At 39.1% G+C, this 107,918-nt stretch overlaps 2 protein-coding genes across 2 annotated transcripts; both read left to right on the top strand.

The window, feature by feature from the left end:
• The first annotated feature begins 32,324 nt into the window (after positions 1 to 32,324).
• On the top strand, positions 32,325 to 34,977 carry LOC137255477 (uncharacterized). The gene is made up of 4 exons (XM_067792913.1): positions 32,325 to 32,627; positions 33,434 to 33,516; positions 33,845 to 33,969; positions 34,712 to 34,977. The coding sequence occupies exons 1-4, from the start codon at positions 32,325 to 32,327 to the stop codon at positions 34,975 to 34,977; spliced, it is 777 nt and encodes a 258-aa protein (XP_067649014.1).
• Positions 34,978 to 42,664: 7,687 nt separating this feature from the next.
• On the top strand, positions 42,665 to 93,414 carry LOC137255476 (uncharacterized). Its single transcript, XM_067792911.1, has 5 exons — positions 42,665 to 42,966; positions 90,941 to 91,262; positions 91,854 to 91,947; positions 92,276 to 92,398; positions 93,149 to 93,414. The coding sequence occupies exons 1-5, from the start codon at positions 42,665 to 42,667 to the stop codon at positions 93,412 to 93,414; spliced, it is 1,107 nt and encodes a 368-aa protein (XP_067649012.1).
• Positions 93,415 to 107,918: the final 14,504 nt, after the last annotated feature.

Here is a 107,918-nt window from a genome sequence, read left to right as displayed (position 1 = left end):
TTAATGAATAACAAGACAAATGATACTTTAATGGCGACAATTGGAAATACTCCAGATGTATCCCTTCGTAACTGAAGAACTCTGATTTCAAGAAATCTGTGAACGAGTTGGATTCCATTATTGTGTTCCTTATCCAGCAATGTAATCATGCTCCTTAGTCGTGTTATATCAACAGAAATAAACAAAATAATCGCTGATTGAATCCCCACTGTCATGTGACTGTGAAAATTAGTTCTGATATGTGGTATGTCAGCTGTCAGCGTCGACACCTTTGTGAAACACCCTCAAAACAGGTAATTGTCACACCATACAAACATGTACTCAATAAAAGTGGAGACTTTATACTCGCGTAATCGGGAATAATATTGAAATGTCTCGCTTGCATCCCAAGTACACTGTCGTCAGGGTCCCCATTGTTCTCGGTGCCCTTGCTTTGGTACCTCCTGATCTCTTGGCGCAGATCAGGAGAGTGCCTGGGTTCTCCACCGGGAGCACAGCCCTTCTGACAATCTGGGTAATGCAGAAGGCTGCAGTGTTGGGGAGCCTTCATATTCTCCGAAAAGTTCTTGGTGGGTTTGACTAGGCAGTGTTTCCTGGGAGAAGTCCCATTCGCTGTGTGGGCTGCGTGTAGAGGGGGTGAGGGCCCTGAGTTGATGATGAGCCTTACCGGCCTGACTGTGCCAGGATCACCTGAACCCTCTCTGCTGCATTTCAATCTTACTGTGTAAAACATAATAAGAGAATTCTGTTTTGCACTTTTGCACATATTTATTACATTATAGGATGATCCTCTGGTGATGCACGTCAAGACTCACGATGAAAGCAAGGAATTCCACAGCTATTTTAAGCGTGCCAAGGTTGTTGGACACAATTTCAAGTTTGACGTTGATTTTGTTGATGGCGATGTACTGCTGGACGGTACAGTGATGGGAGTAAACCAGGTGAAGTCCTTCACCAAGTCAGCCCAGAGTTGGTCCTTTGTGGAGAAGCTGTCTGAGAAGCCATTGGATCGTGTTCACATGCAGTGTGTGGAACAGAACAGCAATCCAACTGACTCCTTCGCCTGGATGAAGTCAGCTGGTCTCAAATGTGAAACTTAGGGCTTCCTTTTTGCTGCTCAGGACCAGTCACTTCCCACTCGCAATGGCCAGAATGTGATATTTAAAGAAAATATCAATATGAAATGTCGTCTTCGCAATGAATTCACAGAGACTGTCCAACACCTTGTCAGTGGATGCCCTTCCTTGGCACAAACAGCATATCTTAAAAGACATGATGGCATGGCTCGCTGCTTTTACTATCGTCTCCGCCATGCCTGTGGCTTTGACTCCGAGGTCCACTCATGGTACGACCCTGAACATATCCAGGGCGTCGTACCCAAAAATCCGGGCGAGGCTGGGGTGTGATTAATCCACTGCAGTAGTTCATGAAACTGGGACACAGGTTTCCTACCAATTTCCGCTCCTTAGATATGTGATTTAGAGTGATTATTAAATAATATCCATCCATGGTACGACCCTGAACATGTTCAGGGCGTCCTGGAAAACGAAGCTTTTAAACTTCTCTGGAATAGGCCAATATACAGCCTGAGACGAATTCCAGCCAACAAACCTGATCTTGAGGTTTGATTCAGGAAAAGCATGATAAATATGTGGACCTCGCCTTTGAAATGTCTCGCTTGCATCCCAAGTACACTGTCGTCAGGCTCCCCATTGTTCTCGGTGCCCTTGGTTTGGTACCTCCTGATCTCTTGGCGCAGATCAGGAGAGTGCCTGGGTTCTCCACCGGGAGCACAACCCTTCTGACAATCTGGGTAATGCAAAGGCTGCAGTGTTGGGGAGCCTTCATATTCTCCGAAAAGTTCTTGGTGGGTTTGACTAGGCAGTGTTTCCTGGGAGAAGTCCCATTCGCTGTGTGGGCTGCGTGTAGAGGGGGTGAGGGCCCTGAGCTGATGATGAGCCTTACCAGCCTGACTGTGCCAGGATCACCCAAACCCTCTCTGCTGCATTTCAATTCTAATCTGTAAAACATAATAATAATAGTGTGTGCGTGCGTGAGAGCTGTCACCCTCTGAACCCGTGTGATACACCCAAAAGCTTACAGACATTCCATACAGTAGGTATTTGCCACAGCATACAACCTCAATAACAGTGGAGACTTTATACTCACATAATCGGCAATAGCAGTGCGTGCGTGCGTGCGTGCGTGCATGCGTGCATGCGTGCATGCATGTGTTTAGTCATGTTAATCAGTTCTTGTCGTGCAATCTATCAATCGGCTGGTCACGCCAAGCCCTGTGCTATAACTCTGTAGTGTTGCACAAAAATTTGAGAATTGTATGTTTATATTTTCTAGCCTTGGCGAATTTCGAAACAGAATTTGAAAACGTTACTGTTTATTATTGCCTAGAGTCGTATCCCAGAAGGCGGTGGCTCATGGGCCAATCTGGTGGAATCATTAATCTTTTAATTTTTCTGCTGGAGTATATCATCCGAGTATCCTTGGTGCTGCAAGCCGGAGACCCGCTTGTTTTTAGCATTGTCCTTGTGATACTCCGTGGTGGGTGGGGAGCTCGGATGATGAACTATTCAACCATAACCATGGCTTCTCAAATCCCCATTACAAAGAAAAAACGTCCACTTGACAATGATCCAGATGATAACGACCAAAGACTGTCCACTTCCATTGATTACTGGCCACGTTTTGTCGTGATTGAGACTCAAGATAACAGCAGACTGAAGTTGAACCCTTTTGCGATACAGAAAGGCATACAAGGAATTGCTGGTGACGTCAACAATATCAGACGTTTGCGTTCAGGTGCGTTGCTCGTTGAATGCAACAGAAGACAACAAACTACTAACCTAATGTCTACCACCACATTCGTCGGCATTCCAGTATCAGTATCTCCACATAGGACACTTAACACAAGCAAAGGAATCATCAGGGATAGAGATGGATTATTTGCCGACATGTCTGAATTTGATATTGTTTCAGAAATGAAAGATCAAGGGGTCACGTACGTTAAGCGTTTTACAACACGTAAAAACCAGGAGACCATTCAGACTAATACCTACCTCTTTTCATTTTCCTCTCCAACAGCTCCCAGATCTGTAAAGGCAGACTATTGTCACATCAATGTAGACACCTATATACCCAATCCATTAAGGTGTTTTAAATGCCAGAAGTTTGGTCATGGTGTTAGTACTTGCACATTGTCTGTTGTGTGTGCTCACTGTGGTGAGAAGACACACACAACAGAAGATTGTGACAGTGACTTTAAAAAATGCACCAACTGCTCAGGTGACCATTCTTCATTTTCTAAACAGTGTCCAATTTGGAAAGAACAAATGGAGATAAATAAAATCAAATTTACACAAAATATATCTTTCTCTGAGGCCAAAAAAAACTGGTAAAAAGATCTGATCTTCCAGAAAGTTATGCTACAATAGCAAAAACATCATCGGGTTCTAGTTCTAAAACAACATCAACCACAGGCTGCCAAACTACCTTGACGTGGGTCAATTGTGATTCTCCACAGCCTTTGTGCACTGCTATATCATCACAGACTGAGGAATCACTTCCTAGTACCTCAAAGTCGTCTTCTGATCACAAATCATCAGCATCTCAGTCACATTCAGTCTCAATCAACAGCTGATAGTCGACAAACGGTGAAAAGTAAACCGAAGCCAAAGCCTGATGCTTCAAAACAACAAAGTGGCAGAGCTCCCAAGGGGTCACAAAATAAAGTTCAATTGTTTAATAAACACGGGTCTCTTGAAGACATGGACGTTTCTGAAAACGTCCATTCTAGGGCACATAGCTTGTCGCCCTCCAAAAGAGTGCGGGGTAGATCCCCCATAAATCCCCCCAAAAGATAGTTTATTCCAATAATATTGTACAGTGGAACTGCAGAGGATTAAGGACTAATGTACATGAATTACAGCTATTAGTCCAAGATTTTACACCTTCAGTGATATGTCTCCAAGAGACATATTTAAAACAAACAGATGTATTTGACCTTCGTCATTTTAATGCATATCATTGTTTTTCGCCTCCGGGTGATAGAGCCACTGGGGGATCATCCATTCTTGTCAGACAAAATGTTATTCAAAGCCCTGTTTCGCTTGTTACTAATATGCAGGCTGTTGCAGTAAGAATTACTTTACATGTAGCGTTTACACTTTGCTCTCTTTATATTTCGCCGTTTTCGGCGTTTGCCAAAACCGATCTTCAAGCTCTATATGATCAACTCCCGAAGCCCTGTATTATAATGGGAGATTTAAATGGGCACAACCCACTCTGGTGTAGTGTAAATACAAACACTAAAGGTAAATTGTTGGAGGACTTTTGTTCTGACAATGATTTATGTATTTATAATGATGGTTCCAACACATATTTTCACCCTGGTACAGGGACTTATTCTGCTCTTGACTTGTCACTCACAAATTCAGAACTACTTAATGAATTCGAATGGTCAGTCCACGATGACCTCTGTGGAAGTGACCATTATCCTACTATATTAAAAGCTGTTACTCCATCTGATGTTCCTCCACCATCAAGGCGAAATTTTAAAAAGGCTAACTGGGCTTTATATGAAACACTGTGTTCTGAAAAACTTAAACCCGAACGTTTTATTGACGTTCCCGATGCTATTAAATGTTTTTCTGATGAATTGAACTCCATAGCTGATGAGTGTATACCAAAGTCCTCTGCAGCTCCACATATTCGAAAACCATGGTTCAACGATGACTGCAAACAAGCTAGGAAGGCAAGGAAAAAAGCAGAACATTATTTCCGTCGCCATCCCATGGTGCATAATTTAAATAAATTTAAAATTTTAAATGCTAAAGCGCGGCGTACGTTTAAACAGAACAAACGCCAATCTTGGCAAAATTATGTATCCAAAATAAATTCTCGGACACCCATGTCCAAGGTATGGAACATGGTCCAAAAAATTAAAGGTAAAGGTACTAAATCTACTGTCCATCATCTTAAACATGGAGATCAGTTACTTACGGATAAATCAGATATTGCAAATAGACTTGGCGAAACCCTCGCTAAACACTCTTCCTCCTCTAATTATTTACCTAAATTCCAGCAGTATCAAAAACAACAAGAAAAGAAAACTATTAATTTCAATTCTGATAACGGGGAAGATTATAATGAAACGTTTTCTATTCATGAACTCCATACTGCTCTTGATCAGGCTCATGACACTGCTACAGGAGCTGATAACATACATTATCAACTCCTGAAGCACTTACCAGAATCCTGTTTGGGGACGCTGTTATCAATATTTGATGATATTTGGACTTCCGGGAAATTTCCTTCTTCATGGCGTGATGCCATAGTAGTACCAATACCTAAACCTGGACGTGATCATACGGATCCATCTAATTATCGTCCGATTTCATTAACTAGCTGTGTTTGCAAGACCATGGAACGCATGATAAATAATCGACTTGTTTGGTATTTGGAAACAAATAACCTTATAACAGTTATACAATGTGGTTTCCGTAAAAACACTTAGTGCGTTTAGAATCATTTGTGAAAAATGCACTAGTCAATACACAACATGCTGTGTCTATCTTTTTTGATCTTGAGAAGGCATATGACACAACCTGGAAGTATGGCATTCTGAGAGATTTACATGATTTCGGTTTGCTAGGTCGTTTGCCTGAATTCATAGGCAAATTTTTAAATAATAGACAATTTCAAGTCCGAGTGGGTTCTACCCTGTCTGATCATTACAATCAGGATCAGGGAGTTCCACAAGACAGTATTTTGTCAGTCACACTTTTTAGTATAAAGATAAACAGTTTATCAAAAGTTTTAAACGATTCAATTGATGGATCGTTATTTGTGGATGATTTTAATATTTCTTGTCGTGGTAAAAATATGCATACCATTGAACGACAACTACAGTTGTGTTTAAACAAAATTAATAAATGGTGTCTTGAAAACGGCTTCAAATTTTCTAAATCGAAAACTAACTGTATACACTTTTGTCGTAAATATAAACCACATAAAGACCCTGAACTATCTCTAGATGGCACACCAATTAAAGTTGTGAAGGAAGCTAAGTTCTTGGGTCTCATTTTTGACTCACACTTAACGTTTTTACCGCATATTAAATCACTTAAGACTAAATGCCTGAAAGCACTTGACTTGTTGAAAGTGGTTTCAAATTCAAAATGGGGAGGGGATCAAGCTACCCTTCTCCATCTATATCGATCTCTCGTGCGTTCGAAACTCGATTATGGCTCCATCGTCTATGGTGGAGCCTGCAAAAGCAACTTAATACTATTAGCTTCAGTCCATCATCAAGGTCTAAGACTTTGTCTTGGCTCCTTTCGAACTTCACCTGTTGACAGCCTGTATGTCGAGGCTGACGAACCATCTCTTGAGCAGCGACGTATAAAATTACCTTTACAGTATGTAACAAAACAATATATTCAAATGAGTCCAACCCTGCATATAACTGTGTTTTCAATCCCCTGTATGAGGATTTACACAAAAAGAAATCTTCTCTTGTTCCGCCTCTTGGTTTAAGAATAAAACCTTTTCTTTCTGCTGCCGGCATTGAGCTGGAAAACATAGCTCCTTCCCGTCTTCTTTCTTCTCCTCCTTGGCAGTTGGTTAGGCCACAAGTTGACCTAACATTGACGACTTTTAAAAAATCAGAAACTAATGAATTACAGTATAAACAAGAATATAATCAACTGAAACATAAATATAGCAATTATAAATCCTTATTTACAGATGGGTCCAAGGGCGGTGGCGCAGTTGCTTGTGTCACTGTCATTGGATCCAGAACAATATCTTCTCGATTACCAGATAATAGTTCTATTTTTACAGCAGAAGCTAACGCCATATTAACAGCTCTCAAATATATTCAAAGACACCCTAAACGTAAACAATATATAATCTATTCCGACTCTCTTTCTTGCCTTCAGGCTGTTAAAAATATCTCTTGTAAACATCCAATTTTAATAGAAATTATTGAATTGTATAATAATCTTGCCACTGGTCCATACGACATCGTCTTTTGTTGGTTACCCAGCCACGTAGGTATTTCCGGTAACGCAATGGCCGATCTTGCTGCCAAGGCAGCACTCAACAAATCTGTGACACCACTTCTTATTCCATACTCTGATTATAAAGCGAGCATTAGAACTTACATCCGTGATCTGATGCAGAAGAAGTGGGACACCCAAGTAGGTATAAATAAATTACATGAAATAAAACCGTATATAGGTTACACTTACTTGGGTTGTCAGTCCAGATTTGAAGAAGTTATTTTAAGACGATGTCGTATTGGCCATACTAGATATACTCATGTGCACCTTTTGAAAGGTGAGGATCCTCCGTTTTGTATCCCTTGTGATGAGAGAACCACGGTCAAGCATATCCTGCTTGACTGTGTTGAATTCTCCATCACAAGGGATAAGTATTTTACAGTTAAAACAATGAAGGATCTTTTTACTAGCGTTAATTCATATTTAATTATTGGTTTTTTAAAAGAGATTGATTTTTTGGTTGAAGTTTGAATGTTATGTTGTGTAAATAGATGTATTTTAATTATTGGAAGTTTGGATTAGTAACTTGAATTGTTGGTGGCTGTACCCTCGAAGGGGGTTGAAGTATTGTAAAATTATTGTCCTCCTGAGAGGGTACGTAAGTCCAAAAGCATTCACAGTAAATTTAAACTTTCCACTGTTCTTAATCGTAGTATATGTGTATTTTTAATTTTTGGCTAGATGTGACTAAATTGCTGACAGCTGAGGGGACGATGTAAATCCAACTAGGGTCCATGCAGGCAGCAAAGGTACTGTAAGTCCCCATGGCCCCTAGTGGTGATCTACCTTCAGTTGTTGGCAATCTATAGCCTGAGTTTATGTTGTATTGTCCGAATAGTGATATTAGTTTTAACATTCCACACTAGTTTTAATCCCAGTTGTGATATTCTAGTTGTTTTACTGTCCGTCGTCGACAGGTTTTTTATAGTATTATAGTATCCATATATTTCATTTCAGTATTTAACGTTCTCGTCACGATATGGCTGAGATATTGCCGATGTGACGTTAAATATTAACTCACTCACTCACTCACTTGTCGTGCAACACCCACAAAAGAGATGCAGGCTGCTCGAACATGATTTTGGCAACCAAATTGATGTTTCCAAAGAGCATCAAAAAAGGGATGAAACAACGATTCAAACACCGTGAGTCACGTGTCCGCTTTAGCGCTCGCATTGGAATCCGAACATATGGACATTTTCTAAACAGGAAAACGCATAAACATTGCAGGTTTAATAAAATCGCCCTACCCAAAAATCAGGGCGTGGCTGGGGTGTGATTAATCCACTGCAGTAGTTCATGAAACTTGGACACAGGTTTCCTACCAAACTACCAACTTCCGCTCCTTAGATATGTGAGTTAGAGTGATTATTAAATAATATCCATCCATGGTATGACCCTGAACATGTTCAGGGCGTCCTGGAAAACGATGCTTTTAAACTTCTCTGGAATAGGCCAATATACAGCCTGAGACGAATTCCAGCCAACAAACCTGATCTTGAGGTTTGATTCAGGAAAAGCGTGATAAATATGTGGACCTCGCCTTTGAAATGTCTCGCTTGCATCCCAAGTACACTGTCGTCAGGCTCCCCATTGTTCTCGGTACCCTTGGTTTGGTACCTCCTGATCTCTTGGCGCAGATCAGGAGAGTGCCTGGGTTCTCCACCGGGAGCACAGCCCTTCTGACAATCTGGGTAATGCAGAAGGCTGCAGTGTTGGGGAGCCTCCATATTCTCCGGAAAGTTCTTGGTGGGTTTGACTATTCAGTGTTTCCTGGGAGAAGTCCCATTCGCTGTGTGGGCTGCGTGTAGAGGGGGCGAGGGCCCTGAGTTGATGATGAGCCTTACCGGCCTGACTGTGCCAGGATCACCTGAACCCTCTCTGCTGCATTTCAATCTTACTGTGTAAAACATAATAAGAGAAGTCGTAGTTACCAATTTATACAACCATGTTTATAATAGCTAGTATCTATTAACAAAACATATTCAAAAGTTACCTGATAGTTATATTTCCTTTAATATTGAATCATTAAAACATAGCTAACACGATTAAACAAGATTCTTAATTGTTATTTATCCCTTGTGATGACAAAATCAATACAGATCAGCAGGACATGCTTGGCCGTGATTCTCTCATCACTAGGGATACGAAACGGACGATCCTCACCTTTCAATAAATACTCGTGAGTGTATCTAGTATGGTCAATACGACATCGTCGACTTTCTCAAATCTGAACTGACAGCCCAAGTACGGGTAACCAATATAGGATGTAATTTATTGATGCGTATCTACATTGGTGTCCCAGTTGTTTTGCATAAGTTAACGGATGTAAGTTCTAATGTTAGCTTTGTAATCAAAGAGGCACCCGTGGCGAGCCACCTCCTCGTGGTGGGTGCTGGGTCACGCTAAGAGCCCGCCGACACCCCCGTAGTGTACCCGGGGGGATATTTGGTCCACCAACCCGTTTGCCGTGGGTTGCGGCCCTGTGTCAGTGGAGGAGGGCATCCTGGTGGTTGAGGGCAATGGGAGCAAGACCAGTGTTGCTCAACACACCACTTCGGCCCTGACTTCATCTAGTTCGGCCCTGACTTCATCTAGACGGGAGGTTGAGTGGGCCCGGTTCAACCAATCGGCTGGTCACGCCAAGCCCGGAGCATTACTGTATGTAATGCTACACAAAATTTTGAGAATCGTAACATGTATATTATTAGGTTTTGGCCGATTTTTGGATCTTCTGAATTTCAAATTTTACTAATTCATGTTTTTGCCTAGAGTCGTATGCCCAGAAGGCGGTGGCTCATGGACCAATCTGGTGGAATTATTAATGTTTTAATTCTTCTGCTGGAGCATGTCATCCGAGTATCCTTGGTGCTGTAAGCTGGAGGCCCGCTTACTTTAGCATTGTCCTTGTGATACTCTGTGGTGGGTGGGGAGCTCGGATGATGAACCATTTAAACTAACCATGGCTTATGAGAACCCAACAAAAAAACAAAACGTCCACTTGATATTGACCCTGTTGATACTGACCACAGACCGTCTGTATCGATTGAGTATTGGCCGCGTTTCATTGTCATTGAGACTCCTGACAAGACACCATTGAAGTTGAACCCCTTTGCTGTATCCAAGGGTATTCAAAGTATTGCAGGGGATGTGAAGAACATAAGACGCTTACGTTCGGGTGCCCTGTTAGTAGAGTGCGGGAAAAAGCAACAAGCAACTAATTTGCTGAACATCAATTCTTTCGTGACCATTCCGGTCACGGTTTCTGCACACAAAACCTTGAACTCAAGCAAAGGTATCATCAGAGATCGAGACCGATTGTTTGATTATATGTCGGAACTTGATATAGGATCTGAAATGAAGGATCAAGGTGTACTCTACGTCAAGCGCTTTTCAACTCGAAGAAACAGTGAAACCATCAAAACGAACACCTATCTGTTTACTTTTTTCATGTCCTAATGCTCCCAAATCAGTGAAGGCAGGCCACTGTAACATTCCAGTTGATACCTACATCCCCAACCCGCTAAGCTGTTTTAAATGTCAGAAATATGGACACGGCGTAAATACTTGCACATTGTCTGTTGTGTGTGCTCACTGTGGTGAGAAGACACACACAACAGAAGATTGTGACAGTGATTATAAAAAATGCACCAATTGCTCAGGGGACCATTCGTCATTTTCTAAACAGTGTCCAATTTGGAAAGAGCAAATTGAGATCAGTAAAATAAAAGTTACACAAAATATCTCTTTTTCTGAGGCCAAAAAACTGGTAAAGAGATCTCAACTTTCGGAAAGTTATGCTACAGTAGCAAAAACATCATCAGGGTGTAGCTCTAAAACAACATCAACCACAGGCTGCCAAACTACATTGACTTGGGTAAATTGTGATTCTCCACAGCCTTTGTGCACTGCTATATCATCACAGACTGAGGAATCACTTCCTATTACCTCAGCGTCTTCTTCTGATCACAAATCATCATCTCAGTCACATTCAAAGTCTCAATCGACAGCTGATAGTCAACAAACTGTGAAAAGTAAGCCAAAGCCAAAGCCTGATGCTTCAAAACAACAAAGTGGCAGAGCTCCTAAAGGGTCACAAAACAAAATTCAATTGTTCAATAAATACGGGTCTTTTGAAGACATGGACGTTTCTGAATTCTAGGGCACATAGCTTGTCGCCCTCAAAAAGAGTGTAGGGTAGATCCCCAATAAATCCCCCCAAAAGATAGTTTATTCCAATAATATTGTACAGTGGAACTGCAGAGGATTGAGGATTAATTTACATGAATTATAGCTATTAGTCCAAGTTTTTACACCTTCAGCATTATGTCTCCAAGAGACATATTTAAAACAAACATATACATTTGAACTTCGTCATTTTAATGCATATCATTGTTTTTCACCTCCGGGTGATAGGGCCACTGGCGGATCATCTATTATATTCAGACAAAACGTTATTCAAAGCCCTGTTCCACTTAGTACTAATATGCAAGCTGTTGCTGTGAGAATTACTTTACATGTAGCGTTTACGCTATGCTCTCTCTATATTTCGCCATCTTCGGCGTTTGCCAAAACTGATCTTCAAGCTCTACATGACAAACTCCCGAAACCCTGTATTATAATGGGAGATTTAAATGGACACAACCCACTCTGGGGTAGTGTAACTACAGACACTAAAGGTAACGTGTTGGAGGACTTTTGTTCTGACAATGATTTATGTATTTATAATGATGGTTCCAACACATGTTTACACCCTGGTACAGGGACCTATTCTGCTCTTGACTTGTCATTGACAAATTCAGAACTACTAAATGAATTTGAATGGTCAGTCCACGATGACCTCTGTGGAAGTGACCATTTTCCTACTATATTAAAAGCTGTAACTCCATCCGATGTTTCTCCATCATCAAGACGAAATTTTAAAAAGGCTAACTGGGCTTTACATGTAACACTGTGTGCTGAAAAACTTAAACCTGAACGTTTTATTGACGTTCCTGATGCTAATAAATGACGATGAACTGAATTCCATAGCTGATGAGTGTATACCAAAGTTCTCTGTAGTTCCACACGTAAGAAAACCATGGTTCAACGATGAGTGCAAACAAGCTAGGAAGGCAAGGAAAAAAGCAGAACATTGTTTCCGTCGCCATCCAATGGTGCATAATTTAAATAAATTTAAAAGTTTAAATGCTAAAGAACGGCGTACATTTAACACAACAAACGCCAATCTTGGCAAAATTATGTATCCAAAATAAATTCTCGGACACCCATGTCCAGGGTATGGAACATGGTCCAGAAAATAAAAGGTAAAGGTACTAAATCTACTGTCCATCATCTTAAACATGGAGATCAATTGCTTACTGATAAATCAGATATTGCTAATAAACTGGGTGAAACCCTTGCTAAACACTCTTCCTCTTCAAATTATGTACCAAAATTCCAGCAGTATCAAAAACAACAAGAAAAGAAAACTATTAATTTCAATTCTGATAATGGGGAAGATTATAATGAAACGTTTTCTATTCATGAACTCCATACTGCTCTTGATCAAGCTCATGACACTGCTACAGGAGCTGATAACATACATTATCAACTCCTGAAGCACTTACAAGAATCCTGTTTAGAGACGCTCTTATGAATTTTGGATGATATTTGGACTTCCGGGAAATTTCCTTCTTCATGGCGTGATGCTATAGTAGTACCAATACCTAAGCCTCGACGTGATCATACGGATCCATCCAATTATCGTCCGATTTCATTAACTAGCTGTGTTTGCAAGACCATGGAACGCATGATAAATAATCGACTTGTTTGGTACTTGGAAACAAATAATCTCATAACAGATATACAATGTGGTTTCCGTGAAAACAGAAGTACTGTTGATCACCTCGTGCGACTAGAATCATTTGTTAAAAACGCACTAATAAACAAACAACACGCTGTGTCTATCTTTTTTGATCTTGAGAAAGCATATGACACAACCTGGAAGTATATGACATTACTTGGAAATATGGCATTTTAAGAGATTTACATGACTTCGGGTTGCAAGGTCGTTTGCCTGAATTTATAGCCAATTTTTTAAATAACAGACAATTCCAGGTCCGTGTGGGTTCAACCCTGTCTGATCATTACAATCAGGATCAGGGTGTTCCACAAGACAGTATTTTGTATGTTACTCTTTTTAGCATCAAGATCAACAGTTTATCGAAAGTTTTACATGATTCAATTGATGGATCGTTATTTGTGGATGATTTTAATATTTCTTGCCGTGGTAAAAATATGCATACTATTGAACGGCAACTGCAGCTGTGTTTAAACAAAATAGATAAATGGTGTCTTGAAAACGGCTTCAAATTTTCTAAATGAAAAACCAATTGAATACATTTCTGTCGTAAATACACACCCCATAAGGACCCAGAACTATTTCTCAGTGGTACCCCAATGAAAGTGGTCAAGGAGGCTAAATTCTTGGGACTTATTTTCGACTCACATTAGACCTTTTTGCCGCATATTAAATCTCTTAAAGCCAAATGCCTGAAGGCACTCGATTTATTAAAGGTTGTTTCAAATTCAAAATGGGGAGGGGATCAATCTACCCTTCTTCACTTATATAGATCACTGATCCGATCTAAACTTGATTACGGCCCCATCGTATATGGTGGAGCTTGTCAAAGCAACCTAAAACTACTTGATCCTGTGCACCACCAAGGCCTAAGACTTTGTCTCGGTTCTTTTAGAACCTCTCCCATTGACAGTCTATACTACGAAGCTGATGAGCCTTCTCTCAACTTACGTCATATAAAACTATCTTTACAATACATTACAATATTAGCTTCTAATGAGTCTAATCCCGCATTCAATTGTGTCTTTAATCCTCTCTATGAGGATTTGTATAACAAAAAGTCTTCCCTTGTTCCGCCTCTTGGGCTCAGAATTAAGCCATGTCTTGCAGCTTCTGGCATTGAACTGGAAAATATAGCTCCTTCCCGTCTTCTTTCTTCTCCTCCTTGGCAGTTGGTTAGGCCACAAGTTGACCTAACATTAACTACATTTAAAAAATCAGACACTAATGAATTACAATACAAACAAGAATATAATCAATTAAAACATAAATATAGCAGTTATAAATCCTTATTTACAGATGGGTCCAAGGACGGTGGCGCAGTGGCTTGTGCCACTGTCATTGGATCCAGAACAATATCTTCTAGATTGCCCGACAACAGTTCTATTTTCACAGCTGAAGCTAACGCCATATTAACGGCTCTCAAATATATTCAAGGACATCCAAAACATAACCAGTATATAATCTATTCCGACTCTCTTTCTTGCCTTCAGGCAATTAAAAACACTTCTTGCAAACATCCACTTTTAATTGAAATTATTGAATTGCATAATGAACTTGCTACTGGCCAATACGACATCGTCTTTTGTTGGTTACCCAGCCACGTTGGCATTTCTGGTAACACGATGGCTGATCTTGCTGCCAAGGCAGCACTCAACAAATCTGTGACACCACTTCTTATTCCTTACACTGATTATAAAGCTACCATTAGATCGTATATCCGTGATCTGATGCAGAAGAAGTGGGACACCCAGGTGGGCATAAATAAATTACATGCAATAAAACCTTCTGTTGGTTATACCTACTTGGGTTGTCAGTCCAGATTTGAAGAGGTCATCATGCGGCGATGTCGTATTGGCCATACGAGATATACTCATGAATACTTATTGAAAGGTGAGGATCCTCCGTTCTGCATCCCTTGTGATGAAATAATCACGGTCAAGCATGTTTTGCTTGACTGTGTTGAATATTCCATCACAAGGGATAACTATTTTAAATCCCGAACTATGAAGGATCTTTTTAACAATAACAGTGGTCATTTAATTATTGCTTTTTTAAAAGAATTAGATTTGTTAAATGAATTGTAAATATATAAATATTTTATTATTGGAATTTTGAATTAGTAACTAAGATTGTTCGTGGCTGTATCATCGAGGGGGGTTAAAGTACCGTAAAATTATTGTCCTCCTGAGAGGGTACGTAAGTCCACAAACGTTCAAAGTAAATTCAAACACTCCGCTCTTTTAATCGTAGTATATGTGTTCTTTTAAATCTATGGCTATATGTGCCTAAATTGCAAACGACTGAGGGGATGGTGTAAATCCAGCTGGGGTCCATGCAGGTAGCAAAAGTAATGTAAGTCCCCATGGTCCCTTGTATGGTGATCTACCTTCAGTTGTTAGCAATCCATAGCCCATTTTTATATTGTCTTGTTCACTATAGTTAAACTGTTTTAGATCTAATCACTAGTCTTAAATGTATATCTGTGATATTTACTAGTGTTTTTACTGTTCGTTGTCAACAGGGTTTTATTGTCTTATATTCATTCATTCTACAATGTCAGTATTACTTGTTCTCGTCACGATATGGCTGCAAGATTGCCGATGTGACGATAAATATTAACTCACTCACTCACTCTACAGTTCCACTGCACAACGTTTTTGGATTAAACTACCTTGTTGGTGGGTTAATAGGGGATCTACACCTCACCTTTTTCGAGGGCGACAAGCTATGTGCCCTGGGATGGAAGTTTTCTGACACTCCCATGACCTCAAGCGATCCGTACTTATTGAATAATTTTACAGGATTTTCTGAACCCTTCTGGGGTCTGCCACTCTTTCTTGAAGATTCTGTTCTTGAGGCAGTTTTACTTTGAACAATATTCTTCGAGTTTGTTTTTGATCGTGATTTGTGAGTTGGCTGAGACAAAGAATGTTCTCCAGATACAGATGAAGTCTGACTACAGGACTGTGACCCGGCTTTAGATACCAGCTGAGTGCTGACAGAAGATGTCAAGGTTTGCATAGACTGTTCGGGTGGAACAAACTGAGCATTATTTGTTTTAACCCACGTCAAATCCGTCTGGCAATGTATCGACAAGGTTGGTACTTTTGAGGTATATTCAGGAGTTCTGACAACTGATGCAAATGATTTTGGCGTCAGAAAAGCTGATGTTCTGGGTGAATTTAATTCTATTGATTTCCATTTGTTTTTTTCCAGACTGGTCATTCTTTGGCAAAAGGCGAATGATTTCCCGAACAGTTTGTACACTTTCTATGGTCACTGTTACAGAATGCTGTGACATGAGTATTCTCACTACAGTGGGCGCATGTTATGGGCTTGGTACAAGTGTTAACACCGTGCCCATACCTTTGACATCTAAAACATCTCAAAGGATTTGACAGAAATTTCAACTCATTTTGACTTCATTCCTCTAAATGAGGGCAATTTTAAAAAATATTTGCCTTCACTCAAAATACATCTTTTCCTGTGTTTTGGAGGTTGTAAATGAATGAGGATATATTTATGAGTATCAAATCACAAAATCCAACTCATTTGACTTAATTCTGCTAATTGAAACCGACTTTCAAAAACATCTCGCCCATGGGCGAAAAACATTTGGCCCATGAGCAAGAATATTTCTTTTTCACTCCAAATACATCTTTTCTAATGTTTTGGAGGATGTAAATGAATGAAAGTGCCATTATGAGTATCATAACACAAAATTCAACTGATTTTGACTTAATTTTGCGAATTCAGGACGATTTTTAAAAAATATGCCAGAATAATTACTTTTACTCAAAATACATCTTTTCCTGTGTTTTGGATGTTGTAAATGAATGAGGACATATTTCTAAGTATCATGGCACAAAATTCAACTCATTTTGACTTAATTCTGCTAATTTGTAACAAGTACAAGAATCTGGACTTCCACTTAAATTTTCATAGTTTTTTTAATTGTCTTGGAGGTTGTAAATTTATGAATGAAAATGTGTTTATAAGTATCATGACAAAAACAATGAAATCATTCCGGTCTTAATTCGACCAATCTCGCTCGTGGACGAAAATATTTTCGTTTCCTTGTTTTTTTTTATTTTGCAAACATATGGTTTAAAAATAGATGAAATTCTAATGACAATTCAGTTTAATTTCGTGAGGCTTGTTTTATGTCGCACTCAGTAATATCCCAGCAATATGGCGGCGGTTTGTAGATAATCGAGGTTGGACCAGACAATCCAGTGATCAACAGCGTGAGCATGGACGTGCACAACTGGGAACTGATGACATGCGTCAGCCAAGTCAGCGAGCCTGACCACCCGATCCCGTTAGTCGCCTCTTACGACAAGCATAGTCGCCTTTTATGGCAAGCATGGGCTGCTGAAACCCTCTTCTACTCCAGATCTTCACGGGTCCCGAACACAGAGCTTTACTTCCAGCAACATATACGGTACACTTAGAATCCTAAGCCTTGAGATTCTTTTGAATTTAGGTATTCTATAAATATAACAAAATTCAAGCTATATCTATGAAGTTGAAGTTATTTGTGAAAGCCCTAATCAAGAGTGACCGAAATCCAGTGACTATGCTGGGACACATTAATAAACAGTGTTGTGAGATCTTTAAACTGTATTGAAATATGTCTTGTCAATCCCACTGACATTCGCCAAATGTACCTACCTAATAGTTTTAAGTGTACCTACCCAGTTTAGCATGTTTCGTTTTAATAGTGTGGTCTCCATTTTTAGTAATTCCCGTTTGCCAGTCCCGGCTTTTCTTCGTCCGAGGTTTTATGGGGTATTCTCCTATTTGTCAGACCAGAAATAATCTACATCAGGATCAGGTCACTCGACTGTTTTCTTTCCCATTTGTACTAATTAGTATGCGCCTCGTCATGCTCCAATGCACACAGTGGCCTGGTTCGTTTCCATGGCAACTTCGGCTGCGTTTAACAGTACTTCAGCCAGTTTACTGTATCAGTCGAAATCTTACAATGAATGAATGAATGAATGAATGAAGAGTAAGACGTATATGTGAATGAATGAAAGAAAGAATAAAAGAAAGAAGTGCATATGTTTTAAGTGTACCTACCCAGTTTAGCATGTTTCGTAATAGTGTGGTCTCCATTTTTAGTAATTCCCGTTTGCCAGTCCCGGCTTTTCTTCGTCCGAGGTTTTATGGGGTATTCTCCTATTTGTCAGACCAGAAATAATCTACAACAGGGACAGGTCACTCGCTTGTTTTCTTTACCATTTGTACTAATTAGTATGCGCCTCGTCATGCTCCAATGCACACAGTGGCCTGGTTCGTTTCCATCGCAACTTCGGCTGCGTTTAACAGTACTTCAGCCAGTTTACTGTATCAGTCGAAATCTTACAATGAATGAATGAATGAATGAATGAAGAGCAAGACGTATATGTGAATGAATGAAAGAAATAATAAAAGAAAGAAGTGCATATGTGAATGAATGAGAAAGAAATAATATAAGAAAGAAGTGCATATGTGAATGAATGAATGAATGAATGAAAGAATAAATGATACACCACGGTCATCCCTTCCAAAACATGCTAAAGAACGCAAAACTATCGTTAGATCACATGTGTTAACAATTGTCAGACAGGTAAAAACAACAAACTATCTGGTTGACTGCACAGCTGCAGTATACCCAAATCACCTACTTTTCCTGCGTAACCTGGCACCCATGAAGAGCCACCTCCTCGTGGTGGGTGCTGGGTAACGCTAAGTGCTCTTCTCCCGTGTGGACCCGGGACAGAATGTGTCCATAGCACCCCATTGCTTGTCGTAAGAGGCGACTAAATTGGGCAACCTGTTTGCCGTGGGTTGCGTCCCGTGTCGGTGGAGGACGGGATCCTGGTGGTTGAGGGCAGATGGGCTTTTAACTGCTTTTCATTTGCCCAACACACCACTTCGGCCCTTACTTCACCTAGACGGGTGGTTGAATGGGCCCGATTCAACCAATCGGCTGGTCATGCCAAGCCCTGTGCATGGATTATATACAACAGCACAGAATTGTTATTTGGAATTGTTGAACTTATGGTCTTGGCACCCTTATTCTTGGAACAATATTCGACTTGACTTTGATATGTTTACCGTGAACTTTGCCTAGAGTCCTATGCCAGAAGGCGGTGGCTCATGGGCCAATCTGGTAGAATCATTAATCTCTTAATTTTTCTGCTGGAGTATATCACCTGGGTATCCTTGGTGCTGCAAGCTGGAGATCCGCTTGTTTTTAGCATTGTCCTTGTGATACTCCGTGGTGGGTGGGGAGCTCGGGTGATGAACAAATATGTCTTAAACATGGAATACCAAACACCCCCCAAAAAAACAAAACGTCCACTCGATGATGTTGGAGAACAGCGACAAGGTGCTTCTACTGATCATTGGCCACGATTTTTGATAATGGAAACTCCGGATAAGACTCCCTTAAAACTTAATCCTTTTGCGGTTTCTAAAGGTATCAACGGAATAGCTGGAGAGGTACAAAACATCAAACACTTGCGTTCAGGATCCATTCTAATTGAATGTAGCAGAAAACAGCAGGCTATCAACCTTTTATCTACGGATATGTTCGTTGGAGTTCCTGTGATAGTCTCTGCCCATAGAACACTGAATACCAGCAAGGGTATAATCAGAGACAGGGATCGACTGTTGGCTGCTATGTCTGAGTTAGACATTGCGTCTGAAATGAAAGATCAGGGAGTAATATTTGTCAAGCGTTTTACTACCCGCAGAAACAATGAAACCATTCAGACAAATACCTACCTCTTTGCTTTCTCTTCACCGAATCCTCCAAAGTCAGTCAAGGTTGGTTACAGCAATATGTCCGTTGACATCTATATCCCAAATCCTTTGAGATGTTTTAGATGTCAAAAATATGGACACGGTGTTAACAACTGTACAAAACCAATAACATGTGGCCACTGCAGTGAAACTAGCCATGTTACAGAAGACTGTACTAGTAACATAAAGAAGTGCACAAACCGTACAGTAAATCATTCTTCCTTTTCAAAAGACTGCCCAATTTGGAAAAAAACAAATGGAAATTACTAAAATCAAATTTACCCAAAATATTAGCTTTGTAGATGCCAAAAAAATCGTTGAATCAACAGCACCAAGGGGTTCATATGCATCAGTTGCCAGGACATCTTCGGACACAAACCCACAGGTAAACACCTTATCAGTACCCACCTCTTCAATACATTGTCAGACCGACTTGACATGGGTTAAAACCAACACACCTCAGCCACTCACACCTGAACAGTCTACTCAGACTGTGAACTCTGGCAATAACGTGGTTATCCAGCCAGACATTCCATCACAGTCATCTAATCAAGATTCTTCATCCGGGGAACATTCATTATCTCAGTCCAACCAACAGACTCGAACTAAAGTCAATTCTAAAAACACTGTTCAAAGTATTCATAAACCAAGAACAGAATCATTGAAAAAAAAGTGGCAGACCTCAAAAGGGTTCAGAAAATCCAATCAAGATATATAACAAATACGGTTCACTAGAGGACATGGAAGTGTCCGAAAACTCCTGTCCCAGGACACATCGCCCTCGAAGAAAGTGAGGGGCAGATCCCCCATCATTCCACCTAAAAGATAAGTCAACCTGCTACTATCGTACAGTGGAATTGTAGAGGTCTTAGGACTAATTTTAATGAATTACAGCTATTAGTCCAGGATCTAACACCATCGGTATTTTGTCTACAAAAAACGTATCTGAAACAGACGGACATTTTTACTTTGCGCCAGTTTACAGCCTATCATTGTTTTTCCCCTCTAGGTGACAGGGCCACTGGAGGATCTTCTATACTTGTACGGAGGGATGTTATTCACAGTCCCGTTATACTAACAACTTCGCTCCAAGCTGTGGCAGTACGACTTACTCTCGGTGTTGCATTTACATTATGCTCTCTCTATATTCCACCTTCATCTGCACTTCAACAGACTGATCTTCAATCACTCTATGATCAACTCCCGAAGCCATGCGTTATTATGGGTGATCTCAATGGTCACAACCCACTTTGGGGCAGCACTAACATTAGCACTAAAGGCAAAATACTTGAAGATTTTATTTCCAGTAATGATCTGTGCATATTTAATAATGACTCAAGTACATATCTGCATCCTGCAAGTGGTACTTATTCTTCTCTGGATCTGTCTCTTGCAGATTCTATTTTACTGAATGAATTTGATTGGTCTGTTCATAATGACCTTTGTGGAAGTGATCACTTCCCGACTATTCTCTCAGAACTAACTCCATCTGCTTCTCCATCACATACAAGATGGAACTTTTCGAAGGCTGACTGGCCTTTATTCCAAACTATTTGTAAATCGAAACTGCGACCTGGCTGTTTCTCTGATATAACCGATCCCATTCAAACCTTTGCTGACATTTTAAATGAAATAGCTGATGAGTGTATACCTAAGTCCTCTACGACTCCACATGTACGAAAGCCATGGTTTAATACAGACTGTAGACAAGCTAGAAAAGCGGGAAAAAAGGCAGAAAATTATTTCCGTCGTCATTACCAGCTACTGAAACACTTACCTGAATCATGTTTGATGACACTTTTGGATATATTTGACCAAATATGGACGTCTGGCAAATTTCCCTCTTCATGGCGAAATGCCATTGTAGTTCCAATACCAAAACCTGGTAAGGATCATACAGATCCGTCGAATTATAGACCAATATCGTTCACTAGCTGTGTCTGCAAAACCATGGAGCGTATGGTGAATAATAGATTAGTTTGGTATCTTGAAACCAATAACCTGATCACAAATATTCAGTGTGGTTTCAGGAAAAATCATAGTACCATTGATCATTTGGTACGTTTAGAATCCTTCGTTAAAAATGCTATAGTCAATAAACAACATGCTGTATCAATTTTCTTTGATCTTGAAAAGGCTTACGATACCGCCTGGAAACATGGCATTTTGAAGGATCTACATGGTTTTGGTTTGAGAGGCCGTTTGCCTCTTTTTATATCACAATTTGTAAAAGACAGGCAATTTCAAGTCCGTGTGGGTTCAGCCCTGTCTGATCATTATACACAGGATCAGGGTGTTCCCCAGGGCAGTATTTTGTTGGTGACCTTATTTAGCATTAAGATCAATAGTTTATCCAAGGTTTTAAACGATTCGATTTTAATATTTCCTGTCGTGGTAAAAATATGCATACTATTGAACGGCAACTGCAGTTATGTTTAAATAAAATAAATAAATGGTGTCTTGAAAATGGTTTTAAGTTCTCAAAGTCGAAAACTAACTGTCTACACTTTTGTAGGAAATATAAATCGACCCTGAACTATATTTAAATAGCACTCCCATTAAAGTTGTAAAGGAGGCCAAGTTTCTGGGCCTAGTTTTCGACTCCCATTTAACTTTTTTGTCGCATATTAAATCCCTCAAAGCCAAATGCCTGAAAGCACTCGATCTGTTGAAAGTTGTTTCCAACTCAAAGTGGGGAGGGGATCAAGCTACCCTCCTACACCTATATCGATCACTGATCCGTTCAAAACTCGATTATGGCTCCATCGTATATGGTGGAGCCTGTAAAAGCAACCTTAAACTATTAGATGCTGTCCACCACCAAGGTCTAAGACTTTGTCTTGGATCTTTCAGAACTTCACCTATTGACAGTCTTTACGTTGAGGCTGATGAACCATCTCTTATACAACGTCGTATAAAATTATCCTTACAATACATTACTAAATTATACTCCAGTGCAACATATGTCATATTTGGGATTTCACTTTCTTAGTAAAGTACAAATTCTAGTACTTTTTTCGGTTGAGTCCCATCCGGGATTCGAACCCGCACCCTCAGAGTCAGGCACCTAATCGCCAGCACACAAAGTCAGCCGCCTAGCCCGCTCAGCCACCGCGACTTCCACTAGCTGAGCGGGCTAGGCGGCTGACTTTGTGTGCTGGCGATTAGGTGCCTGACTCTGAGGGTGCGGGTTCGAATCCCGGATGGGACTCAACCGAAAAAAGTACTAGAATTTGTACTTTACTAAGAAAGTGAAATCCCAAATATGACATATGTTGCATTTGACCACTTTCTAAATGGCATCGTGTAATCATATACTCCAGTGAATCTAACCCTGCATATAACTGTGTGTTCAATCCACTTTATGGGGATTTGTATGACAAGAAGTCTTCTCTGGTTCCACCTCTAGGGCACAGAATTAAACCCTTTCTTTCTTCGGCCGGCATTGAGCTGAAAAACATAGCTCCCTCTCGTCTTCTTTCTTCTCCTCCCTGGCAGTTGGTTAGGCCTCAAGTTGACCTAACATTAACTTCATTTAAAAAATCAGAAACTAATGAATTACAGTATAAACAAGAATATAACCAATTAAAAACTAAATATAGCAATTACAAACCCTTATTTACAGACGGGTCCAAGGATGGTGGCGCAGTAGCTAGTGCCACTGTCATTGGATCCCGAACAATATCTTCTAGATTGCCAGACAACAGTTCTATTTTCACAGATGAAGCAAGCGCCATACTAACGGCTCTTAAATATATTCAAAGACACCCTAAACGTAAACAATATATAATCTATTCAGACTCTCTTTCTTGCCTTCAGGCTATTAAAAATATTTCTTGCAAACATCCACTTTTAATAGAAATTATTGAATTGCATAATGATCTTGCTACTGGCCAATACGACATCGTATTTTGTTGGTTACCAAGCCACGTGGGCATTTCTGGGAATACACTGGCTGACCTTGCTGCTAAGGCAGCACTCAAACAATCTGTGACACCACTTCTTATTCCCTACACTGACTATAAAGCTAACATTAGGTCTTACATCCGTGATCTGATGCAGAAGAAGTGGGACACTCAAGTAGGTATCAACAAACTACATGAAATAAAACCCTACATTGGTTACACTCACTTGGGTTGTCAGTCCAGATTTGAAGAGGTCATCATGCGACGATGTCGTATTGGCCACACACGATATACACATGAATATTTGTTTAAAGGTGAAGATCCTCCGTTTTGTATCCCTTGTGATGAAAGAATCACAGTCAAGCATGTCCTGCTTGACTGTGTGGAATATTCCATCACAAGGGATCAGTATTTTAAATCAAGAACTGTGAAGGATCTTTTTAGTAATGTCAGTGCTCATTTAATCATTGCGTTTTTAAAAGAATTAGACTTGTTGCATGACTTGTGAATAGATTAATATTTTATGATTGGAAGTTGAATTAGCAACTAAGATTGTTAGTGGCTGTATCCTCGAAGGGGGTTGAAGTAGCGTAAAATTATTGTCCTCCTGAGAGGGTACGTAAGTCCCAAAACGGTTTAAGTCAGATTTGATCTTCCACTTATTTAATCGTAGAATATGTGTCATTTTAATTTGAGGCTAATCTTGCATACAGTCACCAACAACTGAGGGGATGATGTAAATCCAGCCAGGAATCATGCAGGTAGCAGAGGTACTGTAAGTCCCCATGGTCCCTGGTATGGTGATCTACCTTCTGTTGTTGGCGATCTATGGCCTGTTTTTATAGTGTACTGTCCAAATATTGATACCATCATTTTTTACGTTTCCACGCTAGTTTTAATACTAACTGTGATAGTCTAGTGGTTTTACTGTCCTTCGTCGACAGGGTCTTCATAATATATATATATATATATATATATATATATATATATATATATATATACATATTCTTTTTGTCACGTATGTTCTCGTCACGATATGGCTGCAATATTGCCGATGTGACGTTAAATATTAACTCACTCACTCCTGCGTAACCTTCATCTACATCACCATCCTTAATATGCTGAGCAGAGAGCACAGAAGGCCGTATAGCTGTAACCACTGAACCGTGGCGTCTCTCTGCTCCCAAGTTCCCAAGTGGGGGTGTCCTTTTCTACCTCTTCCATTAATCTTTAAAACATCTAACAAGTTCAACGTATGCATTTTGAATTTTGAAAGACTGCAGATCAACAGTTCCAGCTGTCTCAACAACATAATTTCGAAAATACTTAGAGACCACAATCACGAAAGCTAAAGTGAATCTTTTCGACTGTAGCAAAAATAGTGAAACTTAATTTAAAAAATAGAAAAGTAAACGCAAAATCAATCTTGATTATATTACGTATTCCTCATAGCCCAAGATTACACATTAATAGTATGGATACAAGCCCTGAGCATCACTATATGTAAAGGTTCACAAAATTTTGACAATTGTACTGTGTGTATTATTAGGTCTTGGTCGATTTTTAAGTCTTATGAATTTCCATTTTACAAATTTATGCTTTTGCCTAGAGTCGTATGCCCAGAAGGCGGTGGCTCATGGGCCAATCTGGTGGAATAATTAAACTTATAATTTTTCTGCTGGAGTATATCATCCGGGTATCCTTGGTGCTGCAAGTCGGAGACCCGCTTGTCATTAGCATTGTCCTTGTGATACTCCGTGGTGGGTGGGGAGCTCGGATGATGAAAATGTATACATTAAAAATGGCTTATGAAACCCCAACTAAGAAAACCAAACGTCCTATTGAAACTGATCCTATTGATGATGACCTGCGACCGTCCAAATCAATTGATTTTTGACCACGTTTTTTAGTAATTGAAACTATTGACAAGACACCTTTAAAGCTGAACCCTTTCGCCATATCTAAAGGTATTCAGGGCATTGCTGGAGAAGTCAAAAACATAAGAATGTTACGGTCGGGTGCGCTGCTGGTCGAATGCGCTAAAAGACAGCAGTCGGCCAACCTTATGAGGACTGAATCGTTCGTCGGTGTTCCAGTTACTGTCACTGCCCACAAGACCTTAAATACAGGCAAAGGCATCGTCAGAGACCGCGATCGACTATTTGCTGAAATGTCAGAACTTGATATTGGGTACGAAATGAAAGATCAAGGTGTCCTCTGCGTCAAACGTTTTTCAACCCGTAAAAACAATGAAACTGTTCCAACCAACACGTATCTGTTCTCCTTTTCATCTCCGATAGCTCCAAAATCATTGAAGGCTGGTTACTGCAACATCAAGGTTGACGTCTACATTCCGAACCCGCTGAGATGTTTTAAATGCCAGAAGTACGGCCATGGTGTAACTACTTGTACATTGTCCGTTGTGTGTGCTCACTGTGGTGAGAAGACACATACAACGGAAGATTGCACAAGTACCTTTACAAAATGCACCAACTGTTCAGGAAACCACTCATCTTTTTCGAAAGAGTGTCCGATTTGGAAAGAACACATGGAAATTAACAAGATCAAATTTACCCAAAATATCAGTTTTTCTGATGCCAAAAAACTTGTAAAGAGATCTGAACTTCCAGACAGTTATGCTTCTATAACCAAAACATCAACTGAACCAAGCCATAAAATATCTACTTCTTTCACAAGCTGTCAAACAAATTTGACTTGGGTCAAATGTGATTCTCCCCAGATTTTCTATCCTACTACATCATCTCAAACAACGGAATCACTTCCAAGTAAGTCACAAAAGCAGTCAGAATCATCTTCTGATCCTAAGCCACCCTCTCAGTCGCGTTCACAATCTCAATCGTCATCTGATACGCAGTCAGTTAGTACAAGCAAAACTAAAATGAAGCATGAGGCCTCAAAAAAACTTAGTGGAAGAGCCCCGAAAGGGTCGGAAAATAAAATTCAGCTATACAACAAATATGGATCTTTGGAGGACATGGACGTGTCTGAAAACGTCCATTCTAGGGCACATAGCTTGTCGCCCTCTAAAAGAGTGCGGGGTAGATCCCCAATAAATCCCCCCAAAAGATAGTTTATTCCAATAATATTGTACAGTGGAACTGCAGAGGATTAAGGACTAATGTACATGAATTACAGCTATTAGTCCAAGATTTTATACCTTCAGCGATATGTCTCCAAGAGACATATTTAAAACAAACAGATACATTTAATTTTCGTCATTTTAATTCATATCATTGTTTCTCACCTCCGGGTGATCGGGCCACTGGCGGATCATCTATTCTAGTCAAACTAAACGTTATTCAAAGCCCTGTTTCACTTAATACTAATATGCAGGCTGTTGCAGTGAGAATTACGTTACATGTAGCGTTTACGCTATGCTCTCTTTATATTTCGCCATCTTCGACGTTTGCCAGAACTGATCTTCAAGCTCTATATGATCAGCTCCCGAAGTCCTGTATTATAATGGGAGATTTAAATGGGCACAACCCACTCTGGGGTAGTGTAACTACAAACACTAAAGGGAAATTGTTGGAGGACTTTTGTTCTGACAATGATTTATGTATTTATAATGATGGTTCCAACACATATTTACATCCTGGTACAGGGACCTATTCTGCTCTTGACTTATCATTGACAACTTCAGAACTACTAAATGAATTCGAATGGTCAGTCCACGATGACCTCTGTGGAAGTGACCATTTTCCTACTATGTTAAAAGCTGTAACTCCATCCGATGTTCCTCCATCATCAAGACGAAATTTTAAAAAGGCTAACTGGGCTTTATATGAAACACTGTGTGCGGAGAAACTTAAACCTGAACGTTTTATTGACGTTCCCGATGCTATTAAATGCTTTTCTGATGAACTGAATTCCATACCTGATGAGTGTATACCAAAGTTCTCTGTAGTTCCATGGTTCAACGATGAGTGCAAACAAGCTAGGAAGGCAAGGAAAAAAGCAGAACATTATTTCCGTCGCCATCCTATGCTGCATAATTTAAATAAATTTAAAATTTTAAATGCTAAAGAACGGCGTACCTTTAAACAGAACAAACGCCAATCTTGGCAAAATTATGTGTCCAAAATAAATTCTCGGACACCCATGTCCAAGGTATGGAACATGGTCCAGAAAATTAAGGGTAAAGGTACTAAATCTACTGTCCATCATCTTAAACATGGCGATCAATTACTTACTGATAAATCAGATATTGCTAATAAACAGGGCGAAACTCTTGCTAAACATTCTTCCTCTTCTAATTATGTAATTATGTATCAAAAACAACAAGAAAAGAAAACTATTAATTTCAATTCTGATAACGGGGAAGATTATAACGAAACGTTTTCTATTCATGAACTCCATACTGCTCTTGATCAAGCTCATGACACTGCTACAGGAGCTGATAACATACATTATCAACTCCTGAAGCATTTACCAGAATCCTGTTTAGAGACGCTCTTAGCAATATTTGATGATATTTGGACTTCCGGGAAATTTCCTTCTTCTTGGCGTGATGCCATAGTAGTACCAATACATAAACCTGGATGTGATCATACGGATCCATCCAATTATCGTCCGATTTCATTAACTAGCTGTGTTTGCAAGACCATGGAACGCATGATAAATAATCGACTTGTTTGCTATTTGGAAACAAATAGCCTTATAACAGATATACAGTGTGGTTTCCGGAAAAACAGGAGTACTGTCGATCACTTAGCGCGTTTAGAATCATTTGTGAAAAACGCACTGATAAATAAACAACATGCTGTGTCTGTCTTTTTTGATCTTGAGAAGGCATATGACACCACATGGAAATATGGCATTTTAAGAGATTTACATGACTTCGGGTTACGAGGTCGTTTGCCTGAATTTATAGCCAAATTTTTAAATAACAGACAATTCCAGGTCCGTGTGGGTTCAACCCTGTCTGATCATTACAATCAGGATCAGGGTGTTCCACAAGGCAGTATTTTGTATGTTACTCTTTTTAGCATCAAGATCAACAGTTTATCGAAAGTTTTACATGATTCAATTGATGGATCGTTATTTGTGGATGATTTTAATATTTCTTGTCGTGGTAAAAATATGCATACCATTGAGCGGCAATTGCAGTTGTGTTTAAACAAGATAAATAAATGGTGTCTTGAAAACGGCTTTAAATTTTCTAAATCAAAAACTAACTGCATACATTTTTGTCGTAAATACAAACCACATAAAGACCCTGAACTATCTCTAGATGGGGCGCCCATTAAAGTTGTGAAGGAAGCCAAGTTCTTGGGTCTTATCTTTGATTCACATTGAACCGTTTTACCACATATTAAATCACTTAAACTAAATGCCTGAAAGCACTTGACTTGTTGAAAGTGGTTTCAAATTCAAAATGGGGAGGGGATCAAGCTACCCTTCTCCATCTCTATCGATCACTCGTTCGTTCCAAACTCGATTATGGCTCAATCGTCTATGGTGGAGCATGCAAAAGCAATCTTAAACTTCTTGATTCTGTCCATCATCAAGGTTTAAGACTTTGTCTTGGATCTTTTAGAACTTCACCTATTGACAGTCTCTACGTTGAGGCTGATGAACCATGTCTTGAGGAGCGCCGTATAAAGTTAGCTTTACAGTACATTACTAAATTATACTCAAATGAATCTAACCCTTCATATAACTGTGTGTTCAATCCCCTTTATGAGGATTTATACAACAAAAAGTCTTCCCTTGTCCCGCCTTTTGGGCTCAGAATTAAGCCATTTCTTGCTGCTTCCAGCATTGAGCTGAACCATATAGCTCCTTCCCGTCTTCTTTCTTCTCCTCCTTGGCAGTTGGTTAGGCCACATGTTGACCTAACATTAACATCATTTAAAAAATCAGAAACGAATGAATTACAGTATAAACAAGAATATAATCAACTGAAACATAAATATAGCAATTATAAATCCTTATTTACAGATGGGTCCAAGGACGGTGGCGCAGTCGCTTGTGCCACTGTCACTGGATCCAGAAAAATATCTTCTAGGTTACCAGATAATAGTTCTATTTTTACAGCTGAAGCTAACGCCATATTAACAGCTCTTAAATATATTCAAAGACACCCTAAACGTAAACAATATATAATCTATTCTGATTCTCTTTCTTGCCTTCAAGCTATTAAAAATGTATCATGTAAACATCCACTTTTAATTGAAATAATTGAATTGTATAATAATCTTGCTACTGGCCAGTAGGACATCGTCTTCTGTTGGTTACCAAGCCACGTAGGCATTTCTGGTAACGCAATGGCTGATCTTGCTGCCAAGGCAGCACTCAACAAATCTGTGACACCACTTCTTATTCCTTACAGTGATTACAAAGCCACCATTAGATCTTATATCCGTGGTCTGATGCAGAAGAAGTGGGACACCCGAGTAGGTATCAATAAATTACATGAAATAAAACCGTATATTGGTTACACCTACTTGGGTTGTCAGTCCAGATTTGAAGAAGTTATTTTAAGACGATGTCGTATTGGCCATACTAGATATACTCATTCATACCTTTTAAAAGGTGAGGATCCTCCATTTTGTATCCCTTGTGATGAGCGAGTTACAGTCAAGCATATCCTGCTTGACTGTGTTGAATTCTCCATCACAAGGGATAAGTATTTTACAGTTAAAACAATTAAGGATCTTTTTACCAGCGTTAGGTCTCATTTAATTATTGATTTTTTAAAAGAAATTGAGTTTTTGGTTGAATTTTGAAATTATGTTGTGTAAATAGATGTATTTTAATTATTGGAAGTTTGGATTTGTAACTTGAATTGTTGGTGGCTGTACCCTCAAAGGGGGTTGAAGTATCATGGCATACATGAAATAATCGGATGTCAAGATGAAGGTCAGTCTGTTTTTAATATCTCCAATCACCCCCATGCAAGACCTGAAAATGCCTGGCATCGTCACCCCACGGGACCAATCAGATAAGGAACAGTTTTCACCATCAGTTCTTACAACGTTTGCACGAACTGTTGGATGTTCTTTGGCTGCTGTTTAAGTGATCGCAGACGTTGATGAAGATGCCCCACTGGGTCTAGATTTGAAAAACGCGAGGGACATAACAGTACTTGGATGTGGAAAATACTCGAGGGCCATTGCAGTTTTTGGATGTAGAAAAAACGCGAGGACCATTGCAAATGGGAATCGTTAGTTTTACAGTGAGATGTCGGTCGTTGTTGCATTGACAAGTTGCGTTTGCTTATTTCAATACTTGAAGGACCTGTGGCCGAACAATTTAGTTGTTATTGGTGTGTAGCGTTGTGCCGTTAAATTGTCTTGGATGTGTCCCAAGTCTGTTCTATTGGTATGGTAGATGACTGCCCATATCATTACACTTGCATCACCAAATTCATGTACTTTTTGTTTTAAGCATCAAGTTCCCACGATGGTCTTTGAACACGACCCTTTCTGTATGCATGTGGAAGCTTAAAACGGGACTTGTCTCAAAACCAGATACATCTTCATCACTCTTGTGGCTGTACTTTGAGTACTTGACATCACTGACGTCACAACGGATGGTGCTTATCAGTTCCAACAACCTTTCGAACTGGTCTTCTTGAGTAAATACCTGTGGCGTATAGACAATTTTTCCCTGTATGGGTGCACGGGCAGAAATTATACAGAATATTTATACCACTATACTCCTTGTACTATAGATCCGAGCCATAAAAATGAGACACTTACAAATAGTTGCATTTGGGTCTAGATGTGGTGAATTCGAGTTTGACACTGCTTCCTTCACTGACAACAGTATGACGGTATTATTATCTCCCCTGTTTTTGGGTCGGGTCACGTGATGACGATTTCCTAGTTACCGACGTAATGTCCAAATCTGAATTAATTCATGTCTTATGTTTCATTTCAGAAATCATCTGAAAAACTTTAAATCTACAAATTCGCATATGACTATAAATAGAAAAGCCTATTTGTAATGATAATACAATTCATCAATCAACTTCTTATTACGTACAGTATATTTTCTCACCTGTTCTCGGCACATTTGTGACTTAAGGTTTTGTTTGAAAACAATGGCATGACCTCTTTTCACTACTGGAAGGAAATCTTGCCAGTGTTTGCCCTTAACCCTGCAGATGTGCAGGCACTCTGCACCCAGAACCATTAAACATTTGGGTCCTTGTCGCAATTTCACCCTACATTTTAGTTACAATCGAACTAAAAGGGACTACTAATAAAATGTTTAATCTAACTCTAGTGACTGACTAGAAATCATTTACAACAAAATCAACATCTATGTCAAGATCCACGTCCTCTGAAAAGTCTGAATCAGAATGTTCAGACAGCAACATGTCAGAGCAGTCAGAGTCTCATATGGCATTTTGTGCACCACTGACACTAAATATTCATTACTGCAGCACATGGGCAGTTTCCGCAACCTGGACAACACTGGAGTTAGGGTGTCGCGGCGTCTTCGTTAGTCGGCTTTGCCTTTGGCGAGTACTTCAAATCTTAAAATCACATTCAGTCAGGAAACACTATTTCAAAATGTTGCAAGCCACCATAGCGTCTGTGGTTGTTTTATCAGTTGCTGATCGAGATAAAAACTAGAAATTACTGAATGATAACTTGTAACTCTTCATTAAAGTTCCCCTAAATAATGTTTTCCGTGATCCCTTTCAGTCTGCAACACAGAACAAAGATGTCTACCATTCTTTTGACCGCAGCCTGTTTCTGTGCCCTCCCTAGCAGACTGCAGGCGACTGATTACGACTGTGTTCATCCTACGGTGCAGGAAGTTCTCCCTGTAAAGGCCCATGATTACATCCGGTCCGTTATTGCGCCCTCTGTGTACGACTGCGCCGCGGAATGCAAACTGTTCCCGCTGTGCTTGTACTTCACCTTTGACGCTGAAAAACGCACATGTCAATTTTTAAAGAAAAGAAATCAGAGGTTCACTGTTGGCAGTGGTATCTTCTTTAGCAGCATTAAAGAGTGGAAAATGGTTTGTATGATGTACTCCAATTGTTTCTATATTGCATCTTCCAGTTGCTGTTGGTAGGTTTGTTATGAACGATATCACATTCTTAAGAAAAGTCACAAGGGATAAGTAATTTATATGCAGGATCCTTTTACTAATATCATTGCTCATTTAATTATTGTATTTTCAAAGAATTAGATTTCTTAACTGATTTGGAAACAGCTAAATATTTTATGATTTGAGGCTTAAATTCGTAACTCAAATTGTTAGTGACTGTACCTTAAAGGGGGTTAAAGTATTGTAAAATTATTGTCCTTCTGAGGGAGTACATAAATCTCAAAACATTTGATCTAAATTTATGTCTACCAGTCTACTAAGAATCTTTAAACCAGATAATGGTTTCCTTATTTGAATTTTTGACAAGGAAGATTAGATTTCTTTTTAGTCTCTCGTCTTTTATTTAAAATAAAAACTTGATAAATTAATTAAGTGTGCTTGATATGGCGATTTCTTTTTTCAAATATTCATTCAATGAATTCATTTAGAACGTTTATCATCAGAGGAAAATAGTATCGTGTATATATTGAAGTCAATTTTGAAAGTGCTAGAATAAGTGTTTACAGTGTCATTCCACGTAAATACCTCACCTAATAGAATTTGGTTTTCACAAAGGAGCATATCTAATGGTGGAAATAGGGATATTGTTCCTAATACAAAGATGAAAAGCATAGAGCAGATCCGTCACTCTTACATTTGAGTTATCTTCCGGTACATATGTGTACGTACGTACCATACCACTAAAGTTGTGTAAAAAGTATTTGTACATTCAGCCATTGACAGGAGCTTGTCGCAACGCATCCTGTAGCCCCAACTCGCAGTGTATTGAAGGACATCCGCTGTGTTTAAATGATGCGTGTAAGTATACAACAGATGGTACGCTAGCATGAAGTGATGCTGGTCTCCGACTTGTACCACTCTTTCACATCAAAGGGCACATAGTCAAGACGGACTGGAATTCGAACTTACAATCATTGGCTTCTGGTATACACAAGGGAGGCAAATTCAGTGTGAATTTCGGATATGATGTTATTTAGTGAATACAGTGTTGACCGTTGCTTTGTCATCAATCTTTTTACACGTTTTAATTTAAGGCCTCGATAAACATTAATATCATGAATATCAATGTGTTGATGCATGATCTCGAATGATTCACATTTATCACTTTAGACATGGTTTGTTTACGTAATTGGGATGACGTGTACTAGAGATGACGACTGTCACGTCAATATGACGTCATGCTTCCGTGGACGGTGTCTGTGTCACCCTGGCTACAGCCACAACATCCGACGTAACTCCTGTGACAGAGGTGAGCCTTTTTTAAAGAAGGTAGATTTGCGAATGGAAGTGATATAAAGAGACATGCGTTTAATGTCCTGTTACATGATGGCATAAGAGGACAGAAAACATAAAGTACTACTTTGGTATTATTCGATTATGATCGGTTGTTGGGTCAGATTTAATTCATTTCCACGAAGTGACAACGTTTGATGTACAGACCGGTGCCAGGTATATTCTTACACTTGACGTACTTTCATTACACGTTCATGTTAATTCAATGTAACATAAATAATTTTCGTTGATTTAGTTTTCGTAAGAATCAAGACAAATTTTGAACATTTGTTGGGAATTTTCTCACCAACGATCACATAATTTGTGTTCAATTCAAGGAATAGCAACGATTCTATCATCATATGAACTGTGCCGTGAACTCCTTTAACATGGTGGCTTATGAGTTTGTGCATTGTGGAACCATAAGTTGATAAATGTGATGTAGTCGAAAAAATGAGCTAAACTTACGTGCACAAAGCAGAGATGATTTCATATTTGCCTGCCAGATGATTCAAAGATCCGCCTTGAACTCACTCTGAAGTAACATGTAAGATATGACGCGGGTATGGATTGAACCTGTGACCTTCCAATCTCAAAGCGGACTCTCTAACCTTTACACCACAGGGGTGATCCACTCATTTTGAAATCAGTTGAGTCTAGTAATGAAATACCGCTAAGTAATATAAATGAAATGGTAAACTTCACACATCACGTTTCAGACTGCCAGAATTATGGAGACACCATGACGCCGTATATGGGATTAGGAATCATTGGTCATAACACTAAGATTCTAAACGTGGCTTCAACGATGGAAATGTGCATGTCGGCATGTGTGCAACAAACCTTCTTATGCAAAACTATAGAGTTCAGAAGGATGCCACCAAGGTGCCAGCTGTCCCAAGTGGGGTACCTCGACGTCACAGACAGAGAAAGAGAGAAAGGTGTTGAAGACTGGTGGTTTGCAGTGAGGAAATGTAAAAATTAGTCAGAGATGCGTATGTCCGTTCCTGAAATAAGAACGTTTAATTCGTAATGCAAGCGGTGGAATAAGAGAGGACTTACGTATTGTACAACCCGTGAAGGTCCGGGTTAGAATTGATCTTTGGTAAAGCTTACATGTCGTGAAAGGCGACTAACTGGATCAAATGGTTAGCTCGCTGACTTGGTTGACACATGTGCAGATGCTGTTGATCAGTTGATTGTCGAAACAAGAATGGCGAAATGTTAACTGATGTTTGAGCTTTTACAGTCACTAGCACCGCGCATAATTGTCACATCTTTGACGTGAGCATTGATTGTATTTCCATCTAAATCTTTGATTGTGTTGTATAACATTTGCTGGAGAACATTACAACACCCTATGCTCTGCACCAGTTAAAAGACTGTGACACCCTATTGGAGGAACGTTCTATGGAAAGTCAACTTCTTTACTGCAAAGACGTTTCGGTGTTGGTACTATTAAGAGAGTCTATTGTCTTTAAATTGAATTGTTGATTAAGTGATAATTATTATTGGGTCACAATGTTTAGAACAGAATAGAACAGATGTTTATTCAGTAGTATTCGGGCCTAAAGGCCAAAGGCCTGTGATACAGTTAACAAATACAGTATTAATTACTCGTGATCTTAGATCTTACTTTGAATATTTCATTGAAATAGGTAGCTGTTAGATATTGTATATTACTGTTTTGTCATATGAAAATTGCCTGAATGGTTAGTGGTCTTCTGTATACCGATTGTAGCGTCTTTGGATATTGAGTTCTGGCTGGAATATACTTATCACAAACAAAAATACATGGCTGTCGTCTTCATTTAGGCTATGATTACAAAATTCACAGATGGGGTTGATCGCCGTTGTATCTTTATTGGTTCTTGGGTTGTTTATCTTGAAGCTCTAAATTTGAAATAGGCTCTTATCAGTTCTTTGTTGCTGATGTTCGTGCTCTCCAATTCTCTTTCCCGTGAAGACTTAAATGAAGTGTAGTTTGTAAGGAAACTTTAACTTTTTGTCTCATGATGCCAGGATTGGAGTGATAAATCTATATCTGTATATCTTAGAGGCGCTGTTTAAACATGATAAGGAAATCTCCGACATCCTGTGCGATCCATACATGTGAAAATCCAATCTTGACCAATATTTCTCTAATATCTGAAATCAAATGTTTCGAGTTTTGAGTGATAGTTATCATGGGTAACATTTCGTATCTATTACAATTTTAGCGGCAGGCCTTTAAGGTAGTGTTCTAGAGTTACCTCCCTTGACTAGTCGTGTTTGCTTCCGACAGTCAGCGAGAAGGTTCTAATGTGGTGGCAATGTGGTCACAAAGTGCTAGAATATTCAGGAATGTGTGACTGTGTGTATATGAGGCTGTTTATTGTGTTGACGACACGAGGATTTACTGGAGGTGTCATCATTCGGCCTACCTATAGTATGCCACATCGTCAACATCGGCCTGCATGACTGCTGCCCACTGAAAAACCAAGATTTGGTGAGTTCGTATTGTATACTATTCAAAAAAAAAAGAAAAGAGAAACGCGTAACCCATTTTTTATGACATAATGTGTATTCAGTCAAAAATAACATAGCCAGAATTGATCTTTCAAAAATGAGTTTTTACACTGGATTATGTGAATTCAATGTCTGCACAATGAGATCAAGAACATGTATGAGTTTAGGCCTTCAAATTATTCGTCAACCTTAAATGGAATGTCAGTATCTGTTATGGTCACCACGTGCACGAATGACAGCTCTCACGCGCCGAGGCATGGATTGGATGAGTCTTTGGATAAATGCCTGGGGAATCCTCTGCCACTCCTTCTGCAGACATCAACCAGTGCTTGCAGCGTTTGGGGTTGACGTTGACGCTGACGGAGCTGTCGATCCAATTCGTCCCCATAGGGTTTAGATCAGGGGAACGAGACAACCAGGGGAGCACATTCACGTTGCAAGCAGCCAGAAAATCCCTGTAACACGTGCTGTGTGCGGGCGGGCGTTATCCTGCTGAAACATTTCACGTTGGACATCAATGGCGGGTAGGAGGTGCGGCTGCAGGATGGCGTCTCTGTAGTGTACTGCCGTCAAAATCCCCTGAACATGGACCAAATGCGTACGATCAGTGTAGGATATTGGTGCCTACATCATGACACCTCCTTCGCCAGTTTGGCGCTTAATGTTTGTTGACACGTCTGCATACCCTGTTCCTCCCGTTACGTCTCTGCAGCAGGAACCTGGACTGTCTGAAACAAATTCGGCGCCAGTTGCGTAAGTCCCGTCTAATGACGTTGTTACACGAACGGAGTCGATTGGCGTGGTGAACACCGCGTAGGACGTTGCCGATGTAGGTTCTTCCGGCTCGGAGTCCATGTCCCCTGAATCTGTTATGCACACTTTGTCCCGATATCCTCCCCAGTCCTGGTATCCTGGCTCCTGTAACCTGTAGTTGTAACCTGTAGTTGTACGATCGCGTAAATGAAGGACCTGTATGTAGCGATCCTGAGCTGGCGTAGTGACTCGTGGTCTACCTGATCGTCGACGGTCATTCGTTGTACAAGTTTTGGTGGAAGAGGTCGACAAGCCAGGCAATAGTGCTCTGACTAACGTTCAGACGTCTAGCAACCGAGGATTGTGTCTCTCCAGCCTGCAACCTTCTGATGACAATGTTTCTGGTGAGAGCATCAAGACGTGGCATGTTGAAAATTCGTCCAAAGTCTTCTTAACGAATGATATTTCCCAAAAGTTCATTGTCGATTAGAATAGCCGTTCAGTGCATGATTTCCATGCGCAACATGCATTTGGTCGACAACAGTGCATCAAAGTTAACATTTTCAATATTAGTCCTGTTTATGGATGTCAAATGTGCACTAGGTGTACAAGTTACAGATATTGATGGATATGTTGTCTATATTACCATAAAAATGGTGAAACGTTCATTTTGAAAAAAACACTACTATGCGTTTCTTTTGTGAATAGTATATTTGTTACCCATTGCCTTAGATTTTGTCAATCGCGTTGGACTAGAAACCTCTATGTGAATCATTATTGTTGTACATGTATCATGCTCTGAACTGCTCAGTACATAAAAACTGAATATTTTAGACTTGTCTATGTTGCTGGTTCTGAGGGGATTTTTATACCTTTTGTCACGACAAATTATTAAACCTAAGAGTACTAACACAGCCATCATCTTGTGCCGTAGTTTCAGTCACGGTACACGGTACTCTGGACTGTTGATGCCATAAAAAATCAGCTTTGACGTGTGTTGGGGTAAGTGCATGAGTATGTTTTTTGCCGCTTTTTGCAATATTACAGATATATTACAGTGTGGACACCGGAAATTGACTGCACTCATTAATATTGTACCTAAGTGAGGAATCAAAAAGAGCGTGAGGAGCGAATGCTGTAACAAGAAGGCTTGTATTAAGTTTGAATCATAACGAGCCTGACAAGTCATGTGGTGCCGATATGCATTAATATTGCTGTACTTTTCAATGAATCTCTAATTGTCAAATTTTGAATTCAGTTTTAACCTGATAACATCTATATGGGTGATGATTCTTGCTGAGTGCTCCATGCATGAGTTATCACTTTCGTTTTTACATCGCAGCCATTCACTCAGAAGTTGTTAATCAGTACATGCACACAATAAAATCGACTTGTGTAAGATTATGTAAGATAAATGTTTATAGCAGTCATTCATTTTCATCCTTCCTTTGTAAACTCACATAATGAAATATGAGATAGTGACAGCTTCTTTCAAAGAGCTGTTTAGACTTGTCTTTTCTTCTAACAATGGGTGATGCTGTTTTCAAATGTGGAGAAAAGGATATAAGTTTTAAGCTGTGTCTTTTATTGTCTTTTCTCCCTTAAGCTATATGTAATATGTCTTTTTCAGTACTATCAAAACTCTGCATTTGGAGGTAAACCGAATCAGTGCGATATGTATTGACTTAGCCGTTGGTCAAGCCTTTTCTTCACATACAGAAAGTTAGATTTCCGAGGACATACTGTCCATAGAATAATACAGATTCAATTGAGTGAGTTAAAACTTAACGTCACATCGACAATATTTCAGCCATATCGTGACGGGAACGTAACATTAAAATGGAATATATGAGTATTATAAAAACCTGTCGACGAAGCACAGTAAAACAACTAGAACATCACAGAAAAGAATGTAGAACTAGTAGCTATGCCTAAAATAATTTATCTATAGAATACAATACAAAACTGGGCTATAGATTGCTAACAACTGAAGGTAGATCACCATACCAGGGACCGTGGGGACTTACAGTACCTTTGCTACCTGCATGGACTCTAGCTGGATTTACATCATCCCCTCAGCCGTCAGCAATTTGGGAAATCTAGCCATACAATAAAAAAACCCACTTATAATACGACTAAAAACCTGGAAATTTAGAATTTTCTTTGAATGTTTGTGGACTTACGTACCCTCTCAGGAGGACAATAATTTTACAATACTTCAACCCCCTTTGAGGGTACAGCCACCAACAATTCAAGTTACTAATTCAAACTACCAATCATTAAAATACACCTATTTACACAACATACTGTTCCAAATTCAACCAAAAATCAATTTCTTTTAAAAACCTATAATTAAATGGGAATTAACGCTGGTAAAAAGATCCTTTATTGTTTTAACTGTAAAATACTTATCCCTTGTGATGGAGAATTCAACAAAGTCAAGCATAATATGCTTGACCGTGACTCTCTCATCACAAGGGATACAAAACGGAGGATCCTCACCTTTTAACGGGTGCATATGAGTATATCTAGTATGGCCAATACGACATCGTCTTAAAATAACCTCTTCAAATCTGGACTGTAGGTGCAACCAATATACGGTTTTATTTCATGTAATTTATTTATACCCACTTGGGTGTCCCACTTCTTCTGCATCAGATCACGGATGTAAGTTCTAATACAAAATTTATAATCAGAGTATGGAATAAGAAGTGGTGTCACAGATTTGTTGAGTGCTGCCTGGCGGCAAGATCGGCTATTGCGTTACCGGAAATGCCTACGTGGCTGGGTAACCAACAAAAGACGATGTCGTATTGGCCAGTGGCAAGATTATTATACAATTCAATAATTTCAATTAAAAGTGGATGTTTACAAGAGATATTTTTAATAGCCTGAAGGCAAGAAAGAGAGTCTGAATAGATTATATATTGTTTACGTTTAGGGTGTCTTTGAATATATTTAAGAGCTGATAATATGGCGTTAGCTTCAGCTGTAAAAATAGAACTGATATCTGGTAATCTAGACGATATTGTTCTGGATCCAATGACAGTGGCACATGCCACTGTGCCACCGTCCTTGGACCCATCTGTAAATAAGGATTTATAATTGCTATATTTATGTTTCAGTTGATTATATTCTTGTTTATACTGTAATTCATTCGTTTGATTCATTTGAATATAGTTTTGTTACACACTGTAAAGCTAATTTTATACGTCGCTGCTCAAGAGATGGTTCATCAGCCTCGACATACAGGCTGTCAACAGGTGAAGTTCTAAAGGAGCCAAGACAAAGTCTTAGACCTTGATGATGGACTGAATCTAATAGTTTTAAGTTGCTTTTGCATGCTCCACCATAGACGATGGAGCCATTATCAAGTTTAGAACGCATGAGAGATCGATATACATGGAAAAGGGTACCTTGATCCCCTCCCCATTTAGAATTTGAAACCACTTTCAAAAAGTCAAGTGCTTTCAGGCATTTAGTTTTAAGTGACTTAATATGCGGTAAAAACGTTAAGAGTGAGTCAAAAATGAGACCCAAGAACTTAGCTTCCTTCACAACTTTAATTGGGGTGCCATCTAGAGACAGTTCAGGGTCTTTATGTGGTTTGTATTTACGAAAAAAATGTATGCACTTAGTTTTCGATTTAGAAAATTTAAAGCCGTTTTCAAGACACCATTTATTAATCTTGATTAAACACAACTGTAGTTGCCGTTCAATGTTATATTTATTTTCTCCGCGACAAGAAATATTAAAATCATCCACAAATAACGATCCATCAATTGAATCACTTAAAACTTTTGATAAACTGTGATTCTTTACACTAAAAAGGGTGACAGACAAAATACTGCCATGTGGAACACCCTGATCCTGATTGTAATGATCAGACAGGGTAGAACCCACTCGAACTTGAAAATGCCTGTTATTTAAAAAGCTGGCTATGAATTCAGGCAAACGACCTGGCAAACCGAAATAATGTAAATCTCTTAAAATGCCATATTTCCAGGTTGTGTCATATGCTTTTTCTAGATAAAAAAAGATAGACACAGCATGTTGTTTATTAATTAGTGCGTTTTTAACAAATGATTCCAAACGCACTAAGTGGTCGACTGTACTTCTGTTTTTACGGAAACCACATTGTATATCTGTTATAGGGTTATTTGTTGCGAAGTACTAAACATACGTTCCATGGTCTTGCAAACACAGCTAGTTAATGAAATCGGACGATAATTGGATGGATCCGTATGATCATGTCCAGGTTTAGGTATTGGTACTACTATAGCATCACGCCATGAAGAAGGAAATTTCCCAGAAGTCCAAATATCATCAAAAATATAATAAGAGTGTCTCTAAACATGATTCTGGTAAGTGCTTCAGGAGTTGATAATGTATGTTATCAGCTCCTGTAGCAGTGTCATGAGCTTGATCAAGAGCAGTGTGGAGTTCATGAATAGAAAATGTTTCATTATAATCTTCCCCATTATCTGAGTTGACATTGATAGTTTTATTTTCTTGCTGTTTTTGATATTGATGGAATTTAGGCACATAATTTGAAGAGGAAGAGTGTTTAGCGAGGGCTCCACCCAGTTTATTCGCAATATCTGATTTATCTGTAAGTAATTATTCGTCCATGTTTAAGACGATGGACGCTAGATTTAGTACCTTTACCTTTGATTTTCTGGACCATGTTCCAAACCTTGGACATGGGTGTCCGAGACTTTATTTTGGACACATAATTTTGCCAGGCTTTTGTTTTGTTTAAACGTACGCCGCGCTTTAGCATTTAAAATATTAAATTTATTTAAATTATGCACCATGGGATAACGACGGAAATAATGTTGTGCTTTTTTCCTTGCCTTCCTAGCTTGTTTGCACTCATCGTTGATCCAGGGTTTTCGAATGTGTGGAACTGCAGAGGACTTTGGTATACATTCATCAGCTATAAATTTTAGTTCATCAGAAAACCTTTTGATAGCGTCAGGAGCATCAATAAAATATTCAGGTTGAAGCCTGGCAGCACACAACGTTTCATATAAAGGCCAATTAGCCCTTTTAAATTCCATCTTGATGATGGAGGGACATCAGATGGTGTTACAGATTTTAGTATAGTAGGAAAATGATCACTTCCACAGAGGTCATTGTGGACTCACTATTCAAATTCATTTAGTAAGTTGGAGTCGGTTAATGACAAATCAAGAGCTGTATATGTACCTGTGCCAGGATGTAAATATGTATTTGTACCATCATTATATATACATAAATTATACGTTTCCAATTTTTAGTCACGGTTAAATAAAACAAATATTATACACGTGAATCACTGAGTAGAAACTGTTATGATAAAAACCTTATGATAGTTGAACCTTTGCAATTGTTTACGCTCATGTTGCAGAATGCTTCAACAAACAAAGATGACGACCATTCTTAAGGCCGTTGCCTATCTCTGTGCCCTCTCTACAACGCTGCAGGCGAATGATGACGACTGTGTTCATCCTCCGGTACAGGAAGTTATCCCTGGAAAGTCTCAAGATTCCATCCGGTCTGTTTTTGCGCCCTCTGTGTACGACTGCGCCGCGGAATGTAAACTGTCCCCGCTGTGCTTGTTCTTCACCTTTGACGCCGAGAAACGCACGTGTGAACTTTTAAAGAAAAGAAATCAGAGGTTCGCTGTAGACAGTGGCATCTTCCACAGCAGCAGAGTGGAAAATAGTTTGTATGGCGTTATCAACCTGTTGTTCGTATATTGAATAAGGAGTATTCCGGTTGTTTGTTGCTTTGAGGTACGTAAGTCCACAAACATTCAAAGTAAATTGAAACTTTCCACATTTTAATCGTAGAATATGTGTCCTTTTAATGTATGGCTAGATTTCCTAAATTACTAACGGCAGAAGGGATGATGTATATACAACTAGGGTCCATGCAGGACGTAAACGTACTGTACGTCCCAAGCATGGTGATCTACCTTCAGTTGTTGGTGATATACTACTTAAATAAAATCCCGCCTAGCTGAAAATTGTTATCAATTTATGTATACACTTAAGGTTCAGTTCTACAGGACAGTCATGAAGAAAACCTGAATGAACATTAACGGTCCAGTGCTGCAAGAAACTGTACGTCACAAATGACAAGTGTTCCAAGGTCAAGGTCGTAGAGCAGTTAGTATACTGTGTGGCCACCGTTAGCATCAATGGTTGCTTGGCATCGACGTCCCATAGACTGGACCAGATTCCGGATGAAGTACCTGAGTGCCGCGGAATGAGTTGGTACTCTTCCCTCAAACCCACAAACAGAGCATGTAAGTCTGTGGCTGAGGGTCACGCCGTCGCACACCACGATCCAATTCGTCCCGCAAATGTCCAATAGGGTTAAGATCCGGTGATCGTGAGGGCCAATCAAGAATCTGAACTTTGTTCTGGGCGAGGAAATCCCTGGTTATTCTTGCTGTGTGTGGCCAAGCTTTATCATGCTGAAAAATGACGTTCTGGCGGTTCATGAAAGGAAGGACATGAGGCCTGATGATTTCATCACGGTAACGTCGAGCTGTGAAATTGCCCTGGACCTGAATGAGATCTGTTCTGCCACTGTATGAGATACCCGAACAATGCCACTGTCACCTCCAAATCTCTCCACTTCCTATACACAATTTGCAGCGTAACGTTCGTTACGACATCGATATACACGTGCTCTTCCGTCTGGACGTCGAAGCATGTAACGTGACCTATCACTGAAGATAACAGTTCTCAAACTTTGCAGTGGCCATGGGAGATGTTGACGACATACACCACTGTCTGGGTTGTTGCCGATGTAGACTTGTAAGGACAGGACCTCGCAAAGGTCTTCTGGAACGAATACCAGTCTCACGAAAGCGGTTCCTCACGGTCTGATAAGAAATCAGAGTCCCGGCACTACCGATTTTGTGGAGGATGCTGTGGTGAACTTGTTCCGCAAATGTCGAAGCCGAAAATACCTGCCCTGAGCGGGCGAAGTCACTCGGGGTCGACTTAACCTGGGGCGATCACGTATTTACCCTTGCTGCTGGTAGCGATGCCAAACTACGGGTGTGGTACTCTGAGGCACATTGCCTTGCAATCGCAGACTGAGACTCCCCAGACTCAGCCCTTTGCGCTGAGCTTCAGTAAGTCTAGTTATGACTTTAACATCGAGTTTAAGATTATCAACTGTCGCAAGAGCATTGAAACCCCCGAATTTTATTAGAAATGATGCAACAATGTGCGTGCAAATGGAAACTATAAGGCATGAATTTCTTCCCGTTTCCGATTTATTGCATTTATTGAGGAAAACAGATTTTGGTGCGCTTTGGCGAGTTGTCTTCAATGCCAATAGATTCAAACTCAGAAATATTTGCAGACATATAGATATACTGATTACATAGACATCCTATGTAATACTTCCTATGCGTTTCCGTTTTGAGTTTGTTATATAGCCCGTATTTTATATTGTCTTGTCCAAACAGTGAAAATAGTTTCAACTTTCCACACTAGTTTTAAATTGTGACTGTGATATTCTAGTTGTTTTACTGTCCTTTGACGACAAGGTTTTTATGAAATACATATCTTCCATTTTAGTATTAAATCACGCTATGGAGGAAATATTGCCGATGTGACGTTAAATATTAACTCACTTGCTCACTCATTGATGCTTTGGCATTTGCGAAGGATACAAGTCGAATTGCACTACATATCATTAAACATTGAAAGGAACATCAACGCTTTGATAAAGAAAACAAATTCACTCCATTAGGTGTTTTTTGAACCAGAAAATATTCTCTTAATTCGAATATTGACAAAAGAACATTAACGCTTTATTTTTTACCTTCAAGATGATGTGAAGAATCGTATCTAGTATTCGGTAAAAATATTTTCGACAGATAAACCATTACTAGGATGGTCCTTAATGTGATAAAGATATCTTAATGTCAGGTGGACCTACTCTATTTTTCACCTTGTTCATATCATGTATTTGTTCTTATATGGATTCCTCTCATATGTTCTTGCTTGATTTTTCAAAGTTTGCTTATGCTTACTTGCGTCTGCCAGGCTGAATTCATTTATGATTTGGAAGTCTTCTTATGCTTTGGGATTCTTTTTACTTGAGAAGTTTCTTTATTCAGTCACTGTTATTAAGATGATCGGTTTGCGGTTTCATCAAGGCGTTACGTGCCAAGGTATAATATGCCAAACTAGCGCTGTTCAAAGTCACAATTGTAGTGCAACCGATATCTTCCAGGGTATATGTTCCACCATATATCCACCATACCCAATATACATCTATTGATATTTTAAAACTAGATTTAGTCAAAATATGATTAAAACATTCCCGATGTGACTTTTAATTCACTCACTCATTCCATTACACCCTGTAGGCATCGGCAAGATGGGTTTTTACCTCCCTTGGCTAACGTTGTATCCAGTCACGTGTGTGCGCTGTGAAACTGAGCGCACCAATCACAACTCACTTGTTGAATTATCTAACCAACTAGACTTGACAACACAAATGACGAAGAGTTACTCTGAAGGAGACAGAAGGAGTTATTTCATGTAAAGTTTTTCCAAATTTCTAACCTGCCCATTAGTCTGTACGCTTTCCCCCAAAATCTGAGTCGTTCTCCAAACAAACCTTCGCGGTTGCGACCGCTATCTTTATTGACACAGGTAAACTCGGTCGTGACAGCAAATTAGCTCATTGGTTACTGTGCAGGGAATGAGCCTGCAAAAGGAGGTAATAAAATTACCGGGCCGAGTCATAGCTAGATCTAGGTTATTCGTTGGTTTCACATTAATTTTTCGACTCGTTGTGCGCAGAAAATATCCGCCAGTAAACATGCGGTTTGGTCGTATGTTTACCGAAAGTGTACCTAAATAAAGATACCTAAATAAAAATAAAGCGGTGAGATGCGTTTATACAAGGAGTTGTTGACATAAACTAAGCTATTTATTTCACTACTCCCGACCTTTGGTTCATAAAAGAATTCTTTTGTTTAGAGTGTGTTTACACTAGCGGTAAAGCATACCACCGAAGCCAGTAGTTATTTTTACACGCTCAGCGCATGCGCACGTCGAGTCGAAAATTAATGTAAAACCAACGAATAGTGGAGATCTATCGTAGCGTATACTCTGGACATTATCGAGGTTGGCAGTTGTAGCGGTAAGGTGAATCCATGTGGATTTAGAACTTTTAACAATCATTGGCAGATTAGGATAGAGCACATGGCATACCTTGCAAATAATGAGACAATGAACATTGGACTTTCAGCAAATGACGCATCTATTTAATTAGATTTAATTTAGTTCTCATCTAATTATTGCATTTTAAAAATAATTGTAATGTAATGCTTTGTAAACAGATAAATATTTTATTATTGATAGTTTAGATTAGTAACTGATATTGTTAATGGCTGTACCCTCAAAGGGGGTTCAAGTATTGTAAAATCATTGTCCTCCTGAGAGGGTACGTAAGTCCCAAAATATTTTAAATAAATGTAAACTTACCAGGATTTATAGACGTAGTATCCTTGTCATTTTGAATTTGGCTAGCATTTCTTACACTCGCCAGCAGCTGAACGGATGGTGTTAATGCAGCTAGGGTCCATGCAGGTAGCAAAGGTACTGTAAGTCCCTATGGCCCCTAGTATGGTGATCTACCTTCAGTTGTTGGCGATCTATAGCCCGCGTTTTATATTGTATTGGCTGCTTTAATTACTAGAATGTTTTACTTTTATATGCCTGCCTTTTATAGTTTTATATTCATGTCTGTGATACCCTAGTATTTTACTCTCCATTATGACAGGTTGTATTCTTCAAAATGTTTTCACTGTTCTCATATAAATTCTTTCACGACATAGTTTAGATATTGTGTTGTCCCTTATAGCTAAAATGTTTTAGATTTAATTACTAGTTTTACATGTATATCTGTGATATTCTATTTATTTTAATTCCCTTCGTTGACAGGGTTGTATAAGCTATCTTTTATTATTGTTAATCTTCATATTGCTTTAGTCACGATATGCCTAAAATATTGCCAAAGTGACTTTAAAGTTTAACTCACTCACTCACTCACGAAATGTGTCTATAAAATGTGTACATTCAGCCATTGACTGGAGCTTGTGAAAACGCTTCCTGTCACCCCAGTTTGCAGTGTATTGTGGGATGGAATGGATATCCGCGGTGTTCAAACGATACTTGTAAGTATACAATAACTAATAACTAGTCGCGTGGAAGTAGCTTTAAGTGATATTCCAATGATATCACTATGTCTCAACACAATGTGAAGTATGTCTGTCTCGGACGGTTCACTGTGGTGAAATTTATGTGTACGAAATGTTTATAAAACCTGGAAACAAAATTCGGGCGAAACCAAATACGAACTCACAATCATCGTTTTTTGGTTTACGTGTGCTGTTTATAATTTATTTTTAATCATTCATCAAGTGTAACGGCTTGTGGCTGAGCAATCGATGTACGCGGGTCTGATCACCCAAGGCGTCCTCAGATTGGTCATCTACACCTTCAGTTGCTGATCTCCAGTTCACTTTTAAGTTATATTGCCTATAATAATTGTTTAACTTTAAATTTACCTGCTAGTTGTAATTCTTCATCTGTGATGATGTAGCTATTTTTTCCTTTGTTGACAGGTTTTATAATTGAAATTAATTTAACATTTAAAGTCAGACATGTCTGTAATATTGTCGATTTGTCTCTAAATCTTAATTCATTCATTCACTCACTCACTCACTCAGTATTACCCGTTCCCGTTAGTCACTTACAATAAATAAGCATGGTGAGTGAGTTGAGTTTTACGCCGCACTCACCGATAGTCGAGCTATGAAAATCGAGTCTGGACCAGTGATCAACAATATGGGCATCAATCTACACAGTTGGGGTACAATGACTTCTGTCAACCAAGTCAGCTACACTGACCAACCAATCCAGTTACTCGTCTCTTACGATAAGCATGGTTTGCTGAAGATCAGTTCTAACACGGATCTTCTCGGGTTTCTGTCTATAAAGATAATAAGGGACTGTCTATAAAGATAATAAGGGGCAGTAAGATTGCTTCATTTCATTTAAAGCTTACACGCAACGTAAAACATAACTTTGTAGATTCTGACACTTTTCGGCATGTACTTACTTATTGTAACAAAACAGCTGCAAATTCAACTTCTGAAAGTTGAAAAATGTCCCGATGAAAAAAATTCTGCGAAATTGGAGTTCAAACGATTCAATAAATCACCCCAGTTTAAATGAAAATTGCTTTCAATAGCTGTACTGCCCTGCTCAGAAAGCATGTGGAATGATTTAGTTGAACCGGTAAATAGTATGAGAAATGGTTGAACGAGACCATGCCTATTATATAAGCTATATGATATCAATATATCAATCTAGACCCCTTATTCACAAACTCTGAAAAAACAGACACTACTCGTCTGCGTTCCCATAAGGCTTGGTTTGGTGCAGGTGCAGGCAGGTCACCGAAAGGTTTAATGTGCACGATTACTCAGTGATCACGTGCTATATTCAGAGTAACCATATCGATTATGGGTTCAGTGTCGTATTCTTGTCTTATTATGTCATTTAGGTAGCTGGCTACACATATATGTGAACTATCAACGATGAACTCAGTCGGAAAATACTCTTTGAAGACATCTTCATTAATAACCATACTCAGTTGATAGGTGTCATGTCCTAATTCTTTGAGTTTGTTAACAATCAGAGGCTTGACATCAGTCAATGACGTATTTTCAGCCCACAACCGAATATTGGATGGTCCACATGTAGAGACCAACACTGTGTCTTTTCCTTCGTACAGTGCTCCATATTGCAGAGGGCGCATCTATGGCATATTGTAGCGTATGTACGATTTTTGTTTGCATATATAACCATCCTCTTGCTCGAAAGAATTGCATACTGCATTCGCTATATTGTAAACTACAATAGATTCTGTTCCTTTTTCTCCAATGGTGCAATACACGTCTCCTTTTCTACAGACACAGTCTTTTTGCTGAAGATAGCCAAATATGTATATATCATCCATAAATGTAGGTAGGCCTTCCACTGGTTGGAGGTTTGTTTTGCCTAGATTGCCATCTACATGGGCAATGTCTGGTAGAAGATTGCTTCCCACAGTATTTTCCAGTAGGAGGTGGTATGAAATCAATTTTTCAATTCGCAAGTCCATATTTTTGAAAGTTGCTTCGGTTGCCATATTCCTGGAAATATAAGTAGGTTGCTGTATACCTAGTTGGGCACCAAATATCTGATTGAAAAATCTCGAAACGTTGGGCTCTTTTTTCCATTGTATTGGGATTGCTGAAACTCATACTACCCTACAGATTTTAAGACTCCAATAAATATAGCACGTGATTACTGAGCAATCGTACATATTTAAACTTTTGGGTGACCTGCCTGCAGGTCACCTTTTGTGAACAAACCCAACCTTATGAATTTTGTGAATAAGGGGTCTAGATTGAGTTATTGATGTCATATAGCTTATATAATAGGCATGGTCTCGTGCAACCATTACTTATACTACTCTGGTATGCCTGGATGGTTTATTCTCACGATGGCAACTGATAGAACCGCAGCAAGTGATGCGTGCAAGGATCATCTATGTGGTCGCAGGTAGAGAACAAAATGTTGGAGAAAAAATCATGTTCACGTATGTATAAATATAGAACTCAACCTCCACAAACACAAGCCAGACATCCACCGCTCTAACTGGGTTCGGCTGCTTCGTTTCGATGGTAGTAAACCCAAATACAAAATAATGATTTGCGACTGTACGCTAGTAGTTTTGTATATTTGTTTGTTTTTGTTTTTTAAATCAGCAAATTTTTATTACATGTCATACATAAATGATAATTGTCTTTTATTTGTGTTCAGTTTTTGGTTGCATCTCGTAAGCTTTAAGGCTTGTCAAAAAGAAACTTAATGCAATGAATAACAATAATTGCTGTGCCATATTCATTTAATCATAATATATCAACGACCTGTGAAGGTCCGAGGTAGAATAGGCCTTCGGCAACCCATGCTTTCCACAAAACGTGCTTATGCTTGTCGTAAGAGGCTACTAACGGGATCGGGTGGTCTTGCTTGCTGACTTGGTTGACACATGTCATCGGTTCCCATTTGTGCAGATCGATCCTCATGCTGTTGATGACTGGATTGCCTGGTCCAGACTCGATTGTTTACAGACCGCTGCCATATAGCTGGAATTTGCTGACTGCAGCATAAAACTAAACTCGCTCACTCACTTATGTATCAACTTGGACATGGTTTGTTTAAGTTATCGGCATGAAGTGTACTAATGATGACGACTGTCACGTCAATATGACATCATGCTTCCGTGGACGGTGTCTGTGTCACCCTGGCTACAGCCACAACATCCGACGTAACTCCTGTGACAGAGGTGAGCTTTTAAAGGAGATTGAGTTGCTGTAGAGCACTGAAGATAAGGTGAAATGGAGATAGGTTTGGAACACCAGTTATGGTGCTTTATGGGATCTCTGCCCATGCCAGTCCTGGTTTTCTCCCGTTTATGTGGAACCCTAGACAGGGTAATAACAAGTAGTATCATTCAACACATATTAGTATAACTGAAACACGGACCTTCCGTATTCTGGGTAAACACTTTCTCCAATCGAATACTATCAAACTAATCAATATGAAACTGCCATCGTGTGTGTATGTATCATCATTGTTTGAAAAGGGATGGCAGCAGGTAGCAGGTAGCTTACATGGCTTACATGTATTTGTTGAGTTGGACATCAAGGACACAGCAATGAAAATAGCTTTTATTCAAACTTTACTCCTGTCGTTTCAGTCTGCATGAGTTATGGAGACACCATGACGCCATACAAGGAGCTGGCGATAAGAGGGCATAACAGAAAGGTCTGATTGTGTGCATCTCGGCATGTGTGAAGGAGACCTCGTTCCTATGCAAGACTGTAGACTTCTTGGAGAACCCTCCGAAATGTCATCTCTCCAGTGAGGGTTACCTCGATGTCACAGCTGAAGAAAGAGAACAAGGCCAACACAAGTATTGGCTTGCAGTGAGGAAATGTCAATAAATATGAGATTGAGAGTTCAGAAGGTTATAGAAAGAACAAGGACAAGAACAACAAAAAGGAACCCCTAATGTCCTGACAAAATATTTTGCTAAAAGGACTTGATGTTATTTTGTGCCATTTTACTTAAAGACATTAAAGTTATATGCATATTGTTGCATCCTCCACGTTGATATGATTTCGCCAAATCTGTCCAGGTTTCGTCTACCCGAGTCCGTCTCTCCCTTTAAACAGCATGTCATGACGTCAGCTTTGGCATCACAGAATACTGAAGAAATAGCCGTTCAAGTAAACAGATCAGTGTTTTACTTTTGTTTGCTTACGATGTTTGGCCTCATGAAGGTTTCATCCAAACAAATAGTTGCAGGAAGCTTTTCGTGTGAGCTTCAAACACAGCTTGATAACGACAACCCATTTTGTGTATGGTGTGCTTTTATTCGGTCCAATTTGTGTTTGAATTCAGTATGAATATAGTGATGAACACAACCACTTTGTTTCATTCACAACTGAATGTACAATCTGAAGAAAAGTGCACATTACCATATCGTGGATTCTCAGGACCATTTCAGATGTGGATGGCGTCACAGGCCTTTGTAAAGGAAGGATCTTCAAGGCTTACTATGCCACGCCTTTTGTTGTTACCATGTCTTTAAGTATCGCTTTAGGTATAAGTACTTTTTCTACAAGTAATTGATGACTGCATCTTCCTCTACTGAGCCCGTTTTCAAAGGTCACAATTCTCTTCTTATACAGCCAAATCCTGTTAATTCGACTACATCCGTTGCACACCAGTTAGTCGGATTATCGATTTCTGAAGACAGATCACGGCAATGGTCGAAAACAGGACAATCATGATTCAAATCCCAGATGGCACTATAATATTAAGGCGAAAATCAATTTGGAGTTCATATGTATTTTATTAGCACATAACATAAAAATGCTCAGCATTTATATATGTCCTTCGTAATATCAAACATATGAATAAATTTTATGAAAGAAACCATTTACATGTTCGCACGTGTCACATTTACACACGTCCGCAAACGTATGATGGAGTGTGTGTGATACACTATTTTCCTAACGGAAAAAGTCTTTGATGATTTTCTGACATTCAGCCCTGCTTGTGATTTTCAGTTCCTAAGAATGTGTTGCATATTTTCAAGCGCATCAAGATAAACGCATCCAGATGATGCTCAACAAAGCTTGCAATCTCGGTCCAGTGTGTTTTGACAGCAGACATCTTTGGAATAGTGGGTTCTTCACTGTCATCAACCTCGTTCTCGATGCTATCCTTGTTTTCGGTCATCCTCACCATGTCGATGATTGCTTCCTCACTTAATGATTCTTCGCATGGTACATCGCTGTCTGCATTAATGAACACTTGGTCAATACACATTATTCACAGCTGTTGAAATTTCGATAATCGTCTCCTCTCTATCGATGACAACATCAGTGGTCTCTGGGTCTGTTGACGGTAGAATTTGGGTGTGACGTCAGCAGGAAATAATGGACTGTTGCTTGACTTCGTTCCCAGCTAATTTGATAAAGAGCAGGGCTCGCTGCACGCCCAGAGCTTGTGGAGTTTCCTTTTGAACATTGTCCAGATAAAGCTTCATTTGTTGTTTCTTGCGCAGGAGTTTGAAGCTTTCTTTGTTAACTCCGCATCGAGTTCCTGAATGTGTGATGTTGTACTAGGCATTAGGTACCCGTGAAGGTCACGGGGTCGAATAAGCCATCAGCAACCGATGCTTGCCATAAAAGGTGAAGTGCTTGTCGTAAGAGGCGACCAAAGGGATCGGGTGATCAGCTTCGCTGACTTGGTTGACATATATCATCGGTTTCCATTTGCTCAGATGCATGCTCACGTTGTTGGTCACTGGATTGTCTGGTCCAAACTCCATAAACGTAAACTTTGTTCGTCTGTGCAAAAAACGCGAATACCATGATGGTCAAATTTAAATTATTTTAGGCAAAATGGTTAAAGGAAATGGTATGTTTTGTGCTTGGTGGGAAGCGTAAGAAAGAATAATTATGGCTGCACTTAAGATACGGCAAGCTACCCTTAAATCAAACATGTCAGAGGACTGACGTTTAGATGCCATCTGTCCAGCCAGAATTACACCCACACGACTGCCAAAGACAGAGAAAAGTTTGTTTTCCCGAATGGTAATTTTTTAAGGAAGTGTCCATAATAAGTCAAATAGTCGTCACTGGCACATGATCAAAGGTCGACTGATTTCTCTCTGTTGAAATCAATGATTAATGGTACTATCTGAGACTCGAAACGCCCCAGGACATTGTTGCTCACACCGGTGAAACTGTAATCAGTGTACCTGTCCTGTATTGTATATCTGTTGTAACAATGATATTTGCGATCATGAGCATTCATTTGTTGCTACAATGAACCGAATCGTGCAAGGTCCTTCACCTCATCATCTGACAACCCTGAGTATACAGTGACTCCCAAGATTGTTTTTCGGTTTGCTAATGAATGTAGCGATACACTTTTACAACACAAAAACTAACAGGGATCATAGGCTCACACAAACCTCCATGCCATTATCATATTCGTTATGTATGCTTGTAAATAAAGAATGAAAGGGGTCTTACTTAATTTGAGTGGGTAGGTGTTTTCAGTTTTATGTCGCACTCCGCATTATTCCAGCGACATGGAGGCGTTTTGGACCAAACAATCAAGTGATCAACAACATGAGCATCGATCTGCGCAGCTGGAAACCGATGACATGAGTCAGTCGAGTCAACCACGCTGACCACCCGATCCCGTTAGTCGCCTCTTAAGACAAGCATGGTCACCCTTCATAGCAAGCATGGATTCTAACCTGGATCTTCAAGGGTCACCTGAGTTGAAGTTTGATTGTTATTCTACCAACCAGTCTTCATTGATGAGGTAATATGCGTAGCTCAGACTTTAACACATGTGAGTGAGTGAGTGAGTGAGTGAGTGAGTGAGTGAGTGAGTGAGTGAGTGAGTTATAATTTAACGTCACATCGGCAATATTTCAGCCATATCGTGACGAGAATAAGCATGATTATACAGAACATGTAGATATTATAAAACCCGTCATCAAAGTACGGTAAAATAACTAGAGTATCACAATTCGAGTCTAAAACTAGCATATGAAGTTAAAACTACAGCACAATTTGGACAATACATAATATAAAAGAAGGCTATAGATCACCAACAACTGAAGGTAGATCACCATACTAGGAACCAAGGGGACTTACTTTACTTTAGCAACCTGCATGGCCCCTAGCTGGATTTACATCATCCCCTCAGCTGCTGGCGATTGTAGGAAAATGTAGCCGAAATTTAAAATGACAAAAATACTACGTTTAAAATACTGGTAAGCTTAAATTTCACTTTGAAAGTTTCTGGACTTAAGCACCCTTTCAGGGGGACAATAATTTTACGCTGCTTTAACCCCCTTTGAGGGTACGGCCACTAACAATCGCAGTTGACAATTCACACTACCATGTTTAAGATATCAGCTTTCTATTTACAAAACATATTATTCAGAATTTATCTAATAATTCTATTTCCTTTAAAAATTCAATAATTAAATGATAATTAACATTAAAAAGATCCTTCATTGTTTTGACAGTAAAATATTTCTCCCTTGTGATGGCAAAATCAATACAGTCAAGCAGAATATGCTTGACCGTGATTGCTTCATCACAAGGGATACAAAACGGAGGATCCTCACCTTTAAGTAAATATTCGTGTGTATACCGCGTATGGCCAATACGACATCGTCGCATAACGACCTCCTCAAATCTGGACTGACATCCCAAGTAGGTATAACCAATATACGGTTTCATTTCATGCAATTTATTGATACCCACCTGGGTGTCCCACTTCTTTTGCATCAGATCACGGATGTAAGTTTTAATGTTTGCTTTGTAATCTGAGTATGGAATAAGGAGTGGTGTCACTGATTTATTGAGTGCTGCCTTAGCAGCAAAATCGGCCATTGTGTTCCCAGAAATGCCCACGTGGCTGGGTAACCAACAAAAGACGATGTCATATTGGCCAGTAGCAAGATCATTATATAACTCAATAATTTGTATTAAAAGTGGATGTTTACAAGATAGATTTTCAATAGCCTGAAGGCAAGAAAGAGAGTCAGAAAATATTATATACTGTTTATGTGCAGGATGTCTTTGAATATATTTAAGAGCCGTTAGTATTGCGTTTGCTTCTGCTGTAAAAATAGAGGTATAATCAGGTATTCTAAAAGAGATTGTTCTGGATCCAATGACAGTAGCACAAGCTACTGCGCCACCATCCTTGGACCCATCTGTAAATAGGAATTTGTGTTTATTATATTTATGTTTTAATTGAATAAATTCTTGTTTATATTGTAATTCATTAGTTTCTGATTTTTTAAACTCTGTAAGTGTTAGGTCAACATGTGGCCTCACCAACTGGCAAGGAGGAGAAGAAAAAAGCCGAGAAGGAGAAATAGTCTCCAGCTCAATCCCAGCTGCAGAAATGAATGGTTTGATTCTTATCCCAAGAGGTGGAACAAGTGAAGTTGTTTTATTATACAATTCCTCATAAAGAGGATTAAATACGCAGTTATGGGCAGGATTGGATTCATTAGATTATAACTTTGTGATATATTGTAAAGATAATTTGACACGGCGAAGTTTTAAAGATGGCTCATCGGCCTCAACGTAGATACTGTCGATGGGAGATGTTCTGAAAGATCCAAGACAAAGTCTCAGACCTTGGTGATGAATCGAATCTAATAGTTTTAGGTTGCTTTTGCAGGCTCCACCATATACTATGGAGCCATAATCAAGTTTTGATCGGATAAGAGATCTGTATAAATGAAGGAGTGTAGTTTGATCCCCTCCCCACTTTGAATTGGACACAACTTTTAATAGATCTAATGCCTTCAGGCATTTAGTCTTCAGATACTTAATATGTGGTAAAAAAGTCAAATGTTTGTCGAAGATCAATCCCAGAAACTTGGCTTCCTTTACAACGTTAATTGGAGAGCCATCCAAGAACAGTTCGGGATCTTTATGAGTCTTATATTTCCGACAGAAATGTATGCATTTGGTCTTTATCTGTGAAAATTTGAAGCCATTCTCAAGTGACCATTTATGAATTTTATTTAAACACATCTGCAATTGCCTTTCGATGGTATGCATGTTTTTACCACAACATGAAACGTTAAAATCTTTCACAAACAATGACCCATCTATTGAGTCATTTAATACTTTCGAGAGACTATTGATTTTTATACTAAACAAGGTAACAGACAAAATACTACCTTGTGGAACTCCCTGATCCTGATTATAATGTTCAGACAGGGTTGATCCAACGCGAACTTGAAATTGTCTGCCTGCTAAGAACTGGGATATAAAATTAGGCAAACGGCCTCTCAAACCAAAGTCATGTAAGTCTCTCAAAATACCATGTTTCCATGTTGTATCATAGGCCTTTTCCAGGTCGAAAAAGATTGACACAGCATGCTGGTTATTTACAATGGAATTTTTAACGAATGATTCTAGGCGAACCAAATGATCAATAGTGCTTCTATTTTTCCGAAAACCACACTGAATGTTAGAAATAAGATGATTGGATTCTAGAAACCATACTAATCTATTATTGACCATGCGTTCCATAGTTTTACAAACGCAGCTTGTTAAAGAAATTGGTCTATAGTTAGATGGATCTGTATTGTCTCGGCCAGGCTTAGGTATTGGTACAACAATGGCATGACGCCACGAAGGAGGAAAGTGTCCTGTAGTCCAAATATGATCAAAAATGTTCAAAAGTGTCTCAAGACAAGCATTGGGTAAATGTTTCAGGAGCTGGTAGTGGATATTATCTGCTCCAGTTGCCGTATCATGAGCTTGTGCCAAGGCAGAATTCAGCTCATGCAGTGAAAATACTTCATTATAGTCTTCACCATTTTCGGAATGAAAGTTGAGTTTCAACTTTTCTTGATGAGTTTTATATCTCTGAAACTTCGGATGATAATTTGATGAAGAAGAATGACTAGCTAAAGTTTCACCCAACTTGTTGGCAATGTCAGTTTTGTCTGTTAACATATCATGTCCATCTTTAAGATGATGAACGCTAGAATTGCTACCCTTGCCCTTGATTCTCTGAATCATGTTCCACACCTTCGTCATTGGCGTACGTGAATTAATTTTTGACACAAAGGTCTTCCATGACTGACGTTTACTTTGTTTAAAAGTACGCCGAGCCTTGGCATTATTTATTTTTACATTATTTAAATTGTGAACTGTAGGATGTCGTCGAAAGTACTTCTCTGCCTTTTTCCTGCTCTTCCTTGCCTGTTTACAATCATCAGAAAACCATGGTTTGCGGCAATGATGTTTAGCAGAGGACTTGGGAACAGTTTCATCAGCGATATCATTCAGTGTATCCGAGAACAACTGAATAGGATCAGGAACATTTACAAAAAATTCAGATTTCAATTTTTCTGTACAAAGTGTTTGAAATAAAGGCCAGTTGGCCTTATGAAAGTTCCACCTTGTTGCAGGTATGTCATCAGTCGGATTTAAAGCGGAGAGAATTGTCGGAAAATGGTCACTACCACAAAGGTCATCATGGACCGACCACTGAAACTCGTTATAAATATTTGGATCTGAGAGTGATAAGTCAAGTTGAGAATACGTCCCAGTTCCAGGATGTAAATATGTGGCTGATCCATCATTAAATAGGCATATATTATTGTTAGAAAGGAAGTCTTCAATGACTTTGCCTTTATTATTAATATTAGTACTTCCCCACAAAGGATTATGTCCGTTCAGATCACCCATAATTATAGAGGGTTTGGGAAGTTGGTCAAATAGATTCTGAAGATCGGACTGCTGAAGATCTGAAGAAGGGGAAATATACAAAGAGCAAAGCGTAAAGGTTATCTGAAGAGTAAGACGGACGGCAACAGCCTGAAGATTGGTTTTAAGAGGAACTGGACTATGAATAACACCCTGCCTCACGAGTATAGAAGCACCACCCGTGGCTTTTCCATCGGGAGGGGATAATGCATGAAAAGAATTGTACCGACGCAATTCAAATCGATCTGTACTTTTCAAGTACGTCTCCTGCAGACTAAAAGCTGATGGTGTAAAATCTTGTGATAATAACTGTAATTCATTAAAATTGTTCCTGAGGCCTCTGCAGTTCCATTGTATTAATTCCATAAAAACTGCTTAGGGCGCTTCAACTGGAGATCGTGAGCGCGTGGCAGCGCTACCCCTACACCCTGTTTGTGACGGAGTTATGTCCATGCCAAGCGGTTCAAACAGATTTTGAACCGCCACAGAAGGTGTTAAATGAGAGGACTCTTCTAAATGCTGAAGGGCTCTGGTCTTTCTTCTCAACTTTTTCTTTTCTTTATTTGTGAGTTTCTCAACGCTCTGAGTATCTTGAGTTAAATTAAAATCAGATATTTGTCCTGGCTGACTGTACTCAGTTTGTGAAGCTGATGATCGCTGACAATCTTGTGATGAGTGAGTGGCGTCATCTAAGGTTATTTGAGAATCCTTTATCCAAGATATTTCAGTCTGACAAGATGTTGAAACGAGGGTAGCTTTTTTGACAGAAGAAGGAACAGGAGAAGACACTGTGGCAGAATAGGTAGGAACTGTTGCTGGTTTTGATTGAGCCTGAATCAGTTTCTTTGCTTCGAAGTATGAGATATTATTATTGCACTTCAGTTTCATGATTTTGTTCTCATACTCATATTTTGGACACGTTTTCGATGATGCCATATGCTCACCATTGCAATTGGCACACTTTATCTCATTTGTACATTCAGTGCCTTCATGGTTTCCACTACAGCGTCAGCATACTGATTTACCTGTGCAAGATCTTGCACCATGTCCAAACTTTTGACACTTGTAACACCGGAGTGGATTTGGTACATATACCTCCACTCCAATATTACAATACCCAGCCTTTATGAATTTTGGAAGAGTTGTCAGACCAAACGTGAAAAGATAGGTATTTGTTTTGACTAAAGTTGATTCATGTTTTCTGCTGAAACGTTTAACAGAAGTAACTCCCTGATCTTTCAGTTCTGCCACAATCTCATCTTCTGTCATATCGTACAAACAACGTGCCCTGTCTCTAACAATACCTCTACAGCTGTTGAGAGTTTTGTGAACAGAAACAACAACCTGGCTGTTTACAAACTGCTTTACTCCCAGCAGATTGACAGATTGTTGCCTACGTAAACATTCAATCAAAAGAGAAACATTTCGTAAACGTGTGACGTTTTTTACCTCTCCACAGATACCTTGGATGCCCTTGGAGACGGCAAAAGGATTGGTATTTAAAGGATGGCCATCAGAACTTTCAATGACCAAAAACCTTGGCCAGGAATCATGTGTGAAAGTAGATATCTCTTCATCGGATGAAGAAGACATATGACGACGTTTGCCCGTTTTAGATGAACCAGAATGAGCGTTTTTAGCCATGGTGTATTAGTGTAATTCAACAACCCTGCCCCCCACCCACCATGGAGTGTCAACAAGGACGGTACCGCAGTGGAAACCAGACTGCAACACCAGGGTTACAGGGATGTCATACTCCAGAAAATACAGACTTGAAAAGCCATGGTAACTTAAAAAATAAGTGTCAGACTGGTTCGGCCCATGACACTGTTCCTAAGAACACGGAATTCAGAGGTCTATATAACCAGATTGACCCATGAGCCACCGCCTGCTGGCATAGGACTCTAGGTAAGTAAATGTATCAATAATTTGTACACTAGATTGTAAAGTGACCAATACCCGAAAAATGTAAGTGCAAAATGTAAGCAATTTCTATGCCCAGGGCATGGCGTGACCAGCCGATTGATTGAATCGGGCCCATTCAACCTCCCGTCTAGGTGAAGTCAGGGCCAAAGTGGTGTGTTGAGCAACAGGAACACGGTCACAGGCCCCTGTTACCCTCAACCACCAGGATCCCTTCCTCCACCGACACAGGGCCGCAACCCACGGCAAACGGGTTGGTGGACCAAATATCCCCCCGGGTCCACTACGGGGGTGTCGGCGAGCTCTTGGCGTTACCCAGCACCCACCACGAGGAGGTGGCTCGCCACGGGTGCCTAACACATGTGAAACAGACTTAATGACACAACTCAAAAACGTAGGTAACTGGGAGGGATTGAAGACTGGTTGGTAGAATCACAATCAAACTTCAACTTGGGTAAGTCTCGTTTAATTCTATAATTCTGCGCACCAGTCACGTGATATGAGGTCCATGAGACTTCAAAGACAAATCTGCTGAGAACGTCTCCTGAACACTAATGAATGAACTATAGGCATAAATCAGTGTAAAACACAACATCACAAATTTTCTATATAATATAGTTGCACGTTAAAAGTTGTGGTAGTAATAGAAGACTCTATTCAATCAGAGACTCACTCTAATATTCAGTGCGGGTCTCTAGATTCGCATACTTCCGGCCGTATGTCTTTATTGCGAGAATGGACGTTAAAATTGTTACAAGCTTTAAATGGGAATAAAATCACCAGGTTAGTGATACGTGAGGTACTCTTCAGAGGTCAACTGAGTATAAATTGTGCAGTTTATGTAATGGTCAAAGCGAAGGAAGTGAAACCGAGCCGAGTCGAGCCGAACCAGGCCACCGTTTCGTTTCGATTTGCGTTTCGATTTACTGTCACACCTTTCTTATTCAGGTCATACTTATAAATATATTAGAGTCTAGCACCTGGTGAGGTACACTTGGTTCCTGACCTTGGTTATCTCCCTTGGACTGTCAACAAGACCATCAAGTAAGGGATTGAACCAAGATTGAGTTGGCCATATAGGCGCGAAAGTAAAAAGATAGGTTTGTCATGTTTTATTTTCTGAATACATCTGCCCAACAACCAAAACGGCAGAAATGCATTATAGAAAGTTTCTCACTTCCAATCATGTGAAAAATGCATCTTTGCAGAAAGCACCTGGGTCAGGTTTCCAACTACAATATTTGATTAACTTCATGGTCACGAACAGGTCAGTGTCTCTTGGAGTCCATTCGGTTCTATCTGAGGAATGGGGCGACGCTTGATCAGCAGAAATATTGCTGACACCAGCAATATGTTATATGAACAAATCTATCTTGTTATCAGTACACCAGTCACATATATGTCTTGCAATTGTATGCAGTTATGTTTCTGAAAAGTCTTCTCCTGGTGAAAGTACATACTTACATAACTTAGTCTGAATGTGAAGTTTTGTCTTTTGAGTCTTTTGGCATATTCCTTCCATAACATATCGATGTGCACCTTTGAGCTGGCTGTTTGTTCTATGATAAAGGTATTTTCGTCATACGTCACTGTGTATGCAGTTCATGCGGCTATTGTATCCTATGACCTAACAACACACTGAGTTTATTAATTTTAAGACGATTACGAAAGATTTTGCCTTTAAATCTGTCATACCATTGGCGCATCCATGGGGGTGGATAGATCGATCGAGGCATAGCAAAAAGGCCTTGTTATTTCAAATGCGCGTTTCACCAAAGAACACAATTCATGCCACCGAGATGAATTCTAAGAGTTGTTAGTGACGTCGTACGTTAGATCGACACAGTGAGTCCATGTCGTCAAGCAACATCAAAGAACGTGGAAGAAGATGATGACACCAATGTATCAAAGTAATATATTCGAGCTGTTGTTCAAATTTGGATTTAGTTAAAGTAGGGTGAGAAATGAGAAACTGACTCTATGTGAAAGGGCCGACATCACTTCAATTTGAGCCCAATATCTGAGAAGAATATGCGAGGCAAGACGTAAGAGATAAGTAATCGTTTGCTTAGAGTTCAGTGAGTGAGGACACCTAAGCACGATATATTATCAGCTGTTTTGATGCGAAAGGTGTGCATAGATTTGATGCCACCCTAGTCCAATGACAGGTTGTGCATGTCATTTGTTCTTACAAGTCATAAGTCGTGGTTTGGAAACTGATGGTAATTGGTGCTTATATACTATCCATCACAAGCTTAGACTCACTAGTGCAAATGTAGCCACTTACTTCAGTCAACGGTTCTGAACTACATTTTGCAAAATTTTCGATGCTGTTTGAAGTTACTGTTTACACAAGAACTGATGTAAAACAAATTCTTAACGTTGAAAATGGTATTGTCATGAGTATAAAACAGGAAGAAACTCAGTGAAAATTGACGAATTCTTAACAACACGTTACACCAAAACACGCTTATCCACATGCACGATAGGTAGTTATGCTTTTCAGCAATTTGATGCATGATCCTCGAGCATTTCATCGGGCTGCAGGTGCCCTAAGTTAGTGGAGAAATTCATCATCGAAGTAACAAAACACGCACGCACGCACACACACAGACTCACACACGCACATGATTTAAGGTAGTCTAACCTTTTGATACGTAGTATACTGCTTGCAATAAAGATGAAAACAAAGATCACCATACGACTAAGCCATTCGCCGTGAAAGAAGCCCTCCTAAAATGCCTGCGAACTAAGATAAAATCTTGTTTGGTTCTGCATGCAACAGTAGATACCCCGATCAATCAGTAATTATATGGCTTCATGAAACCTTCAAGAACATCCCGTTATGAACTTCCACATTATACTAACTTCAAGTTTCTTGTACCGTTTGTCCGAGAGCTAGCTTTTCAAAGTCATAAAATAACATGGGTCATTTGTTCTTCAATATTAACGTCGATGACAGTATCGCAAATGGGTTATTCAAATCAGAGTGATAGATAACATCACATACCGATACCACATCCAAAACATAAATGCATCGTCCTCTGATGGGAACACGAAAGATTTGCAGGCGTGAAACTGATGAACGTATACGCCGGGGTTTTTTCGTTCGCTCAGTCAGGGTGAGGAAAACGCGATCACCATATGCGTTTATTGCACTGCAGAAGCAATTGGTTCTCGGTTGGTTGACTCTGTGTCTGCTAAGCACAAGGGAGGCATCAATCTAAAAAACAAAACAAAAAAAAAAAAACAAACAAAAAAATAAGAAACTAAATAAAAAATACGCTCAGTGTTCTCTTGACAAACGAAAGCAGTTATATTGTACAGTGTACTCCTCTCTAATTCTGTCTCTTTCTAACTCGGATTTCTCTGAAAACCGGACTGAAATTACGGTCCCCAATTCAATACTACATATTATCATTAAATCATCTCTCTATTATTCGGACTCACTCTATTTCGGATCCCGGACTGAAGTCTCGACCCGACAGACTAACTTACTATGAACAAAAACCCCATTATCCCGACTGAGTAATTCCCAGGTCTCCCTTTGGTCGCGAGTTCGATGCCCAACCGCGTCATACTAAAACACGTTAAAATATGGCACTTGTTGGTGCCTGCCTGGTGCTCGACAGTGATGGGTACGAGGACTTGTCGGCTCGGAGTCAGCATAATGTATCTGTGTAGGGTATCCATTGGTTAACTGCGGCATGGCGTGTCAATGAGCTGGCACTATAAAACCTTCTTCCAGCTTAAGTCTGGCCTAATACAAGCAGCCGCATATACACTTACACACGTATGCACGTCGTCATTGTTGCATGATATGTTCTCACCTTACCTCGTTCATCTTAGCTTCAGCACTACTTAGGTCACGGAGTAACCATCGAAGAATTCGCCAAAGATTCTTGTGTGTCTTCGAAACTATTAAAGCATCACTAGTTAATAGATTGTTTGCTTGACGGGATCGCAAACATACGATATGACAATACACTGGACAAAATAAGTTAGGGATATAAGTATTTCTATGATTCATATTTTATCAGAGTCTCAGTTAAATACATCATTATTCAAATTTTGCAAATATCCCTAACTATTTTTGTCCAGTATAGAATATATAGATGGGATGGTGTCGTGATCGGTGTTGTAAATAAAATAAAACTCGCTTTCGATGCTCCCTGTTACCAACGACATTGATCACAAATTATAAATTAATTAGTACAAAAAGTTGGAAGAAACAAGAAATGACTATGCAATGATCCAGTTAAATCCAAATATAATTCCCTGGTGGCAATTAAAATCTAACAGCCTACTTGAAATCCTGTTAGCAGGTCTTGGTGAATAGTTCAGCACATGGCTACCAAAATCTTGTTTTCTCTTCCGTGGAAAGGGTTATGTGAAACGATCAAATATTCATCTCTTGAGAGGGAAGACTGGAGTGCCTCCAGGGAATAAGAAAACGGTTTGCCTTAACAACTCTTACATCGACCAGGGCTCGATATTGACGCATGTGGGCCTGAAAAAACAGCACAAGTATCAGATGCGTGATCACAATGTTTCACCTTTTATGAATCACGTTTTGAGGGTTTTCGGGGGCTGCTGATACGATCGATGTCAAAGCATTCTATATATTAATGCTCGAATTATTCATCTTGAATTAATGTAAGTTTAATAGAAACACATTATGTCCACGTGTGAGATTCGAACCCGGGTCTTCGACTTGACGAGCAAACCCGTTATCCACTAGGTAACCACAGTCCCTTGATTTAATGTACTTGTCAGACGTTAAGACATATTGTCTGTAGAAAAAACCCAAAGAAACAAACAAACAGAATGAAAGAAAACTCGATCCCGTTAGTCGCCTCGTACGACAAGCATTGGTTGCCAAAGACACATTCTATCAGAGGGTTTCTTGTCCTGTCGAATTGCTTGAGTGAAACGATACGGTCAGTTACATTGTCAGAAAAAAACCACCCGTACTGACCAACGTGGCATAGTTCCTAACGATGTAACATGCTATCAGTAACTTTTCCGCTTAAACGACGCCCTATTGGTTCAGATGGTTTCCGAATCTTTGAGTGAGTTAAAATTCATAGTCATATCGACAATATTCCATCAAAATCGTAAATGAAACAGTAATTCATTAACAATAGATAATATTAGAGAATAAAAATAAGTCAGTAAAACAACTAGAATATCGCAATTTGAGATATTTGATTATATGACCTTTGGGGACAATACGATATAAAAACGGGCTATAGATCGCCAGTAACTAAAGGTAGATCAGCATAATTCCGAACCGTTGAAGAAAAACAAAATATCGGGTCCAGGCATTGAGACTGGTACCCAGGTTCAACTAATTACCCATCCATCCCAGGTATCCTCGTTACCCGTACCAGCCGTAAAGAATGGTCCTGATAAAGATATCCAATCACCCGAATCGGATTGTGATGCCCAAATCCTCTTCTAATACAAGACAATTTGATTCAAGTCTGTTTCAGTCTCACCAAGACCTGAAGTCTCGATGTAATGGTGACCGTCAGCAGCCGTCGATAGCAACAACTTGGATGTGTTTTTTCTGTAAAAACGTCACAAATTGTCTCATTTATTATATGGGTTATGCTGTAAACAAGGTAGGTGAGATTTATTACATTTTAATAGTATTCTTCCAATTGGCGTGCCAGATTACTGTTGTAGGAGGCCCGAATTGATGAAGGTCTCACACATATGTTTTCTGTCAAACCCAACAGCGTGGGTATGATGCTTAAAACCAAGAAACATAATTGGGTACCGGTACCAGAAAACCCCAACCATTCGGTTCTGGCATCAGCAATAAACTCAGAGCGGCCATTAGTAATGCTTCCGATGTCTTGGTCGCTTGTGTCCCCACATGTGTGTTGTACCTCATTACACAGGCATTTGCCAAGACAAGCAGGCACCCTTCTGCGAATTTTCTATTTATAGTTGATTTTCACTAGTCTTTAAGTGTTTTCTTCCAAACGTTTCTTACGAAAGACTTCATACCCTACATTGTTTCATAACTACTTGTACAATAAATATTGTACAGCCTTTTCCATATCTCTTACATGTATGTTAGTGTGTTTGAGACGAGGTAGGTCCCCACGAGATGCAAGGATTTAAAATCAATTACTCAGGGTTTTTTCTACTTATATTTGATTCTGAAATTTAAAGTGTTATTGATATAGAAGTGTTTTACGGAGAGCTTCATGCCATGTCATTTCACAACTACTTGCACAAGAGATATTAACAACAAAACCCTTCCCATATTCCTTTGTCGAATGTAAGCGTATAAGGAGCATGTTTGTGGCGGCTGCTCTCATTACAAGAGCCATTTCAAGTGTTCCATGACAGGATCTGCGACAAGTATATCCGTCAGGATGCCAGCTTTATTAGCTATCCTGTTATCAGTCTTTTGATAGCATTAATAAGTGAGCGAAAGACATGAACACGTATGACCCAAGACCGTGAATGCTGTCTGATGAAACCGGGATATTGACCTGTCTATCACAAAACAAAACAAAAAAAAAAAACAAACAAAAAAACAAAACGATGCATGTGCCTATATAAACCAACGTTCCCTCCCGATCTCAAATAACCAATTACAGTGACATTACGTCTTTCGCCTGAGTTTCTTTTTAGTGTTGTGATAATTATCCCCTGAAAGGATTCCTTTACAGATGACAGAACTCTAAGTAGACACGTCTCCCGTCTGCGGAAGGAATAAGTAAGTTACTATTTACACTGGGGTTTGTTTGTTACCTTGCTATTTGTCAGCAACAATCGTGCTATATGGCGAAGATCTGTTAATAGTCAAGTCCAGAACATCAAGTCATTGACAACAGATGTCTACACAATTGAAATACGACAATATGCACCAACCACGTCCACTGAGGTGTTGCCAACCTAATCTTGGTTTTACCGATGACAATGACATTATTGATATATGCATAGTGAGGAATGACGAATAATCAGTTGGCAAGACGGTTGTTTATCTAAAGAAACATGAGACGCGTTGCAGAAGACAAAATGTGGGACTGAACTCAATCTTAGTAATTGAGCTTGCTGTGAAAACGTGTAGTCTAATGGTTAAAGCGTCCACTCATCATGCTGAAGAGCCATTCAGTCAACTGGACATCAATCGGTGGACAAGTTCCGACGTACACTGATGCTAAAACCAGAGACCTCACTCACTATAAGAAGACCTTTGCCCGATTGCCTATCAAAACCTGTGGAGTCTTCTGTCGGGAGCTTCTGGACAGACGTATGCAACGCACATATTGTCGCACTGAACACAACCAGACTGAGAGTGAAAGAAGGTCACCGGCTTTCTCCTGTTAGGATGGTGATTGATTTGACGTTTAATTATTCCTTGTTCTCGTTTCATTCAAAAGATTGTCATCGTATGAGGCAACAAACGGGAACGGGTGGTCAGGCTCGCTGACGTGGTTGACACATGTCATCGTATCCCAGTTACGTAGATCAATGCTTATATATATGCTGATGACTGGATTGTCTGCCTGACCAACCAAGCCAATCATTTGAGAGTATCCCATGTGACAGCAGCCTGTAAATGATTGAGAGAGTGAGTGAGTTGATATTTAACGTCACATCTGCAATATCTCAGACAATTTATAGGTAAAACAATAACAATGAAAACATTTTGATGAATAAAACCTGTCAACGATGGACAGTAGAAATACTAGTGTATCACAGATATGGATATATAACTAGCATGGAAAACGAAAACACATTAATAAAGCTAACAATACAATATAAAAACAGGTTATAGATTACCAACAACTGAAAGTAGGACATCATACTAGCGACCATGGGGAATTACAGTACATTTGCTTCCTGCATGGTTCCTAGGTAGATTTACACCATCCCCTCGGCTGTTAGCAATTTTGACACATCTAGTCATGCATTATAACAGATGCTACAACGAAAAAGTAGAAAGTTTAGATTGACTTTGAATGTTTGGGGACCCTGGATATCATTGATCCTAGCTTGGACGTGTGCGTGCGTGTGTGTATGTGTGTAAACGCATGTGCCCATGTGTATTTATTGTGTGTATTGTTTGTGTTGTATCCTATTCTGTCATACAATTACATAAAACAAAACTCGGCTCTGCATAGACACTGCACATTTGACTGATTGTTATTTCAGTGAAAAACTTTCAGAGCAAGATTCTACTTGAGCGTCTTGTGTTTGTATCTTCTTTCTTTGCTGTCTCTGTCTGGAGATAGTTTATTGGGACATGGCATCCTATTTGATGTAATCTGTTTCACATACTTAGTATTTCAATTTGCAACAAACCGACAATCAACAGCTGATTTCATTAATACTATAGATCACTTGAGACAGACTGAGTTTGCCCGATCCGTAAGGAATGAGTAATTAATTGTCCTGATTACAATCACACTCATTCTGAGATCCCTGTTGATTTCGGGCACTAATGTTCTACTGGTAAATACATATAAGATGATCCAGGACTTGACAAATGACCCCAATTTCTATACTTGGGAACGCCCCACAGAACGATCCACATGAAACAAGAGGGATACAGGTTGTCTGATAAATATTGAGAAGTTCATTTTCCCCGTGCGGTTCACGCACGAATTGTTATAGCACACTCGATGTGAGAACAGGTAGAATCCCAACGAATTGAATCAACACAATACACTGAGCAAATATTTTTAGGACCACCTATCACGACCATCCATTTCACGAAGCAAATGACATTTTCCTGGGTTTTGGAATATGCGGTGTTGATTTCATGTCACGGTTAGCATGTATTGCACGTGCATAATCGTCAAGCTACCTGTAGCAGCCAAGTGTACCGCCTCTCTTGTCACAAATGCATTTAGTGCGCAGGATCACCTAATATGTGTCTAGCAGTAATGTTGATTGACTCAAGGAGTCTTCTCTTGGGTCGATTACGGATGTTGGAAGCCAGGATATGAGTGTTGATAGAGTGATTGGATTTTTTGGAATATGTTCTGTGTTTTGAGAACTGAAGGTCTTTTACATTATCTTTTACATCTTCATATATCTTTACATATACAGTATATTCACATATTTTGGTCAATGCGTATACTTTGAATTGATTTTACAACACAGCATGCATATGAAAGGTTATAGCTAAAAACCGACGGAAGAAGTAATCAAAAACACACATGCGCCGCCAAACTGCATCACTATTTAGTCAAATGCCACTGCATAATTTGTTGATGCATTTGAACCAGAACTACTTCGGTACCTTGGAAAATCAACGTCAAAACTGACTCTGCTAAAATCGTTTCGCGCGTTTCTTGAAAGACTGTCAGTTTAGCATAGAGTGACGGATCAGCTGTCTGAATCTGCACTGCCTTTCTCATTGGATCATGCATACAATACATGTTTCTTGTGTCCTTTTCACCGTACTTGTTAAGTTAGCCCTCCTTCAGTTTTCGAGCATGTGTACTTTGGCATTTTATTTCACACAAGCAGATGTTTAATTGTCCTTACTGACTATAACACTGTCACCTGTTTTGGACAAGCGTGCAAGAATATATTCCTTGTGAAGACATTAAAATAATTAAAGATGATTATAAAACTCTACGATGTTGTTATCTGATAAATAAAGAACATGTCTGAAAAATACTTGTCTGTACGACGTTCAAATTTGCTTTTATAAGGATAACTTGCATGATGTATATGCAATGCATATTGAATATCAATCACAACAGGTTTGAGTGAGCGATTGAGTTAAAATTTAAAGTCACTTCGGTAATATTTCAGTATATTGTGTCTAAAACACTTTATTCATAGCTGCTTTATAATGTTCAAATATAACATCTGTCGCCAAAGGTCAGTAAAACTACTAGTATATCACAGTTAGAGATTTAAAACTAGCATTGAATATAAAATTATCAACAGTTTAACTAACGTTTCAAACAATTTAATAGATGGATCGTTATTTGTGGATGATTTTAATATTTCTTGTCGTGGGAAAAAATATGCATTCTATTGAACGGCAATCACAGTTGCGTTTAAACAAAATAGATAAATGGTGTCTTGAAAACGGCTTCACATTTTCTAAATCATAAACCAATTGTATACACTTCTGTCGTATATACAAACTCCAATCAAAGTGGTCAAGGAGGCCAAATTCTTGGGACTTATTTTCGATTCACAGTTGACCATTTATTAAAGGTTGTTTCTAATTCAAAATGGGGAGGGGATCAAACTACCCTCCTTTATATAGATCTCTGGTGTGATCTAAACTTGATTACGTCTGCATCGTGCATGGTGGAGCTTGTCAAGGCAACCTAAAACTACTTGATTCTGTGCTCCACCAAGGCCTAAGACTTTGTCTTGGTTCTTTTAGAACCTCTCCTATCGACAGTCTTTACGTTGAGCCTTCTCTCAACCAACGCCGTATAAAACTATCTTTACAATACATAGCAAAATTAGCTTCTGGTGAGTCTAATCATGCACTTAATTGTGTTTTTAATCCTCTTTATGAGGATTGGTATAACAAAAAGTCTTCCCTTGTTCCGCATCTTGGGTTCAGAATGAAGCCATTTCTTGCTGCTTTTAGCATTCAGGTGGAAATTATAGCTCCTTCGAATTCCCGACTTCTTTTTTCTCCTTCTTGGCAATTGGTTAGGCCCCAAGAGGACCTAACAATAACTACATTGAAAAATCAGAAACGAATGAATTACAATATAAACAAGAATATGAGCAATTAAAACATAAATTAAGCAATTATAAATCCTTATTTACAGATGGATCCAAGGACGGTGCCGCAGTGACTTGTGCCACTGCCATTGGATCCAGAACAATATCTTATAGATTACAGCTCTGTTTTTACAGCTGAAGCAAACGCCATATTAACGACTCTTAAATATATTCAAAGACACCCTAAACATAAACAGTATATAATCTTTTCAGACTCTCTTTCTTGCCTTCAGGCTATTAAAATATTTCTTGCAAACATCCACTTTTAATTGAAATTATTGAATTGTATAATAATCTTGCTACTGGCCAATACTTCTGTTGGTTACCAAGCCACGTAGGCATTTCCGGTAACACAATGGCCGATCTTGCTGCCAAGGCAGCACTCAACAAATGTGTGACACCACTTCTTATTCCATACTCTGATTACAAAGCTACCATTAGATCTTACATCCGTGATCGGATGCAGAAGAAGTGGGGCACAGAAGTAGTAATAAATGAATTACATAACTGTATACTGATTACGCCTACTTGGGCTGTCATTCCAGATTTGGAGAGATTATTTTGCGACGATGTCGTATTGGCCACACAAGATGTACCCATGTACCATTACCAATCATTACCAACCATGTCAATGTACATCCTTTACACTTATTTAATAGTAAGCTACCGTGCTGACCAAAATAATCATAAGGGACTATCAAAGGTCATATATACTCTAATAGGGTACAAACGCAAAAACACTTGCTGACATCGTTATAAATGAAACCCGTCATTAAAAATGCTCATTTCGATCTTTAATTACTTTAAATCGACCTTTCTGTCAACAGTGCAAAATTCTCAATCGCAAAAGAAATTTCAACCAATCAGAGCGACGCGTCTCCGTGACGAAATAGTGGGTATAGAGGTGAGGGTCTGTGCAATATTCATCTACATTTCAGGGGTTGAACTATTTCGTTTTCAGGTTTGTACAAACCTGAACTCGCGAAAGCTGTTGAGAAAAATGAAAGCTATATGTTCTCACAATCTACTATCATTTAGTTTTTTCTCCTGCTTTGCTTGCCTAGTTTCATTTCTTTTGTCTGGATCGATCAAAGGATTAACCGATAACACGCTGATTGATTAATTATTCTTATGGGGATTTAAATGGGGGATTTGTCAAAAGGTAGTGTTTATGTATGTACATTTTCTAATCTATACTGAATACACTCTGTCGTGTCTGTGTCTACGTAAAACAACGCCCTTCTTTCAAAGGATTAACCGTCAAAAAATTGATTGATTGCTCATTATTGGCTAACTAAATAACTTTTTAAAAAGAATGACGCACATTATGCAGTTAGTTGCCAGGTGTGCTATCTTGGGTGACCAATGAAACTATACAGCAATGTGAAAAACCTGAAACGATACATCAAGTTTTCGTATATTAGACTGTTAAAGAGACACATCACTTGGGAAATCTGCAGATGAATTATATATCACTTGTTTTTGTGGATATTGATGGATACATTCCCCGAAGAAGGTAATAGCTTGACATTGCTCTTACAACTTTAATTTTAATATTTGCAATTTTGTTTTTAATACGTTGTCGTAGCTTTCAACAGAATCATTGTTTTCGTCGTTAAGTGTAATGATGCAGACGACATTCACCAGGGCGTGCGTGCGAATTATGATTCATATAGGAAATTATGAAATGTCTACATATTACATTCCTGTTATACATTCGCAGATCGCTTCTTTTTGTTAAGTTTCAAAATGCATACATGTATGATTATAAAGTACTTAGGATTATGAGACCAAGTATAAAGACGTTTATTGACAAGTGCCTACATACTGGTGAGTGGACGTTTCAAACCAAGTAAATTTAGCAAGTGAAGAAATTTATCGCGCAGTATTTTCACTTCGAACCCGACCTCGCTTAGGGTATGTTACAGGTTGTGTCATGCAAACTCCTTTTGGTAATGATTCAAATACATATTTATGTAGTTTTGATTTTCTTGATGAGAACAAATCATACATAATATCATTAATTCAAATGGATTTGACTTTTGATTTTCAATAATGGCGGCGCCCTGTCTTGGGCTGAATGCTATTTAAGTTTGTTTTCACCGACTTACAAAAGGACAATTACTTTCTACTGGTAGTAAAATATGTATTTTATTGATGGACATTAGGAATTTACATGACATTGCTTATAACATAACAATTTCCTCTTGGAAGTGAGGTGGAGGTCAATATAACATTGCTTGCAATATAAATGTCACTTCGACCCCCACCTTGCTTCCGTGGAAGAAGTCCTTGTGTTACAAGTAGTGTCATGCAAAATCCTTTTGGCCATGATTCAAATGCATATTTAACTACTTGCAAAAAGTAGTTTTGATTTTCTAACTTGATGAGAACAAGTCATCATTTCAATAATTCTAACGGACTTTAGCCCGTGACTTCACGATTTTCAAAAATGGCGGCGCCCTGACTGAGGATGAATGCTATTTAAGTTTGTTTTCATCGACTTACAAAATGAAAATTACTTTCTATTGGTAGTAAAATATGTATTTTCTTGATGGACATTAGGATTTTACATGACATTGCTTATAGCATAACAATTTCACTCTTGGAATCGGTCAATATAAGGGGTCAATATAATATTACTTACGATAATATTGTCACTTCGACCACAACCTCGTTTTTGGTCAGCAATGTGTAGTAAGCAGTCTTGATTTTATAGACTCGATGAAACTTGAACTCCATTTCCTATCCTGGAAGCGTGGTAGGGGGCGAACCATCCGATTTAGTATATACCACAGGCTTCCACAAAGCTCACTTCGCACACACTAACAACCAATAATAAGCACAAACTACGGGGTCCGGTGGAAATCTGTGCTTAGTGACACCATCACCCGACCCCAAGGAAAATTGACGGCAACACAACAATTTCGGCATGTCTTTGGTAACCTCGAGAAATCAGCAAAATGACCAGCTTCCTACACATTTTCGATACATTTAACTGAAAACCGTTCCTTCTATGACGTCACTGTAGGGCTCTGGAGACAGAGTTACGTAACCTGTCCGCGGTTTCGTTTGCGGGCGAGAGAGAAGCAGACGGCTTTTTAGCAACTTTTAAGCGCTTGGTATTAATTAACCACAAGTTTTTTTCACAAGAAAACGGTGTTTCGTTTATGACTAACCAAAAGTCTTTCATATGCAGTGATAAAAGGAGTACCCAAAAATTGAGTTTAGTGGTCCTCTAAGGTTATGATGCTGCACATACGGCTAGTCATTACGATATTATCGGATTATTTTAAGAAAGTGTGTTTATGCTATCCACAGCTGCAACAGTACATGGGGCAAAAGGAAGACTAATTCATCAAGGGTTAAGGGCTTTAACCTTTACCAGCTTGCCCTTCAATATTGATTATTTACTCTTCTTTTATGGCAGAAATTACATGTCAGAGCGATGATGTCTTAGATGGATGGGATTAGATTTAACGGGATTGACATCGGTTTAATAGGTGTTTGTTGTCCATTTTTATTCGTGTAAAGTGAATACATAGGGGTTGGGTGCACTGGTTTTAGAACTGCTCTGTTTGAGAGCGGGGTTTGAAAACAAGTTCGTTGATTTGTGATGGTATATGGTACTGTGCATGGAGCTCAGGTCACAAATGAGCTGAAGTTAAACCACGTTGGGCACGGAAAGTGGTTGAATGGATGCCGTGTTTGGTAGGTTGTGCACTTTACTCTAACAACACTGAAAGAGTCTCCACACAAAGGTGACGAGTTGCACACCCGGTGACATTTGGCTTTGATCCTGAGCCTCGTTGGATCACTAGCTTTGCGTGTAAGCCATCTTGCCCATCACGGTCAGTGCTGTCATGGACATGAAGAAATAATAGTACCAGCCTGAAGGCACAAAGTCGATATACAGCAGTGAGTTTTTCAGTGCGTTTAACTACTTTTGTGCAACGTATAATGTGTCCCGGTCATTTGCTTGAGACGAATACTAAACTTGCCTATGCGTGTGTTTGTGCACGATGCTTCTTGTAAGGCAGGATACACTCATAATTTCGCAAACACCTTGTGACGTCATTGTGTGAAAATAACGAACTATGAAATGCTGATTGGTTTGTCTGTTTAACACCACATTGCAGTTAAGTGGCGATGGTCAGGGAAATAATCAAATCTGGACCAGACAATTTACTGAAAACAATTTAGGGAAATGAGCATTGATCTAAGCAACTAGGATACGATAACGCGTCTACAAGCCAGTGACATATCTCGAAGGTATGCAGACAACGCCATTATCTGCAAAGTAGATGACGTTACCAGTCAGTATCCCGCACATTGGATGGCGTGTCCTTACCCAAACTGCGGTATACCCCCATACTTCGTCCCTGACAGTAGGCGATGACCAAGAGGTAAAATGTCAGTGCCCGCGGGCCGTTGGAGTTTTACCGTAGTTCCTCCAGCAACCACAAGATGATGATCTTTGTTTAATAGGTTTGTTAAGACTGTGTTGCTGGTCAACCCACTCTATGGTCACTCTATGAGACTTCAGCCGCAAAGCGTCCGTCTTAAGCCAAATGCTCGTGCTTTTTAAGATGGTTTTTCAGACGATTCCTTGTGACCTAACACCAGACGTCCGACCATGGGCTTTGCTACCGCTTAAAGCTGGGTTCCTACACCATGGCTAACACCCTTAAAAGTTTCCTTTTGGCTATTGGTCACCAACAGGTGTGACCCTGCCTTACTGTGAGGTGGATTCCAAGAAACCCAAAATTTCTATCCCTTAACCCATATATGTCTCGTGGAATACTACGAACTGTGACCGCGGTCCCAGGAAAAGTTGCCCCATCTTGAAAATGCAGTTATTTTCCCTTTACCTAATCTATGATTCATCTCAACTTGCCCCAATAAGTTCTAACGATCTACGTTCGTCCTTATTACCTCCGCTACCGAATACCTGCCTGCCTTCCAGACCTTGTTTATTATTTCTTACCTCATAGGCCTTATTTGTCATTTCCTATTGTAAATATCTTATTAAATCCTATCGTTATTCGTATCTCATTATACCTTAATCAACTGTTATTAATATCATTCGTAGATCTAAATATTATATCAATAATCATAATTCCATGCCTATGATAAATTTCATCCACGATCTTTGCAAGTACTTACACGAAATTGGGACGCTGCCGATCGAAATCAGTCAACTGGACAATTGCAAAGTGGCGAATCAAAGAGTCAGGTGGCACGGATCTTCAACGTTCATTTTAGCACAATAACTCGATTTGGGGATCGATTTCGTCAAACAAATTCGACAAATTCGTCCAAGATCAGGAAGACCTAGAGTCACCACACCTACCTAAGATCGGTACATCCGAGTAACCCACCTACGTGACCGCCATCGGACCGCCCGGGACACAGCACAAGAACAGTTTGGAGCCGGATGAGTGTCCGATCAGACAACCAGGAACCGTCTCAGAGAAGAAGGAAATGTCCAAAAGTTGCCCCCTCCTTGACACGATTACATCGAGTGAGATGGTGTAACACGGTGTTGCCATGGAATCTGGCAAACTGGAGGCGCATATGGTTTAACGATGACTCCCGTTATCTCCTCAAGCCACGTGATGGTAGAGACCGTGCCTACAGACGACGTCATGAACGTTTTGCTCCTAACTGCATCAGACAGGTGGACAGATTCGGTGAAGAAAGTCTTATGGTGTGGGGTGAGATCTCATACACCCGCAAATTGGAACTTGTGATTGTCCAAGGTAATCTGACGGCCAATCGATAAATCGACCAGATTCTCCGTCCACACGTCCTTCACCTTGTTGACCGTCAATGACAGCTCTTCCAACATGACAACGCCAGGTCCCACACGACACGTGCCACCGTCGATTACCTGGCAAATAACAACATCAATACTCTTTCCTGGCTCTCCAGATCCCGTGATCTAAACCCAATCGAACACCTTTGGGATCAGATCGATAGACGTAATCCACCACAGAATCTTCAACAGTTGTTCCACATGCTGCAGGAGGCATGGAGAAAGAATCCACAGCAAAACATCAAACGGCAGATTCGATCTGTACCCAGGAGGTGTCGGGCAGTGGTAGCTGCTGGAGGTGGTCATACGAGGTACTGACTTCAACACTACAAATATATGTGACAGTTTATGACAACAGTAATGACTGTGGTGACTGTCATTCTTATGAATTATGGACACTATAGCAATACATTGCTCAACAAAATTTCATTCATGTATATATGATTTCTGCTGATCTACGCGTCCTTGAATAACACCAAATTTTCATTGATATTTGGGTTTTGCGTTTCTTTTTTGAAGACTGTATATTGATGTCACAGTCACCAGCAGACGTAGTATCTATGACCATGTCAATGCCGTTACCATTTGATTTCGAGGGACTGATCTCTTGTATCATCTCAATACTTCCATTCCATGAATATAACACGTTTCACCTTTTCAAACGCAATATCTGTGTATTTAAAACACAGAAAACAAATATACAACACAGATTCAATAAAGAATAATTTTACTTTAGTCATATTGGAAAGTTGTAAAAAAAACAGTTCAGGGGTTAGAAATACTAGGGGGCTAAGTGAAGACTTTTCATATCGTGGATAAGAAAAAGAAGAAAGAGAAAAGAAACAATATCCAATAAATGATGAATTGTATACCAGGACTGGTGTAGATGCAATAAGATTACAAGGAGTAGAATTAGTCAGCACTTGTCTAAGGTTTCAAGTCAAAATTGCGAAATCAAATCTCAAGGCTTATAAAAGTGAACTACAAAAGCATTGGTAAGTACCCATGGCCCCTAGTATGGTGATCCCATCAGGTTGTAATCATTAACCCATTTTACATGGTATTGTCTAAACTAGTTTTGTTTTTAAAAATACACACTAGCTAGTTGTAACTGTTTTTGGTGATGCTTTACTGCTAATATTTTATAGTCCGTGAATGACTGGTTCTTTAATTACACACTTGAATTTCTCGTCACTATATGGCTGCCTTATTGCTGATGTGGCGTTATAGTTTAACTCACTCACTACAAAAGCATCGTAACATCAATGTGTAAAGTCCATTTCTGTCCCCATCGTCATACACCTACTTCGGCCTATCCCATGACAGCTTGCTGAAGAGTAAGTGAGTGAGTGAGTTAATATTTAACGTCACATCAGCAATATTTCAGCCATATCGTGACGAAAACATTTAATACTGAAAATGGAAGATATGTATTTCATAAATAAGCCTGTCGTTAAAGGAGTAAAACAACTAGAATACCACAGTTACAATTTAAAAACTAGTGTGGAAAGTTAAAACTAATATCACTATCTGGACAAAACAACGTAAAAACAGGCTATAGATCTCCGACAACTGAAGGTAGATCACCATACTAGGGACCATGGGAACGTACAGTACCTTTGCTACCTGCATGGACCCTAGTTGGATTTATATCATCCATTCTGGAGATTGTATGGAATGCTAGCCAAACTTAAAATAACATGAATACTACTATTATAAACCTGGTAGACTTAAATTTACATCAGATGTTTTTGGACTTACGTACCCTCTAAGGAGGACAATAATTTTACAATGCTTCAACCCCCTTTGAGGGTACAGCCACTAACATTTCTAGTTACTAATCTAAACTACCAATCATTAAAATATATGTATTTACAGAAACATATCGCTCAAAAATCAACTTTGAAATCGATTTCTTTTAAAACACCAATGACTAAATGACAACTAACGGTTATAAAAAGGTGCTTGATAGTTTTGACATTAAAATATTTATCCCTTATGATGGAGAATTCATCACAGTCAAGCAGGATATGCTTGACCGTGGTTCTCTCATCACAAGGGATGCAAAACGGAGGATCTTCACCTTTCAACAGGTATGCATGTGTATATCTTGTATGACCAATACGACATCGTCGTAGTATGACCTCTTTAAATCTGGACTGACAAGTGGGTATAACCAATGTAAGGTTTTATCTCATGTAGTTTATTGATACCCACCTGGGTGTCCCATTTCTTCTGCATCAGATCATGGCTATAAGATCTAATGGTGGCTTTGTAATCATTGTAAGGAATAAGGAGTGGCGTCATATTTTTTGAGTGCGTTTTTAGCAGCAAGGTCAGCCAATGTGTTACCAGAGATTCAGCCAGTAGCAAGAGTATCATACAATTCAATAATTTCTATTAAAATTGGATGTTTGCAAGAAATATATTTAATAGCCTGAAGGCACGAAAGAGAGTTTGAATAGAGTATATATTGTTTACGTTTAGGATGTCTTTGAATATATCTAAGAGCCGTTACTATGGCGTTTGCTTCAGCTGTAAAAATAGAACTGTTATCTGGTAGTCTATAAGATATTGTTCTGGATCCAATGACAGTGACACAAGCCACTGCACCACCGTCCTTGGACCCATCTGTAAATAAGGGTTTGTAATTGCTATATTAACTTTTTAATTGATTATATTCTTGTTTGTATTATAATTCATTAGTTTCAGATTTTTTAATTGAAGTTAATGGTAGGTCAACTTGTCAGCTATGTTTTCCAGCTCAATGCCAACCGAAGAAAGAAACGGTTTAATTCTGTGCCCTAGAGGTGGAATAAGAGAAGACTTCTTTTCGTACAAATCCTTATAAAGTGGATTGAACACACAATTATATGCAGGGTTAGATTCATTAGAGTATTATTTAGTAATGTATTGTAAGGATAATTTAATACGACGCTGTTCAAGTTGTGTAAGAGATGGTTCATCGACCTCAATGTAAAGACTGTCAATAGGTGAGGTTCGGAAAGACCCAAGACAAAGTCTTAGACCTTGGTGGTGGACAGAATCAAGAAATTCAAGGTTGCTTTTGCAGGCTCCACCATATACGATGGAGCCATAATCAAGTTTTGAACGGACCAGTGATCGATATAGGTGTAAGAGGGTCACTTGATCCCCTCCCCACTTTGAGTTGGAAACAACTTTCAACAAGTCAAGAGCCTTCAGGCATTTAGTTTTCAGGGACTTAATATGAGGCAGAAAGGTTACGTGGGGATCAAAGATTAGGCCCAAGAACTTAGCCTCCTTAACAACTTTGATGGGAGTGCCATCTAGAGATAGTTCTGGGTCTTTATGTGGCTTATATTTTCTACAAAAATGTATACAATTAGTTTTGGATTTAGAAAACTTAAAGCCGTTTTCAAGACACCATCTATTTATTTCGTTTTCAAGACACCATCTATTTATTTAGCAGTTGTCGTTCAGCAGTATGCATATTTCTCCCACGGCAAGAAATATTAAAATAATCCACAAAAAAACGATCCATCAATTGAAGCGTTTAAAACTTTTGATAAACTATTTATCTTTATACTAAAACATGTGACAGACAAAATACTGCCTTGTGGAACACCCTGATCCTGATTGTAATGATCAGACAGGGTAGAACCCACGCGGACTTGAAATTGTCTATTATTTAAAAAGTTGGCTATGAATTCAGGTAAACGACCTCGCAAACCGAAATCGTGTAAATCTCTCAAAATGCCATATTTCCAGGTTGTGTCATATGCTTTTTCGAGATCAAAAAAGATAGACACAGCATGTTGTTTATTAATTAGTGCGTTTTTAACAAATGACTCACCTGTCGCACTAGGTGATCGACAGTACTTCTGTTTTTACGGAAACCATAGTCTATATCTGTTATGAGGTTATTAGTTTCCAAGTACCAAACAAGTCGATCATTTATCATGCCTTCCATGGTCTTGCAAACGAAGCTAGTTAGTGAAATAGGTCGATAAGTGGACGGATCGGTGTGATCACGTCCAGGTTTAGGTACTGGTACTACTATGGCGTCACGCCATGATGGAGGAAAGAGACCTGATGTCCAAATATCATCAAAAATTGTCAACAGTGGACAGGACTCTGATAAGTGCTTCAGGAGTTGATAACGTATCATGAGCTTGATTAAGAGCAGTATGGAGTTCATGAATAGAAAATGTTTCATTAATATAATCTTCTCCATTACCTGATTTGAAATTAATACTTTTCTTGTCTTGTTGTTTTTGATGCTGCTGGAATTTGGGTACATAATTAGAACAGGAAGAGTGTTTAGCGAGGTTTTCACCCAGTTTGTTTGCAATATCTGATTTATCTGTAAGGAATTGATCTCCATGTTTAAGATGATGGACAGAAGATTTAGTACCTTTACCTTTAATTTTCATGGGTGTCCGAGAATTTATTTTGGATAAATAATTTTTCCAAGATAGACGTTTGTTCTGTTTAAAAGTACGTCGTGCTTTCGCATTTAAAATTTGAAATTTATTTAAATTATGCACAATAGGATGGCGACGGAAATAATGTTCTGCTTTTTTCCTTGTCTTCCTACCTTGTTTGCAGTCATCATTGAACCATGGTTTTCTCATGTGCGGAACTACAGAGGAATTCGGAATTCACTCATCCGTCATGGAATTCAATTCATCAGAGAAGCAATTAGTAGATTCTGAACGTCAATAAAACGTTCAGGTTTAAGTTTTGCAGCCCACAGTGTTTCATATAAAGACCAGTTAGCCTTTTTAAAATTCCGCCTTGATGATGGAGAAACATAAAATGGAGTTACAGATTTTAGTATAGTAGGAAAATGGCCACTTCCATAGAGTTCATCGTGAACTGACCATTGGAATTCATTTAGTAGTTCTGAATTTGTGAGTGACAAGTCGAGAGCAGAATAAATCATCTGAGCGGGTTGGGTATGTATGTATCAACCTGAATGTTACAGTAGCCTGTCTTAACTGATTTGGGTGCATTTGTAGAGGACAATGTAAACAGATGCGTATTGGTTTTGATGGTTTCGTTGTTTCTCCGAGTTGAAAAGCGTTTGACGTAGAGTACACCTTGGTCCTTCATTTCAGATCCTATATATCTATATATATAAGGTCCGACATATCATCAAACAATCGATCTCGATCTCTAACGATACCTTTGCTTGTGTTCAAGGTTTTGTGCGGAGACACCGTGACCGGAATGCCCACGAAAGATTTGATGTTCATCAGGCTGGTTGATTGTTGTTTTTTACTACATTCAACTAACAGGGCACCCGAACGTAAGCGTCTGATGATTTTCACATCTCCAGCAATACCTTGAATACCTTTGGCGACAGGAAAGGGGTTAAGCTTTAACGGTGTCTTGTCAGGATTCTCAGTCACAACGAAACGCGGCCAATGCTCAATCAATGCAGACGGTCAGTATCATCAGGGTCAGTTTCAAGTAAACGTTCTGGGTTTTTTTGGGGTGGATAGTTTAATTTGGTTCATCATCCGAGCTCCCCACCCACCGCGGAGTATCGCAAGGACAATGCTAAAGAAAGCGGGTCTCCAGCTTAGAGCACCAAGGACACCCGGATGACATGCTCCAACAGAAGAATAAAAAGATTAATAACTCCACCAGATTGGCCCATGAGTCACTGCCTTCTGGGCATACGACTCTAGGCAAAAACATGAATTTGTAAAATTGAAATTCAGAAAGTTAAAATATCGGCCAAGACCTAACAATATACATATAACAATTATCAAAGTTTTTGCAACCTTACATAAAGTAATGATCAGGGCTTGGCGTGACCAGCTGATTGGTTGAACCGGGTCCGTTCAACCACCCGTCTAGATGAAGTAAGTGTCGAAGGGGTGTGTTGAGCAAAGGGAACACGATTACAGGCCCCCAGTGCCCTCAACCCCAGACTCCCGTCCTCCACCGACATAGGGCCGCAACCCACAACGGGGGTGAACAGCTCTTGGCGTTACCCAGCACCCACCACGAGGAGGTGGCCGTTAACGGGTGCCTCTCTATTAGAAAGACTGTGTATCTGCGTATGAACACACACATGTATGGTAACTGAAAATATATTGTCGATCCTACTCAGCTCATCCTACTCAAATTCCTACTGGATGTGTCGTGAGCAGTGATGCCTGGAACAAAATGATATATCGAAGGTAAGTAATTCCATTATTTGCAAAGACATGTTCTTTTATAAATGATATAACAAATATGATCTTAGCTGAGTTACCAATCTGTAGGTGTACATACGTCCGTGTTTGCTTATTGAGATTATTAGGCTGCATAAAAAATATCACATGTTTCTTGGCCACATATTGTTTTCTAAAGTGACGAGCGCGATAGGACTTTTGTTTAAGTTTTGATAGAAAAAACTGTAACGCGGGAGCAACACATTTGTTTTTGTTCTCTCCGAAAAACAGTTTGGGATGTTTAGCACGTGTTAATGAGCTGTAGATTCAGTCACACTAATTCTTATAGATAATCGTTCCTATTGTGGACAAATGGATTATCGGGACGCGTCCAAGCCAAAATTATTTTTTCTAATTGTGAAAAAAAAATTTGTTACGTGCACATATAAAAGTGAGGAGCCGATGCCGGAGAAACATTTCACTTTTTTTATTTCCCCTTAGCAGTCCGGTTCAGCCTTACATGTTTCAATTTAAAGTAAACAAAATAAAACTAACATGACACTCAAGAGTTTATCTGTCAGTATCAAGGAGAATACGACGGTGGAAAGTTTAAATGGACATCAAAGTACTATCACTGTCACCTGCGTCAGTATGCACCATAGTATCCCTAGGACCCTGGCTGAGTTTGAGACAAACTTGTCTCAGTCACCCCTGTCCCCATGGTCCCTACAATGGTGATCTACCTTCTGTTGTTGACAATTTATAACCTGGTTTTATATTCTATTGTTATCAATAGTTATACTGTTCTTGCTTTCATTATAGCATAAATTCGAAGTTGTGGTAGTAGTTATTTTACTGTCCGTCATTGACAGGTTTTATGATTACTATGTACAAATATAATTGGATGAAATATTGCTGATGTGGCGATAAACTGTAACTCACTCAGGCACTCGGTACGGTGAGGCTTGTAAATTGTGATCTCTCGGTGATCAGGGATACAGAACCATCTAGTTTCTTTACGTAGATCTCTCCGCCTTGAGCCAATGTTCCTGCTGGGACAGATGCTGCAGCTACAGCAGCTCTTGGTAAATGTGCTCCTCACCTTGCAGCTACCTGGAACTACACTGAACTAAAAAGCAGTCCAAGCTCCAAAACAGATGATAGTCATATGAGAACTTTGACAGCCTGATCTTGGCAACGAATACCAATAACGTGCTTGGAGTCGGTTCATTATTCACTCTGTGCCTGTCACTGATTAAGTTATGTCAAATGTTAGATAATCTATATCCCATATATCAACAAGCATTGTCAATAAGGTGATGTAATCCGCCTGTTGCATTGCATTAAATCAAACTTAAAAAGAATTGAAAGTGAAGGTCGTAGTTTAAGATGAAGTAAAATGTCAACAAAAACATGACTCTGAAACTGTCTTGAGAATCAAGTAAAGGTCACGAAAACCGACTGGTCTCTTCATCTTCCCTTAATAAAGCTTCGTGTTGAATATGAAGAAAATTCAGCGAAGAGATCTTGAGATATCTCGATGACAAGAATAACATGCAGTTTACAGGCTGAAATCTTCAGTGTCGCCTTGTCCTCGAACATTAACTGATTCACCTCAGAAGGTCAACAAAACCATCTGGGCCCTGTACCCTCCCTAGATACAACTTGGTGTTGAAATCTAGTTAACTGTTCTTGAGATGTCTCCTGTTTATTAATTCTTCACTTCCGAATAGGACCCGTGAAAATCCGGGGTAGAATAGGTCTTCAGGAACCTATGCTTGCCATAAAAGGCGACTATACTTGTCGTAAGAGGCGATTAACGGGATCGGGTGATCAGGCTCGCAGACTTGGTTGACATGTATCATCGGTTCCCAGTTGCACAGATCAATGCTAATGCTCTCGATCACTGGATTGCCTGATCCCGACATGTACAGACCGTCGGCATACATCTGGAATATCGCTCGGTGCGTCGTAAAACTAAACTCACTTCCCACTAGCATAAAACTGACCACAGCTATTAGGGAATGTAAACTGCAAGATTGAACACGATAAGCTTGGAATTAACATTTACGAGGCTCCTTTTTGTAATTTCATTGCCCAATTGCCTATAAAACTCATAATATAACGGTATCAACACTAAAAGAGAGTACTGATAACCACTAAAGCTTAGAAATCATTTCAGGCACATCTATTTGCGTTGATAATGTGGTTACCATGACAACATTTCAGATTAATGATCATTACGACGGGTGGCCATGTAATACTTTAATGTTCATGAATTTTGTATCCCTTGTGATGAACGAGTCAACCTCAAGCTCACTGTATGGATTTTTTTCATCGTAAATGTACCTATTTCATATCATAAAACGGGTATCGCACAGTCATGATCTTATAGAGAGGGTATGTAGAGCCGACTTTCCTGCACAGAATATTAATTTCCACCAGTCAAACAAAATTGCATAAGATATATACTTTACGTTGATATAGTGCAGATCTTGCCATCAGTTTAAGTGCATCCTGAACCGACATGAACAACGTATTATCTGTATGCCGCCGTCTGGACTGGAACAGCTAGCTTGAATGTCGCCATTTTTGAAGTAAGTATCTCTTTTTGATAACCCCAAATGAGGGCTGCTATATTCATTTTACTCTTCCTCCGTTAATGTCCTCCTAATGTCCATAAATACCAAAACTGTCAAAGCTGGATTTCAACTTACCAGAGCTTTAAAACGTCGAGTTTTTGTTTTTTTAATGTTTGGCTTAATATGTCCTACTATCGCCAGCGGCTGAAGGGACGGTGTACATCCAGCTATGGTCCATGCAGGTAGCAAAAGTAATGTAAGTCGCCATGGTCCCTAGTATGGTGATCTACGTTCACTTGTTGGCGATCTATAGCTCATTTTTATACTGTCTTGTCCGTATTTGGGATCAAATTTTAGAGAGAGCTGCTAGTTTTACTTCTAAATTACTGTGATATTCGTGTTGGTTTGACTGTCCGTTGACATTGGTTTTAGAAATTGCATGCATTTGCAGGGAATTTACAACTCTTCTGTTGCGACATGGCTGAAATATATTGCCGATGGTCAATTTACCATTAATTACTATCTATAAAATTAACTGTTCTCGTCACGATGTGGCTGAAATAATACCAATATGAAATACATCATAACTCTCTCAATCCTCTACGTCAGAGGCTAATAGTATCATCCTTGAACTTATACCATCGCCAGAGAAAGCAGGTACCTTTTGAACTTCAGCAAACTGAATAACAAGTAATCACAATAAACACGTTATCATGAGCTTACTGACTAAATTTGTCGATGATGAATAAATCATAGTGTTATAACAAAACTGGATGGGATTGTCATGAAACTGCCATCTTGTTATCAGAAATGAGCGAGACACAAATGATGATGTTCTGGACCCGGTTTTTTTTAACACGTAATCATCAACTAAACACTCATCATTGATTAAATTCTTAATGTTTGAGTAGTTGATGAAGTGTTGAAATACGGTTGTATAAACCCTTACGTAAACACCCATTAACTAAGTGTGCCTCTCATGTTTTACGTTGCATGTGACTTATAGTGAGTGAGTGAGTTTAGTTTTACGTCGCGCTTAGCAATATTCCAGCTATATGGCGACGGTCTGTAAATAATCGAGTCTGGACCAGACAATCCAGTGATCAACAACATGAGCATCGATCTGCGCAATGGGGAACCAATGACATGTGTCAACCAAGTCAGCTAGTCTGACCACCCGATCCCGTTAGTCGCCTCTTACGACAAGCATAGTCACCTTTTATGGCAAGCATGGGTTGCTGAAGGCCTATTCTACCACGGGACCTTCACGGGTCGCATGTGACTTATAACTAAGTATGCCTCTAATGAAGGTCTCGTAATTAAGCCATCATTAACTTAGGGGAATCCCCTAATTAGTATCCATGATGCATTGCGGGTAAACACTAATCTATGATAGCTGTCGTCAGCAATGAGTATACATTTTGAAAACAGTTGTGAAATACAACTTCTAACAGAGCTAGTTGAAGATCACATAGGTGTGAAACAGCAAAGTGATGAACTTCATCCTTAATGACAAAAAGAAGCAGATATGGGACAAAATAACAGCCGAGATCAATAGCCTTGGGGTAAGCAATAGAAAGTTCAAAGAAATCAAGACAAAATGGGACAATAAATTACGTTTCAAAATGAAAACAAGGCGTTTCCGATAGGTAACTGATGGAACGTTATGTTGTCGGCAATGGTGATACTGATGAGTAAATGACACCCCCAAACCTTCATTAGCTTAATGATGCATTAATGAAGGGATTCATTTATTAAGGGTTTCAAGCGACTGAAGATTATCAGTGATTAACTAATGATAGTGTAATTAACGATTAAAGCTTTATTAAAGTTTCATCCAACCGAGTCCTGGCTAAACAGCCTCACCCATTTAGTGTAGGGATTGGCGGAAGTGTTGGTTTATCGTTTTTTGAATTGTTAGTTGTGACAGTATATGGTGATAACACTGTAGGAAATTTAGACCACTTATAATCATTATCAGAACTCGTGTTATACAACTGGGCGGCGACCCACCAGCGACTATCCAGATCTGTGCCGATCTTAGTTTCCACGTTCTGGCCACAGGAGCCCGATATCGCACTGTAGGTTTAAACATAGACCACATATCTGCACGCACGTCGTATATAACATTCATCAATCAACTTCGTATTACGTAAAGTATACATTCTTACTTGTACTGAGCACATCAGTGACTTCATTTTTTGTTTGAAAACAATGGTATGAACTATTTTAACTGCTGACTGGAAATCTTGTCAGTCTTGGCTCTTAACTCAATAAGGCCGAGAGCCGCATATATGCGGCAAATCAATTAGCTTCTCACAGCGAGAGCCGCATATTGGGGGTAATAAAAAGCACCTCTTATTCAGCGAGAGCCGCATATTGGGGGTTATGAAAAGCACCTCTCATTCAGCGACAACCGCGTATTGGGGGTTTTACATTTTAAATTCGTACATTACCTATAATTTCAATCAATTTAGCAGTAATGATCAAAGAATAGCCTTTCTTACGAGAGAGATTACTTTCTGTGCTAATCAGAAGAACTATTAATGTGTTTTGGTAACAAATGCTTGCAATGTCGGGGGCTTATACAGGCAAATGAACACATGTCTGCGAGAAAAGGGATTATGAGATGTTGTTACAGGAGGTACGTGTTTGTTACTCGTCATTGGGAGTGAATACTAAGATACCATGTTTGCACATTGATCGAATTAACGGTGACAAGTTTACGAAACCTTCTTCTAAATTAAATCATTCATTCATTCATTGTAATAGTTCATATAATGAATCGTAGACATAAATAGCACTACTGTATTACACTCATGTTCGTGTAGATTTGAAATAAACCAAGTTACTAATTTAGACCTAATTCTTTTGCGACTATTGATTTTTAAAGTTGACAATAATACATAATCGAATATGAAGTGATAACTCTTGAATCTACTCATAATATACATATATAGTACACATAAACCATTCAAAGGTAACTGGGGTATTTTGTTCAAGCTGTATCGTGCTTATTTGAAATGTGATATTTCAAGGCAGTTTACATAAGCATTGTGTAAGAAACGTTTGTACTTGATCTCTGTAATTATCGTATCCTGTGTAATGATCACGTGTATCAGATCCATCGTCAATAAAAGGAGGAGAATATATCAGTTTCGGAATTGATGCGTATAATCATTCAATCAGACAACACTAAATATATGAACACTTCTTTCAACCTTAAAATCACCGCCTCTGGTCGAATGCATGTCCAGGTAAACTTTTGTCCCGAGACAAGGGTAAAACATACTTATGCGCTGTTACATCATTGGACAACCTGTTTTGTGGAGTCACTCCCATTGCCAATCTTCCGAACCTCGTTTGCTTTCAAAACAAATATAGGTGTGCCCATCTTCATAAATATTTGGGGAGATTCAACTACAAGTGTATACATCACAATAAATCAGTATCGTGTTACTATTTTGAATTCTATAATACATGTACTTGAATTATGATATTTATTCATAACAATGTACAGATTATATTGAAATGTTCAGCAAGCCATTATGTTTGATGTACAAGTAGTGTGCGCAAAAAGTATACGCAAATAAATACTATCTCTACTCAATGATTGGATTGGGTTATCCGGGGTAAAAATAATCGGATTGTAGCGCTTTGATACACAAAGTTTTTCATGATAGCTAGAGTTGATAAAGCCGAAATCTAGCATATCGATTGGTCAACGATCTAACCAATAGTCAATCTGTATCCAAGCTGTCTAGTGACCGAACGTACTCTTCAGAAATTTAGCCCACGCCCCATCACCTGCCATTTCCAATGTGACAGGTACATCATGATACGATTGGTCACAGATAACAAATCAGGGACTATATTGAACAGTTAAGATACAAAACGTCCTATTCGGGAACTTTGATGACGCCCATCCCATGACCCTTTGTCTTATGTATGTGCAAAGAATAGCATTATACAATATGTATGCATGTATGTTCGTATATTTTCTGCGTTAAATCTAGATGAACCAAAGCGACAAACTGAATCTGTTATATGTTATATAAGTCACAGACTAGCTTATTAGTACTTACCTTAAAATATTCAGTAAACACTAGCAATGTATCAGCAAAAACGCTACTTTCATAGATTATTATGCCTGTGCATAAATTCTTCTTTACTGCCATTGACATAGATGTTTTGAACAATTTAATCTCTCACAATGATATGAGAGGGACATCATTTGGTTTAAGTATGTCTTACATACAATGAAATGGACTGGCAAACGTCGAGAAATCAAATGCAGATGTTCAAGCTGTGATGTGTTTTTATGCGTTGACTGTTTTGAGGCCTACCATAAAGACTTGTTCCAAGGACAATAACGCTTCATGCACTAGTTGTGTTGTACAAATGGTACGGTATACCATTCTTGTCAGTTGTTGGGCACAATGTGTGAAGCCCGCGCGATACTGCTGGAATATAGCTAAAATCGCTGTAGAACTAAATTCACTCATTCTTTTCAATTTTTGCATTTCAGTGGTTATTCTTTTACATGTCCAAAACACTAAGACATGTGTGTTCACCATCTGAGAACGAATACACTCATCATAGTGTCAGTCTACTCCCATATGTCTTATGTGTTTCTTTCATACATCATTACATTAACTGATGTTATGTTTACAATACACAAATTGTTGCATGATAGTTGATACAGCCGTATCACAACATAGCCTTTGGTCAACGATAAAGCCAATAATCAATCTCTACGCTATCACTCTGAGTGTCCAAACGTGCTCTTCAGAAATATAGCCACACCCCATCACCTTGCCCTTCCTATGTGACAGGTTCTCATGATACGATTGGTCAAAGTATCAGCCAATATAATGAGTAACTGAGATATAATGCGTTACATTCGGAATATTTTATCCCTTCACATGACGGGAAGCTTTGTTTAGCATCGAGTAATGATAAATGTATCATGCAGTATGTATGTGAAAATTTGCAGGCACTATCCACCCAGAAGCATAAGAATTTTGGGTCCTTGTCACAGTTTTAGCGCACATTTTTGGTACAATATAACTAATTCCAATCAACCTGAAAGTGACTAAAACCAAAATATTTAATCTAACTCTAGTGACTGACTAGTCCTCATTTACAACAAAATCAACATCTATGTCAAGATCCACGTCCGCTGAAAAATCAGAATGTTCAGACAGCAATATGTCAGAGCAGTCAGAGTCTCCTATGGCATTTTGTGCACCACTGACACTAAATATTCACCACTACAGCACCTGGGCACTTTCATCGACATCGACATCGGCAACACTGGGGTTGGAGTGTCGAGGCGTCTTCTTCAGTCTGCTTAGTCTTTTGCAAGAACTTCAAATGTTAAAAATCCTGTTCAGTCAGGAAACACTGTATAAAAATGCTGCAAGCCACCACATAGCGTCTGTCGTTGTTTTATCAGTTGCTGATCGAGATAAAAACTAGACATTACTGAATGATAAGTGGTACCTCTTCATTAAGTTCCCCTAAACAATGTTCTATGTGACCCCTTTCAGTCTGCAACAAAGGAAAGAGATGTCTGTCATTCTTTTGACCGCTGCCTGTTCCTGTGCCCTCCCTAGCACACTGCAGGCGAGTGATAACGACTGTGTTCATCCTACGGTGCAGGAAGTTCTCCCTGTAAAGTCTAGTGATTACATCCGGTCTGTTATTGCACCCTCTATGTACGACTGCGCTGCGGAATGCAAACTGTCACGACTGTGCTTGTTCTTCACCTTTGACCCCAAGAAACGCACATGTCAACTTTTAAAGAAAAGAAATCAGAGGTTCACTGTAGGCAGTGGTATCTTCTTTAGCAGCATTCAAAAGTGGAAAATGGTTTGTATGATGTATTCCAATTGTTTTTATATGTGTGTTAAGGTATCGTAGCATTATTGTCCTCGTGAGAGAGTACGTAAATCCTGAAACATTTGATCTAAATTTATGTCTACCAGTCTACTAAGAATCTTTAAACCAGATAATGGTTTCCTTATTTAAATTTTTGACAAGGAAGATTAGATTTCTTTTTAGTCTCTCGTCTTTTATTTAAAATAAAAACTTGAGAAATTAATTAAGTGTGCTTGATATGGCGATTTCTTTTTTCAAATATTCATTCGATGAATTCATTTAGAACGTTTATCATCAGAGGAAAATAGTATCGTGTATATATTGAAGTCAATTTTGAAAGTGCTAGAATAAGTGTTGACAGTGTCATTCCACGCAAATACCTCACCTAATAGAATTTGGTTTTCACAAAGGAGCATATCTAATGGTGGAAATAGGGATATTGTTCCTAATACAAAGATGAAAAGCAAGCCGTGCCTAACATAGAGCAGATCCGTCACTCTTACATTTGAGTTATCTTCCGGTACATATGTGTACGTACGTACCATACCACTAAAGCTGTGTAAAAAGTATTTGTACATTCAGCCATTGACAGGAGCTTGTCGCAACGCATCCTGTAGCCCTGTTTCGCAGTGCACTGTAGGACGAAATGGACATCCGCTGTGTTTAAACGATGCATGTAAGTATACAGTAGATGGTACCTTAGCAGGAAGTGATGCTGGTCTCAGACTTTTACCCGCCCTTTAAACCCAACGGCACATAGTCAAAACGGACTGAAATTCGAACTTACAATCATTGGTTTCTGGTATGCCCAAGGGAGGCAACTTCACTGTGAATTTCGGATATGATGTTAATTAGTGAATACAGTGTTGACCGCTGCTTTGTCATCAATCTTATTACACGTTTTAATTTAAGGCTTCGATAAACTATAATATCATGAATATCAATGTGTTGATGTATGATGTCGAATGATTCAAATTTATCACTTTAGACATGGTTTGTTTAAGTAATTGGCATGAAGTGTACTAGAGATAACGACTGTCACGTCAATATGACGTCATGCTTCCGTGGACGGTGTCTGTGTCACCCTGGCTACAGCCACAACATCCGACGTAACTCCTGTGACAGAGGTGAGCTTTCTCAAGGCCGGGAGATTTGCGAATGGAAACGAGATAAGAAGACATGCGTTTCATGTCCTGTTACAGGAAAAAGCCCATAAAGTACTAGCTTGTTTGGTAATATATTCAATTATGTTCGGTTATGTTCAGTAAGTGACTTACTAACTTGTTGGGTCTGAAATAATTCATTTCCACGAAATGACAACTTTTGATGTACAGACCTCTGCCAGATCTTTTCTTACACTTAATGTATTTTCCACAGACGTTCATGTTAATTCAATGTAGCATAAATAAGTTTCGTTGATTTAATTTTCTTACGAATCCAGACAAATTTGTACATTTGTGGGGAATTACTTACCAACTATCGCATCATTTCTGTTCAATTTATGGAATAGCAGCAATTAAATCTACATATGAATAGGAATCCTTTAACATGGCGGGCTATGGGATTGTGCATTGTGGAACCATGAGTTGATAAATGTGATGTAGTCGAAAAAATGAGCTAAACTTACGTGCACAGAGCAGAGATGATTTCATATTTGCCTGTCAGATGATTCCAAGATCCACCCTGAACTCACTCTGAAGTAACATGTAAGATATGACGCAGCCATGGATCGAGAGCGTGACCTTCCGTTCGCAAAGCGGAATCTCTAACCTCTACACCACAGGGGTGATCCACTCATTATGAAATCAGTTGAGTCTACTAATGAAATACTGCTAGGTACAGTAATGAACTGTCAAACTTCACACCTCTCGTTTTAGACTGCCAGAATTATGGAGACACCATGACGCCGTATATAGGAATATCAATACGTGGTCATAACACTAAGATTCTCAACTGGACTTCCACGATGGAAATGTGCATGTCGGCATGTGTGCAACAAACCCTCTTATGCAAAACTATAGAGTTCAGAAGAAAGCCGCCAAAGTGCCAGCTGAGCCGTATGGGGTACCTCGACGTCACAAACGAAGAAAGACTGAAGGGTCTTCAAGTCTGGTGGTTTGCAGTGAGGAAATGTCAGGATTAGCCAGAGACTCGTCACTAGCACATTGTAGAGCATGTCCGTGTCTGAAATGAAAAGTCTAATTCGTAATGCAAGAGGTGGAATAAGAGAGGACTTCTTACAGTACAACTCGTGAAGGCCCGGGCTAGAATGCGACATAAGACTAAATTGAAGAATTGAATTCTTATTTACATATCCCTTTATGAAGGTTTAAAAGCACAGTTTTATGTCAGTTTACAACACATTGTGAAATGGACAAGAGGTTGCTAGCAGCACGTGTGTAAATCCCCACACTACGGTATATAAGGACTCCTGGTTCCTCGGCGGGTTTCAACCACCCCTTCACCCGGAAGCAACTGGACACAAGGTTAATCACCATGTATGGATCCATAGGTCGAAGTGTTTCTGTGAAATGGGCACAGGTGGGACTAACACCTAGTTAAAATTATGTTTAGTCTACCGATTTCTATTAGATTGCTCTGAGCCACTGATATCCGTGTTCACACTCGGAACATATCTTGGTGCCAGTTTCGGTGGGAATAGGATGATCCCTAGTATGGTGATGTAGCTAATTTACAGTTTTAGGTTGTGTTACATTTAATAACTAGTTTTAAATGGATATCTGTGATATACTGTTGGTTTCACTGTTCTTCGTCAACAGGGGTTTTGTTTCTAATTTTCTTGATATACAATGCAATTGTCAATTGTTCTCGTAATGATAGGGCTGCAATATTGCCGATGTGACGATAAATATTAACTCACTCACTCGCGCGGTGCCAATAGCACAACGATGATGTACAGAAACCTGGACGTAACCATCATGGTTAGGGGTTGTGACTATTAGTCTAGAATTTCACGGACATTCGTGGGTTAGTGGACGAGGTATTGCGATCTGGTGTACGTTGAAATGACGTGATACGTAGGTGATAATAAGTCCTACGTAGGAGATTGTAAGTACTGAGTCCTACGCAGGAGATACTAAGTCCTACGTAGGAGATAGTATCTCGTAAATAGGAGATACTAAGTCCTACATAGACGATAGTATTGTAATGTACAACCCAAATTAAGATTTGCCCTCGGAATAATTTCGCAGGAGTTTGCATGCGACGAGTTTTCCCATACTGACATAGTGACAGGGAGCGTCATCGCATTTATCCTCAGTCTTTAGATTAGGAGACGTAATACAGTTTGAATGACATTGAATAGATATTCAGCGTTATGTACACTCTAATGCATATCCTTGTTACCTATCAAAAACTTATATTTAACTGCCGTTTTGTCTGAGCTATTGCTTCGGCAACGTTATCCATGGAGGCGGCTATATTGATGGTGACGTCATGAGTTTATGTGTACACAGTTCGTTGACAAAATTACTTTTGCAAATTCTATATTTTGAGCATCAAAAGGCATTTCCGTGTTTATATTGAGACTCATAACGCTCTACATGTAATAGTACTGCACCCCTACTTCACCAATAAGAAATTAAAATATTTTGCTTGTTTTGTAAACAAATTACGTCAAGAGGACTGTGACGTAATTCTCGTCAGTTAGCAGTTCTTGACAGTTGGTAGTTGTTGACTAACTGCGGCGCATGCAAGTAGAGGTTTCCCTGTTGAGAAGAGGTATTTTTGTCGGTACCTACCGAGTGTAACACTACGAATGTAAGTGTTTTACTGCTCAAGCTTTGCTTGAGACTTTTATTCATATACGATTACACTCGTCGATATTAGAATTTAGTGAAGCATCCCATACATCGGGCTGACTGTAGAAATTGAAAACTGCTTTTGGTGTTTCGTTTTCGGGAAACCGTCATCTTTAATGTGTGTCATTATTAATTCAGATAAATTTATATGTAATAAATTCTTGTTCATTGTTCATTCTTGTTCCATTTGTGATCAAGTTATTTATTAATCAGTAAAAAATGTAATTAACAGGGTAAAGTGAGAGTGATCCACAGAACCAGCAGGCTACTTAAACTAGTACTTAACTGAAGAATAACTTTCTCATTTTACCCCAGTAAGCCGTTACAGTATCTCCGTATGACTTACTACTTAGTATCACCTCCTATGGAGGAGATAATGAGACACTAATGCGCTTCTGTAAGCTTCCAAAGAATATCTAAATGTTAAATTTTAAATTCAGTTTTAAACTCAAGGCACTTGCTAAGTGCTCCTGTTATCATTTTCGTTTTTACATCACATCCATTCACCGAGAAGTCGTTAATCAGTACATGCATACGATAAAACGGATTTGTGTAAGATAATGTAAGATAAATGTTTATAGCAGTCATTCATTTGTATTCTTCCTTTGTAAACTCATATCATAATGAAATATGAGATAGTGACAACGTCTTTCAAACAGCTGTTTAGACTTGTTGTTTATCTTTCTAAGAATGGTTGATGCTGTTTTCAAATGTGGAGAAAAGGGCTTTGATATCAATCAAATTATTAGAGGAAAATAAAGTGTAAGGATTTAACTGCATAAGCCTTTAACTGAGAGCAGATACAATTTTAAGCTACGTTTTTAAATGTCTTTTGTCCCTTAACTTATATGTAATATATATTTTTTCAGTACAAGCAAAACTCTGCATCCGGAAGTGAATAGTGAATCAGTGCGATATTTATTGACATAGCAGTTATTTTCTGCAATGGAGGTGCATTTTCTTCACATACAGAGAGTTAGATTTCCGAGGATTTTCTGTCCATACAATAATACAGATTCAACGTGTGTGTTCCTGTGTTATGAAAATGGATAATTAACTCGGTTTGGGGCAAACACCATCATTACTGTTCTATTTGAGAGCGGTTTGAAAACAAGTTTGTTGGTTTATGATGGTATATGGTACTCTGTTTCGAGTTCAGGTAAGAAATGAGCAGAAATTAAGCCACATTGAACCGGGAATGTGATTGGATGACCGTATTTGGTACTGTCAACTGGTTCGTGTGGGGTAACCAGCGTATATCCTTAAATAAAATGTAGAGTTCCGTAAGTCAATGATCAGTCAGGGAGATGTTTCAACATTTATTGTGAGGTCATGTGTGTTATACATAAATACATATACATAAAAGATATTTAAACAATAATCTAATATATACATTTTGATGGGGAATTAGCGTCTCAAATGGTCAAGCTTAAATCTGTAAGAGATATAACATTTCCTTTTTCAACATAGCATCAAATACTAATCATAATGGGAAGGCATATCCATACAAATCCTATTAACACATGTCTCAATTGTGCCTCAGCTGTCGTTATGTAAAACATATATAAATAATATTTGCTATTGAACCAAATATTCACTTTTGTTCACTATTAGCATAATGATGATGCAAAGTACATCTAATGTGTCCATACATGAGTGCAACACAGGCACAACTAATCCATGACAGCACATCTACTTCACTTACATGTTCAAATAACGACTGAGATATTATGCATGACGATGTTCATGCAAATACAATATTACATAGTCAGTAACGACTGTGACATTATGCATGATGATGTTCATGCAAAGGCACTATTACATAGTCAGTAACGACTTTGACATAATGCATGACGATGTTCATGCAAAGACACTATTACATAATCAGTAACGACTTTGACATTATGCATGACGATGTTCATGAAAAGACACTATTACATAGTCAGTAACGACTTTGACATTATGCATGACGATGTTCATGCAAAGACGCTATTACATAGTCAGTAACGACTTTGACATTATGCATGACGATGTTCATGCAAAGACGCTATTACATAATCAGTAACGACTTTGACATTATGCATGACGATGTTCATGCAAAGACACTATTACCTAATCAGTAACGACTTTGACATTATGCATGACGATGTTCATGCAAAGACACTATTACATAGTCAGTAACGAATTTGACATTATGCATTACGATGTTCATGCAAAGACACTATTACATAGTCAGTAACGACTTTGACATTATGCATGACGATGTTCATGCAAAGACACTATTACCTAATCAGTAACGACTTTGACATTATGCATGACGATGTTCATGCAAAGACAATATTACATAATCAGTAACGACTTTGACATTATGCATGACGATGTTCATGCAATGACAATATTACATAGTCAGTAACGACTTTGACATTATGCATGACGATGTTCATGCAAAGACACTATTACATAGTCAGTAACGACTTTGACATTATGCATGACGATGTTCATGCAAAGACACTATTACATAGTCAGTAACGAATTTGACATTATGCATGACGATGTTTATGCAAAGACACTATATACATGATATTGCCACTTTCTGTTCATAAATAAGACATTTTAGTCATGGCATTAAATAATATAATGTCAGAGTTGTACAAGAAAGCTTAGCTGAAATAGAATGTAGAATTCCGTAAGACAATGATCAGTCAGGGAGATGTTTCAACATTTATTGTGAGGTCAAGTGTGTAGACAAGAAATCACTGACCTCTTTTTATAGCCGAAACACCACTGATCAATGTTGGAATTCTTTTGTGATTGGCCAAAAAGGTACAATCGGTGTTTTAATTACCATTTTGATTGGTTGACCAAGATCGGATATTTTTACTATTGGTTACTGATTGAACAAGCCGAAATGAATTCTTGGAAGGGTAGTCACGTGACCGTGACAGGATTATTACACCGACACCTGGCCGTGACAACAGTAGTTGGGGCTAATTAGCTTGGGGTTAATTAGACTGGATTTATTGCAGTTGTGGTCTGGATGTCTATATCACGTGTCATTAAGACATTTACTAGTGCAATAAACAATAGCTTGAGTTTTAATAGTGACATGTTCAATGGTTTATGGCCTGTGTTAATTATTCTTGCCAGGTGCGTTCCATCAGTTTGAACCATGACATGAAGGCTAATTAATGTGACATTTCAAAATTGCAACTCTTCAAAATGAATGTGAACTCACAGAAAGATATATGTTGCAGACATATACAAAATACATAAATACAAATAAATATACAAATATGAAGAATACAAAGATAAATTGTGCACTGTCACAGTACTCTGACAACACTGAAAGAGTCTGCACACAAAGTTGACTCCCGACAATCCGATCCCGATCGTAAATGTCAATATTAATGAATGCTTTGATATTATTTTATTCTTACTCACTTGCCCTATCCATGTCTTCCTGTAAAGGTGACGGCATTTGTCACTATTCATCCGCTTCCAGGCACCCGTGAACGACCACCTCCTCGTGGTGGGTGCTGGGTAACGCTGAGAGCCGTTCATCCCCGTTGTGGACCCGGGGGATATTTGGTCCAGCAACCCGTTTGCCGTGGGTTGCGGCCCTGTGTCGGTGGAGGAGGGGATCCTGGTGGTTGAGGGCAACGGGCCTGTAATCGTGTTGCTGTTGCCTAACACACCACTTTGGCCCTGACTTCACCTAGACGGGTGGTTGAATGGGCCCGATTCAATAAATAGGCTGATCAAGTCCTGTGCTTAGTGATTGTCATTATTGCACCTATTATACCATTGGGCCTTGGTTGTTTGAAAATTTCAATGCACAAATTATCATTATGTCTCGTTGCCTTGAGTCCTATGCGAGAAGGCGGTGGCTCATGGGCCAATCTGGTTATACAGACCTGTGAATTACGTGTTCTTAAAAACTGTGTCGTGGATTGAACCAGTCTGACACTTTTTCTTTAAGATATCATGGACTTTCATGTCTACATATTCTGGAGTATGACACCTTTGTAACCTTGGTGTTGCAAGCTCGCTTCCCCTGCATTACCGTCCTTGTTGACACTCGATGGCGGTTGGGGAGCAAGGGTGTTGAATCCTACTCTACCACCATGACAAAACACGCACAATCTGGTTCATCAAAGAATTACAAATGTAGATTGTGTTTCATCTGATGATGAAGCAATTACTACCAATAGTACTTCATAGCCTCGGTATATTGTTATCACTTCTGCTGGTGGCCACGCGATGAAATTGAATCCGTTTGCCATTTCCAAAGGCATTGAAAGTATTTGTGGAGTCGTGAAAAATGTTCCACGCCTTCGAAATGGTTCACTCTTGGTTGAATGTACACGAAGGCAACAATCTGTTAATCTGCTGGGGTTACAACAATTTGTCAATATCAAAGTCTCAGTACACAAAACTCTCAACTCCTGTCAAGGTATCATTAGAGATTATGGCCGTGTTTTCTCTGACAGGGACGAAAATGAGATTGTTGCTGAACTAAAAGACCAAGGCGTTACAGCTGTAAAGCGTTTCACCAAAAAACAAAATGAGAAAATATTCAAAATAAACACATATTTGTTCACCTTTGATCTTCAACAAAAAATTGGATACTTCAACATTGGGGTGGAGGTATACATACCAAACCCGCTCCGATGTTTTAAGTGTCAGAAATTTGGTCATGGTGCCAAATCCTCCACTCGTAATACTGTGTGCGTCCGTTGTGCTGGCGCTCATGAGAGCTCAGACTGCACTAGTTGACACCACGAAATGTGCAAACTGTAAAAATGACCATACTGCTTCATCCAAAATCTGCCCTCGATATGTTCATGAATCTAACATTCTCAAAATAAAGTATACTCACAATTTTTCTTACCAAGAAGCAGAAATATTGGTTCAGCGTCCTTCTATAATTACATCTGCCAAAACATATTCTGCTACTGTTTCATCTCCAGCTCCTGCTCCTGTTAAAAAAAGTTCTTACTGCTTCGAAAAGTTGTCAAACAACCATATCATGATAGACAGACGAGCAGCTTACATTTGGTGATACCACTCACAGTCACTTTGCTTCCCATTGTCAAACTTCAGCTTCACAGATCAAGATGACTCAATCTGACATAGAACCTGTAAATGCAAGATTTCTGTACATACATGTCAGTGTACAAACTGTTTAAAAATGATTTTTTTTTCAAATTGTTACAGTTGATTTTAATTAATTTATCCATGGTGGTCCAAGAACCGAAATACTTTCTCAATATTTAAAGTATATTTCCATTTAAGTTATCATTCAAAACTGTAAATGTTTACATTTGGCCAGTAAATTTCCATTGCTCAGTGGCCTTAACCTTCATGTCTAATGTCAAAGCTCACAGGTCACATCTTGACCTCTCCAAAGCTCATGCAATTTGGAGGACATGCTTGTCAGTGTGTATTGGACCTCCATGCTGCCTGGTTGTCACTCAGCTGACTGTAAGCTGAACCATGTACAGACACACATGTGAGTACTTTATCTTTTCATTGCTAGAGTATGCTGTGTCTAAATGAAACTGAAATTGTTTGTATGCCAAAATGTTAATTGGTTAGTGCAAAATTGTGTTACTACATTTCACACAATTTTTTGCAAATTTGTTGTAAATTTTGAACAATGTGCTTTTGACTAATACATTCACATATCATTCAAATGCAGTATTGAATGTTATGTACTGTGAAATTTGTACATTTTCCGAATTTCATTGATAGCTATTGTTTGTTGTAGTATTCTGAACCTCATCAACGTCACAACTGTAACCCTGAACGCAACTCATCTGTGAAGTTTGTATCTCTGCCTCAGCCACATATAAACGCTAATTTCTAAATTCTATAATAATAAACCCTGTTGGTGCGAGTTTCAGTTTTGTGTTCTTGCATTAATAGAACCAGAGACTGGAAGTGAAATCATTCAGGACAATGTCCAATTAACACAAGGGGAAAAGAAACAGATGTGACGATCCAGGGGCCTACAAAATTTGAAGGTTCCTTCTTCGTCATCCCCAGCTGAGTTCCATAACTCGTATGGGCTTCTTGTTATGGGAGCTCTCCCTTCACCTCAAGTGCATGGGAGTGGATCTCCACCCCGCTCTAGATCACCAATCGAGCCACCATGAATAGCTCCTGTAACATTATTCAGTTGAACTGTAGAGGACTTAGGAATAATCTAAATGACATACAGTTATTAATACAAGACATAAGTCCATCAGTATTTTGTCTTCAAGAAACGTATCTGAAGAATACCGATCACTTGGATGTTCGGCAGTATAATTCATATCAGTTCATTTAGCCTCCAGGTGTTAAAACAACTGGAGGCGCATCAGTCTTCATGAAACAAAGTGTGATCCAGATCCAAGTTCCACTAAATACTCCACTTCAAGCTGTTGCTGTGCGTATAACATTACACATTGTCTTTACTTTGTGTTCGCTTTATATTCCACCATCTTCTAATCTCCATCAAAATGATCTTCAGGTACTGTATGATCAACTTCCTAAACCGTGTATCATTATGGGCAACCTTAATTGACATAACCCGCTGTGGGGAAGTGCAAATACAAACAATAAAGGGAAGACACTGGAATAATTCATTTCAAAGACTGATTTCTGCATTTTCAATGATAATTCTAAAACGTATTTACACCTACGGACAGGAACCTTTTCGGCTCTTGATCTATCTGTTTCTGATTCCACTCTACTTTCCGAATTCGAATGGTCAGTCCATGATGACCTCTGTGGCAGTGATCATTTCCCCACTATATTACGCTCTGTTGTACCATCTGATAACCCTCCTTCAACACGATGGAATTCTTCAAAGGCAAACTGGTCCTTGTTTGAAAAACAAACATCGAACAAATTAACGCATGCTCTTCTGCTTAATGTTTCAGATCCGATAAAACGTTTCTCTGATGTACTGCATGGCATAGCCGATGCATGTATTCCTAAGTCGTCTGCAAACCCTCACATTCGTAAACCATGGTTTGACAATGATTGAAAACAAGCAAGGAAGGCAAGGAAAAACTTCATACTGCACTTAGTCAAGCTCACGATACTGCTACGGGAGCTGATAATATCCATTATCAACTCCTGGAGCACTTACTAGAACCATGTTTGGAAACTCTACTAGCAATCGTTGATGAAATCTGGACGTCTGGTAATTTCTCCCCATCATGGCGTGAAGCAATAGTTGTGACGCATTGTCAACAATAGACTGACATGGTTCTTAGAATCTAATAATCTAATAACAAATATTCAGTGTGGATTTCGGAAAAATCGAAGCACTATTGACCATTTAGTTCGATTATAATCATTCGTAAAAAATGCAATGATTCAAAATCAACATGCAGTGTCTATATTCTTTGACTTAGAAAAGGCATACGACACTACATGGAAACACGGAATTTTAAAAGATTTACATGATTTTGGATTACGTGGCCGTTTGCCTCAGTTCATATCCAGGTTTTTAAATGACCGACAATTTCAAGTCCGAGTGGGACCTATCCTGTCTGATCATTATAATCAGGATCAGGGTAGCATTTTATCTGCCACATTGTTCAATGCAAAAATCAATAGTCTTTCTAAGGTTTTCAATGATTCCATTGATGGATCTCTTTTTGTGGATGACTTTAACATTTCATGTCGTGGCAAAATATGAATACTATTGAAAGGCAGTTACAATTACGTTTAAATAGAATTCATAAGTGGTCGTTAGAAAATGGATTTAAATTTTCAAAGATTAAAACAAATTGTATACAATTCTGTAGGAAATATAACCCTCACAAGGTTCCAGATGTAGTTCTAGATGGCACTCCTATAAAAGTTGTTAAAGACGCTAAGTTCTTAGGTATAATTTTTTATCATCACCTGACGTTTTACCTCACATATAGTACTTGAAAAATAAATGCCCGAAGGCTCTAGATTTACTGAAAGTTGTTGCCAGTTCTAAGTGGGGAGGGGATCAGAAGACCTTCCTCCAATTATACAGAGCACTAATCCAAAAACGTTCAAAAATAGATTACGGATCCATCGTATGTGGTGGAGCCTGTAAAAGCAACCTCAAAATACTTGATTCTATTCACCATCAGGGTCTTAGAGTGTGTCTTGGATCTTTCCGTACTTCTCCTATTGACAGTCTTTATGTCGAAGCCGATGAGCCATCTCTAAAACAGCGCCGTATCAAATTATCATTACAATACGTCACAAAACTATATTTTAACGAGTCCAACCCTGCTTATGTCTGTGTGTTTACTCCTCTTTATGAGGATCTGTATAACAAAAAGTCTTCTCTTGTTCCACCTCTGGGGCTCAGAATTCAGTCACTCATTTCTGCTTTTAAAAAACTTCACAAACTAAAAAAAGATCGCAAACTAATTAATTATAACATAAACAAGAATACAATTAATTAAAAAATAAATACAATGAATACAAATCATTATTTACTGATGGATCCAAGGATGGTGGCACAGTTGCTTGTGGAAAATAGTTCTATATTTACAGCAGAAACAAACGCAATACTCTCAGCCCTTAAATATATTCAAAGACATCCTAAGCATAAACAATATATAATCTTTTCTCACTGTCTTTCATGCCTCTAGGCACGTAAAGTTATCACGTAAGCATCCACATTTAATAGAAATTATTGAGTTACATAATGATCTTGCTACTGGCCAATACGACATCGTCTTTTGTTGGTTGCACAGCCATGTTGGCAGTTCTGGTAACACCATGGCCGATCTTGCTGCCAAGGCAGCATTAAACAAATCTGTGACACACTTCATATTCCATACTCTGATTATAAAGCTACAGTTAGATCGCATATCCGTGATCTGATGCAGAAGAAGTGGGACAACCAAGTGGGTATCAATAAATTACATGAAATAAAACCTTATGTTGCTTATACCCACTTGGATTGTCAGTCCAGATTTGAAGAGGTAATCATGCGACTACGGCATATTGGCCACACAAGATATACTCATGAATACCTATTGAAAGGCGAGGATCCTCCGTTCCGCATCCCTTGTGATGAAATAATCACAGTAAAGCATGTCTTGCTTGACTGTGTTGAATATTCCATCACAAGGGATAACTATTTTAAAACACGAACTCTGAAGGATCTTTTAGTAATTTAATCATCGGATTTTTTAAAGAATTTTGTTATCACATTTGTAAATAGATAAATATTTTATGAGTGGTAATTTGGATTAGTAACTGAGATTGTTAGTGACTGTACCTGCAGGGGAGTTGAAGTAGATTAAACTTATTGTCCTCCTGAGAAGGTACATAAGTCCCAAGGCATTCACAGGTAATTTAATTTTACCGTCTATTTTAAATTGTAGTATCCCTGTTACTTTAATTTTGGCAAAATTTCACTTCATCGTCTGCAGCTGAGGGGATGATATAAATCCATCTAGGGTCCATACAGGTAGCAAAAGTACTTTAAGTGCCCATAGTCGCTAGTATGGTGATCTACCTTCAGTTGTTGGCGAACTATATACACTGTATCGCCCTCTCTAGTTAAAATATTTTAGATTTCATGACTAGTTTTAACATCAATATATCTCTGATAATCTAGTTAGTTTTACTGTCCTTTGTCAACGGATATTTTATATTGTTAACCTTGTTTTCATCGCTGTATGGCTGTAATATTGCCGATGCGATGTAAAATTTTAACTCACTCAGTCAACCGCTTCCATCCTTTACATTCACTTGGCAGACCAACTGTCATAAACGCTCTACCACTTCAAACATTGACTATTCACTGAATTCTCCTGCGGAAAGGAACAAAAAAGAGCATATTCATTCTGAACGTTTCAATTTTTTAGGTAAATAAAGCAAATATTACACATGTATAAAGCCTTATGATAGTTGAACCTCTGCAATTTGTTACACTCATGTTTCAGAATGCATCAACAAACGAAGATGACGACCATTCTTGTGGCCGCTGCGTGCCTCTGTGCCCTCTCTACAACGCTGCAGGCGAGTGATGACGACTGTGTAAATCCTCCGGTGCAGGAAGTGATCCCTGGAATGTCTCATGAGTCCATCCGGTATGTTGTTGCGCCCTCTATGTACGACTGCGTCGCGGGATGAAAACTGTCCCTGCTGTGCTTGTTCTTCACCTTTTGACGCTGAGAAACGCACATGTCAACTTTTAAAGAAAAGAAATGAGAGGTTCACTGTAGACAGGGGTATCTTCCATAGCAGCATTAAAAGAGTGGAAAATGGTTTGTATGGCGTTATCAACCTCTTGTTCGTATATTGAATAAGGAGTATTCCGGTTGTTTGTTGCTTTGAGGTACGTAAGCCCACAAACATTCAAAGTAAACTGAAACTTGCCACATGTTTAATATATGTGTCCTTTTAATGTATGACTAGATTTCCTAAATTACTAACGGCAGAAGGGATGATGTAAATCCAGCTAGGGTCCATGCAGGAAGTAAACGTACTGTACGTCCCAAGTATGGTGATCTACCTTCAGTTGTTGGCGATATACTACTCAAATAAAACCCCGCATAGCTGAAAATTGTTATCAATTTATATATACACTTAAGGTTCAGTACTACAGGACAGTCATGAAGAAAACCTGAATGAACATTGATGGTCCAATGCTGCAAGAATCTGTACGTCACATATGGCAAGTGTTCTAAGTTCAAGGTCGTACAGCAGTCAGTATCTTGTGTGGCTACCATTAGCATCAATGGCTGCTTGACATCGGCGTCCCATAGACGGGACCAGATTCCGGTTGAAGTGTCTGGTGATTTGGTACTCTTCTCTAAGGACCACAAACAGAGCAGGTAACGTCTGTGGCTGATGGTCACGCTGTCGTGCACCACGATCCAATTCGTCCCACAAATTTTCAATAAGGTTAAGATCCGGTGATCGTGGTGACCTATCATAAACCTGAACGTTGTTCTGGGCAAGGAAATCCGTGGTTATTCTTGCTGTATGCAGACGAGCGTTGTCATGCTGAAAAATGGCGTTCTGGCGGTTCATGAGAGGAAGGACATGAGGCCTGATGATTTCATCACGGTAACGTCTAGCTCTCAAATTGCCCTGGGCCTGATTGAGATCTGTCCTGCCATTGTATGAGATGTCGGCCAAAACCATGACACTTACACCACCAAATCTGTCTACTTAATGTGTACTACATGCAGCGTAGCGTTCGTTACGACGTCGATATACACGTGTTCTTCCGTCGGGACGTTGCAGCATATACCGTGACTCATCAATGAAAATATCAGTTCCCCACCTTTGCAATGGCCATGGGAGATGTTGGCGACACTGGTGACCACTGTCTGCGTTGTTGCAGATGTTGACGTGTAAGGACAGGCCCTCGTAAAAGTCTTGTGGAATGAATACCGCCTCATTTGAGCGCCTCCCAGTCTGATTAGAAATTGTCCCGAGTCCAGGCAGCACCAATGTTGTGGAGGATGCTGTGGTGAACCTATTCTGCAAGTCAAGCATGTGGAAACCGAATAAACCTGTCGACTTGACCTGGGGCGATAGCGTGTTGACCCTTGCTGCTGGTAGCGATGGCAAAGTCTTACTCTGTGACACATTCAGTTGCCTTGCAATCGCGGACTAAGACTCCCCAGCCTCCAAATGGCCAATCACATTATTACGCTGATCCTCAGTAAATGTAGGAATGACTTTAACACCAAGAGCATGAAATCCCCCAGTCTCCTTTCCCCCGACGTATATTAGAAATGATGCATGGATGGAATGTGCGTGCGAAAAGAAACGCATGGATTTCTTGGAGTTCCCGTTCACAGTTTATTGCATTTCTTGAGGAAAACAGATTTTTGTGCGTTTGGGCGGCTTGTCATCAATGACAAAATTAAGTGGATTTTAACTCAGAAATGTTTGCAGACAACGTTCACTATATAGATATACTGATTACATAGACACTAATGATTCAAATTCGAAAAGTTACATGGAACAATACTACCTATATACTACCTCCTCTTTTTTAGTAGTTTATATAGCCCGTATAAAATATTGTCTTGTCCAAATACTGATATTAGTTTTAACTTTCCACACTAGTTTTAAATTGTAACTGTGATATTCTAGTTGTTTTAGTGTCCTTTGACGACAAGTTCTTTTTATGAAATACATATATTCCATTTCAGTATTAAATGTTCTCGTCACGATATGGCTGAAATATTGCCGATGTGATGTTAAATATTCACTCATTGATGCTTTGACATTTGCAATGGCTACAAGTCGAATTGCACTACTTATCATTAAACATTGAAAAGAAGATCAACGCTTTGATAAAGAAAACAAATTCATTCCCTACGTTGTTTTTAGAACTAGAAACGCTTTATTTTTTATCTTAGAGATGATGTGAAGAATCGTATCTAGTATTTGGTAAAATATTTTTGACAGGTAAACCATTACTAGGATGGTCGTTAATGTGATAAAGATATGTCAATGACAGGTGGAGCTGGTGTATATTTCACCTTGTTCATATCATGTATTTGTTCTATGGATTCCTCCCATATGTTCTTGTCTGATTTTTCAAAGTTTGCTTATTCTTACTTGCGTCTGCCAGGCTTAATTCATTTATGATTTGGAACTCTTCTTATGCTTTGGAATTAATTAATTCTGGTTACTTGGAAAGTTTTGTTTTATTTAGCTACCGTTCTTAAGATGGTCGGTTTGCAGTTTCACTCACCTATGTGCGCCATAGATGAATCTAGGGTATTTGTTGGTTTCACATTAATTTTTTAAAATATCCCCTGGTGAACATCCGGTTTGGTCATATGTTTACCGAAAGTGTAAAGAT

Source organism: Haliotis asinina, chromosome 11 (genome assembly GCF_037392515.1).
Source record: "Haliotis asinina isolate JCU_RB_2024 chromosome 11, JCU_Hal_asi_v2, whole genome shotgun sequence".
Classification (NCBI taxonomy): Eukaryota; Metazoa; Mollusca; class Gastropoda; order Lepetellida; family Haliotidae; genus Haliotis; species Haliotis asinina.
Note: the sequence above shows the minus strand (reverse complement) of the source record. Positions and strands in the feature narration are given on the sequence as shown.

Coding starts and splice junctions, on each gene's coding strand:
- LOC137255477 (XM_067792913.1), top strand. CDS start 32,325: ATGTCTACCATTCTTTTGACCGCAGCCTGTTTCTGTGCCCTCCCTAGC. Junction 32,628..33,433: donor GCATTAAAGAGTGGAAAATG/GTTTGTATGATG, acceptor TTGTACATTCAG/CCATTGACAGGAGCTTGTCG. Junction 33,517..33,844: donor CCGCTGTGTTTAAATGATGC/GTGTAAGTATAC, acceptor ATGGTTTGTTTA/CGTAATTGGGATGACGTGTA.
- LOC137255476 (XM_067792911.1), top strand. CDS start 42,665: ATGACGACCATTCTTAAGGCCGTTGCCTATCTCTGTGCCCTCTCTACA. Junction 91,263..91,853: donor GCATTCAAAAGTGGAAAATG/GTTTGTATGATG, acceptor TTGTACATTCAG/CCATTGACAGGAGCTTGTCG. Junction 92,399..93,148: donor ACGTAACTCCTGTGACAGAG/GTGAGCTTTCTC, acceptor CTCTCGTTTTAG/ACTGCCAGAATTATGGAGAC.